We start from the raw sequence: 142,625 nt of genomic DNA, 5'->3' as shown, positions 1-142,625 counted from the left end.
AATCCCTGAAAAATGCTCCAATGCCTATTCCAAAAACAATTAAACACATTGTTAGTCAAATACTATTATTGTAAACTAAACCAATTTAATATTATTGTCCTATTGTAAACTACCTGCAAGTGCTTCATGTACGTTTGTTGGAAGTAGCTCCGCAAATGCAAATGGCAGAAGTCGTTGCATAAAGACATGACAATCATGACTCTTCATCCCGGAGAACTTTTGACCCTTTTCAACACATCTTGAAAGATTTGAAACATACCCATCAGGGAACTTCACTTCTGATGCCACCCAATTGAACAAAACCGACTTTTTTTCTGAAGACAATCTAAAAATTGGAACGGGAACTTGGCCATTGCTTTTTATATGTAACTCACTTCTTGAGCAAATATCCGGCAAGTCCAACCTCGATTTTATGTTGTCTTTTGTCTTCCCTGGGACATTCAATATTGTATTCATGATGTTCTCAAAGAAATTCTTCTCTATATGCATCACATCAAGGTTGTGGCGCAGAAGAAGATCCTTCCAATATGGTAACTCCCAAAATATACTCTTCTTGTGCCAGTTGTGATGAACACCGTAAGAATCAGGCATATTACGAGGGACATGCCAATTACCACCCCAGCGAACTGTTTCGTTAGCTCCGTGATAGTCGATTTGCGCTTCAATTTGTTCTCCAGTTAGATATGGAGGAGGAGTGTCTCTCACAACCTTTTTGTGCCTAAACAAATTCTTGTTTCTTCGGTACGGATGGCCAACTGGAAGAAATCGACGGTGACAATCGAACCAACTTGTCTTTCTACCATTCTTCAGTTGAAATGCATCTGTCGTTCCATTACAATATGGACAAGCTAATCTCCCATGTGTAGTCCATCCAGACAACATCCCATAGGCAGGAAAGTCACTTATGGTCCACAAAAGCATAGCTCGCATCGTAAAATTCTTCTTCGTTGAGCAGTCATACGTCCTCACCCCTGTTGACCACAAATCCTTCAACTCTTTTATCAGTGGTTGTAGGAAAACATCAAGTGACCTTTTTGGATGCTTCGGACCGGGTATTAATATGGTCAAGAATAAAAACTCTCGTTGCATGCACATCTCCGGTGGCAGGTTGTATGGCGTAAGAAAGACTGGCCACAATGAATATTGTCTCCCTGACATTCCAAATGGACTAAATCCATCTGTGCATAATCCGAGGTACACATTCCGGCTATTGCTAGCGAAATTCGGATGTACTTTGTTAAAATGTTTCCAGGCTCTTGCATCTGATGGATGAGTCATCTCACCATCCGTCTGAGTATGCTCGGCATGCCACCTCATCTTTCCAGCAGTCTGCTCCGATTGGTACAATCTTTTCAATCTATCTGTAATTGGTAGGTACCACATCCTTTGGTACGGTACCCTATTACGTCCCCTTCCTTGCGGCTTGAATCGTGGTTTCTTGCAGAATCGACATTCTTCCAACTTCTCATCATCTCCCCAGTAGATCATGCAGTTGTCGATGCAAACATCTATCATCTCCGAAGGCAACCCAAGACTATAAACCAGTTTCTGAATCTCATAATAAGAATCAGCAGACTCATTGTCTTCCGGCAAATACTCTTTAAATAAATCTGCCCATTCGTTCATGCAACTTTCAGGTAGATTGTGATCAGTTTTAATATTCATCATTCTAGCAGCCAATGACAATTTAGAGAGACCTTCTCTACAACCACTGTAAAGTGGTTGATTTGCCGCATCTAACATTTCATAAAACTTTTTTGAATCTATGTTAGGTTCTTCATCTTCATCATCATGAGCTACGAATGCATCAGTTACCATATCATGAACCCTATCATAATCTACCATCGGCTGATCCTCCTGATGGTAACTATGTGCATTATGCAATTGATGATCAACCGGTTCTTCTTGAAAGTTGCTATTACTACTACTAGCTTCATTCTGATCATAACTATAACCTTCTCCATGTTGAAACCAGATATAATAATTTGGCGTGAAACCTCTATTTACTAAATGCTTCCAAACATTTTCACGATTTGCCAACTTTGAATTGTTACATTTCCTACAAGGACAGAATATTTTACCGCTTTCTTGGGCGAGCGGTGTAGAATCTGCTTGATGCATAAAACGCTCCAACCCAGCAAGATATTCTTTCGTCACTCTCCCGTTAGCATCTCTATGCATATACATCCACCTCCGCAACTCGAAAATATTTCCCAAGCCCGACATTTTTTTCACGTTTTTTTTTCTTGTTGGTGTGCTTAAAATTATGTTCAAACCTCCATATTTATAGAAAATTTTCGAATCTGGTAGTTGAATTTTGCTAGGAATTTACGACGAAATATTAGGTTGGTTGCAAAAAAACGTGTTAAGTTGGTGGATTTCTCGTTCTTTCCTCGTAAGTTATTTCCTCGTAAAAATCATGCTAATCTTACGACGAATTTGCGACGAAACACATTTTTCTCGGAATAACCACCTCAACTTACGACGATTTTACGAGGAATCGCTTTACTCGGTATTTTACAAGGCCGTTACGAGGAAACTTTATTTCCTCGCAATTTCATCGTTAAGTCAACGTAATTTCACGAGGATTAGTTTTCCTCGTTAAATTTCCTTGCTAAAACTGTGTTTTCTTGTAGTGCATATGGACTTTTAGAATTTGAACCTTATAGGTAATGGTCTTTATATCAAATTCAACCAACATGTAATATGGTTGTGGACCATGTTTCACGGATTTTAGTATGGTCATGTATCATGGGATTTGTCCTCACTCCCCCTCATGAACATACTCTAATTCGTGGTGCTTGGGACAATAAATTCCCTTGTGCATAGATATATCACACACGTGAGATCTTATGGGATAACATTTGTGCCCTTTTAAATATTTGCATCATAATCCGAATGGCTAAGTATGGTAATGCCATCTAAGTGATAAATTTCGTGGGTTAATCAAACATGATTGCCCTGGCTATTTGCCTAATATCATATTGATCACTAGATCAATAGAGAATGTACTCTCGACCACTTAGGCGATTTTAATTTAGGTACTCTTATTCCCTTTTGTCCATTGTTGGAAATCATTTTTTTCTTCTTAATTCAATGGACCTTATAAGGTGAATATAATGCCATTTAGGCAAAGCCTTGGTCGAGCTTCTTTTCCTTTCTTTCAAGGAATGTCCAGTTGAGTTCAAGAGTATTTTATAACTGAGACTGGATGGCAGAGCATGTCGTGCCATTTGTCAAAGGCTTCTTTGAACTCTTTGGAAAAGTAAGTTGGGGTATTAATCCTCAATCATATTTATCTTGGCGCAATAAAGGCATATAAATATAGTTTCTTATCAAACAACAGTTTGAATAAGATAATGATCATGAATTCAAAGCAATTTATTTTATTAATGAAGTCGTGTATAAAGCAAAGTATCAAAACAATTCATGAAACATAAACTCAGGAAACATGAAAATGAGAATGTCAAAAGACAATTATATAATATGGCCTTCACAATGCATGTGTTGCCATATGGCGCTCAACTTCAGCTTCATCAGCTATAGGAGGCCTCATCTCATTATTCTTTAGCTCAATGTATCTTTTCTGAAGCTTGTCAAATCTGTTGATGGTATCTTTGATTTTCTACTTTCTTTGTTCAAAAGCCAAAAGATATGACAAAAGGTCATTATAAGTGGTGAACTTCTTAGCCGTGTGTAACAACAGCACATCCTTTGGATGGAATGTGGAGTTGGTCTTATATAATAAAGAATAATGTGTTATCCTTTCACCACATAGTTCAAGACTATAAGCAATATCCATCAGAGCAGAATTATATTTGTCCACAGATTCAAAATCCTGGAATCTGAGGATCTCCCATTCATGGTTGGCCTTTTGCCACGATACCGGTTTGAACCTTTTCCTTAACTGTAACCAAAGGTCACAAGGATCCTCAACATGGAGATACAGGTTTCTTAGTTCCTCAGTGAGATGATAACGAATAATCGTCATAGCTCTATGCCTTTCACTGTCAATGATATCATTGTACTCATTGATGCATTGTCCAAGTCCTCTGGATCTCAGAGCAACAAGAGTATTCTTTACCCATTCTAGGTAATTATCTCCAGAGAGATTTATGGCAGAGTAATCTGAGGGTTCAAATCTAGACATCTGAATATTTAACGAGTAATTCAAGCACTCAGAATTCTATTTAAGCAATAGAATAAATCAATGTATATGATTTCAATAAGGCTTTCCCCCAAATCATATAATGTATTTGCTTAAGCAATCTTAGTATGAGAATGATCAATTGATCATTTCATCTAGTAATCCTTTTAATTATAATTCAAATTGGATTGATTATATATATAGGGTATTAAGGCCCTTTAGAATTTGAATAAGGATCAATCATCATTTTATTAAATGAGATCAAGCAAGATGGATGAAATCAAGCAAATGCATGGATCAAGAAATAGCTGAATGCATGTTCAGAACTAAGCATTGGACTTAAACAATCTATATGTGATTCCTAATGCATGAGGATATTTGGTTTTCAAAGATCATAAAGCAAAAACCGATTCCTTCCCCCTTTTACAGGGTAAACCAAGACAAGAAAATTTTATAATTTTCAGGATATGTCTAGAACAAATTCAATCAGATTTTCAATCAATTTGGTTTCAAGGCAGGTTTATTATTTCAATTAAAGCAAACATGCTTAGTTTAAACAATAACCGATTTAATCTAATTAGATGCAAGCAATATGAATCAATTAGATGCAAGCAATATGAATCAATTAAATTTTAATTTAAATGCACCATGATCAGAATAGTCAATGATATGCAAGCATGCATGATCGGTTTTAACAAAATGACAATCGGATGCATGGAAAAAGGTTGGTTCAAAATAATCCAAGTTTGATCTAATGATTTACTAATCTAATAGATGCTATCAGATATGCATATAAGATCAGTATATAATTCAATCATCACAAAATCAGTCTTCAAGGATGGTTTTAGATCAAGATTAATTTAACAAGCAACTATGTGATCAATGTTCAGTATATGATATAATCATCACAAAATCCGGTTTAAAGGTTGGTATTAGATCAAGATAAATTTATATCATTTGTTCAAACTATAATGAACCGATTTCAAGGCCGGTTAAGATATAGATAAATTTTGACAAACAATAATGTGATCAAATGATATCAAACCATAATTTATTTTATCTTATGACATATTAATTTAAATCAAGACTATAGGTTATAATATTTAAAATACTACCTAGTCAAAGATATGCATTTATTAAAATCAAATATGCATTTATAAAAATTAAATATGCATTTATAAAATCAGAAAAGTTTTTAAAATTTTATCAGTTACAAAAACAAACATCAATGGTCAAAGATATGCATTGATTATGATTTATTTCGATTTTATTTGGTTTGACTGATTTTCAAAGAATCTGGCCGAATATGGCTCATGATGTTTTTGATTGTTTTGAATTTTGGATTTTCTGGTTGAGAAAACCAAGCAAGAAGGATTTAGGGGATTGATATGTATAATGGCCATCAGGATACATATTTAGATTTAAGGATTTTGATGGTGAGGTTTTTGATGGCCGGCTTATTCATCCTGCTAGAATAGCTGGTGATGCGGATGATCAAAGGGTTTGATTATGGGTTTTGATCCTTTAGACCATCCGGATTTAAGGTCGGATCAAATAGGAGAAAAAGGGAGAGCCGATTTAAAGGCTTATGATTTTATGATTTTCTCTAATATTTTTTTTATGATTCAAATAGTTCTTAGAAACAAGATTCATATAGATCTTAGATTATTAATAAGTTTTATAAGTTTTTAGAGATTCTTAGATCTTTAGAGATTCAAATAATTTTAGAATCAAAATTCATATAGATCTTAGATTCAAGATTAATATTTGAGATAATTTTAGATCTATAGTTTTTTATAAGTTTTAGGATTCATATAGATCCAAGACTGAGATATATGATGTTCTTAGATCTTTAGGTTTTGATTAGTTTACCTTTTACACCACAAGGATTCTGAATGGACCACCGTGAGAGAGAGGGAGTGATCCGCGGATTGAGGTGGTTAAGAGAGAGGTGGAGGAGCTGGCCGGAAAACCGTGAGAGGGATAGACTTGGCCGGCGGAGCAAGGCTGAAGGCCGGAAGAGATGGCCGGAAAAGAGATGATCGCCGGCGGATGGGATTGCTCAGGTGGAGAGAGTCTCGTGCTGATAACGTGTTAAGATTTGAGAGAAGATTTGTGAGAATGTGTTGTATATTTCTTATTGCTTACACCACTATATATAGTGATTCATACAAGGTGGAGTCAAAGGAAGAATTGATTACAAAGATACTCTACATAATGACATGGTCAAACTCATAAAGACATAAGGTTGAATGGGTCTTCCATGTGGCTGGATGTAAACCCCCAATAGACTCTACTCTTGAACTTGTATGGTCTAGGTTATGGACCATCCACTTCATGATTCATAACAAAAGACATTAAATTAAATAGGTCGTAAGTTATGGAGAAAGGTGCTAGACTCAGAATTTTTTTATAATGACAGTGTAGAACTTGGGATTTTTAACCCGAATGTGTATGTACTGTTAACTTGGATAATGATTGAATATCACATGAGAACTCATTTCTTATAGATTTAAGTATATTTTAAGTTTTGAATTACACAAAATGCCTTTGTAATAATATAATTAAAGTTTCGTTCTTATTTTAAGCTAAAATACAAGATAACAAATACAGTTTTACTTATTTTATGTATTTCTTCAAAGTTCTTAGAACAATGAATATTTCTGTTTTTTAACATTTAATTTCTGATTTCTTATTGTTATTCTTCTTGTACTTTGCTAATCCCTACAACTCTTTATAGAAGAATAAAAGTTGCAATGGTTAACAATCAAAATTTCTAATGCTTTATTACCAAAGTCTACAAGTACCAACAGTTACAACAATTCATCATAAAAATTGCAATCGTTCATCATCAAAGATTGCATTGGTTCATCACAAAAAATTGCGATCACCATAAATGTAAGGACATGTATAACTTGAATAGTAACAGCTGTTGGGGTCAAAATAAGTCATGACGGAATCAACGTATAGAAACCACCAAGGAAATATTCTCTTTCTTAAAATAAAAAGAACTTGAGAACTAAAACCTCGTATGATTTGGAAAAGAATCAAAGCAACAAGTTCTCACGAAATATTCATGCAATCTTTTAAACGACTTTCGAATGTACGACAAAATGAGAAGCCATTACGCCGAAACTCCTCACCGCCTCCTCGTTTCCGGACCGTCTCGCGTCAAGGCAGAACGCCCTCGACCCGTCTAATCCATCTCGCCGAGAGGGCGAGACCACCACGACGTCCGACCATCTCGCAGAGAAGGCGACACCACGACGTCCAACCATCTCGCCGAGAGGGCAAGACTACGACGTCTGACCATTTCGCCGAGAGGGCAAGACCACGACGTCTGTCCGTCTCGCCATGAAGGCAAGACCACCACGTCTCGTCCGTCTCGCCGCCATGAGGGCGAGACCACCATGATCGATCTGTATCGCCACGAGGACGGGACCACCACGTCCCGTCCATCTCACCATGAGGGCGGGATACCTCGCCCCGGTCTGTCTTGCCGTCATGGCGAGATGACTTCGTCTCTGCTTTGTCTCGACATCAAGGTGACTTTAACCCCCTCTCTCCATCATCTCGACCTCATAGATCATTCGTAGTTATTTCCTTTGAAAAACACTTTTTTGTTTCATCTCGATCGGAGTTTCCGTCGAAGTTTTACGACAAAAACTAAGTAAAACTTTCAAATGATAAATGAAGCGGGAATGATTAGCATAACATCATCCCACACGATAACATACGAATTTACGAATCCAATAACACGTAAACAGACTTCGAGAAAAACCGATGATTTCTCCGAGAAAATAATCATAAAAACGCGAGAAATCGTAAAACGTCCTAAGCAGCCTCGAACACGATAAAAGCCCACTTGTGATTTAAAATTCGAGAGTTGGCCCAAGCGCAATGACTATTCAGTTTCTATAGAAGATAAAAGGAAAAGACGATAAATGTTAATTTTCCGAGATAAACATGAAGATCGAAAAGATAAGGAAAATTTCTGCAAATAGATAAACTCGAATCATGGCAAAGGGTGAAAGCTGGCCGAGTGCGCAAGACAAAATATTTTTAGCAACTTAGTACTTAGAGAAAATTAGGCAACTTTCCATTTTATTAACGAGTTGCGATTCAACAAGGTTTTAAAGTCGTAGGTGGTTAAAACTAGAGAATACGCCGACAGCTCTTGCAGCCGAAGGTTTTTACCTGTTGTAATGCTCATACGCGGAATTGAAATAAGATCATTCTTACTTTGCTATTTATTTCGATCTATTCTATTTCGTATTTTGATAACAGATTTCCAGAAACTCATGGAAAGTAAAGGTTTCTTTGCTTTCCTCCGTTCATTGAAATCCAAAGTGCAAATTTTGGTTCCCACAGCAGTTGTAAGAGTTTCACATTGAACGTTCCTTGAAAGTGTATTAAGAAAAGTATTTCAGGTGAAGGTGAATATCGTTATTAAAGCTTGTCAAGAACTATTCAAGTTTCAATCCTTTACGGCAGTTATGTAAGGACACGTGTAATTTGAATAGTGTCAATCCCCCGTTTTAATTCACAGTTTCGTCTTCCGTTTCAACTGCCTTTTCCTGATGCCAATGCATCACGCAGGCTTGCCGTATCTAGTGAAAAGGGTGCTTCTTTCAACAAACCTGATTTGGTTGTGGACTGTTTCGGTCTTCTATCAATTTTTTTTTTCTGGTTTCAGGGTTAGCAGCATTTGGCATTATCGCTCTGTTAGTGGGCTACCATAATGTCACAACAAAAAAATATCACAAGAGCTTAGTCAACAGAACAACAAGGCAACTATTAGAAGCAAAACTCAAAGCACTCAGTATATGAAATGCCTACATCTTTGTATTCCTATGTATTTTTTGAATCCGATATTGGGAAGAAAAAATTAACTAAGAAAATAATGGATCTGATTATATGTAGTTTAGTAGAACGAAATCATTTTTTGAATTCATTGTTATAACGTGTGTTTCTCTCCTTGTAACTCTATGGATGTAAAATGTAAGAACTATTATTTTACTTGAATAAATTTAAAATTCTTTTTTTTAAAAGGATGTGAAATATCTTTTTTTTTTTTTTTTTTTGAATGAAAGTAACATTATAATCAGTCAAAACTGTGTTACATCTAGTGCTTCTGTTTTTATTTATATACTCAATCAACTAAAATAGAAAAAATCTTCTATTTTCTATGTTGGATTTGGAACTTGCCTTGTTCCAAACCAAATGCTTAAACTCCTTTCTAAGTATGCATGACCGGTGGCTTTGATAGGAAGAAGGTGAAGCCTTATCGTTTTGTCGATTAGTAAAAAAATTAGACGTTTAAAAAAGAAAAAGTCTCCAAATCCTCTCAACAGATCAAAAAAGGACTTTTCTGTTGTTAGTCTTCGTCAAACCCAGCTTCCATGTCTCCTCCGCTCCTCATCACCTTCGCTGTCTTCTCCGTAGCTAGCTTCCGGTCGTGCTTCTCTGCTGATCAACAGTATGAGATGTGCCTATCACCTCTGAGATGCGGATCTGAACCGTCGGGTGTTGTTCCCGAACATCACTTACCCATTTTGGGGTAGTAGCATCGGCAAACCCAGTTTCTGCGGCCAAAAAGAGTTCGAGCTTTCCTGCAAGGATAATCAAAATTTAAGCCTAGAGATCGAGAACTTCACTTTTCGTGTTGTTGCTGTGAAGCTGGAAAACAAGACAATCACCGTTGCCGATGAGAGTTTGTTCGACGGTGGTTGCCCACAGATTTTCAACTTCACGGGGGCTATGCAGTTCACATTTAACCATAACACAGAGGCAGTCGATCTATTCAATTGTTCCAGTAATAACCCAGTAACAACTTCGTCAAAGATTTCTTGCCAACTAAGCAGTAAAAGTCCAATAACATATCATGTCTTTGGATCAACTAATCCTCCTCAAAGTTGTACCATGGCTGGAGCAATTCCGATGCTTGCGTCTGCTAAGAACGTTCTTCACCAGTCGAATGACTCAGATCAAGCATTGAAGATGGCTTTGGAAAAAGGGTTCGAATTGAGGTACACTATAGACGATAAGACTTGCCGAGACTGTGCCAATTCCGGTGGGATTTGTAGTTCGGAGGCGGGATCGGGAACTTTCCGGTGTCTATGTGCAGATGGACCTCACAAGTCCTCGTGTCAGGATGTCCAAGGTTTGTCCCTTATCGTTTAGATTCAAGTTTCACTTCTATTATTTACTAGTATAAGAACTGCCCTGTAAATTTATATATATAAAATATAAAATATATAGAATTGAGAAATTTAAGATTTATATCTGTTGAATATTTTATATGTATACTATTTTGGATTATTTGTAGTATAATCATCTATATATTGGACCGGGACCGATTGTAATTGGAATTTTGGACTAAAGTTTAGAAGTTAAGATGGGCTTGATACATTTGTGCTTTAAAATTTACACTAATTTTCAGAATTACACACTTTTACATAAAATGGAAAATAAAAATATAAAAAATGACAACTACAAATTGGGTTAGACTTTTAATTTGTAAGTATGGTTAATTATGGCTATAATAAGGCATACAAAATTGAGCATGCCGACTATTACCATACTTATGGACCAGAAGAAACTAAAGCCTGGTTATTAGTATACTTATGGAGAAAATAAACTAAAGCTTGATTGTTAGTATACTTATGGGCCAAATAAAATAAATACTTTTAAAATATATTTATACAAAAATAAATAACATCTGTATCTTTTTTCTTCTACATGGCTTTGACTCATCCTCTCTCATTTTTGTTGGTTTAGATATTTTTTTCTCTTATCGAAAGAACTTTGTTCTTCACCGATGAATTTTTTTTCCGATTTATATTAAATCGAAAGTACTGAAGGTTCCATATTCTCTATAGAGTTCTGTATTTGCTTGGTCGGTGACTAAGCTATAAGAGTCACATGACCCATCTTTGAACAATCTATTCTTCTTCTTTCTATCTTTTTACTTTCTGACACTTCCTTCCTTCTTTCTCTCTTCACCATGAAACTTCCTTACTCTTCCTTCTCCTCCTCTTCTCAGCCCACTATCCTCGCTCCTTCCCTACCCTTTCTCCAACCATCTCTCGGGTTACACACACCTCTCCCACATGAAGAGAAAAAGTAAGGGAAACTCAACTGTCATTTTTGTCACTCATATTACATTAATTAGTTCATATGTCATGGCAATAAGAAGACTATTATGTGAAATATTCAAAGAATGTTGCAGTTACCTTAACATAGTTCTGCACATTGCACATCCTTTCTTCAATGATTTTTATCATCTCAGCAAACTATACAAACAAAAAAAGTTAAATGAGAAGAAATAAGACATGTAAAGCCTAAAAGTTTCAGCTTTAAAAACACAGTACACAATATATAAGACAGTCAAAGAGTTTTCCTTTTGCCTTGAGATCACAAGAACACATCTTTGCAACTCATGATAAGAACTCTAAGGCCACTAGATTTAGACTCCAATCTCACATAAGTAGTGGATTGAACTCTCAAAGTCTTCGAGACCTTGAAACTTTTGAGCTCATCAAAAAAGTGTAACAGTTTCAAGCTTTAAATCATACAAACATTCAGTACAAAGATAAGAACTCCAAATACAATCAACTTTAGCCATAAGAGCGACTTCAATCTCACATAAGCTGATGTCCATCATGCAATCGATCAAAGATACCACCCAAAAACGAAAACACCGAACAAAACCACCGTAAAAATCTTGGAAGCTCCCACTCCTCGCAACTCTTCTTCCCCATGACCTCGCCTCCCTGACTCACTGCACTTCTTCTCTGTCGTCTCTTCCTTCATCCGTTGCCGCATCGGCTCTTAGGGCTCCACCTCTTCTACCCTTCGGAGACGGTTGCATCAAACAGGAAGGAGGTGAGAAATAGACCTGGTGCAGAGAGGGACATGATGCAATTATCTAGGGTTTATGTTGTTGGAGGTGGTGGTGATAAAGGAAATAAAGGAGTCGCTGTTGGAAGCGTCTGCTCTGCCGTCTGTGGCGCGATTTGGTTAACTCCAAGTTTTATACGACATGTTTAATATGAGTAATGACGACATATGATTTAACCAATGTATCCGTAACAAAAATATTAAATTTTCCTAGGATGTTTAATTTTAGACCTAGCTCAACATATTGTGCTCTGTTAAACTGCCACGTAGGACTTTTAAGAGCACAAAAAACTGCCACATGGGAAAGAGTTATTTTTAATTAGAGCATCTCCAACCCAATTGCATAATTTACTGCAAAATATAGTAAATTATGCAGTTATGAACAAACAAAAAAAGTTTTACTCCAAATATGGAGTAATGCATTTTTTGTTTGTTCATAACTGCATAATTTGCTCTATTTTGCAGTAAATTATGCAGTTGGGTTGGAGATGATCTTAGTACAAACTTAATGTTGTAACTATTTAAAAGATCTCTAATTAATATATAGGGGATGTGAGATCAGTTTCAACAAATCAATTTTACACAACACAGATGACATGTAAAAATTATCTCGTTTTTCCCCGAATCCTAATTATTAAGGGTCATGTTTATATTTTTCTTAGAATGAAGTCCTAAATTAGTAGGATTTTAATTAAATATTATTTTCACCACCAAACTTGCAACTAGAGGCAAATAGCTTTTTTTTTTAGTTTCTGATAACCATTTATATAAAACCTCTTGATATCCCCAGTTTTTTTTTAAATTCTAGTAGGATTCAAAGTTATGTCTTCAGGTCTAACTGATATTTTCTTACTGCAATTTCACTGATGCATGAACTGGCCAGGCCCCAATTATAAAGTAAAAATAGGTACTCACCCTTCCCCTTTTTGTTCAAAAACCTGATTTGATTATCATAAACTACATGTAATCTGTGTTTGTATCTCTAGGAATCGGGACAGGTGCTGCAGTTTTGGGGTTGGTTTTTGCATACGTAGGCTGGTTCTACTACAACCAGCGCATGAAGACGTCGGATGATCCAAGACAACAAAATCTAAAGGCCCTTATTCCACTAAAACACTATAGCTATGCGCAAGTAAAGAGAATTACAAAGTCATTTACCCAAGTGGTTGGAAAAGGCGGTTTTGGCACTGTTTATAGAGGAACCCTTTGTGACGGTCGCAGTGTTGCAGTGAAAATCTTGAAAGACTCAAAGAGTAATGGAGAAGACTTCATCAATGAAGTTGCGAGCATGAGCAAAACTTCTCATGTTAACATTGTTGATTTGCTTGGATTCTGTTCTGAAGGCTCTAAGAGAGCAATTGTTTATGAATATCTAGAAAATGGATCTCTTGATAAATTCATCTCAAACAAGACCCCCGTGGATATTGATTGGATGACACTTTACAGGATCGCACTAGGAGTTGCTCGTGGCCTGGAGTATTTGCATCACGGCTGCAAAACAAGGATTGTACATTTCGACATAAAACCACATAATGTACTCTTAGATGACAATCTTTGCCCCAAACTTTCAGACTTTGGCCTTGCTAAGCTTTGTGAGAAGAAAGAGAGCATCTTGTCATTGCTGGACACAAGGGGCACAATAGGGTACATTGCTCCTGAATTATTTTCAAGAATGTACGGTAGAGTTTCACACAAGTCAGATGTTTATAGCTATGGAATGTTGGTCCTTGAGATGATGGGAGCTAGGAACAAAGAACGAGCTGGTCAAAATTCTGAATCAAATGCAAGTTCAATGTACTTTCCTGAATGGATATATAAGGATCTTGAAAAGGGAGACAGTGGAAAGCATAACAGGAATGTAATTACCAGCGAAGAAGAGGAGATAGCAAAGAAGATGACATTGGTGGGTTTGTGGTGTATTCAACCTTCCCCATCAGATCGCCCGCTGATGAACAGAGTGGTAGAAATGATGGAAGGAAGTGTGGATTCTCTTGAAGTCCCTCCCAGACCTGTTTTCCAAATTCCCGCAGCACCATTTCAAGAAACTTCTACGCTGTCAGAGGATATATCGAGTTACAAAGATGTATGTTCCATGGATGTCGCATAAAGAACTATACCTCGTGAAACACAAAAGCAACAGTTATATTTATACAAAAGTATGTTACCGGAGAAGTCATTCCCTAATGACTGACTGTGGGGTATGATTTTCTCCATAAACTGTAAATGCTTTTAGTTTATGAGCAAGCCTACTGTGCGTGAGTGTAAAATTTAAATGTTATTCATGTTATAAAATAACTTATAATTTTATAGTATCGAAAAATTTAAATAAGGGTGAAATTTTATACTCGCAGAAAGAAAATAATACTGATATGAGATAAATATATGATCGAGAGAGTTTATTATAAAAGGAGAAGAGGGATGAAGTGCGAGTTACAAATGATGGAAATCGATCGTTTATATAGAAGTTAAAAAGTGAAAGTTACTGTGTAAATAGTGACAGTGAGCTCCACATTTGTTTACAAAATCAACAATTGGCGCGCCTCTCCTCCTGTTCGTATTGCTGCGATACTTGACTTTTGTAACACTCCTCCTTGGGGACCGGTGTCACTATCGTCTTTTGCTTAACGTCTATGTTGCCTCGTTAAAAACCTTTGCAGGAAAATCCAATGGGAAAAACCGTAGTTAGGTAAAAAGAGTACAACCACATAAGCTCCCCCTCGAATTAGCAGTCATAAATCCTTTTGATGACGCATTCCAATGTTATGGACATGTTTTCTGAATACTGAGGTAGGAATTGATTTTGTGAAGAGGTCGGCGCGTTGTCGCATGATCGGATATATCTTACTTCAATCTCTTTTTTCTTCTCGAGCTCTTGAGTGTATGAAAAGAACTTTGGATGTATATGTTTCGTTCTATCACTTTTGATATATCCTTCCTTCGTTTGAGCAACACATGCTGCATTATCTTCATATAAAATTGTTGGGGCTGTGTCCTCGTTAATCCCACTGCTTGATCGGATATGTCGATTTATGGACCTCAACCATACGCATTCTCTACTTGCTTCATGGAGTGCAATGATCTCAGCGTGATTTGAAGAAGTAGCAACAAGTGTCTCCTTCTGAGAACGCCAAGATATGGCGGTGCCTCCAATTGTAAAAACGTATCCTGTTTGGGATCGAGCTGACAAATAACCTGCATCTGCAAAACCAATCATTTGACCTTTCAAATTTTTAGGATAAAACAAACCTAAATCAATTTTCCCTTGAAGGTAACGAAAGACATGTTTAATTTCATTCCAATTTCTTCGTGTAGGAGACGAACTAAATCTCGCTAAAAGATTGATGGCAAAAGATATGTCAGGTCGAGTACAATTTGCAAGATACATAAGGGCTCCAATTGCACTTAAATATGGAACTTCGGGACCAAGTATTTCTTCATTTTCCTCGGATGGTCGAAACGGATCATTTTCAACATTAAGTGATCTAACGACCATCGGGGTGGTACTAAGAGGGGTTGCTTTATCTATGTTAAAGCGTTTCAACACTCTTTTGGTATATGTAGACTGATGTACAAATATACCCTTTTGAGAATGCTCAATTTGTAAGCCAAGACAATACTTTGTCTGTCCGAGATCTTTCATCTCAAATTCCCCTTTTAAATAATCTGATGCCTTTTGTATTTCTTCTTGAGTTCTGATAATGTTAAGATCATCAACGTACACCGCGATTATCACAAATCCGGATGTTGTTTTCTTTGTGAAAACACAAGGGCATATAGGATCATTCGTGTATCCTTCTTTTGTTAAGTGTTCACTGAGACGATTATAGCACATTCGTCCAGATTGCTTTAAGCCATATAATGATCTTTGCAATTTTATTGCACATAACTCTTTAGGTTTGGAACTTAATGTTTCTGGCATTTTAAATCCATCTAGGACTCTCATATAGATATCAGTATCTAATGATCCATATAAATATGCCGTAACGACATCCATGAGACGCATTTCTAAATTTTCATTAGCCGCTAGGCTCATTAAGAATCTAAATGTGATTGCGTCCATAACGGGAGAATAAGTTTCCTCATAATCAATTCCAGGTCTTTGAGAGAAACCTTGGGCTATGAGACGAGCTTTGTATCTTGTAATCTCGTTTTTCTCATTTCGTTTTCGGACAAACACCCATTTGTATCCAACAGGTTTCACATCTTTGGGTGTGAGCACAATAGGTCTGAATACATTTCGCTTGTTAAGCGAATCTAGTTCGACTTGAATTGCATCTTTCCATTTTATCCAGTCATGTCTCTTTTGGCATTCATATACAGACTTTGGTTTTGGATCTTCGTTTTCTTCATCTATTTCCTTTGCTAAAAGGTATGAGAAAACGTCATCAATATCATCCATCTCATTTCGTTTCCATATATTTCCATTATGGATGTAATTGATAGAAATCTCGTGATTTTCTTCAGATTCATGATGCTCTATATTGTCGTTAGATTCACAATTCACTTCTTCCAAAATATTTTCCGCTATTTTGGGAGTATCATGCCTTTCAGCTTCTTTTCGCTTTCTAGAATATTTGTTCTTTGATTCAATTGGTCTACCGCGTTTCAAACGTGTTCCTGATTCACGTGTATCAACTGCCGTTCCACTGTTTTGTGGTATTTCAATATGAGCAGGAGTATTTACAGCGGGTATATGTGATTTAGTTACCATTTTGGTATCAACAAATGCATCAGGTAGCTGATTTGCTATATTTTGTAAATGCATGATACTTCGAACTTCTAGTTCTGACTGTTTTGTAGGAGGATCAAGGTGTAATAAAGATGGCACACTCCATTTGATTTATTTTCCTACTTGTTTATTGTCTCCCCCTAGAGTTGAGAATTCTTTCTCGTTGAAATAACAATCGGCAAATCATGCCGTAAACACATCACCAGTTTGTGGTTCTAGGTATCTTATTATTGATGGAGAATCATAGCCAATATATATTCCTAACCGTCTTTGCGGTCCCATCTTTGTACGTTGTGGTGGTGCCACTGGAACATAAACCGCACAACCAAAGATTTTTAGGTGGGAGATATTTGGTTCTCTACCAAATGCTAATGGTAATGGAGAATATCTATGATATGCACTTGGTCTTATCTGAATGAGTGCTTCTGCATGCAATATTGCATGTCCCCAGAGGTTGGAAGTTTTGATCTCATGATCAATGGCCTTGCAATCAGTTGCAGCCGTTTGATTAACGATTCCGCCAATCCGTTTTGTGTATGAGCAACTGAATGCTCTACTTCAATCCCTGATACCATACAATAATCATTAAATGTTTGGGATGTGAATTCACCAGCATTGTCTAATCTAACTCTTTTAATTGGATAATCAGAGAATTGAACTCTTAATTTGATTATCTGAGTCAGAAATCTCGCAAATGTCATATTTCGAGATGATAACAAACAAACATGTGACCATCTACTCGATACATCGATTAGTACTATAAAGTAATAGAATGGTCCACATGGCGGATGTATTGGTCCTCAAATATCACCTTGGATCCTTTCCAAGAATTTTGGTGATTCTTTATCAATTTTGATTGGTGATGGCCTTATAATTAATTTACCAAGAGCACATGCAGTACATGTCATTTTATTACTTTGATATATATCTTGAGTTTTCATTGAATGACCATGCGAACTCTCGATGATTTTTTGCATCATTGTAGTGCCTGTGTGACCAAGACGGTTATGCCATAATATAACATCTTCTGGATTTCTCTTGATCACGAGATGTGATTCTATTGCATTAATATAAGTGTGATGTAATCCAGAAGGAAGTTCTGGAAACTTTTCCAGTACAAGGCTTTTGCCTGATTTCTTAGAAGTTATATACATATACTTCTTTCCATTCTCAGTTGCAGACTGAGTGTCATATCCTTGAAGGTATATATCTTTAAAACTCAACAAATTTCTCTTAGAATTTGGAGAATATAAGGCATTATCTATGGAAAACTTTGGTCCATTAGGCAACGTAAAGTTTGCTTTGCCAATTCCTTCGATTAAGTCCGTAGGACCTGATATTATATTGACAGTCATTTTTGCTGACTTTAAGTTAGAGAAATATCTATTATCTTTCAGTATAGTGTGTGTTGTACCACTATCTGGTATGCAAACTTCTCTACCAATTTTCTTAGTTGTTGTTCCATTTGCTTTCTTATCCATTTCCTCGAAATGTTCATTAAGATTCACTTCCTTTGCCTTGCCTTTGATAGTTTCTTGGTACAACTTACATAGATGTTGAGGAGTTCAGCATATTTGAGACCAATGTCCCTTCAATCCACATTTGTAATAGACGTTCTCGTTTTTACGAGTAGGATTTTCTTGGGCCTCTTTCCCTTTTGTCCGGTCAGATCGATTCCATGTGTTGGATCCTCTTCCTCTTGGGTTGTAACTCCTTTCATGATCACGATTAAATGGATGACCACGACCACAACCATGACCACGACCACGACCACGATAGGAATAATTTCCTCTTTCCGGGTTTTTCACATCCGTTGCATTCACCTCAGGAAATGCTTTGGTTCCCGTGGGTCGGGTATTGTGGTTTTAATAAAGAGTTCATTATTTTTCTCCGCCACAGCGAGTTCAGAGAACCTTGTATACTCGCGGTTTATGTATTGTTCTTGTAGAACATAATGATTTTTGTGGAATGTTTGGTAAGTTTTCTCAAGCATTTCTGCTTCCATCACAGGCTTACCGCAATATTCTAATTGCGCTGCTATTCTCAATATAGCAGAATTGTACGTTTCCACCTTTTCAAAATCTTGAAACCGTAGGTTTGCCCACTCATCGAGTGCATGGGGAATAGTTATTTTCTTCTGGCTATCGAACCTCTCTTTTAAAGCTTTCCAAAGATCTAGAGGATCTTTTATCCTTGCATAGTTTATCCTTGCATAGTCATGCGTAAGGTTTTCATCTAGGTGTTTTCCCAGAAATATTACGGCTTTAGCCTTTTCATGAGAAGCTGATTTATTTCCTTCTTTTATTATATCGAGGATTTTCTCTGAATCTAGATGAAGCTCTATATTTGTGATTAGGGGTGTCAATTCGGGCTGGCCCGGCCCGGCCCGGCCCAAACCCGCTAAGCCCGTAAATATTTGAGCCCGTCCCGGCCCGGCCCGAAAATAATTTGGGCCTAGAATTCAAAGCCCGGCCCGGCCCTTATAGGGCTATAGGGCTTTTCGGGCTTTTGTGGGCTTTTCGAAAAATAATTTGTCATTGTCACTTCCATCGTTTTAATACATGTGAATTTTCATTAAAAAAAGTGTTTCATTTTTAAAAAATAAAAAATATATAAAGTGAGTTTAAAATTTTCTTGTCTATCACAAATTTTTTAATTTTTCGTATGCTTTAAAAACATTTTATACACAAACCAAATTTAATAAGATTTAAATAATCAAATATCAATTAAAACAAAAAATATAAGAGAACAAAATTTATGATAAACATGGTCAAACGTTTCATACTTTATATTTTGAAAATAAAAACATGTTGTACATGAAAGAAGAAGGTACTTTTGTAAAATTTAAAATGTAACACTTGTAATGATGAAACAATAAAGTGCATTAACAACTTTTATATTTGCTTTATTAGAGTTTGGATAAAAATATTAAAATAATATATCAATACTAATAATAGTTTCGATTACAAGAAAGAAAGATAATATTTACGCTAAAATATAAATTTCGGGTTTTCGGGCCGGCCCTAGCCCAAACGGACTTAAGCCCAAAATACCCAAAGCCCAAATGGGCTTAGCCCGAAAGGCCCAATTTTTTTTTGGGTTTATAAAGCTAAGCCCAAGCCCGGTAATTTTTAGGGCTGGACGGGCTCGGGCTACGGGCTTCGGCCCTAATTGACATGTCTATTTGTGATCCATGCCGTGTAATTTGCTCCAGTTATTTCGAGAGCCGCATGGAAGCAGAACCAAGGATAAGAAAGAGACACATCTCACATTACATGCTTTTGTTGCGACAAGCTTGGATACTACGCGAATGATTGTCCTGACAAGTTACTTAAACTGCAAGAAACCGTTGAGAAGAAGACCGATGATACGCATGAGGCTGATGAATTGATGATGCATGAGTTGGTTTACCTAAACGAACAAAAGGTGAATCCAAGCGTTTTCGAAGCAGACCTCGACATGGAGAACATATGGTACCTTGACAATGGAGCAAGCAATCATATGAGTGGGAACCGTATGTTCTTCATCGCTCTTGATGAAACAATCTTGGGAAAAGTCAGATTTGGAGATGATTCTCGGATCGATATATGAGGAAGAGGTTCCATTCAGTTTATTTTTAAAGGAGGCGAGAAGAAAATTCTGAACAAAGAGTAACATCATTATCTTAGGGCAAGCTACCGAAGCAGGTTCTGAAGTACGTATGAAAGATGACATGTTGTCGTTGTTTGATCGACTCGGTGGACTAATGTTAAGAACAATCAGGTCGAAGAACAGACTATATAAAGTAAGTCTACAAGTCCAAGATAATGCTAAGTGTTTACAGATTGGAGCAACCGAGTCATCGAAGTGGCATGCACGGCTCGGACACGTTAACACAGAAACGATGAAGACGATGATCAGAGATAAACTAGTCACTGGTGTTCCTAGCATTCCTATCGAGAAAGAAACATGTACAAGTTGCTTGCTTGGGAAACAAACACGAAGACCTTTTCCACAAGCAACTACATTCCGAGCCTCAGCTCCTCTTGAACTGATTCACGGGGATCTATGCGGACCTATCACGCCATCAACACCGTCACAGAAGAGATATGTATTCGTTCTTATCGACGACCATTCACGTTACATGTGGACTATATTGATCAAACAGAAGAGCGAAGCCTTCGAAAAAATCAAGTACTTTAAATCCCTGATTGAACAAGAAACTAAAGGAGTGCTAAGGACGTTTCGGACAGACCGTGGTGGAGAGTTTATGAGCCAAGACTTTCAGGACTACTGCAACAAGAACGGCATCAAGAGACATCTGACCGCACCCTATTCTCCACAGCAAAATGGCGTGGTTGAAAGACGCAATCGAACTCTTCTCGAGATGACAAGAAGCATTCTCAAGCATATGAGTGTCCCTAATGTCTTGTGGGGGGGAAGCAGTGAGACATGCCACCTACTTGATCAACAGGATCTCAACCAGATCACTACAAGGAATGACCCCGTACGAGGCTTTGCGATCGAGGAAGCCAAATCTTGGACACTTACGGGTGTTCGGGTGCGTATGTCACGTCAGAACAGAGACAGTTGGAAGGAAAAATCTTGACGACAGGTCGAGAAGTCTAGTACACTTAGGGACTGAACCTGGTTCGAAAGCCTATCGTCTGTATGATACTTCAACCAAGAGGATCATTGTTAGACGTGATGTTGTCTTTGAGGAAAACATAGCATGGAACTGGAGCAAAGAATCGCGATCAGATGATAGTCCATTCTCAGTCTTGTGTTCGTTAAAGGGATTTGGAGAAGAAGAAGATGTCCAAGAAGCGGAAGAGGCTACTCAAACACAAGACATTAATGAAAACGAAGAAGATGAGGAAGAAGAGGAGAATGATGGCGATGCCCTGTCCTGGGAACAAAACCGAAGAGAAGAACAACTTGGCCATTGCCCTAATGTTTCAATCCATTCCTGAAGCACTTACACTGCAGGTTGGAGAACTCGACACAGCCAAGGCCGTGTGGGATGCAGTTAAAGCGGGACATGTAGGAGCTGAGAGGGTAAGAAAAGCAAGACTTCAAACCCTAATGGCGGAGTTTAATCGACTAAAGATGAAGGAGGAAGACAAAATTGATGCGTTTGTTGGGAAATTGTCCGAGATCTCTTCGAAATTTGCGTCTCTGGGAGAAGTCATAGAAGAAGCAAAAATTGTAAAGAAGTTTCTCAAGAGCCTGCCAAGAATAAAGTATATTCACATTGTCGCCTCTCTTGAACAAGTTCTTGACTTAAACACAACAAGTTTCGAAGATATCGTCGGACGTTTAAAGGCTTACGAAGAAAGAATTTGTGAAAACGATGAAGATCAACAAGATGATCAAGGGAAGCTAATGTATACGAATTCAGAGTCACAACAAAGTGGCTATAATGGATACGGTGGTAATAAATCGAATAGAGGACGAGGAGGTCGTTCCGGCTGGCGAGGAAGAGGTCGTGGTCGTGGTAACTTTCAGCAACAACGAGACGCATGGAAGCAGAACCAAGGACAAGAAAGAGACACATCTCACATTACATGCTTTTGTTGCGACAAGCTTGGATACTACGCGAATGATTGTCCTAACAAGTTACTTAAACTGCAAGAAACCGTTGAGAAGAAGACCGATGATACGCATGAGGCTGATGAATTGATGATGCATGAGTTGGTTTACCTAAACGAACAAAAGGTGAATCCAAGCGTTTTCGAAGCAGACCTCGACATGGAGAACATATGGTACCTTGACAATGGAGCAAGCAATCATATGAGTGGGAACCGTATGTTCTTCATCGCTCTTGATGAAACAATCTTGGGAAAAGTCAGATTTGGAGATGATTCTCGGATCGATATACGAGGAAGAGGTTCCATTCAGTTTATTTTTAAAGGAGGCGAGAAGAAAATTCTGAACAAAGAGTAACATCATTATCTTAGGGCAAGCTACCGAAGCAGGTTCTGAAGTACGTATGAAAGATGACATGTTGTCGTTGTTTGATCGACTCGGTGGACTAATGTTAAGAACAATCAGGTCGAAGAACATACTATATAAAGTAAGTCTACAAGTCCAAGAGAATGCTAAGTGTTTACAGATTGGAGCAACCGAGTCATCGAAGTGGCATGCACGGCTCGGACACGTTAACACAGAAACGATGAAGACGATGATCAGAGATAAACTAGTCACTGGTGTTCCTAGCATTCCTATCGAGAAAGAAACATGTACAAGTTGCTTGCTTGGGAAACAAACACGAAGACCTTTTCCACAAGAAACTACATTCCGAGCCTCAGCTCCTCTTGAACTGATTCACGGGGACCTATGCGGACCTATCACGCCATCAACACCGTCACATAAGAGATATGTATTCTTTCTTATCGACGACGATTCACGTTACATGTGGACTATTTTGATCAAACAGAAGAGCGAAGCCTTCGAAAAATTCAAGTACTTTAAATCCCTGATTGAACAAGAAACTAAAGGAGTGCTAAGGACGTTTCGGACTGACCGTGGTGGAGAGTTTATGAGCCAAGACTTTCAGGACTACTGCAACAAGAACGACATCAAGAGACATCTGACCGCACCCTATTCTCCACAGCAAAATGGCGTGGTTGAAAGACGCAATCGAACTCTTCTCGAGATGACAAGAAGCATTCTCAAGCATATGAGTGTCCCTAATGTCTTGTGGGGGGAAGCAGTGAGACATGCCACCTACTTGATCAACAGGATCTCAACCAGATCACTACAAGGAATTACCCCGTACGAGGCTTTGCGATCGAGGAAGCCAAATCTTGGACACTTACGGGTGTTCGGGTGCGTATGTCACGTCAGAACAGAGACAGTTGGAAGGAAAAATCTTGACGACAGGTCGAGAAGTCTAGTACACTTAGGGACTGAACCTGGTTCGAAAGCCTATCGTCTGTATGATACTTCAACCAAGAGGATCGTTGTTAGCTGTGATGTTGTCTTTGAAGAAAACAGAGCATGGAACTGGAGCAAAGAATCACGATCAGATGATAGTCCATTCTCAGTCTTGTGTTCGTTAAAGGGATTTGGAGAAGAAGAAGATGTCCAAGAAGCGGAAGAGGCTACTCAAACACAAGACATTAATGAAAACGAAGAAGATGAGGAAGAAGAGGAGAATGATGGCGATGCCCTGTCCGAAGAGGATCAACCTCAACTATGACGATCAACAAGAACGGTGAACAAACCAGCATATTTGGATGATTACATTCTTATGGCAGAAATAGAGTGTGAAAGACTCCTAATGATAATCAACGATGAACTGTGGGACTTTAGCGTAGCAAAGAAACTGAAGGTCTGGATTGAAGCTTGCGAGGATAAGATAACATCTATTGAGAAGAATGAAACTTGGGAGCTCGTTGACCTACCTTTGGGAGCAAAACTGATCGGTTTAAAGTGGGTCTTTAAGATTAAGAGAAACGCAGATGGGAGTATCAGTAAATTCAAGGCTCGTTTAGTAGCAAAAGGGTATGTCCAACGACACGGAGTTGACTACGATGAAGTATTTGCTCCTGTAGCTCGCATCGAAACAATTCGTTTGATCATTTCCCTAGCAGCCTGCGAGGGATGGGAAATTCATCATCTCGATGTAAAGACTGCGTTTCTACACGGTGAATTCAAGGAAGAAGTTTTTGTCTACCAGCCGGAAGGTTTCCAAGTTGTTGGAAAGGAACACAAAGTCTACAAACTTAAGAAGGCACTTTATGGTCTTAAACAAGCACCTAGGGCCTGGAATACTAAGTTGAATCAAATTCTCGTGGGGCTTAAGTTTCAACGCTACTCGAAAGAACCATCTCTGTATCGAAAGGAAGAGAAAAGCGGTCTTCTCATTGTGGTAGTATATGTCGATGATTTGCTTGTGACTGGTACGTCTTTGCAATCGATTGTTGGCTTTAAGCAAGAGATGTCTACGAAGTTTGAGATGAGCGATCTTGGGAAGCTGACTTATTATTTGGGAATTGAAGTACAACAGTGTGACGATGGAATTATACTAAAACAAGACCGGTATGCTCGAAAGATACTTGAAGACAGTGGGATGAGCGCCTGCAACCTGACACATACACCTATGGATATGAATGTTAAGCTTTCAAAGTCACCTAACGAGAAGAGCATTGATGAAAAGGAGTATAGGAGAAGCATTGGGTTGGTATCTGTTACATACCCGACCAGACTTGTCATTCTCTGTGGGGGTCTTAAGTCGATATATGCAGGCTCCCAAGGAGTCTCACGGTGCTGCACTGAAGCAAGTATTACGGTACTTGAGAGGGACAACTACACTTGGTCTCTCGTTTCCTCGGCTCTCTCCGACTAAGAAGCTTGAGTTAATGGGGTTCAGCGATGCTTCTCATAATGTTGATGATGATGACGGTAAAAGCACTACAGGACATGTGTTTTATCTTGATCAAAGTCCAATATCATGGTGTTCACAGAAACAGGAGATAGTTGCTTTATCGTCTTGTGAGGCTTAGTTCATGGCTGCGACAGAAGCAGCTAAACAAGCAATTTGGTTACAAGATCTGTTAGGTGAAGTTGTCGGTCAAACAAGCAAGATGGTGACTATACATGTTGACAATCAATCCGCTATTGCATTGACTAAGAATCCAGTTTTCCATGGACGAAGCAAGCACATTCATCGAAGGTTTCACTTCATACGGGAGTGTGTTGAGAATGAGCAAGTAGGAGTTAGGCATGTTCCAGGGAATGAGCAGCGAGCTGATATCTTAACTAAATCACTTGGTAGAGTTAAGTTCATGGAAATGAGAAGTTTGATTAGAGTTCAAGTTGTGAGTGAAGATGAGTTCAAGCTTAAGGGGGAGAATGTTGGATTAAGCTTGACAATAGCTTAAGTTATAAGCTATCCTAATCCTAATATGTTATGTTTATCTTTAAGGATTAGGAAATATATGTGTTGTGTTATCACTAATAGGTTTAGGAGATATCTTTTCCTATATAAGGAGATGCATATTGTGTTGCATCACTTACGAATTGTGTGAGTTTGATTTGTGGTTTGATAACCTTGTGACTGATTAATAAGAGAAGGACTTCTTATTAAAACTTGTTTGAGATTCTATAGAATCCCCAACAAAATATTTAAGCTTCCAAGTCCATTTATATACTTTTTTAGGTTCCAGATAATTCTAAAGTATGTACACAGCTCTGGGTCATGAAAACACTTTTAGTTTCAATTCAATAAAGTAAGAGAATATACAAATGGAAAGTCCTTAACAGAAAAACCAAGACTTCTGATGAATGATCTTTGGGGAAGGACTAGGTTCTTCCATAAATTTCCTCTAACTTATCGAATACAACAACCTCATCGAGACCATTAGTGATTAAATCATATATATAAGCCTCTCGTTGTTCGAACGGGAAACGGTACTGAACGAAAGAACGTTCGGTTTTAAATGTGGGTTTAGCAAAGACGTCTTATTGATGGTCGGAAAAACGTTTCGTCGGTTACAAGGAAAGGGAATGCGTAAAGGAAAAGCGACCGGAGCTCGAGGAGATTTGACGGAAAGTTACAGTACGGAGAGATAACGAAGGTAAAAACCTTAATCTAGCCGCCCAGTATGTATGAGTATTTTCGCATCCCTTCTACGTTGCATCTCCTTCTCTCTTTTATAGTCGACTTGGTGTTTCACTGTGACCTAGCTTGCGACGTCTTCATGGGCTTTTAATTCGCTGGGCCGAAAAGTCCACGTTGCTTTGCGGAGTCATTTAGTCAGACTCATTTAGTTGAAATGCAACCGACCGAAAGTTCCCTCGCGCCGCGCCGAGAGACCGGCACCCCGAGCCGCCGCGTCGAACCGTCGTTACGTCCTGTTCGGGCCGGGCCGTCCGTTCTCCAGACCTTGAGAAATGGTCGAATCCATCCTCTACACTCGTCATGGTGAAGACCCTCTAACCCAGTGCGTTACATAGTATCGACAAACAGATAAGAAATCGCGTACGTCTCAACAACGAGAGCAGCTGGAGGAAAAGGTTTTGAGAAAGCAATGGCAAGGTGGTTTGCAACAATAATGAATTATATTCTTGTGGTCGGGTGTTAGCTTTAATCTACTTTCAACTTTTGATAGAATTCAAACTACAGCTGCATATATAGTAAAAACGTTTTTTTCTTAGGGATGAATCAGTTTTACATTAATTCAGAAAAATAAAATCATTCATATATATTTTTGTTTGAACACCAATAATTCATACATCTAACACTTCATTATGTTGAACAGAGACTAGACATTTGATCTATCAGTGAAACTGTGAAAGTTTCAAACTGGTTCGTTTACCTTTTCAGTGTCGAAATATCTCTATCTCAACTACGCGTTTCAAAAGGTCCACCTAAGAAGGACTCCAAATCTCTTTGTACCCGTCACTATCCTTAGTGTTTGACTTTCCCAGTCTCGTAGATCTTGTTTAGTCAGCTTTAGAGGTGTTACCGGCAGGCGACAAGTTTCCCTCATTCTCACTATAGAACTAATTACATAATGTTCTAAACCACAAAATAAATAAAAGATAATCATTGACCGATCTCTCTGTATCCGTCACTATCGTTGCTTGACTTTGATCTTCACCATCTCTACTTGCTTCCTATCCATCTCTCTCTCTTTTTGTTTCCCTTCAACCCAGGGGCTCACTGTTCACAGATCAAACCAATCATGTACTATTTCTCCATTTATCCTCTGGTCCTTTTCTTTCTCTTCTCCATATTCCACCATCTTCCTTGTGCTTCAAGTAAACTTGAATTATGTGAGACTTTGTTTGAATGTGGTAACATCACCGCCGGTTTCCCATTTTGGGGAGGGACACGTCACAGAAATTGCGGCCATCCGTTGCTGGAGCTTCTCTGCAATAAAAACAGCAGTACCTCTATTATCATCTCAGAACAAGAGTACTCAGTTTTCCATCTAAATCAAACATCTAACACTATTAAACTTACCAGACCAGACTTTCTAGGCTCTTTTTGCTCCTCTGTGTTCACCAACACAACCTTGCCTCCCCAAATTTTTGAGCTTTTGCCAACCTACAAGAATATCACTGTATTCTACCATTGTGACCCTTTTCTTCCTTACCTTTCAAGTCATACATGTCCCAAGATAGGTCTTATCTCATTGTCTGAAAATCATAACGGTACATGCCGTAATGGTTTCACGGTGAACGTTCCGACGAGTTTTGTTGCAACAGAGAAAAGGTTGAATATGACCAATTTAGAAAGTGTTTTAAGCAAAGGGTTTGAGGTGAAGTTGAAGATTGATAGAACAGCATGTCAACAATGTTTATCCACTCATGGAAGCTGTGGATTTAACCATACGTTGCCATTAGGAAATAAATGCAATCCACTCCATCCGCAAACTAGTAAGTTTCTGAATTCCCAGTCTGTTTTGCATCATCTTTGTTGAGTAATCATCTTAGCAATAGAAATGTCTGTACCAAGAATGTTTTATATGTATAGAGTCAGTGGGTGCTTGTGGAAATAATCAGACCTCGAGTAGATTTGTCTGTTATCATAACCATACCTCTGGTTCTGGACCAAGGATGGCTGATGGTAAGATCTCTTGTTCGATTTTTCCAATGTTTTTCCACAACAATATCGGAAATTGTTTCTCCAGTTCCGAACCGACAATTTTCCTTGTGCCAATGCATTGATGCAGGCTTGTCCTCTGGATCGGTAGTAGATTCTGGAGACCATGGTAAGATCTCATGTCCTATTTTTTTTTTGCAATGTTCTACCACAAAAACATTGGAAATTGTTGCTCCATTTTCGAACTGACTTTTTCATGGTGCCAATGCAATGATGAAGTCGTGACGTCTACTGCAGTGGCAATAGGTGCCTTACCTGCTTTTCTTACGAAGCATAATGTGTTTATAAAATTTTCTTACAGCACAATTTTCTTGTTACAGGTTGCGCAGCAGGTGTTATATTTCTGGCGGCATTCATAACGGTGTGTCTCCATTGCCAACAAATATCACATGATCCGGGTCAACAAAACCTCAGGACTGTTCCACAACCAAATATCGAACCATATAATCCACTGAAGAAGTATAGTTATGCACAAGTGACACGAATCACAAAGTCATTTGCAGAAGTGGTTGGGAAGGGCGGATTTGGCACTGTTTATAGAGGAACTCTTTGTGATGGCCGTATCGTTGCAGTGAAGGTATTGAAAGACTCAAAAGGCAATGGTGAAGACTTCCTCACTGAAGTTGCAACCATTAGCCAAACTTCTCATGTTAACATTGTTACACTGCTAGGATTTTGCTCTGAAGGTTCCAAGAGAGCAATTATTTATGAATTTTTGGGAAATGGGTCTCTTGATAAGTTTATCTCAAGCAAGACCACGGTGGATATGGATTGGCCCACACTTTATGGGATCGCTCTAGGCGTTGCCCGTGGTCTGGAGTACTTGCACCATGGTTGCAGAACAAGGATTATACATTTCGACATTAAACCACAAAATATACTCTTAGATGATAATCTTTGTCCCAAAGTTGCAGACTTTGGTCTTGCTAAGCTATGCGAGAGGAAAGAAAGCATCTTGTCACTACTAGACACAAGAGGAACGATAGGATACATTGCACCTGAATTGTTTTCAAGAATGTATGGTAGAGTTTCCCATAAGTCAGATGTGTATAGCTACGGAATGTTGGTACTTGAGATGATAGGAGCAAGAAACAAAGAAAGAGCTGCTCAAAACTCTGCATCTGATGCGAGCTCAATATATTTTCCTGAATGGATATATAAGGATATTGAGAAGGGAAACACTGGAAGGCTTAACATGGATGGAATCGTCTGCAAAGAAGAGGAGATGGTTAGAAAAATGACATTGGTGGGTTTGTGGTGTATTCAGTCTTTTCCCCAATAGATCGCCCGCCAATGAACGGAGTTGTGGAAATGATGGAAGGAAGTGTGGATGCTCTTAAAGTGCCTCCCAGGCCTGGTTTGCAAATTCAAGTAGCGCCTCCTCAAGAATCTTCTACCCTCTCAGAGAACATTTCGGTTTATACAGAGTATGATCCATGAATGTCTCATATAAAAGAAGAAACCTCTTTGAAACCATATATATTCATGAATTATATGTATATGCCTTCTGTCTTTCTTCTAAACGTATTATTCATTGCCCATCCCGGATTTCTCAAGTTTTTATCTTTACTTTCCTTGTGACTGTATTTAGAAATCCCTTGAAATTAAACGTATTTCACACATATCAGCAAAATACTGATCTGCTTGTTTGTTGGCAAGTGATACAAGAAGTTTTTTCAGATGTCTGCTCTGTTTTGGTTTTTCTTAGAATCATAAAAAATGAACAAATAAATAATAATTTAAACCCCTGAATTTAGTATGAGTCATTATTATTTAAACCCCTGAATAAATAATAAGTTTTATTTTGAAAAATGAACAAATAAATAATAATTTAATGCTTGTTGATTATAAGATATTGCAGCGGTTTAATAATAAATTATCAATATTAACATATTATAACATTATAAAAATATAAAAACATACACTTATAATAAAATATATTAATTATCAATATAATATGATTAATAAAAATATTATGTTTATTTATTAAACTTTTAAAATTAGTTGAAAGTTATAATTTTAATTTTTTTTTTGAAGATTGGTATTGAAACTTTTAAAATAATATTTTATTTCGTTTTATATATGTGTATATCTTTATATATGTGTAATTTTTTTTAAAAAATTGTAATAAATGGTTAGTTTAAGGTTTTTATAAAACAAATTATTATATTTTTTTGTGAATTTAAACTAATATATATAATACATATATATTTTTATTTATAATATTTCCATTTAAAATTTTTAATTTTAAAATTTTAAAATATTTTTGAAAATAAATTTATATTTATTTATTCATCCGCAACCGCAAACGGTACCTGAAACCAGCTTTTGATTTTAAGAGGTTCAGAACGGTTTAAAGCTATTTGTAGCGGTTTGTATGATTGTTTCGAAACGCTGTCAACCACTACCAACCGCAAAAACTGCGTTTGCGGATGGTAACGGGAAAACCAATCAGACCCTTAATTAGTTTATTTTGAACGTGCACGTTTCAGCCAAATTCTTTGACAGATCATTTTATTGGATTTTCCAAAGACCGAGGGTGTGCGTGCTTGTAGGGGATTCGTGAGTAGTAACAAGAAAAGTACAAATTATTATTATTATTTTTTTATTATTATTTTTTGTTTTTTTATTTATTTATTTTTTTTTTTTTGAAAAGTACAAATTATGTTCTTACAGAAAAGGTAGTTGAGTAATAAATACTTACAAGAAACATTATTGAGATCTCTCAAGGAGAAATCAAGGGTGAACCAACCCTGAGTAGTGACTCCATTAACCGGGTAAGATTTTTTGGCGATTTGGGAAAAGATCTCCAATATTTGAAGCATTGTTCAATTTTAAATCAGGGAAGCAAACCCCACGTCCATCTTTGGTTAGCTGAACATCACACCATAGAACAGCACCGGCTACACTTGTCTGGCATTGCGAAGCTGTAAGCATCAATACTTGAATCTGGAAACAATCCAGAAAACCCACCACGAGCAATCACTAGAGGAGCATCACCTGGTAAGAAACAGAACAGCAGTGACAAGTTATTTTGATAAAGGAGACTTATCTATGATTCTCCAAACCTCTTTTACTACATATCTGTTTTTATTTCTCTAGGTTTTTACTATCTTCTCGGAAAATCATGCGTAACGAAACTAACAAAGAGATAGTAAGTGAGAGAATTCTCACCATTGAGTGTCTGCCATGGACTTCTTGATCTTTAAGCATCACTTTGAGCCGCAAACAGCTGAATTAGAACAACACTACAGAGTAGAACTGTCGAAGCTCGCATTGTTGGATTACCACTCCGGGAAGTCACTGGTAACTTCTTTGTTCTCACAAGCCACAGATAGAACAATGTTGCCTAAGCATTGGTACAAATACAGAGAATCAAGAGCATTTTCTAATAAAATGGCTTTTTAGTTGACTCTGGAAGTCGTCTCCTCCAGATAGAACAATGTTGCCTAAGCATTGGTACAATGTTGCTTTTAATTAAGTGTTTTTCTTTTCCTTTAATATGCATAAGAAAGTAGAAAAGCCATAACAAATGAATTGTATTGGTCATTTACCGGATCAGCAGCTATAAAATAACCTCTGCCCTTCGTTTTAGTTACCATTTCCAAACCTTTGTTGATATTACATAAAAGCCTGTTCTTCTGGGAAATCTTCACGGTTATATGAGAAGGACTTGTTGGCAAACCTATACCATACTATCTCCAAAATCGTTTGTCTTTATCCGTTTAACTTATCCACCATGGGGAAGCTAAAAGACTAGAAAAGTCAGCAATTTGATTAGATTTTCAACCAGCAACGTCAAGGACTTAAGTTAAAACTCTCTACTCAATAAGTATTTAACTATTTACAGTTAAAGAGAAACTTGAAGCCTCTTCACCCACCAGATTTTCGAAAACTGGAAGGTATCATAATGTACCCGGCATATTGTCTGACTACCAAAACTATAATTGCCTTAGATTAGACAAGTCATGTATTTTAATGCTTCCTGTCCAAATTTATTGTACAAGTACAAAATTTGTAGTGTCTTGCTGTACACGTAATTCTATCAGTGGGCTATAAAATAAGTACTTATTTGCCCAATAACCAAATTCATAATAAAAATTAAGCGGATGGAATTGATGTTGACATAATAAAGAAACTATCATTTATGCTATAATTTATCCGGTTATACCTATTTAATTATAAGTGACCGGTGAAAAAAAAAAAGATAACGTCATATGTTTCAAGGTGTGGACACTTTAATAGCTAACTGTTCAGAATGAGAGATATGGAAGACATCCACATAATTTATGTTTATTACCGCATAAAATTTTAAATTAGATTAGTGATGTGGTTCCATGAAATAAATAAATGAATTAATCGTGTAAAAACTCAAATGAATTTAGTGCATAATGAAAAATAAAAGGATGGTTTTATTTCATATGAGAAATAATATATGACTCTAACTCAACACACAACTCTTAAATGTTAAACCCATACCTAACTTTTTAATACTAAACCCTAAACTGTTATCACTAAACTCAAACCTCAATCCCCACCTTCCAAATACTAAACCCTAAATGCTAATCACTAAACCCTAAATCCTAATCACTAAACCCTAAACCCAAGTATAGACCCTAAACCCAAGTGACCCTAAACCCAGATAGAATGTAACAAAAAATATAATATGATTTACTAAACCCAAACCTCTACTTACTAAATTTAAACCATATGCATGAACCTATAAACCCAAATACAATCTATAAATTATTTTCCAATATTGGACACTTGAAGGCACATTTACTTGGTTAGCATGTTACATTTCTTCTATTTCATATAGTCTAAGTAGTATAGTACACGAATATTTAAAATAATCAAAAAAATTCAATGGTGTATTCAAAGTATGAAATGCAAATAGTAAATTCTCTTCACCCGAAAAATACAGCAATACAAGACACACCATTAACTATTAAATCTAAACCCTAATTAAGGAAGGATAAACCCAAATAGTATATATATAATATGGTTTACTATACTCAAACCTCTACTTAGTAAATCTAAACCCTAGGCAAGAACCTATAAACCCAAATACAATCTATAAAAAAAATTTCAATATTGGACACTTGAAGGCACATTTTGAATATTAAATCTTAAACTGCTATCACTAAACCCAAGCCTTAACCACGCACCTTCCAAATACTAAACTTTAAACTCTAATCACTAAACCCTAAACCCAAATATAGCCCCTAAACCCAAATAGAATGAAATAAAATAAATAGTATAGTATATATTGGTGAACAAAATAGAACACTCTTTATTAATTGTAAAATGAAACGATACATGTTCACTAAACCCAAATACCAACTCTGCCCTTCTAAATACTAAACCCTAAATCCTAATCACTAAACCCTAAACCCAAATATAAACCATAAACCCTAAACTCTAAACCCAAATTTCAAAATCTAATACTGGCCTCAAACTCACTCCTATTACTCTAAATACTTAACCCTAATCACTAATTACTAAACCCTAAACTCAAATATAAACTCTAAATCCAAATATCAAAATCTAAAATAATACATAATATTATGTAATATTAATTTATACTATATAAATATTATTTATAGTTGAGAAATGTAGTATAGTACACTAATATAAAGTTTATTTGTCATCTATCCAAAATTGGTTTTAATCATTACACTTAAACCAATATAGTATGAATTTCATATTACAATCAATTACACAAAATGACATAGAAGAAAACTATCAAATTTGTAAATATGAAGATGATTACATTTTTAAGGGATTGTTTAGATATATATCCCAAAGAATATAGTAACTTTACATAAATAACTACACTAAAGAATATATACTATACTATTCCTTTCCCGAATATAGTATAGACGATAAGTTCATCTTCTTCAATTCTTCTTTTGTCAAACATGATGATACACCTTCACCTCGTTCACCGTCGTTATTCTTCACTGCCATATATAGATCATCTTCATCTCTTCTCCTTTTTTCCGACACGGCGACGCTTTTACCGGTCCGCCGTCGTTATTCTTCATCATTGGATCACTAAAACAAAAAGAGAAACGAAAACAAAGTATGAAAACAAAAGCATGATGTGAGAATCAATGATTTAAGAGAAAGAGAAAAAGAAAAAGAAATGAAAGAGTTGTTATGTTTGCTCACCATATACGCATTCATCGTTGTTCTTTGTTCTTCTCATGAGAAGAAATTCAGTTCAAGAAGATGTGTGCATAATAAAAGACCACGTTCATCTTCATCTTCATTTTCATGAAAGCTATCTAATTATCTTGAGAGGTGAGAGTGAATACAACGTGACCACATATTTTACTTGTTACATTAATTAATTATTTATTTAATTTTTTTTTGTAGTAGATTTTACTAGTTGAATATGGAGATAATATGGTAATAATGTATATTATGTACAGGGTATATAAATAAATGAGAGCTTTTAGATATTGAGTAAATTATAATTTGTCTGAAGGTTATCCAGCCCAGTTTCCACTTAAATAATCACTTGCACTGGCCTTAGTTTTACTAGTCACTCGTTCTGGCTTAATATGAGTTGTTTTGTATTCTATATTTTACAATAGTGTGGATTAGGTTTGCCAACAAGTCTCTCTCATGGCCCACTGAAGATTTCATAGAATATTATTTAAAAAAATGAAGACGACTTCAAGAGTCAACTAATAAAACCATTTATTAAAGAAAAGCTTATGCATAAAAGTCTACTATTGTTGTTTTCCTATCTATATGGTGTAAATTCCCGAGAAGAGAGAAGCTTGTGAAGTTAACTTCCGGCAAGTAATCCGACAATGCAAGCTTCGACAATTTTACTCTATGGTCTTGTTCTGATTCAGCTGTTTGCTGCTCAAACAAATGCTAAAAGATCTAGAAGTCCATGGCAGACACTCAGTGGTAAGAGTGCACTCACTTTTCTGTTTATTTCCTTAATGGATGATTTTCCGAGAAATAGAAGGACTTTCTTTCTTTATATAGATGTGTAGTATAAGTTGGGATAATCTCTTTTATTTAAATAACTTTTTGTTTTTTTACCAGGTGATGCTCCTCTTGTAATTGCTAGTGGTGGGTTTTCTGGATTGTTTCCAGACTCGATTCTTGATGCTTATAAGCTCGCAATGCAGACAAGTGTACCCGGTGCTGTTCTATGGTGTGATGTTCAGCTAACCAAAGATGACTTTGGCATGTGCTACCCTGATTTAAAGCTGAACAATCACTCAACTATTGAAAGTGTCTACCCAAAACGCCGAAAATCTTATCTGGTTAACGGAGTCCCTACTAACGGTTGGTTCACCATTGATTTCTCCTTGAGAGATCTCAAGAATGTTTCTTGTAAGTGTTTCAGTTACTGTCTGAAAAAAATTGCATGTTGCTTCTCACAAATGGCTCTCTTTTTTTTTCTTTTACATGTTTGCAGTGATCCAAGGAATATTATCACAGACAGGAAAAATTCATGGAAATGGATTCTCGATTTTAACGGTCCAAGATGTAACAGCGCAGATAAAACCAGAAAGTATTTGGTTAAATGTTCAGCACGATGCATTCTATGCTCAACATAATCTGAGCATGAGCAGCTTTCTGGTATCAGCTTCAAGAACTGTTTCCATTGACTACATCTCTTCCCCTGAACTGAATTTCTTTCAGAAAATTACCGGCCATTTCGGGCGTAACGGACCAAGTTTTGTGTTCTAAATTCTTGGAAAAGAAGATTTTGAGCCGACAACAAAGCGAACATATGGTTCTATCTTGAGTAACCTAACTTATGTCAAGACTTTTGCTTCAGGAATTCTTGTTCCGAAATCGTACATATTTCCACTCGATGACAAGCAGTACTTGCTTCCTCCTACATCCTTAGTTCACGATGCTCATAAAGCTGGATTACAAGTATATGTGTCAGGTTTTTCCAATGATGCTAATATTGCATATAACTACAGTTTCGATCCAGTGTCTGAGTATCTATCTTTTATGGACAATGGTGATTTCTCTGTCGATGGTGTGCTCTCTGATTTTCCCATAACTGCATCTGCATCAATTGGTAAGCATATTTTCTTCGAGAGTTTTTTTCTGGACACTAAGCTTGTGTTTTATGCAATTATTTTTTTTCATATTTTCCTCAGACTGCTTCTCCCACATTGGCAGAAACGCTACAAAACAAGGTAGTAAGAGTAAATATTTGCATAATTGACAAAAAAAAGAGAGTACTTATCTGCATAATTATTTTCTTTATAGTTGAAAAAGAATCCTATAGTTGACTTTATCATCTACCAAATGGTTCGTGTCTCAGTGGATTTTCTTGTTATATCAAAACATGGAGCGGGTGGGGACTATCCTGGATGTACAAATCTGGCATATGATAAGGCAATCAAAGATGGAGCTGATGTTATCGACTGCTCGGTCCAAATGTCCAGGGAAGGAAAACCCTTTTGCTCAAATTCCATTGATCTCGAGAAAAGCACAATGGCCGCCCAGACTCCTCTTAGAAACCGTTCAACAATTATTCCTGAGATTAGCTCACATGCTGGAATATACACTTTTAGTCTCACATGGCCTGAGATCTACAACTTGACTCGTAAGTTTCTCAAATATCTATTTCCTTATCAATTTTACATTACCCTAACGTAATATGATATGGTAAAACTACGGACTACTTGAGAGATTTACATTACGATAACTATTCCCCCATTTTTTGTGCAGCTGCGATTTCAAACCCTTACAGGAATCCGAATGAGAGAGATTCTGGGAGGATTATGTCACTCTTTGAATTTCTGAACTTGGCAAAGAACTCCACTACTCTCTCTGGTATTTTGATCAGTGTAGAGGCGAGTTGTAGCATTCTTGTCAGGTCAGGATCCTTCGGTATAGCAAATTTGGACCCAATAGGTATTTTTAGTTTTTCTGGTTCGGTTCCGAATCGGTTCATGTTAGGTCCAGGTCGGTTCGGGTGATGATTTTGAAACCTGTTAAAAAACCTATAATTTTGGGGCATATTCCAGGTTCACATTGGTTTGGGTATTTTGGACCCGAACTAAATCCGAAGTATCTGAACTGGACCCAAAAACCCAAAAAATGTAAATACCCAAAACATATTCAAAAGTTTACCAAAAAATATCCAAAATTTTATCCAAATTACCCAAACTATATTTCAAAAAATCTGAAATTTTGCTTGAACTAATCGAATACCAAAAACCCAATTTTTTTAAAAATATATGTAATCCCTCAAACATTATTTGAGAAGTGATTTGCCACATATCCTCTCCATAATCACATTCAGAAAAAAAACGTGACATGACTACTACTCCCTCTGGATACAAATGTATGATGTTTAAGGTTGTTCACACATATTAAGAGAAATTAAATATTTATTTTTATCTATTATTTTTTGGTTTTACTTTTAGTTAGTTTAAAGTTTTGTTTGATTCCCAATAAAATTCAACCACTTACATTTTTATATTTTGATTTATATTTTATTTTAAAAGCAAATTGCATTAATTAAATGTAAAACATCATACATTTGTATACAAAGAAGAAAATTAAAACATCATATATTTGTATACGGAGGGAGTAATATTTATGACAAGGCTTATGACTAAATATGACATAGACAATTATTTTAATATTAATTTATATTTTTGTGAATTTTTTAGAATATAGTTTTAACTCATACATTATATTTAATATTTATTTATATTTTTGGTAAACTTTTTAAAATAAGGTAATAATTCATACATCATGGTTAAAATAAATATATTCAAATATGATATTATAAATTTTGAAATATTATTTAATTTAATTTTTATAATTATAAATTTTTTATTACTAACATTTTCAAAAATTTCTACAATCTTATATATTAAAACAGAAGTCACAACTTTGATTCATGTGTGATTTAAAAAAAATGGACCTATTAGACCCATTACTAGAAATTCATCTTACATTTATCATATTAATTGTTTTATCATTTATCTTCAAATTAATGTCACCTAAAATCTCACATTACCAACTCGTCTTTTTTTAATCGTGATGATTTCGCTTTACTATACAAAAAATCAATGACATGTGTCTCATAGACCAGATTTATTATAAATGACCATACATTTTCTGATACTAAAGGTATACATTAGTTCATAAGTCTTATTTCATGTGTCTCTGTCGTTTTCACTAAATACTTAATCGTGTACTATATTTAACCATATACATATAAACGTATCTCATGGCCATAACTTCTATGACAATGCTTGACCAAACAAACTATGTTACTAACAGCATTTTATTTTTAGTAAACATGCTCGAGTGATATTTGAGTTACGATGCTCTTTGAATTTATTGTTGCACTTGTGTTGGCATTATTTGAGTTATTGTTCTCTTTGTATTATATGATCTTTATTTTTTTATATACTGAAACACAGACATCATTCGGAGAAGATGAAGTTGGCTGTATTCAAAATAATAAAACATCAAATACGGGTATATTCATTTAACAGCAACAATATTTTTTGTTTGTTACAAAACTCATATATAAATGGTATAATCCTATAATTCTGTTATTGTAACATTATTGGAAAACAATCAGCATAATATCAAGGAAAAATCTATTCCAATATTAAATAATTTAATTCAAAAGTTACTACTCAAATTACGGGTATATTATTTGCCCGCAACTACATTGGTCGTAGATTTAAAAATTTCACGAAACTTAAATTGATGGAGTCCACCAGTAGTTACTAGAAAATAGTTTCATCTCACCATGAATTTGTATGTATATTATTTCATGAACATTTTTCAATTTAACATATTAAAAACATATATCAGTGTTTTTCGTTTAATATTCAGTAGTAATAATGTTCAAATATTAGTGTAGATGAATATTTTAATATGTTCATAAATACAAATAAAATTACTAAATAATAAAATATTTATTTATATTACTTATTATTTTAATTAAAAATTACAGGTAATATTTTATTTCAAAAAATATAAATACAAATAATTTTCAAATTTGTTGAACTTTGCATATATTAGTGAGCAAATCTAATAAGATAAATATATAAGTCACAATTACATGTAATAGTTTGAAACAATTAATTGAATAGACAAACATGCACACTATAAAATTATTGTATCAAAAAAATATAAAATTTAAATATATGATTAATTAATAAAAACTATATACCAATAATAATGTAAAAACAGATGTATATGTTTATAAAGTGAAAATAAACATCCGCACGGTTGTGCGGGTCGAAATTTAGTTGTTTTTAAAATTATAAATTTTTAATCATATGTTTCTTTTTTATATCTACAAATTTATAAATACTGTTTATTTTAATTTTTGATAATTATATAATTTATATCAATTTTTTTTAACATTTTGCAAGTTGATTTAATATACTTAACCAAAATAAATAGATAAAAAATCTATCTAACATTATAATTTTAAATATATACATATATGTTCTTAAATATAGTTTAAAAAGTTGTTTAATCTTAATTTTATGTTTAATTAAATCAAAATTATATTAAAATATTCGTCAAAAAATAAAATCTATAATATTAATAAATTTTATTTTTAAATATAATTTAAATTTAAAAGGTTATTACTGCATATGGTGTAGGAAAACACCTAGTACCAAAAATAAACCGATACACCTAATATACCAAATATATACAATAATATTTTGAAATTTCGGGTATCCAATCGGGTCTCGGAGAGAACTCGAACTTGTACCTGCATGTCCTGAACAATATCCAACATGTTAATTTGCCTTTATCCAGATCCGATCCGAACCTGTTTTTTTCAGGTCGGTTTCGGGTTAGGTTTTCGGTTTCGGGTAAAATGCTCACGCCTATTCAGTTACTCTTAAGATTTTAACAATCAGACTGTGACGTCTTCTAATGGCAAGCCATTATTTCTTTTTGTGTCCTTCAGAATGCAGTGTACCTTAGAGAGAAGAAAGGTCTCGACCTTGCTAAAGCGGTTCTTGATACACTCACGGAAGCTGGTTACAGCAATGGAACGACCACGAAAAGAGTCATGATACAGTCGACGAACAGCTCGGTTTTAGTTGACATCAAAAAGCAGAGCAAGTATGAGACTGTCTACAAAGTTGAAAAACCAATTGATGATATTAGTGACTCTGCTATCGAAGACATAAAGAAATTCGCTGACGCTGTTGTCATCATAAAACCTTCAGTCCTTCCCTTATCTGATGATTCATTTGTGACTGGGAAAACCAATGTAGTGGAGAGGCTGCAGAAGTCTAAGCTCCTAATCTATGTGGAACTGTTACAGAATGAGTTTGTATCTGATGCAACTGTTGAGATAAACTCATATATCACTGGAGCCGGTATCAATGGAACCATCACAGAGTTTCCTTTTACCGCTTCAAAATACAAAAGTAAGTGTCCTCAAATTTGAACTACCAAAGGTTTCACAACACAGAGTTTTTAACATCAACACCTAACTTTGTTTCTGCAGGGAATCGATGTCTGGGAACAAAAGAAACTCTACCGTACATGGCCCCTGTTATACCGCGCGGTCTCCTACAAATGGTGAATCCTTTATCTCCAGCCCCAGCTCCAAGCACAGCTCCAAGCCCAGCTCCAAGCCAGTTTTCAAAGATGATTATGTCGCTGGGCCACCACTACCTCCAAACCTTATTTTCACAAATGATGGTCGTTACAAACTATGCAGCCAACCGTTTAGCTGTGGCGATCAGAAGGATCTATTGTACCCTTTCTGGATACCTGACAGAGAAGAGTGCGGCTACCCCGGCTTTATGCTCAATTGCAGCAGTGGATTCGCAGAGCTGACTGTCTCCTCCGTGAAGTTCAGAATCTTAATGGCAGACTATGACTTGCATTTCATAACTCTCGCCAGAATGGATTATACCGACAATCTTTGTCCCTCAAATCCACGAAATGAACAATTCAACCAAAGCGCCCTTCAATTCGCTGATGGCACCAAGCTGCTAACAATTTTATATGACTGCCGGGACTTACCATCAAATATTTCTAATAGCCTAGTTTACAATTACGTTACAGATTTTCAATGTGAGGAAGATATGGAAGGGCTAAGAAACTATTGCTTTGTGAAAAACAGCTCGTCTGCTTTACTCTACATGAGGGATGGCACTAAAGACTTGGAGAAAAATTGCAAAAAGGAAGTCAGTATACCTGTTCGTGAATCGACGTTACCCAGTCTGTGTTCAGATAATCCAAACAAGTCTCTTGAAAAGGGTTTCAATCTTGAAATTAAACAAGACTGCTTAGTGTGCTTAGAATCCAACGGTGCTTGTGGATATAATCGCGGATTCGTCTGTTATTGTGACGATGGGACTCATGGACATAACTGTTATGGTAAACCATTGTCTTGTTTGATTTTGTTCTTTTACTTTTCTTTCTCTTCGACATCAAGTTTGGTTCCATTCTAACATGTTGAACGGTTGAACAGGGTCTTTGGTCAACGCAATCCACAAAGGTTAGTTTGATTGGAAGATAGATTTTTGTTGTGAACAGCCACGAATTAAACAAGAAGATAGTAGAGAACAAAACATATTGAGGCAAATACCCGTTTATGGTTTTTTATTATCGTGTGAATTATTAATCTTACAAACCTTTAGACCCATATTTATAGCACGATTTCCTTTTTTCTTTATGAATACATACTTATCTAGAAATTTAGAAATACATTCTTCGTCCGACCCACCCCACGAGTGCTGAGATTTTACTGGTGCACAGAGATTTAAGACACACAGATGCAACAAATTTGAACTTTGTTTTTCCTACTTCTATTTCGAGATCAAGTTTAGTTGCATTCTGACTAAATTTTAATTGCTGGACGGTTGAACAGGATCTTGGGTCAATGTAATTCTCAAAGGTTAGTTCACTGGGAGCATATATTTTGAACTATATCCGATTCATATAGTAAAAATGAAGTTATTTAAACCAAGTTTTCTCTGTTTTTCTAGTTGCGGGTTCGATAGCAGGCGTTGTTCTGTTCGTGATCTTATTACTATTCTTTCGTCATTATCTCCGGATGAAAGAATTACGTCTGAGACAACAGAATCTGAAGTCCCTCATTCCACTCAAACACTACACTTATGCAAAGGTGAAAAGAATTACAAAGTCATTTGCGGAAGTGGTCGGGAGAGGCGGATTTGGAATTGTTTATCGAGGAACTCTTTCTGATGGCCGTATGGTTGCGGTGAAACTCTTGAAAGATTCAAAGGGTAATGGTGAAGATTTCACCAATGAAGTTGCAAGCATGAGCCAAACTTCTCATCTCAACATTGTCACCTTGCTTGGTTTCTGCTCTGAAGGTTCCAAAAGAGCAATTATATATGAGTTTTTGGGAAATGGGTCTCTTGATAAATTCATCTCAGACAAGTCCTTGGTGAATTTGGATTGGGCGACATTGTATGAAATTGCGCTAGGAGTTGCCCGTGGTCTGGAGTACTTGCATCATGGCTGCAAAACAAGGATTGTACATTTCGACATCAAACCACAAAATGTACTCTTAGATGAAAACTTTTGCCCCAAAGTTTCGGACTTTGGGCTTGCTAAGCTCTGTGAGAAGAAAGAGAGTGTCTTGTCATTGCTGGACACAAGAGGTGCAGTAGGGTACATTGCACCAGAAATGATTTCAAGAGTTTATGGGAGCCTGTCTTACAAGTCAGATGTTTATAGCTATGGAATGTTAGTTCTTGAGATGATTGGTGCAAGGAACAAAGAAAGCGCTCATCAAGACTCTGCTTCTAACACAAGTTCAATATACTTTCCTGAATGGGTATATAGGGATCTTGAATTAGGAAAGCCTAGAAGGCTTACCGAGAACGGAATCAACAATGAGGAAGAGGAGCTAGCAAAGAAGATGGCATTGGTGGGTTTGTGGTGTATTCAGCCTTCCCCATTAGATCGCCCACCAATGAACAGAGTCGTAGAGATGATGGAAGGAAGTCTTGAAGCTCTTGAAGTGCCTCCAAGGCCTGTCTTGCAGCAAATTCCCACGGCACCTCTTCAGGAATCTCTAACGCTTTAAGGTAGTTTGGTTTAAGCAGAATGTTGATATCAGTAGCCTCTTTCAAATTTATCAAAGCGCAGAAGCAGCAATACATGTATCCAAGAAATGTCATATAATGTCTACATTTAGAAAAAAAATGAAAACATATGTTAAATTAGTTTGTTGAGTGTTGTTATCTTAAATTGCTCAAGTTCAGATCAATCATGTGATTAATCCAACTATTTATCATTTAAAATCGCAATAAGAAGACGGTAATAAACTTATGTTTTATAGGTTTAACTAAAAATTAAATTGATACCAACTAACCTCCAAACAAGCACGGCCTAGGTTCACACATTCCCCTAGTTCTGTGTCCACCTTTAGCATTGTAACGATAGTCAAAAGTTCATAAAACTAACAATTAGTAATTAATTTTTCTTTGATCTTATTTAAAGAGAGAATAGACACAGCTGAAAGACAGAAGATGTGGTTTTCAACGTCACAACCAAAAGTGACTAAATTTCAGCTTACTATGGAGATGTGGACTTATGTGTGTGTGTGTACCTTGGAAGACAGAAGATGTTGTTTTTAAGATTATTGAATCAATAAGGTTTCCAGTCTCCTAACTGAAAAGTCTTTGGTCGTAAAAGTAAACAATTTTAGGAGATAGAGATAGTGTGGTATAGTTGTGTGGACAAGTCCCTCTTACTCCCATTAAAGTTATTTCATGATTTGCCTAGAAAATGAGTTTTAGAATAACCAGTACCACTCTTTTGTTGTTGTTCTACTTCAGCAATGTCTTAGTCATATTAACAGTGTCCAACGGAAAAATGATTAACACCAAATGAAAAGTCTAATTAAGAAAGCCATGCGAATAGAAAAGCTCTTCCCTTTCATATTTGGTCTCTCTCGCATTAAACCACTTGATCCACTCCTCCTTAACAGTAACCAAAGACAGAATACACACTTTTCAAGAATGAACTATCCCTTTAGTTTTTGTTTGATATTATTTGCCATCTTCTCCTCTTTCAGCCATCTTCCTGGTGTATCAAGTGGTAAGTTAGCATCAATTTTCTCAGGCAAATGCTTACCTAATCCGTAATCATTTTCCTGACCACGAAGAAAAACAAAAAAAAAGGATAACATAAGGAACTAATAATCAACCAATCTCAGTCTCATAACCAAATTTTTGGCGTAAATAAAATCCATATTGATGCTGTTTTTGAACCCATCTTATTTTTTATCAGCTGGTGAGCTTTACAGACTCTGCAGTAAGACGTTTAGCTGTTGCGATCAGGTACGTCTCAGTTATCCTTTCTGGAAACCTGGTAGAAAAGCATGTGGCCACCCAGAGTTCGAGCTCAACTGTAGCGGAGATTTTGCAGAGCTCAACATTTCCACTGTGAAGTTCAGAATCATAGATAGTGGGTATTATGAGACGACACTCATAAGAACAGATTATATTGATAATCTTTATCCCAGAAACCCACTGAATGCACAGTTCAATGAAAACGTTGTTTCCTTCCCCTATAACACCGAGCTTGTAACAATTTATTATGACTGCCCAAACTTCTCACCACTTATCCCCCATAGTTTTTATGTTGGAGAGCTTGTTTCTGGGAATAACAGAAGAAATTACTATGTGACAAAAAACCTCACGTCGCCTTTACTTGAAGAGATTAGAGGTCTTTTAAACAATTTCAGGGAAATGTGTAAAAGAAATGTCAGTATTCCTGCATCTGGATCTGCATTGGAGACGCTGCAGAGGAGTCCGAATACATATAATCTAAAGAAGGCTATTGAACAAGGTTTCGATCTCTATGTTAACTCGGATTGTGAGAGGTGCATGGTCTCTGAGGGTGCTTGCGGATATAATCAGACCTCAAGCGCTTTCGTCTGTTATTGCAAAGATGGGCCGCATAATAGTTCATGCCCGACACACAACCGTAAGTTTTCTTTCATCCATGGTCTTGTTTCCTAATGTCCTTCACCAAGAACCACCTCTTTTTCTCTTCCACAATCGCCCACCCACCTTTTGATCAGATCATTTGCAAACCTTCCTTTAGTTTCAAGTTTTTGTTTTTTCGTTTGTGTTCAGAGCTCTATCTCCAGCTCAAACTGACTTTCTTTTGCATGCCATTTAATTTATGCAGGAGCTGATCTTATAGAGGGCATAGGTGCATAACTTTCATCGAATGACTTTTTTTATCCTCCCTCTAAACCATTGTTTTTCTCCAATTGCTCTTTTCATTTCAAAAGTCTTGTTCTATGCTGACAAATTTTATTTTATGGTTCTGCAGTTATTGTGATCATTATTCTCGTAGGTTAGTTCGCTTCCCAGATAGATATTTATAACTGTTTTTGATCTTCCTACATTATGAAAAAGTTACTAACCAAACGTTTTCTATGTTATTTTAGGTTTGTGTTCACTAACAGGTATTATTGCGCTGGTGGTATTATTATGCCCCTGTTTCGGGGTCCAAATTTTTCGCAAGAGAAAAACATCAGATGATAGGAGACAAAAGAAGTTAAAGGCTCTTATTCCACTCAAACACTATACTTATGCGCAAGTGAAGAAAATTACAAAGTCATTTGCAGAAGTGGTTGGGAGAGGAGGATTTGGAGTTGTTTATAGAGGAACCCTTTGTGACGGCCGTATGGTTGCGGTGAAGGTCTTGAAAGATTCAAAGGACAATAATGGCGAAGACTTCATCAATGAAGTTGCCAGCATGAGCCAAACATCTCATGTCAACATTGTTTCCTTACTTGGATTCTGCTCCGAAGGTTCAAAAAGAGCAATCATATATGAATTTCTAGAGAACGGCTCGCTTGATAAGTTCATCTCAGACACCACCATAATGAATTTGGACTTCACGGCACTGTATGATATTGCACTAGGAGTTGCTCGGGGGTTAGAGTATTTGCACTTTGGCTGCAAAACAAGGATCGTGCATTTCGACATTAAACCTCAGAACGTGCTGTTAGATGAAAATCTTCTCCCCAAAGTTTCTGATTTTGGACTTGCTAAACTCTGTGAGAAAAAAGAGAGCATAATATCGCTGCTAGATATGAGAGGGACAATAGGGTACATTGCGCCAGAGATGTTCTCCCCAGTGTATGGGAGTGTGTCTCACAAGTCAGATGTGTATAGCTATGGGATGCTACTACTCGAAATGATAGGCGCAAGGAAGAAAGAAATAGTTGATCAAGTCTCTGCATCGAATGCAAGCTCAATGTATTTTCCCGAATGGATATACCAGAATCTCGAGCAAGGAGACAATGGAAGTCCTACCGAGTATGGAATCAGAAGCGAAGAAGAGGAGATAGCAAAGAAGATGAAAATTGTGGGTTTGTGGTGTATACAGTCTTCCCCATCAAACCGCCCTCCGATGAACATAGTAGTAGAGATGATGGAAGGAAGCCTTGAAGCTCTTGAAGTGCCTCCTATGCCTGTCTTGCAACAAATTCCAGCAGCACGGCTTTCTCAATCTTTTTGGGATTCTGGGGAGGGTTCAAGCGCTTCTGAAGTATTGGCATGCTCTACAAAATGAAAACTGGAATCTTCTTGCCGTGAAAGTCATTTATGTAATAAAAAGTTATTTATGTTATTTGCATAACAAATAGAGAACAATGTATTTTAGTATGACAATTCGGCAAAAAAAAACCTCAACTTTGCACGAATTACCAAAAGAAACATAAATTTTTGGGCTGACCAAAAAAACACCAAACTTTCATTGACTTTAGAATTAATTAACAATGTTTTCGCTGACTTGCCAATTTAGCACGCCGTCAACAAATTTAATAGAAATATTTGACGTCGTTTATTGTTTGCGTTAAGTGAAACGAACCCTGGATTCGAACCCAGGTTGGTTGATCAAATGACAAGGTATTTTACCACTGGGCTACTGGCACTTTCAATGTACTTGCTAACATGTTTACTTTTATTTGGAACATATTAAATATAAAAAAATTCTCTAAAAACTTAATAAGATCTTTAAAATTCCAAAAAAAATAAAAAAATAAATAATATTTTTATAAAATTAATTTAGAAATTAAAATTAAAAATAAAATTTTAAAATAAAGAAATTTTTTATAAAAATAAAGAAATTTTTAATAAGAAATTTTTAATAAGAAATTTTAAAATAAAATTTTTTTTTATAAAAATTATAAAATATGATTTAAAATAAATAAATTTATAAAATATGATTTAAAATAAATAAATTTTTTATAAAATTTTATTTTTAATTTTAATTTCTAATTAATTTTATAAAAATCTTCTTTATTTTTTAATTTTTTTGGAATTTTAAAGATCTTATTAAGTTTTTAGAGAATTTTTTATATTTAATATGTATCAAATAAAAATAAACATGTTAGTAAGTACATTGAAAGTGCCAGTAGCCCAGTTGTAAAATACCTTGCCATTTGACAAACCAACCTTGGTTCGAATCCAGGGGTCAACATATTTTTAATTTCAAATCATGTAAAACGACGTCGTTTCACTTAATGCCAACAATAAACGACGTCAAATATTTCTGTTAATTAATTCTAAAGTAAATGAAAATTTGGTGTTTTTTGGTGAGTACAAAAGTTTATGTTTTTTTTGGCAATTCGTGCAAAGTTGAGGTTTTTTTTGGCCGAATTCTCATTTTAGTATACAAGAGAAGCTGCTTCACGTGTGTTGAAAGCGTCTTGTCGGATTGGAATGTAATAAATTCGTTGATATGTGTGTGTGGGTGTGTGATTGTGAACAAACCGTTGAAAAGAAAGAAAAGACTTTTCTTGTTCAGAACTTTGAAAATTCCTTCTCGCTCTTATGACTTGCTTGATCATCGAATCACCAAGGATAAACCAAACTCCCCTAGTCCCCTGTAATATCCAATTATCTTCTTCCTTCTAACCCGTTCTCTCTGTTCTTGATTTCCTATGTCTAGATTTATGGTCTCATTTTTGTTCTTACTCATCCAGCTTTTGAGCTTCTCTCTTCAAGCTCAGAGTACGAAGACACCACCAACAACAGATTTCACTTTCGAAGGTTTTAGTAAAAACAAATCGGAGATTCAAACAGAAGGAGCAGCGATCATCACACCAGATGGACTACTGAGACTCACTGATAGAAACTTAAACGTCACTGGAACAGCGTTCTACCGCAAACCGGTGAGACTGCTTAACCATAGCAACCTCAATCTCTCCACCAAAGCAGAAGTTTGTGTTGGAATTATAACTATTTATAAATCAACCTATGAATTTATATACCTAGAATCTCATGTCAATACTAAATAAATCTAGATTTTAAGGTTTCAAATATACCTGGTTATTCGCAGCGGAATGATGAATAAACCAAATCGAGATTTCTAGCACTCCAAACATCGTGTCTCTACTGGTATCCACACGCACACAAACTGGATCAAGACGGGATGCTAGTACCGTTGAGATCAAATCTCAAAACTTGACGAACACTTCGCCTTTATGAATAGGTTTCGGCCAGAAGTAAAAAAAAACCACCCACATATCATAACATACTTTCGTATATATACATATGTGAAGCACGTAACCTAATGCAATTAGGTTTTGTTAGCCCATTATTAACTTTGTCCAATAATAATGACCATCATTATATAATTCAAAGTAATTTTAACCTCTTTTATAAACTCACATCACGTATGTGAATATATATATATATACATATATTATATCATATATAATAATTAGTATAAAACCTAATACGTAAATGATTCAGTTTGCTTAGGTGTGTGATCCTGTAGGATCATATAATATTAGTAATGAATTCTCAATTCATAGATTATAAGCGGTTTCTAGCAAAACATTATAACCACCTAATATTATACGATTGTGGAACCTCGACGTTACAACGTTATTAAGAGTAAGTACAAATGATTTTAGGACATTTCCAACAATCTCCCACTTGTACTAGAATCATCTATTCTCATAATCCATTTGTCTCTATATCTCGATCTCAACATAAGGCAAGCACCAGTGTCATCCTTATTAAGCTAGATCACGTTTATTGAACTCTGATTTATACTGATAAAACAAACGACTGACAATCACCTCGTTTGAGCATGGCCATGCATTTCTCAGTATCAAAGTATCAATTCTTCGATAGGCCATGAGATATTTATCTCCCGTTATATAGGAGGGACAAATCCCATCTTGTTCCATCCATGTTCCTTACAAACTTCATAGAACACCTAATCAATGCCTTTATAATCACCAGTTACGGCTGACGTTTGACAAGGTCAAAGTGAACTAATCCATAAATAAAGAATCATGACGAACTCAGGTCTAAGGACTATACTCTATAGTCGTAATGAGAAACTCTCATGACACTCATATAACAATCTTGTAGAGTTTTCATAGCGGGTCATTCCGATCATGTGTTCTCTAACACATATCCATGTGATTGACTTCAATACCACATATTGAATGACTCCATGAAATTTGGTCATCAATCACCTCACATACTAGTCATTCTCAGTTATAAATGTCCCAAGTTAACAACCTTGACTAGGGACCTCAATAATTTATAACATCTCTCACCTATAGGGTTTCATGATCAAGTCACGTACTTGATGACCTATAAGAATGATATCAATTATTTTGGAACTTTTATTTAATTATCCAATAATAAAATAAATCTGAAACAACTCTATTAATTTTAATACATAACCAAATGTATGTAAACCTGAACATCATATCATAAAAGAAAAGTCTTCCACTAGAATCAAGATCACATCTTAAGAAACTTTATGCCTATAGCAGTAGTATGACTCTCATGCTTAGGTCGTGGAAGAGGTTTAGTCAATGGATCATCAACATTTGCATCCGTTGAGACTCTACTAATCTTCACATCTCCTCTATCGACGATATCACGAATGAGATGATATCTCCTTTGAATGTGTTTGGATTTTTGGTGGGATCTAGGTTCCTTCGCCTGTGCGATGGCTCCATTGTTGTCACAATAAAGATCCACTGGGTTAGAAATACTCGGAACCACACCTAGTTCAGCAATGAACTTCCGAATCCAAACAGCTTCCTTTGCTGCTTCAGAAGCAGCAATGTATTCAGCTTCAGTTATTGAGTCTGCTACGGTGCTTTGCTTGGAACTCTTCCAACTCACTGCTCCTCCATTAAGACAAAAGATGAAACCAGATTGTGATCGGAAATCATCTTCCGACTGAAAGCTGGCATCAGTGTAACCACTCACAACAAGTTCATCACTTCCTCCATAGACCAAGAACTTATCCTTAGTATTTCTCAAATACTTGAGGATAGTCTTGACTGCTGTCCAGTGACTTTCACCTGGACTGGTATCGACTCGTCATGCTCAAAGCACATGCGACATCTGGACGAGTACAGAGCATGGCATACATGATAGATCCTAGAGCAGAAGCATATGGGATTCTACTCATGCGCTCTCGCTCATCATGTGTCGACGGACACTGAGTCTTGATGAGAGTTATGCCATGGGACATCGGAAAGAAGCCTTTCTTGGAATCATGCATCTTGAATCTATGCAAAACCTTATCGATATAAGTATCTTGACATAATCCAATAGTCTTATTTAATCTATCTCTATAGATTCTTATTCCAAGAATATATGCAGCTTCTCCCATGTCTTTCATTGAGAAACAACCTCCAAGCCAAGTCTTTACAGAATTAAGCATAGAAACGTCATTTCCAATGAGAAGTATGTGATCTACATACAACAATAAGAAAACAACTGCGCTCCCACTAGTCTTCTTGTAAACGCAAGGTTCTTCTTCATTTCTAATGAAATCAAACTCTTTGATAACCTCATTAAAACGAAGATTCCAGCTCTGAGATGCTTGCTTCAAACCATAAATGGAACGTTGAAGCTTGCATACTTTCCCAGCACTTCCAGGGATTGTGAAACCTTCAGGTTGTGACATGTACACATCCTCTTCGAGATTTCCATTAAGGAAAGCTGTTTTCACATCCATTTGCCAAATCTCATAGTCATAATGAGCAGCAATTGCTAGGAGAATCCGAATGGACTTAAGCATTGCAACTGGTGAATAGGTTTCATCATAGTCAATACCATGAATTTGTTTGTAACCTTTAGCCACCAATCTAGCTTTGTATATCCGTATATTACCATCCATGTCAGTTTTCTTCTTGAAAATCTATTTACACTCAATGGTTTTAACACCATCAGGTAAATCAACCAAAGTCCACACATTGTTTACTGACATGGAGTCCATTTCAGATTCTGCGGCTTCTCGCCATTTATCGAAGTCTGGGCCCATCATAGCTTCCTCAAAGGACGTAGGTTCATCACTCTCTATTATCAATAGATCATGATGATCTGTCACCCAAACCCCATATCTAACAGGTTCGTGACGTGTCTTTTCGGACCTACGTACCTCAGGTTCCACAGGTGTAGATTCTACGACTCTTCGTAAATCTAATTGATCATCTTCCTGAGAGGATGAAACATTTTTCTGTGTTTCTCGAACTTCTTCGAGTTTTACTTTACTCCCACTGCTCTTCTTAGAAAGAAACTCTCTCTCAAGAAAAACGCCACTACGAGCAACAAACACTTTGTTCTCAGTGGAGTTGTAAAAGGTATAACCTTTGGTTTCTTTGGGATAACCAACGAATACGCATTTATCAGATTTTGGTCCAAGCTTATCTGTAAACATATGTTTGACATAAGCATCAGAACCCCAAATTTTCAGAAAAGACAAATTTAGAACCTTTCCAATCCACATCTCATATGGAGTCTTTTCAACTGATTGTGATGGACATCTATTCAGCGTAAACGCAGACGTTTCTAGAGCGTATCCCCAACAGGATGGTGGAAGATCTGCATGACTCATCATAGATCAAACCATATCTAATAAAGTTCGATTTCTCCTTTCGGACACACCATTCCATTGTGGTGTTCCTGGAGTGAGTTGTGAAACAATTCCACATTCTCTCAGATGATCATTAAACGCTTGACTCAAATATTCTTCAACTCTATCAGATCGAAGAGCTTTTATTTTCTTGTCAAGCTGATTTTGTACTTTATTCTGAAATTCTTTGAACTTTTCAAAAGATTCAGACTTATGTTTCATTAGATAAACATAACCATATCTACTGAAGTCTTCAGTAAATGTAATGAAGTACTGATAGTTTCCTCTAGCATGTATACTCATTGGTCCACATACATCAGTATGTATAAGTTCCAACAAGTCTTCGGCTCTTTCACTGTGTCCAGTAAAAGGAGCCTTAGCCATTTTACCCAATAAACAAGATTCACATTTTTCATATGATTCATAATCAAATGAGCTCAAAAGTCCATCACTATAAAGCTTTTGAATGTGTTTCTCATTTATGTGGCCCAAACGACAATGCGAAAGAAAAGTCTGATTCCTGTCGTTAGACTTGAATCTTTTGGTACTGATATTATAGACAGGCACACTTTGGTCTAGAATATAAAGTTCATTCTCCAATGGACCGCTACCATAAAAGATATCATTACGATCAAAGGAACAACACTTGTTTTTGATCGAAAACTGAAATCCTTCCAAATCCAAACAAGGAATGGAAATAATATTCCTACTTATAGCAGGTACATAGTAGCAATTCTTAAGTTCTACAACCAAGCCTGAAGGTAAAGACAAATGAAATGTTCCCATGGCTAATGCAGCAACTCTTGCTCCATTTCCCACTCGTAGGTCCACTTGACCTTTCTCCAAAATTCTACTGTTGCTTAGGCCATTAATATCCGTACAAATATGAGCACCACAGCCGGTATCTAATACCCAAGAAGTAGAACCAGAAGTAGTAACATTTACTTCTATAACATAAATACCCTTAGACGATGTTTCAAAAGTCTTTTTCTTTTCCAGATCTTCCAAGTAGGGTTTAAACTCTTGTTTGAGAACAATTCTCGGGTTTAGATACCATTGGAGGAAATTTGATCCATTCAATTTGTCCTTCTCAAGGGCATATTGGAATGAAAATGGGTTGTGAGGAGTTAACATTGCTGGAATAGAATAATAGCGAATATTAATAAGATGTTCAGGAATTAGAGAAATCTTAATAATTAAGAAAACTCATATTATATTCAAAACATTTTCCTCAAACTGAATATAATATCCAAGATCCATATTTCACTAAAATTCGAGTGAGCTTTGGCTCATCACCCGAATGTATAGCTATTTAGGTAAGCAACACTTTGCTAATTATATCCAATATAATTCTTGGTTGTCAGACGACATTTTAGGTCTTATCCAACCTATGTCTCTAAGCCCAAAACCGTTTTGATAGCCTAGTCAAATAAACCAATCTTGTTTTACATGGTAACCGTTACCATCCACCTCACTCATGTAATTGTAGACATCTTGCTTTGGCAAACCCATCTTACAACGAAACGAGCGGTTGATAAAATTGGATAGACATCAAAAGTACTTGATATTAATTGAGAAACAAATTTTAATTCAATTTTAGTTTATATTTAAAATTTATATCAAATATAAAAGATAAATACAACTAATACATATCTAATATGTAATTTAATTGAATTATAAATAATTAAATTAACTTTAATATAATTAAAATAATTAATTATTTATATATTTGATTTTAGAATTTAATCTAATTAAATTTAATCAAACGACCAAATCAATTGGACTGACCGGTTGAACTAATATTGAATCAACCGGGTGTCATAATTTGCTAATGCGAATTATGTCAGTTTGAGAATCACATTCATGTATTACAATAATACGTGTTAACCTTTAACAACTAAACATGCATGAACACATTATAATATGTACGCGTTAAGTAACAAACAACACATGCAGTTTACAGATATCTGGCTTGTGTAATTCAAATACCACAAATTTGAAACAATTTCAAAACAAGCCATTACAATCATATTATAATTCTATAACTTAAGCAACTACGATGATCACTAAACAATTTAACCAAATCGATCATAACAAATTATTTATTTATATCAATATATAAACTAAATAAGATTCAATTTCAATATTAAACAAGTAGGTTCTGATACCACTGTTGGAATTCATACCGGTTTATAACTATTTATAAATCAACCTATGAATTTATATGACTAGAATCTCATGTCAATACTAAATAAATCTAGATCTTAAGGTTTCGAATATACCTGGTTATTCGCAGCGGAATGATGAATAAACCAAATCGAGATTTCTAGCACTCCAAACGTCGTGTCTCTACTGGTATCCACACGCACACAAACTGGATCAAGACGGGATGCTAGTACCGTTGAGATCAAATCTCAAAACTTGACGAACACTTCGCCTTTATGAATAGGTTTCGGCCAGAAGTAAAAAAACCCACCCACATATCATAACATACTTTCGTATATATACATATGTGAAGCACGTAACCTAATGCAATTAGGTTTGTTACGGGCTTAGCCCATTATTAACTTTGTCTAATAATAATGACCATCATTATATAATTCAAAGTAATTTTAACCTCTTTTATAAACTCACATCACGTATGTAAATATATATAATATATATTATCATCTAACCTATATTAAAAGGGATATATGAAGGCTTCTAAGATGTGCCACGTCGGATTAAAAATTCATCCAATCAAAAGGTTATATTTTGACATGTCACGCAGCTGTGTCCATCTGACTCTTCATTCTTCTTTACCATCTCCGTTCTCTAGCAATCACCGTTACTGTGAAACCCTCCTCATCAATCAAAGTTGCTATTTAATCTCTTCTTCACGGTTTTGTTCCATCTCCCGTAGATTCTCCTACGATATAAGCCGCTTCATCTAAACCCTGGATCAAGCCCAAATCGAAAACTATCACTAACGAAGCTACAATTACGACCACAAAATCCACCGGTAAGTCTCCTGCCTCCGAAGTTTCGCTCGGACCAAAATCCATTTCTGGGAGGCCAAAAACATTGCAAAAGGTGGGACCTTTATTGGCTTAGAGCTGCTAGGATCAAGCTGGAGGTCGTTGCGTAGGGTACCAGCCTAATCAGCACGTAGTACCTTTGTTAGTTTAGAATCTCAAAACACTATATTGGTTTGTGGGTTTCAGAAAAACTGAGAACTGTTCTTTATATTTGTATGCAGGAGATCGATTTTGAGTTTGAGACTGAATAAAAGAAATATCTTACCAGACAAGGAAATAATTAAGAGGTATATACACAACATCTTAATGAATGTAGCTTTTTGCTAGGAAGCATATAAGTTCAATATTTTTCTTCCTATTCTGCAGTCATTGAAAGATGAAACTAAAAGACTTAGCTTTCTTCAAGAAAAAAAATGTATATGGCAAATCTTCAAAAGCTCCTGCTAAAAACGAAAAGGTAATTTTGCTCCTTTGCACATGTAATAATTTCAGATACCTTGGCAACGCTGATGCTAGGGTAGGATTGTGTATTCTTTAGTCTTTTTTGCTCCGTCACCTGTAATAATTTCAGTTACATTGGCAACGCAAGACGACCTAATGAATTTATGTTGAACCTGTGAACTATATTTCCTACTTATTATTTCTTTGATTTTAACAGAGAGACAATGTCAGGAACCAAAGGGAGCATCTGGTTTGTTTACTTGCTGATAATCATATAAGGTTGACTCCCAGGCCAGAGTTTCTGAATAAGGTACCTTCGATACTTCCCTCCACTCACCTAGACCCACTGACACTACTGATGAGTAAAACACCACAACATTATCTCAATATTCCATCAATAAAAAGATACATATTTATCTGTTAACACTTTTAAGCAATGGAGTTTTGTGTTAATTAATGTATCGATGCAGCTCGACGATAGAGCCGTTGATGCCGTCAAGACAAAGTTCTTTAAGAACTACAAGAACTGGTGCAAATTTTTAGGACGTAAACATATTTTAAGGTACCAGGCAACATTTTATTTTCACAAATGGCTTGAATGAGACACTTTTTGAATGATGTTTATACTCTTAATAAAAATTCACTCATTTAATTTATGCGAAGGCTTTCTCAAGGTGCTGAAGATATACAACAGCAGAAGATACTGTATATGGGTTTTTAAATCCTTTTTAGCCGATATGATTAGTCAAACACAAGAATTCATCCATATTTACCTGCTTTTTATTCTCAGATGGCTTATGAACTCCATGGTCTCCTGGCTGGAAATGTCAGCATCGTTACTGGAAAAAATATCAAGCCTTCTTACGGTGGAGATGATGAGGCCTTTCTGCTGAAAAGGTAAATGTTTAAATGATAGGTTTATGACATCTTAATAATCTTGACCTTCTATACTCCATAGTTCTCTTTTCCATGAAATGGGAAGCAAGTAAGAATGCCACTGGCAAGGCCGCTCACTCAGATTGGTCCAACTATGATGATCTGTATGAATATTTTTGGTACGTTAAAAATCAAAGTCTGTAAATTGAATATTTACTTGGTTGGGAAATCTTAATTTTTTTTTTGTGACATTTGCACATCACTGTTATATAGGTCTCCAGATTGCTTCTATCTCGGCTGGCCAATGCGTGATGATGGAGATCTCTCTCCAGTATCTTCATTACAGCAGCTTTTCTACGCTTCCTCCAGAGTACGTCACCCTCAATGTTGCGACAAAACTTTCCCTGTTTGGAGTTCCTCTGTTTCATCATTTTGAAACTTATCTAGGAAATAACGATTACATTGTTTCTTCCTTCTATTCTAGGTATCTTGGATATTATCTTAAACTTCTCGGGTTTCCACAGATGGAAATTTACTGAAATTTTGAGAAATATTCTCAAGATCGCTGTAAGTCTCGCTTGGTGTGTAGGCTTACCGCTTTGCGATGCCCAGTCCAATTCTTCTGCTCCTGGGATGCTGAAGCAATGGATATCATTCCTTCCACGAGACGTTAAAGGGGTTCCCCCGCTCCATATCTTGGCTGTCGCTCTTTGCTTGCTCCCAAATGTGCTGACGGCTATCATGTTCATTTTCCCTATGCTTCGACGCTGGATTGAGAATTCAGACTGGAATATAATTAGATTGCATGTGTGGTGGTCACAGGTATGATGCTGGATTTATAATTCCTTTCTTTTCATCCTGGATGAAAATTATGATTCTGTTTAGTCAGCAAATCCCTTTAGGCATGCTAGAAGAGCTCTGAACTCTGTTATGTCTTATGTTTTATATATTGCAGTGCTAATGGCATAAATTATTTGAGTATTTTCTATATATTTAAATTGCATTGTATGATTGTATCTAGAGGCTATCTCTTGGCTCAGTTTAGCAGCTCAAATATGACTGAACCACCACAAACCTCACCGGCTATTCTTTTTGATGTTTGCAACAAGAGACAAGATTATATATATAAAAGCTCATGCGTCCATGGTTCTTAGTGTCTTTGTCTTTTTTAGTTTCTTTTTTTACTAGGAAACTTCTGATATTTGTATGTATTTGATTCATTCTTCTTAGTGTCTTTGTCTTTTTTAGTTTTTTTTTTACTAGAGTGTTGTTTTTTGTCTGTCTAAAGACATACTCTCTGGGTTATCTCATAAAACGAAGAGGTGTAATAAATTGCTCCTTATCAACTGGACACGCACTGAAAATACTAAAGATTACCCATATTGGGATCTAAACTATTTTTTTCATCCCCGGATGCTGAAGATTACAACGTAGGCCAAATTGGCCAACAAGTCCACGGTGGTGCACCAGGTATGTCCATTCCTTACCTTACTTTACTTTCTCTACCAGTTATGTTTTGGTATTTACGGTTTATTGGATTCGTGTCGGCAACACGAGGAAAATCTCATCACATTCATGATCCGATGAAAGAGGTTAGGAGGAGATAGTTCCTCCAGGCACAAAGGATTTTCATGTCATGGCTACTTCCCACACTAAAGTCTGAGCCAACCAAAGCAGTGGAACCAGTACGAGGCCCCAATACCTCTCACGGACACGAAGCTCTGCCTCATCATGCAGGACCCTTAGGTGTGTCGGAAAAATAAGAAAAAGAGGCGTAGGAAAACGTATAACACACCCGTGTCTTTACTCTCTCTGACATGAGATGTCACTAGAACATTTGTTCCTGGTGACAACTTAGAGTCAACATCGAGAGAGACAGAGGATTGGAGGAAATGACGGCTGCTCGGGTCTTGGTGGGATCTCGAATTATAGTCCAAAGTCACTTTTCCCACCGGAAAAAGTAATAGCTTTGCACCCACGTTTTAGGGTTTTAAATTAGCGTTTCAGTTCTCTGATCCATGTTGTTTTCGTATCTCAGCTGGTGGAGAAATTGGAGCAGCACAGCTCTTGCGAGGAGGAAAGGAACATGTGATGATGTTCAACTAGGCTCCTGGAAGAGAGAGGGGATACAGTCAAGAAGAATGAAGTGAGTGTTTTTTAGGTGAGTGGCTTTTGTTTTCAAGATAAAAATGTTTTATGGATTTGACCCCACAGATCATACCTTCTTCTGAAACGGAAGCCTCTGCTGGTTGCGGTTAGGGCAAGCTGAACATGCCTTATATGATGCTAACGTCTGCAGAGAACTAAAACCTGATTGGTCTAAAAGATGTTGTTTCCGTGAAGGTGTTGCTCTTTGTTTCCTACAGGTAAAAATCATCTCACTTCTATTACAAAAAGCAGTTGACTTTGAACGCTGAAACATTATAATTCACTGAGTTATCAATGATTCTACAGAGATTTGTTGAGGCAGCCAATGCCTTTTTACGAAGGAGTAAAGCAAAGAGATCAGTGATGAGTTCAGGTTTGTTTGAAACCCTCATTATGTTTTGTTTTTTTTTTCCTATCGTTTTTCAAGATACTGTCTTTTCTTTCTTCTACAGAGAAGTTGTAGATGCTCAAAAGGAAGTTTCCCGGCAAGGGAAAGATTAAGGCCAAACCATAAGATCTTCTAGAGAAGGCTCTTTTTAGTATATGTATGAAGTTTTGATATTGCTTCTTACCTTGGTCTCTCCCATGACATTGTTGCCTATCTTTACTTACACGTACTAAAAACTTCAGGCATAAAATTTTGTTTGTGCTCTGATTTTGTCATTGTGTTTGGATTTACAATTTTGATTTTTAAAAATTGTAAACAATGATTTTATTTGTTATACTTAACATTTTCTTTTTGCCACCAAAAATCTAATCTACTAAACCGCTTTTATCTTTTGATATCTAATCTATTACTCATATTTGAATAATCTATTGCAATAACTCTCAACGATAGTATGATATTATCTAGACATTTTTATAACATTACATACAGTCCCGTTGTTGCCGACTTTTCACAAAGATGATGTCCCGTTGTTCCCGACTTTTCTCAACGATGATGTGTAACCATTGTCAGCTATATTTCCCCATCCAATTAGGCAACATGAAGAAAGGGGGAGACTTTATGCTGTAGACATGGTTTTGCTTGATCGGAAGGTTTATTTATCTCGAGACTAATATTATGTGTTTCTACAATAAGAGTCAGAGACAAGCAGAAGAGAAGCTCGAGAGATATGTAGTGCTGGTCCAAGTCATATTCCTAAATATAATCTTACAATATACTTAACGATGTAAAGATAACAAACAATATAAAACTGAAATTAAACACCCACTTTACTCATAGAAAGAAGAGTAAAACAAAAATTAAAATCTAAGTTTCCAAAAGTTTCCTTAAAATTTAAATGCTGTAATCTTAGGTGAATATATAAATTTACAAATTTTAAAGTTTAACAACAATTTCTGACTTATAAACCTATGTTAAGCGGGACAGTTTTTTTTTTAGGTCTGAGTCTGCAAGAAATTTAATTATAGGACTTATTTGGGAAATAACCAAAAAAAGAGAAAATTAGATTTTTAGAGAGCGAAGAGAGAGATAGGAAGAGAATGGAGGAGAGATGGTAGGATTTTAGTTAGATAGTGAATTATATTTTTTTTGGTGTTATTAAACCTAATTTCCCTTAATTATATATACACTTAAGTTGGTTAACTTTATAAAAAAATTTCTATGAGTTTTTAGTAAGAGTTAATGTTGGCTTATATACTAATAGTTTTTGTTTACAAAATTTTAATTTTTTAAAACCTATTAGATTTAGTAAATAACACTGAAATATTTTAATGTAATCAAACCTAAAATATTATGAGCAAATATTGCATCATGGACAAAAATGAGCCTTGATCAATAACAAAATCATGAATAGTCTGCTAAATTTTTACATTTCTCAAACATTTATCACAAACACAACTTTAAAAGTCTTTTTCCTCTTCTCTACTCTCACTCGAATACAAATAACTAAAGCAAATTACAAACTGATAAAACTATTCACTTTTACAAAACGAAATTGGAGGCGAAACAAAATACTTAGCGAATCTCTCAAATGGTTCCTAACTTTAACAAAGAACCCAGACATGTGAACATAGCCTTGGATGTTATAACTTTTGCATGATCTCAAGACAGAGGAAAAATAATTGTTTACCTAGAACATCCATGGAACACTATCATAGGCAAATACCCGGGCGGAGCCCGGGAAAAAGCTCTAGTATATAATAATTAGTATAAAACCTAACACATAAATGATTCAGTTTGATTAGGTGTGTGACCCTGTATGATTATATAATATTAGTAATGAATTCTCAATTCATAGATTATAAGCAATTTCTATCAAAACATTATAACCAGCTAATATTATACGATTATCGAAGCTCGAGGTTACAACGATATCAAGAGTAACTACGAATGATTTTAGGACATTTCCAAACAGTTTGTTCGTTTAGCACTTCTTTCCTCTTCATTTTAGTCCCTTCCAAATCTAGCTACGGGGGTTTTGGCTTCACCTTCACAATATCTCCCACCACAAATTGTCCAGCCGCCGAATCTGGCAAATACTTGGGACTTCTCAATGAGAAGAACGACGGGATCGGAATCCAACAAATCACGTTTTCGCAGTTGAATTCGACACTGTACAAGGATTCAGGGACGGTGCTGATGCAAGAGGCAATCACATTGGTCTGAATTTTAACAGTGTCACTTCCGATGTCCAGGAACCAGTAGTTTATACAAGTGACGAAGGCCGAAAAGAGGATTTCCAGCACGAGACCGAACCAATCAGAGTCCGTTTGGATTACGACGGATCAACCCAAATGCTAAATTTGATCGTTTCCCCAGCCAAATTTCCAATTGCCCCATCAATCCCATTGATCTCCCAAAGGGTTCCAAAGCTGTTAGATATCGTTCAAGAAGAAATGTATGTTGGATTCACTGCGGGAGACATGAGTCGAGTGCTCACTATTTGATGGGTTGGAGTTTCAGAAGCGGTCAATAAGAAGAAACCTCAAGGCTCTTACCGTGTGGCTTTACTGGATTTTCCTAGTTTGCAGCTCAATAAGAAGAAAAAAGGGTTACAAATTATTTTAAACTCTTTGTATTTAGTGAATATATCTCAGATTTTTGTTTAATTCCATACTCACAAGGTATATTTTCTTGAAGGTTTTCCAGGTAATCAATCCATGGTCACAAAGATTCTCATAGGTTAGATACCTAACCATAAACTCTTTAGATTTCTTGATAAAAAAGTAACTAATCGAATCTTCTTTTTTTTCGTAGCTACGAGTTTGATAGTAAGTAGTCTCGTGTTGTTGGGGGTCGTAGCATTTTTTATGAGAAAGAGGAAAACATCAAATGCTCAGAGAAGAAAAAACCTCAAGGCTCTTACCCCGTTGAAGCATTATCGTTACCGTGAAGTGAAGAGGTTTACAAACTCATTTGCTTGTGTAGTTGGGAAAGGAGGATTTGCAACTGTTTACAAAGGAAACCTTCCTGATGGCCGTAAGGTCGCGGTGAAGGTTTTGAAGGACACAAAGAGCAATGGTGAAGAAGACTTCATCAACGAAGTCGTCAGTATGAGCCAAACATCTCATGTTAACATTGTTTCTTTGGTTGGATTCTGCTATGAAGGATCCAAAAGAATGATTGTTTATGAATTTCTAGAGAATGGGTCTTTGGATCAATTTATCTCCACAAGAGCCTCGTCAGTTGCTGAATGGAGAAGAAGGCTTTACGAGATTTTACTAGGAGTTGCTCGTGGTCTTGAGTACTTACACTATGGCTGCAAAACAAGGATTGTGCATTTCGACATTAAACCAAAGAACGTGTTGTTGGATTCCAACCTTTGCCCCAAAGTTTCTGACTTTGGCCTCGCTAAGCTCTGCGAGAAGAAAGAGAGCATCATGTCACTGTTGGACACAAGAGGGACAATAGGGTACATTGCGCCAGAGATGATCTCCAGAGTTTATGGTGGTGTTTCTCACAAGTCAGATGTCTATAGCTATGGAATGTTGGTACTTGAGATGATTGGTGCAACAAACAAAGACACAGTCAAAAACACTACCTCAAATAAAGCTCGATTTATTTCCCAGATTGGATCTATAATGATCTTGAAAATGAACAGCAGAATAGGATTTATGGGGATGACCTAACCAAAGAAGAAGAAGAAATCACGAAGAAGATGGTCTTGGTGGCTCTGTGGTGTATCCAGTCTTATCCATCAAATCGACCATCCATGAACAGAGTTGTAGAGATGATGGAAGGGAGTTTGGATGCTCTTGATGTCCCTCCTAGGCCTATTTTTCAAATTCCCATAGCGCCTCTTCGAGAATCTTCGACACTTTTAGGGGATATTTCGGTTTACATAGAAGAATGATCCAAGAAGCCTCCTCGGAAACAAAGCAACTATAATTTATTCAAGTAATGTGATACACTGTCTGCATGCTGTATTAACCAAAGGAAATTCATGACAAGTCCTTCACGGCATTACACCCAAAGATGATATCAAGAATTTTAGGTTCCATCCAAACACCCTGCAGGTTTGTACAGCTTTATATGTTGAAAACTTCAGTGATTTGTATTCAGAAACTTCATGCATCGTCAAAAAACAAAGATGGTTTTGGTAATTCTGCCATCTTGTAAGAAATTCTTTTAAAAAATTGCTTTCTTAATAAAAGAAGAGTAAAAAAGAGAGATGCGGATGAAACTTTTTTTCATCTATTTGTGAGAGTAGTCAATACTCTTGAGACGGTATGAATATAGAAAAAAAGTATGCTTCACGTATCAACCAACACATTTCCGCTTCTGTCATTATCCCACTTGACTTGTCTTTTGTCACTATTTCCACACAATCTTTATGCTTATCTCTCTCCCTCTCTATTTGCTTAAACCACTTCCTCTGTTCTTCTCAACACAAACCAAACCAAAAGACACACTGGTGTTTTTGTACTATCTCCCCAATTCTTGTCTTGTATTTTTCATCCTCGTCTTCCTGTTCTCCAACCATCTTTCTTGTGCTTCAACTAAAAAAGAACTTGGGTGATGTGTGGCTATGTTCGAGTGTGGAAACATCACCGCAGGTTTCCCCTTCTCGGGTGGGAGTCGTCCCCAGTTTTGTGGTCATCTATTGCTGGAGCTTGATCACTGCTTTAACAACAAGACATCTTGATGATAATATCTAACCATCTGTACGATGTTCTGCATATAGATCAAACATCTAAGACTCTTAAACTTGCCAAAGCAGAGCTTCGAGGTTCTTTTTGCACTGATACGTTCACAATCACAACCTTGTCTTCCGAAATCTTTGAGCTTTCACCAACCTCTCAGAGCCTCACAGTTTTCTATTTCACAATTAACGTTCCGAAGAGCTACATTCCTGAAGAGAAAGAGTTGAACCTGAAACATTTAGAAAATGCTTTGACTGCTAAAATAGAGTCTTTTACAATAGCAAGGAAGTCGTTCAATTTTTAGTTTGTATAAAAAGGAAACAAATAACAAATTCTTTCAACGTATACTAAACACTGTCATTTAAGTTTCGCTTCTGTCACTATCCTCACTTTGACTTGGTCCTTAGGCTCTTCATCTTCCACCTCATTTCTAACCTCTTCTCTCTTTTTAAATCACTACCTCTGCTCTCCTTAACATAAACCAACAAAAAGAAACGCTACATAGATGAAGCAAATCATGTCTTATCTTTCCACTTCTTCTATGGTCCTATTCTTCATTTTCTTCTTATTTCACCATCTTCCTTGTGCTTCAAGTAAACAAGAACTTGGAAGGTGTGAGACCCTGTTTCAGTGTGGGAGCATCACCGTCGGTTTCCCCTTCTGGGGCGGGAATCGTGACAAACTTTGCGGTTATCCATCGCTGGAGCTTCACTGCAACAAAGACATCACCTCTTTACCCTTCTCAGATCAAGAGTTCTGTGTTCTACAAATAAATCAATCATCTAACACTCTTAGACTAGCGAGAACAGACCATATGGGTTCTTTTTGCTCCTCTAACTTCACCAACACAACCTTGCCTCCAAACTTATTCAAGCTTTCCTCAACCTACAAGAGTGTCACAGTACTCTATAATTGCAACCCTTTTGGTCTCCACCTTTCGGGATATAAATGTCCAGAGATAGGTTCTATCTTTGTGTCTGACAAACCTGGAACTTACAATTTCTGCCCTGGCGGTTTCACCGCGAACGTTCCTAGGAGTTTCGTTACAAAAAGGAAAGACCTGGCCGATTTGGAAAGTATTCTAAAGAAAGGATTTGAGGTGAAGGTGAAGATGGATAAGAGCGAGTATGAGCATGGAAAAAACGGTCCACTCCATCCACCAACTGGTAAGTTTCTTATGCATCACTATCATTCCTTATAAACTTATGCTGAAGTAGTGGTTCTACTTCTAACAAGGCTAAGACATGCAGTATGAGCATGGTGGTTAACTCAATATATTTTATTTAGTATTTAAACCCTTAATCTTTGACATATCAAACAAATAGTACGCTATCTAGGCTCAAAGTCATCTCTTCCGATTTTCCTCTGTTAATTTCTACATTTTTAGACAAAGCTTACTATTGAGCTTAAAAGATAAGGTGATAAAAGTTATAAACTCTATTGCTTTACTTTTACAAATGATAAAAAGTCTTCCCCCCCCCAGTCTTCGCTTCTGTCATTATCCCACTTGACTTAGTTTTCTGTCACTCTTTCCACCCAATTTTTATGCTTATCTTTCTCCCCCTCTATTTCCTTAAATAACTTCCTCTTTTCCTCTCAACACAAAACCAAACCAAAAGACACACTAGTGTCCAAGAACAGCAATCAATCATGTCCTGTCTCCCCATTTCTTCTCTTGTCTTTTTCTCCCTATTCTTCTTCTCCAACCATCTTTCTTGTGCTTCAACTAAAAAAGAACTTGGGTGGTGTGAGGCTATTTTTGAGTGTGGGAACATCACCGCTGGTTTTCCCTTCTTGGGTGGGAGTCGTCCCCAGTATTGTGGTCATCCATCTCTGGAGCTTTACTGCTTTAAAAACAGTACATCTATAGTAATCTCTAACCACCTGTACGATGTTCTTCACATAGATCAAACATCTAATACACTTAGACTTGCCAAAGCAGAACTTGGAGGTTCTTTCTGCACAGCTACATTCACAACCACAACTTTGCCTCCCGAAATCTTTGAAAGCCTCTCAGAGCCTAACAGTTTTCTACCTCTGCGACCATAACTTCCGTTACAGCTCGAGCTATACATGTCCTGATAGAGGTCCTGTCTCAGTTTCTCAAAACCTTGATTACCACAAATCCTGCCAAGACAGTTTCAAAATTAACCTTCCCAAGAGCTACGTACCGGAAGAGAAAAAGTTAGAATTGGAACGTTTAGAAAATGCTTTGCATGAAGGGTTTTGAAGTGCATTTGAAGATTGATGTCAAACATGTTTATCTTCAGATTCGGTTAGAATTCATGAGTGTTTGTCTCATGTCAAGAGAGTACTCCGTTAACTTGTAACTGAATCCCCTTCAACCATACAACAGGAACTCACCATTCAAAGAAAAAGACAACCAACTGGTGTCCACGATTTAGGGTCTACAGTTCAGCTGTCCATGATTGAAGTGTCCACGATTTACTGTCCATGATTCAGCTTCAACAATGGATCATTGGCTTTTCTTGATGAACTCTCCTTTGATCTTGAACGAACTCCTTTCCTCTGTCTATTCCCCCCTTCATTTCAACATCTGCGGCTTCCAAAATGCCATACAGATCTGCTGCAAGAATGATTCGTCATCAAGATGCAATATACTCCATCCACCTCATAGTAAGTTTCTTATACATCATCATCGTTTCATAGCCATCTTCTTTAACAACCTTTAACTTTTAGACGTAGTCACATCACAGAGCTTAAAAGAGAAGGTGACGCTTTTGCTTTATTGCGTTTACTTCTTCTGTCATCAGTCAGTTCCAGTAGTAAATGGTTTCTTTGCCTTATTCCACACTCCATTTCTCCGAAATTTCTTTAGATTGTCTGTAGCAGAAAAACGACAATTATGGAAAGGGACTGCGCGCTGGTCCATCTGAGAAATTCCAAGCACCTGACTTTGAAGTCGTCAAAGAAGAACCCAACTCTGTATTGTGAATAGTGGGAGCTCGTTTTATATTCTATAAACAAAAAAAAAAAACTCTTTTAAATCACTATTCCGTAATCCTTTTCATCGTTCATGAATGCCTTCATCTCTTCTTTCTTCACCATTTTCCTATTTGACCTCCAACACAATGATCAATCTCTTTTTATCCCCATCAAAATCTATGTTGTCTAGAATCATATGGATGCTGTTTGTGATCCCATCTTGTGTTTTCGCAGTAGATGAACTTCACCAACGCTGCAGTGGCCCCTTCAGCTGTGGCAACAAGGAAGAACTCTTATTTTACCCGTTCTGGAGATCTGGCAGAGAAAACTGCGGCCACCCAGACTTCAAACTCGACTGCAGTGGAGAATTCCCAGAGCTGGACATGTCCTCTGTTAAGTACAGAATCTTAAGTATGAGCTATGAGGACTCTCCTGTCATTAGACTTGCCAGATCGGATTATATAGGCAATCTTTGTCCACCAGATCCACGAAATGCATCACTCAGCGAAAGTATTCTTCAACTCGTACGTGACACCGATCTGCTAACTTTATATTATGATTGCAACGTTTTACCGCCTGCTTCTGCAGGTAGTTACATTAGAGTTCTTGATTGTGGGTATGAAGGCCATAGAACAAGTTACTATGTGACGAGAAACCTATCGTCCCCTTTATTGAAAGGGATTAGTGACCTTTTGGATAACTTCACGACACTTTGCAGCAGAAATGTCAGTATTCCAGTTTCTAGACAGGCGTTGAACAAATTAGAGGAGAGTCCAAGTCAAGATAACTTAGAGAACGCTCTTGATCACGGTTTCGAGCTTGGAGTTAACAATGATTGTTCACAGTGCATTGAATCTGGAGGTGCTTGTGGGTATAGCCAGAAATCAAGAAGTTTCATCTGCTATTGTGTAGATAAGCCGCATAACCGTAACTGCAGAGATACAGGTGAGATTTCTTTTGTACAATCTCATTTAGTTATGTTCTGCCACAGTATCCACCTCTGTTCCCTTCCTCAACCACCCACCTTTTTTTAGGATTTTCCTCACATTCTTAGATTAACTCACAAAAACTCCATTGGATTTCAAGTTTTTAGTAACATTTCTAGTAAGATATAAATTTTTATCTTAAAGTTTATACTAAGCTTTTCTTTTTCTCATCATGTTGATGCAGGCCTCTCTACTGCCGCAAAAGCAGGTGTTTACTCTTTTCTTGTTCCATTTGATCAAACTGTATGCAAACTGCATATACTTACTATGAAAATTGTTCCGGTTTTCGTGTGTAGGAACCGGATCTGCTTGCGGGTTGGTGGGGGTTATTCTTACAGCCGTAGTTCTGTTCTGTCTCTTCATACGGAGAAGGAAGACATCAGATGTTCCTAGACAACTTAATCTAAAGGACCTTATTCCACTAGAACACTATAGCTACGCGCAAGTAAAGAGAATTACAAAGTCATTTTCTGAAGTGGTTGGGAAAGGAGGATTTGGAATTGTTTATAGAGGAACCCTTTGTGATGGCCGCAAGGTTGCTGTGAAGGTCTTGAATGATACAACGGGTAATGGTGAAGACTTTGTTAACGAAGTTGTAAGCATGAGCAAGACATCTCATGTCAACATTGTTACCTTGCTAGGATTCTGTGCTGAGGGTACCAAGAGAGCGATTCTTTATGAATTCTTGGAAAATGGATCTCTTGATAAGTTCATCTCAAGCAAGAGATCATCAAATGTGGATTGGATGGAACTATATGGAATCGCATTAGGCGTTGCTCGTGGTCTAGAGTACTTGCACCATGGATGCAGAACAAGGATTGTACATTTCGACATCAAACCACAGAATGTACTCTTAGATGGAAATCTTTGCGCCAAGGTTTCAGACTTTGGCCTTGCTAAGCTCTGCGAGAGGAAAGAAAGCATCTTGTCATTACTAGACACAAGAGGTACTATCGGATATATTGCACCTGAAGTGTTTTCAAGAGTGTACGGTAGAGTCTCACACAAGTCAGATGTGTATAGCTATGGAATGTTGGTTCTTGAGATGATAGGAGCAAGGACTAAAACATCAAGTGAAGACACTGCATCTAGCACAAGCTCAGTGTACTTTCCAGAATGGATCTATAAGGATCTTGAGAAGGGACACAGTGGAACGCCTACCGGGAATGGAATCAGCAATGAAGAAGAGATAGCAAAGAAGATGGCATTGGTGGGCCTGTGGTGTGTTCAATATTCGCCTTCAGATCGCCCACCGATGAACAGAGTGGTAGAGATGATGGAAGGAAGTATAGATGCTCTTGAAGTCCCTCCTAGGCCTGTTCTACAAATTCCCACAGCTCCTCTTCCAGAATCTTCTACGGTTTCAGAGGATATTTCGGTTTACACTGAAGTATGTTCAATGAATATTGCATAAACCGGAAAAGATCCTGACATTTGTATCAGAGGTCTCCGGTTTGAGTAACTACTAGATGAAACTAACATTCTATAATCTGGTTTGAGGTTTGGGGAATACGGGATTCAACCCCAGCTTTCTAGAATTCAAAAAAAAAAAAATTGAATAAAGAAAGAAATATCCCTAGAACCTATTAAATCACATGAGCAGTAAATACATTTATTCATGAAATGCAGTATGCCAGTCTAAATTCCACATCAACACATTATAATACTACATGATCTATCGACGCTCCTCTGGGATTTTTCATGCTTATCACTTTTCTACTGACTTCGCCAGCCAACTTGTCTAGAAATTCCTCGAAAGCAACCCATTTCAAACATAACGGTAATATATCGTTATATGGCAGCCTTCGCCGCTTGTTTGTTGGCAAGTGATGCAACAAATTTCTTCAAATGTTTAATGAAATCTGGATATAGTTCGAGGTCGCAGTGTCCACCTCCACTAATCCACAAAGGTTCATATTTCTCTTTGCTGAGTTCCCAGAGCCGCCTACCATGAGAATAATCAACTACTTCATCCGCAGTTCCCTGAAAGACCAACAATATCCTTCAGCGAACTTGCATTCAGAAACTTCCTAGATAAATGCATAACAACCTTTCTTCTGAAGAGAGCTGTTAATTCAATCACTCTCATAATGAAAAGGAAGGTAAAAGAAAGACATGATGTTGTCACTTACATGGATGACTAATACAGGACATGCTACTGAGCCGATCTTGTCAATATTCTGTAAAAAAACATGGAAATGCACAGGTGAACGAACAGCTATAAAACGTAACCAGAAACAAAAACAAAAAATTAACATCCAGAAAATCACCTTGTAAATGTCAAACCAATATGTACATTTCACCGGATACAAAACCCTCATCCCAGACAGAATAGGACACTGTAAAACCACCCCTCTCAAGTTAGGTGTGCGCGAGGCTAGATCAACCGTAGGTCCGCTACCAACAGATTGACCATATAATATAAGTTGATCGTCTTTCACGCCGTACTTTTCCTTGAGGCATTTATACGATGCTTCTATATCAGCATACGTGTTAGACTCGCTTGCCTGATTCAAGTACCATAAAGTTCAGACATCAATAACAAAACAATCCATAAAGTTTATGCCTTGCTATAACAGAGAGTAGTAGTACCTGTCCTGTAGACTGACCATAACCAGAGTAATCATACCTGATGGAAAGAAAAATCCGATTGACTTATCAGACAACAATGGTAATGAATCAAACTTTTGTGAAAGACTCAAACTTTGCAACATGTGAAAAGCTTGAGAGATCTTACCCCATTAGGTTGACGCGAAGGCGATTGCTAAGCTCGACGAAAAGCTCAAACATTTGTCCCACATCGGCGGCGTTACCATGAGAATACAGAATCGTGCCATTAGCTTTGGAGTGTTTTACATAAACAGCCACGATCTCGTTTCCGCAGCGTGTGCGGAGCTTGAGGATGTCGACGTCGTCGCGCCGTGGGATTTCCGGTATGTACAGACGTCCGCCGCAGCTTTCGTCGGCTACCACCTCGTAGGACGGTGGTGTTGGTGGGAAGAAGGCGAATTTAGCAGCGATTGATGACGTTACCCCTCCCATATAACTTTTTCACCTTTCTCCAAAGATCTTATGGAGAAAAAGACAAAGACAAAAGATTAAACAACAAAGAACGAATTGTAGGATTAAAGAAAAGGATAAAGAATGAAAATTGAGCAGAAAATTATGGATGCAAAAGGGAGAGGAGAGGAGGAAAATGATACATGATTCGAATGGCACCGCGGCGCGTGAGATATCTAAGGAGGCGCGTGTGGAACGATGGCTGAAAGAGCAGGGAGGTTGAGAATATCCCTTTTGTCAAAGCTCAAGAAAAGTCAAACTCAGCAGATAATAATCTTAGGTGGATGAAGGTTGGCCATACAGCTAGCTATCTTTTCGTATTTAGTTTATAAGAAAAGAAAAGGAAAAAAAACATGGCTTTTTAGATTTTTTATTTATTAATTAAATTAAATTGGTGATCTTTTTCTTCAAAGATGGGGGAGTTCACAGGTCTTTACACCAAAAGACCACCTTAAGAGATCAGATTTACTCCCGAATTATAATACTATACAAAAAGTATAATATCCAAAATAATCAATGAATTTTTATAGAGATATTATACCAATGGAGGTCCAAATTTGCAGTTTGCCCTCTTGGTTCTGAAATGGGAAAGCTGACTATCCTTTTGGACTATGAAGGACGAAATTACTTCTATTTTTTGAGAACAGAATCGAATCAGTGCATGTACGAGTGAGTTTGCGCCAGGCGCAGGTTTACCAAGCGATTTGCTAGGGAACTGTTTGCAGGAGTAGGCCGGTCGGTAGGAGGCGATACATCTGATGATCCTTTGGGTAAAGAGGGGATTTTGTACTATATTTGATGGCAACGGTAAATGTTTCGATGGTATATGGGGAAAAGTGATTATGCCATATAAACTTTAAAATCAAAATTATTCCGATCCATTTTTTATATTTTCTACAATAGAAAAATTAAGTGTATGCACATTATACTGTAGTCATTTTGAGTAATACGTAAGAACATCATTAATGGGCGTAGTTAGTGGGGCTCTTAATGATTTTTGGGTTTAAAAGAAAATGGAAAACCCAAAATAAAAGAAGCGGCATCGCTTAATTAATGTTTACAAGAGACGTTGTTAATTGGCACGTGTCATCAAATGAGAGGAGAGAGGAGAGGCGTGTATCTCCATTTCGTTTTATGTTCTTTCTATTTCTCTCGAGACATCTCTCTCTTCGGCTCCGAGAACTGTCTCTCTTCCCGGTGGTTCTCCTCGAAGAAACGGCGCGACTCCCCCTCTCTGTGGCTCGTCGACGAAACGGAAGGCTCTCTCTGTGGATCGTCGACGAATCGACGATTCTCTTTCTCTTGGTGGCTCCTCGATGATACGACGACGGACCTCTCTCTCTCTCTCTCTCTCTCTCTCTCTCTCTCTCTCTCTCTCTCTCTCTCTCTCTCTCTCTCTCTCTCTCTCTCTCTCTCTCGGTGGCTGTCCTCGATCGCTGAATCTCTCCCTCTCCGTGGGTCTCCTCGACGGCGAGGGACCGCTCTCTCCCTGTGGCTCTAGTCGAATCGAAAGGTAAATCTGTGGTTGTCCTCTTCAATCATGCATGTCTTTGATTAGACTTCTTCTTGTTCTGTCCGCATGTTTTATTTGTTTGTAGGTTTGATTCTGTCTTGTGGTGGCTCTCCTCGACGGCGACGGAGCTCTCAGCCGGTGGCTCTCCTCGACGCGACGGGGCTCTCTGTCCTTTGCTCTCCGTGATTCGTTCAGGTAAAGCTTCTGTTTAATGTTCTTCAATCATCATGCATGGCTTAGATTGTGCTTTGATCAGTTGTGATTTTTTTGTTTCAAGATCAACGAGTTGATAATGTTTCTGTATGTTGATTATGTTGGGTTTAGGTGTAATATATATTGTTTCATTGTCGTAATGTTTGTTGCAAGTTAATCAAATTTGATTTGGCTTATTTCAGTCGATTAATATATTTCGTTTCTGTCTTTGTGGGCTGAGATGTTGGGATCAAATGGCGTTAGCTATACAAGCTGTGGAAAGAGAGCTGAGGAAGCTTCATCGAACAACAGACTACAATATCAAAACAGGTTAGTGTTACTCTTCCATCTGCTAGGAAATGTAATGAACTGAATTGAATTAGCTTATGTGATGAATTGATTGGAACTGATGGTTTAGTGTAAGTTTATGGTTGGGTATGATAATAAATATAATTGATTGGAAGTGTGTTGAATGAGTTTGATAAATGTGAAGTGTTTTTGGTCGAATCCTCTTGTGTCTGAATCTTTCTTGTCTCGGTAAATATATTGATCAGAAATGTCTCTTTGTTTCTTAATGTTTATTTGTGTACTATTTGATTGTGAACTTGATTGGAACGAATTGAAATTAGTTAGATAGAAATGAGTAAACATAGAAATGTCTAACTGTGATTAATGAGGTAGCTAGATGTCAAGTCGATGTGGTTGTGGGTGTGATGAACGAGCAATTCAGTTTCTCTCTTGTATTAAACACAATCCCTCTTCTCTTGCAGCTTTCTCTCTTCTATTAAACACAATCTAGCTTTCTCTTTTTATTAAACACAATCCAGCTAACTCTCTTCTCTGCATTCATTCTTCTCTATCTTCTCATATTCTTCTATCCATTTCCGTTTCCGGATATGGATTCTACTCCATATGCGCACACGACAAACTTTGTTGAGCTTCTTAATAGCCAACAAGACACTGTCTTTCGTTTAGTAGAAGACAGTGTCGATCCAAATTCATTACATGTTCCTGTCTTCGGCAGTCAAAGTACTGAAGCTTCCAACCTTGGTGTAGACAAGCCTTCAGAGCGTAGAGAAAGAAGGACGTGGTCGCCAGCTGATGATCTTGTGCTCATCTCCGCCTGGTTAAACACGAGCAAAGATCCTCTAGTAGGCAATGAGCAACGTTCTGGTGCATTCTGGAGTAGAATCGCAGCATACTATGCAGCCAGTCCGAAGGTTGCACGCGGTGAAGAGAGAGAAACAACCCACTGCAAGCATCGTTGGCACAAGATCAATGATCTTGTTTCCAAGTTTAGTGGATCGTATGAAGCTGCAACAAGAGAGAAGACAAGCGGCCAAAATGAGGTTGATGTTCTCAATAATGCGCACGCCATCTTTAACAACAACTACAAAAAGAAGTTCACGCTTGAACATGCGTGGAGAGAGCTTCACATGACCAGAAATGGTATGGCAATGAAAGCAGCAACAAAAGGAGGAAGTTTGATGATGGTTCTCATTCAGCAAGCGAGTCTGTGAAAGATAACGATGCTGAAGTTGATGACGGCACAAACCGCCCCCCGGGAGTAAAGGCAGCAAAAGCCCGTGGGAAGAAGAAGCCGATGGTGGAGAAGTCTGAATTTCAGACTATTTGTACCATCAAGCAGGAGGATTTGGCTGTCAAGGAAAGGCTTGGGAAGATGAAGTTACTTGACAGTCTCATTGCAAAGAAAGAACCTCTAGCTGATGATGAAGCAACTCTGAAGAAGAAGCTCATTCTTGAGCTGATGTCTAATTAGGTTAAGCTAAATTCTATGGTTTAAATCTCATTGTTCTTGTTCTGTTTTAAATCTCATTGTTGCTTTGTGCTTGTGTTGCTTTTGTTGTTGCTTGTGCTTGTGTGCTGTCTGTTTTAAATCTCGTTGTTCTTGTTGTTGCTTTGGTTATTGAATGGAACTTCTTTTGTGTTTCAGGTCACGGTAATGAGTGGAGCATTGGAGTCGGTAGTTTTCTCATGTCACGGACTCTGTATTGGACTGTCTTATACTCTTTTGTAAGGACTGTCTTGTAATCTTTTGTAAGACAGTTTGTATGTTTATGTCACGGACTCTTTGTATGTTTATGTCACGGAATCTTTGTACTCTTTTGTCTTGTTGTTTTTGTATGTTTATGTCACGGACAATGCATTTGTATGTTTCATGAATTATAAAATATGCTACCCTCTATCTCTTGCTTCTATAAATTGTTCTTTCTCTACAAACCAATCACAAACGCATTATCCATCTTCCTACGAAACCAAAAGCGAAGCCAAATCACCAATTCGTTCTCCATCTTCTTACCAAACCAAAACCAAAGACAAATCATAATATCATTCTCCATCTTCTTACCAAACCATCACCGAACCCAAATCACAAACTCAACCTCCCTCTTCTTACCAAAGCTCGATCCCAATATCATCTTTGATCAAAAAAAAATTCTCTCTTTTATCACAAATATGGCTTTCTCTTCTCAAACTCTTTTGAAGAATCACTTGATACATTTGATCAATATTTTGAACAATATTTTGATCACACCTTCGAGAATTTGACCATTGGTCATCAAGAAGAAGCAAGGAAACAAAGAAAAAAACGAGCTTACATTGAAAGAAATCGTGAAGAAAGACATATTCGTTTATGGAATGATTATTTCAGTGATACTCCAACGTATCCTGAAAATTTCTTCCGACGACGTTTTAGAATGAACAAGCCGTTGTTCATGCACATTGTTGATCGACTCTCCAACGAAGTTGAATACTTTCGGGAAAAGAAAGATGGTCTCGGAAGGAATAGTATCTCTCCTCTACAAAAGTGTACTGCAGCCATTCTTGTCTTGGCATATGGTTCTGCGGCAAATACGATCGACGAATACCTCCGGCTCGGTGAAACAACTACTCGGTTATGTGTACAAAATTTCGTGGAATGAATAATATATTTATTCGGCGATGAGTACCTAAGAAGACCAATACCGGCTGACCTTCAACGCCTATTTGATATTGGAGAGCATCGTGGATTTCCCGGGATGATAGGAAGCATCGATTGTATGCATTGGGAGTGGAAGAATTGTTCCACCGCTTGGAAAGGGCAATATTCTCGTGGTTCGGGTAAACCAACAATCGTTTTAGAGGCGGTTGTCTCGTATGATCTTTGGATATGGCATGCATTTTTTGGCCCTCCAGGTACCTTAAATGATATCAACGTTCTTGATCGCTCACCTGTTTTTGATGACATAATAAAAGGTCAAGCTCTTCAAGTCAGTTTCTATGTCAATGGAAGAGAGTACCATATGGAGTATTATCTCACCGATGGTATTTATCCGAAATGGACTACTTTTATCCAATCTATTCCAATACCACAATGGCCGAAAACAATTTTATTTGCCCAACGTCAAGAAGTTGTCCGAAAAGATGTCGAGCGTGCTTTTGGAGTCTTGCAAGCTCGATTTGCCATTGTTAAAAATCCAGCACTGTTTTGGGATAAAGTCAAAATTGAGAAGATTATGAGAGCATGTATCATACTCCATAATATGATAGTAGAAGATAAACGAGATGGATACACTCAATTTGATGTTTCAGAGTTCCAACAAGCAGAAGACAACGAAAGTTCACATGTGAATCTCACGTATTCTACAGACATGCCTACAAATATCACCAATATGATAGATGTTCGAACAAGAATTCGTGATAGAGAAATGCATCAACAACTGAAAGATGATTTGGTGAACATATATGGTGTAAATGCGGACGGATGAAGACAACAACTAAGCTCGGATGCTGCTTTGTAATAATTCTCGTGTTTTTTACTAATCTTCGTTCTCATGTTTTTATTTAAAAATTTATGTTTAAAATGTTATCTTTTATTATGTTTCTTCTTGTCTTCTTCTGTCACATGACAACATCCACTCCCACGCTCTTGTCTTCTTCACCTGCAAAGGCACGAGACTAGTCTCAGTACACAACTTGTCTTCCACCGAATACACAGAACCGTTTATTATCACACAAGATTTAATACACAAGATAAGTTAAGCATAAACATAAGTTTAATACAAACTCGACATTAAGCATAAAGATAAATTGTCAACATATCTTACAGACACAATCAAACATAAATTAAGAGAAAGAAGAAGCAAACAGACTCGACACAAACAACATACATGCTTCCAACTTAAGATCCATACCATACAGACACAACCAAAGAGAAACTTGAGACTCAAGCTAAGTTGTCAACATATCATTAATAAGCTTATTTTTCAAGGCAATTTCTGGTTCAGTTAATTGATCATTCCTGGAAAGGAGGCTGTCAAGCAATTTTTGGTTGTTTAGAATTTGCTTCAGAGTAAAATCCTTCTTCCTAATCTCCCACATGTTTTCAAACTCCACCCTCTCCTTCATTTCCTCTTCTAAAGTCGCTTGCTTCCTCCATGTTTTTTTTTCCTTTTCCCTTTGCTGCTTTAACACCTATTGGCCGAGCCTCATAATCTCCATAGCTTACTGGCACAGAGGTTGATGACTGGTCGTTCAACTTCCTTCTCTTTGAGTAGACGTTATCCTTAGTAGAATTAACTCCACTCCATTTATGATCATGGTGAAGCTCCAACCATGCATGCTCCATGGTGAACTTGACCTTGTAGTCATTGTAAAAAATCTCGTGCGCCAGCTTCAAAACGTCATTCTCGTTCTGTCCACTCGATCTTTGTTTCGTTGCAGCTTCATAAGAGCCAACAAACTTACACACGGCCTCATTAATCTTCACCCATCTTCCTTTACACTCTGTGGACCCTCTCTCTTGTAAATCCGCCACCTTTGGACTCGCAGCATAATAAGCAGCAATACGTTTCCAAAACGCTATTGCTTTCTGTTCATTCGCAACCACGGGGTCTTTGGAGGTGTTCAACCAGACACTTATTAGCACACCATCTTCTGTTGGATTCCATTTATGTCTCTCTTTACGGACTGACACAGTCTCTGCATCTTCGTTGCCATCTCCGAACAGAGAGGCATCCGACGCAGAGACTTCATGACGCAGAGACTGTTGACTGTTTAAGAGATTTTGAAAGCTATATTATTGACTATATGGATCCATAATAGTCCTGGAGAAGGAAAATAGAAGGAAATTCGTTTGGAGAAGAAAAATAAATGGAAATGCTTTTGGAGAAGGAATTAGTTTTGGAGAAGTAAATAGCTTTCGTTCAAGTTTTAAAGCTGTTAAAGTTTTTAGTTGTTGAAGTTTTAATGGCAATTTTTAATGTTCTTAAAGTTTTGTAGTTGGAGAATCAATATCTTTACCTAAAGCTAAAACTACCACGCAACCTAAATAGCAATCACTTCAAAACTAAAGTCCATTTAATTCCCAATCATTATCTAAATCACGAAATCAATATCTAACAACCATTAAAATTAAATATACTTAGAGAGAAAATCTACTTTACCTCGTCTCAAATGTGTAATGGAAAGACAAAAGCTTTGATGAAGTTGAATCTGTTGCCTTTCTTCCACGCACATCCTCATCAAACGAGACCAAACTCATCATCAAAATCCGTCACTCTATTAAAATCACACAAATCACACTTGTTAAAATCACACAAACCAAACTCATCATCATCATCATCACTTGTTAACAGACTCCATTTTTTCAACACTCAAACGAAGCTTAACCATCACGGTCACTTGTTAAAATCAACAAACCAAACTCGGTTTCTATGCAAAAAAATTAATTTTTTTCAACAGACACACGATAATCTACTAGTCAAATATTTCACCTTCCTCAAGATCATCATGCAAAAACATCATCGACATTATTTTTACAAGTTTTTTTTTCTACGGAGAAAGGGACAGGGGTACTTATCTCGCCTCTTGTATGACTTTCATCCTTTTCTCGATCCGTGGTTTCACTTTAAGCTGATTGCTGTGAAGAACTTCCTTCTCTCTTCTGATCTTCATCAGAGCCTCAGCGCATGAGAGAGAAACGACGTCGACATCGCAGTGAAGAAAACAGAAAATCGAACCGCGATCGACTTCGAAATCGACAGAGAATCAATTGAGAGATACGAGAGATGGAGAGAAACGAAAGATGAAGAGAATCGATTGAGAGAACGAGAGATGGAGATGATCGAGAGATGGAGAGAAACAAGAATGATTTCGGGAGAGAAGTCGACGAAGAGAGAGACACATTAAGTTGAGGTCGAATAAGAGAGTGCCACGTATGCGTTCCTTACCAAACCCAAACAACCCAATTTAAACACCGCTCCTCTCTATTCTTTTCCTTTTTCATTTATTTTTCACCTCTTTTTCTTAAGGTCTCGGGCTTTAGCACTCCCTATGGAGCTGCTCTAACGATCTTCAGGCAATGCAAAGGTAAAAAAAAAAAAACTGATAGCTTCATTTGATTACTACAGAGCCCAAAAAAAAACTAAAAGAAAAACAGATAAAAAGAAGTTATATATCATTACCGATGAACGACCCTAATTAAATAATAAGTCTCTCAAAATGAACTCGCGGCCGTATCCGAGCTACTCGTCCACTTATCAGTCTCCGGCGAGATCGGCGGCGGAACACTATGACAATGCCTCAGCAGTCCAACGTCATCTCCTCCGCTCCGCTCAATATCCACCACATCCGGTGACGACTCCACCCGATTCTCCCCCTTGATCCCTTTCAAAATCTCCACGATCTCATCCATCGACGGCCTCACTTCCCTCTCCTGCTGCAAACACCTGAACGCAAGCTCAGCCACCGCCATCATCTTCCTCTTCACCTCCGGATCCTTCGCGAACCCCAGACTCGGGTCAACGAGCTCGTGCAACGCGTTGTTCTGGATCTTGGACACGGCCATGTTCGCTAAGTTGATGTCGTGGCGATGTCTGGTGATGTCGACTGCTTCTTTGGATGAGATGAGCTCCGTGAGTACGACTCCGAAGCTGTAGACGTCGCTCTTCTCGTTTAGACGGTAGCATTGGTAGTACTCCGGGTCTACGTACCCCGGAGTGCCTTGCGGCGCGGTGGAGATGTGAGTTTGGTCCATCGGAAATAGCCTCGAGAGGCCGAAGTCGGCTACCTTCACCGTGTACTCGTCGTCGAGAAGAATGTTCGTTGTCTTGACGTCTCTGTGAATGATCCCTGACTTGTGGAGGAAGGAAAGTGCGCTCGCGGTTTCGATGGCGACGTTTAGACGAACCGGCCAGCAAAGAGGACGAGGTTGAGCGCGATCACCGTGGAGATGATCTGCGAGAGTTCCGTTTGAGATGTACTCGTAGACGAGGAGAAGCTCTCTGCTGTGTCGCGACGTGCATCCGTAGAGTATCACGAGGTTTCTGTGCTTCAGCGATTTCAAGATCTCGATCTCGTTCTTGAACTGTTCGACGCGTTTTAGAGATCGTTCGTATAGTCGTTTCACTGCTACGGCTCGTCCGTCTTTCAACATGCCTTTTGGAAAAATTAGACAAAAGATGTTTGATTAAAATGTGAAGTTCTTTTTGTAAGTGAGATTTGAAGAGTCTGTGGTTATTTTACCGTAGTAGACGGTGCCGAAGCCGCCGTCGCCGAGCTCTCTAGAGAAATTATGGGTGGCTTCCTCGAGTTCTTCGTAGCTGAAGACTTGAACTCCGAAGTAAGTGCTTCCGTTTCGGAGGTTAGAGATTGAGGGGAGAAGGGAGTGGTTGCTGCTGCTGGAGATTGTTGTGGAAGTTGGATAGCTTGATGTTTCTCTGCTTGAGTAAGACGTTACTGGCAAGTCTTTGCTTGTGTATTGATCTGACTGAGTTTTCCTTCTCCGTCTGTAGAGACAGAACAGACCCATGGCTATAAGAATGACCCCCACCAACCCCACAGCAGACCCGATTCCTAGAGACGAAAACCAAAACAATTTTCATGGTAAGTCTATGATGTTTGTCTACAGCTTAATCAAATAGAACAAGAAAAGGGTAAGCACCTGCTTTTGCGGCAGTAGAGAGGCCTGCATCAACAAGAGGACACAAAGAAAAGGTCAGTATAAACTTTAAGAGAAAAATTTATATCTTCGTAGAAATGTTACTAAAAACTTGAAATCCAATGGAGTTTTTGTGAGTTAATCTAAGAATGTGAGGAAAATCCTAAAAAAAGGTGGGTGGTTGAGGAAGGGAACAGAGGTGGATACTGTGGCAGAACATAACTAAATGAGATTGTACAAAAGAAATCTCACCTGTATCTCTGCAGTTACGGTTATGCGGCTTATCTACACAATAGCAGATGAAACTTCTTGATTTCTGGCTATACCCACAAGCACCTCCAGATTCAATGCACTGTGAACAATCATTGTTAACTCCAAGCTCGAAACCGTGATCAAGAGCGTTCTCTAAGTTATCTTGACTTGGACTCTCCTCTAATTTGTTCAACGCCTGTCTAGAAACTGGAATACTGACATTTCTTCTGCAAAGTGTCGTGAAGTTATCCAAAAGGTCACTAATCCCTTTCAATAAAGGGGACGATAGGTTTCTCGTCACATAGTAACTTGTTCTATGGCCTTCATACCCACAATCAAGAACTCTAATGTAACTACCTGCAGAAGCAGGCGGTAAAACGTTGCAATCATAATATAAAGTTAGCAGATCGGTGTCACGTACGAGTTGAAGAATACTTTCGCTGAGTGATGCATTTCGTGGATCTGGTGGACAAAGATTGCCTATATAATCCGATCTGGCAAGTCTAATGACAGGAGAGTCCTCATAGCTCATACTTAAGATTCTGTACTTAACAGAGGACATGTCCAGCTCTGGGAATTCTCCACTGCAGTCGAGTTTGAAGTCTGGGTGGCCGCAGTTTTCTCTGCCAGATCTCCAGAACGGGTAAAATAAGAGTTCTTCCTTGTTGCCACAGCTAAAGGGGCCACTGCAGCGTTGGTGAAGTTCATCTACTGCGAAAACACAAGATGGGATCACAAACAGCATCCATATGATTCTAGACAACATAGATTTTGTTGGGGAACGAAAGAGATTGATCATTTGTGTTGGAGGTCAAATAGGAAAATGGAGAAGAAAGAAAATATGAAGGAAATGATGAAGGTCTTAGTTTTGTAAGAGTTGAAACCTGTGTTTTGGTCCTTTTGACCAACTCTTCACTTATTATCGTTTTAAATATGTTTTTCTGGAGTTTTATATTATATAAAAATCGAAGGTTCTTTGGAATTAGGTGGCTTGCAACGAAGACTTTGAATGCATATTGGTAAACGATGAAAAGGAGATCCGTCATATGTAAAAAATACAGTTTTGATATTTTTCTCTCTCTTGGCGATTTTTCAGGCGATTCCTCTTTCTCGACCGTTACTCCGCCGTCGGTCGCCTCTGGTCTCGTTGGAGCTGAAATTCGCCACCTTCCCTCTGCTCTCTCTCTCTTCTCGTCTCCATGTCTCGATGCTCCTCTCGAAAAAGAAGTATCGCCCTCCCTTCGTCGGCTCCTCTCGTGGCCGCTGCTTGATTCGCTCCATTCGAAATTCCGCTATGGCTAAGAAGAAGGCCAAGTCCATCTCGCTCGTTGATCTTCCGGATTTTGACGTTGCTGCTTCTGGGCATTTGGCCCTCGGACTTCCCCTTTCATCTTCGTCTTCTCCTATGGCTGGCTCTACCCATTTCACTTTTGGATCTTTGGCTCCTGTTCAGGTCAATCAAATTCCTGGATTTGGATCCCCTAATACTCAAGTTCTGTTACCGGTTTCCGTTTCTCTGTTGTCTCCACGGTCTGTCTCTCCTCCAGTAGCGAAGGCTTTCCTCCACCCTGGTCTTGGATCTGCTCTTGGTGGTTCTGCTTCAGGTCATGGATTTGCTCTTGCTGGCTCTAGATCTGCAGTTGATGGCTTAAAATCTACTGTTGTCGGTTCGGTTTCTACTGATGGTGGTTCTGTCTCTGTCTCTGGCTTTGGCTCTGCTGCTGCTGCTGGTTTTGTTGGTTTTGGATCTGCTGCTGGTTCTGCTGGCCTTGGTTCTGCTGCTGCTTCAGTGGGTTTTGGATCTGCTGCTGCCTCTACTGGTTCTGTTTCTGGTCTTCCACCTTCTGCTGAGAACGTCAGTCTTCCTACTGTTAGCTCTACTGCTGTCGGTTCGGCCTCTCCTACTGCTGCTGGTTCTGTTGGTATTGGATCTGTTGTTGCTTCTGCTGGTCATGGTTCTGCTGTTGCTTTTGTGGGTTTTCGATTTACTGCTGCTCCCGTTGGCGCTGCTCCCGTTGGCCTTGCTCCCCCTGTTCTGGATGCGGTGCCTTCCCCTACAAAGAATTATGCGGAGCTCCTCAAAAGCTCTGCTCAGTTACAAGTGCTAGGATCTCCGATAGAACACGTCTCAGGAGCTCCTTTTGTCCTTATCCATGATGAGAACATCGAAGCCGCAAAGTTGGAATTCAAAGACTTCATCTATGCTCGCTTTCATGGAGACTACCCGTCCATGGGGAAGATTATTGGTGTCGTTAATGCAGTTTGGGCTCGTACGGGTCCTAAGATCTTTGTCCATAACGTTGGGGAAGGCATGTATCTCTTACGAGTAACTAATTCCCGTACTCGGGATGTGCTACTATCTCGTACTTGTTGGAACATTGGTGGTCTACCAATGTTTGTGGCTCCGTGGGCTCCAGATTTCTCACCAGATGAACCTCCACTAACGAGTGCTATTGTCCCTGTGGAGATGCGAAATGTCCCCTATCTGCTCTTCAATAGAGAGAGCTTGAGTCGTATAGCCACCGCGATTGGTAAGCCGGACTGTCTTGCTCCAGAGACTGAGCGTAAAGAAAATTTCGAAGTAGCAAAGTTGTACGTGAGGGTCGACCTTACTTCCCCCTTTCCAAGCAAGATTATTTCAGGGTTTTCGAACGGCAGGGAGGTTGAGATCGACGTCTCATATCCTTGGCTGCCAAATAAATGCTCACTCTGTAACAAGTTTGGACATAGCGAGGTTAAGTGTCCAAATCGCGTGAATGGCACTACCGCAGAGAAACAATCGTTCGAGATAGCTCGAAGGCGATCTAAATCAAGGCCTGGTCGCTATACTGAGAAAAAACTGAGAGAGGGAGTTCCCCGTCATGTCCCGGTGAATACGGGCCCTCAAGAACCGATGGCTCGCTCCAATACTAACGCAGTACCAGATAGTGGGAAAGACTCACTTCCTCCCACCTCGTCCCTCCCTTCTGATGAGACTATTGAACTAGAAGAGGGTGAAATATTGCAACAATCCTTGGTGGACACACAGCTTTCCCTCTCTGAAACAGCTAAGGTCTCTATGGAGGATAATATTAATTTGGCCTCTCCGGTGGAGGTCGTAGGAGTTGTGCCTGCTGTAGAGAATATTGTTCCTGTACCATCACAAGCTCTGGTTGCTGAGGTTGATTCTGTTGTAGTGCAGGGTGTGTTGGATGATATCGCTAATCAAGAACCTACTCTGCCTGTTGCTACTGAGCAGGGTTTATTGGGTAATAAAACTAGCCATGAACCTACTCTGTCTGTTGCTACTGAGCAGGTTCTGCAGATTGCCCATGATAGCCAAGAATCTAGTCAGCCTCTTGCCTCTGAGCTTTCTGAGGTGGAGAAGACTATTATTGAAGGAGCTCCGATGTCAACTCTTTCTGATGTTGATGAACTCTCCAGTGACACTGTCCCTCCATGCGATGTGATTCTTGAGGTCAACAACAATGCTAATCCTCCTGCTGGGAACTCTGATGAAAGCAATGATATTCCTCCCCCTGCTGTGGAAGAAAGTAATGATATTCCTCCCCCTGTGGAAGTTGAGGAGGGAGCAAATAATGTTATTCCTCCTATGGAAGAAGAGGAGGGAGGAGACCCGTTTTATCTGGTTAAAAACAGGAGGAGTTGCCGCAAGGCTGCAAAACGCCATTAATTTTTAGATATGTATTTTGCGTGGAATGTAAGAGGACTGAATAGTGCAAGACGCCACACTATGACCAAGGATTGGATTAATATCCATAGGCCACTTTTTGGAACTTTTTTGGAAACACACATTTTGGAAAGCAATAAAGAGAGAATTTTAGGAGCTATTCCTAGGGGTTGGAAGTTTTTTGGGAATTATGATGATGATGTCTCGGGCCGTATTGTGGTTGTTTGGGACCCGAGTGTTACTCTGATTGTCTACGACGCTACTGCTCAATCAGTCACATGTGGGATTTCTATATTGTCTGAGAGCATCTCAATTACAGTTACGTTTGTCTACGGTTTCAATCTGGTGGATGAAAGGAGGAATTTATGGAGAGGGTTGACTGAATTACATGGATCTTCTCCTGTTTCTTCTTATCCTTGGGCAGTCTTAGGGGATTTTAATCAGATGCTTCGCTCTTCTCATCATTCCAATCATCTAACGTCCCGAGTTGATGACTCTGGAATGGATGAAGCTAATCTCGCCATTCAGGATGCAGAGCTGTTTGAGGCGCAAGCCAAAAGTTTACCGTTCACTTGGAGGAATAGTCAAGATGACAATCCTATATCTACACGAATTGACCACGCTCTCATCAATCAATCGTGGTCTACAGCGTTTCCAGATTCTTATGCTGATTTCCTGGATCCTTCTCAATCGGATCATACTCTATGTCTCTTTAGGATGCCGTCCGTTAGGCGTCGGATTGTCAAGCCTTTCAAATTTTTTCACCATGTTATAGACCATCCTGAGTATACAGATACAGTTAGAGAAGCTTGGGATTGTGGCCAGATTACGGGTACTGCTCAGTTCAAGCTAGTGCGCTCCCTCAAATTGCTAAAAAACCGCTGCGCAGGCTCAATAAACGTTACTTCAGTGGCATATCTCAACGTGTTAAAGCGCAAAGAGAGAAGGTAGATGTTCTCCAACGAGCTCTACTTACATCTCCTGATACTTCAATTGCTCGAGAAGAGCACGCAGAGAGAGATAAGCTCAATGTCCTAATTACTGCTGAGGAAAACTTTTATCGTCAAAGATCTCGTGTGCGTTGGGGTAGTATTGGTGATCGTAATACACCATTTTACCACCGGACCGTTTCTTCCCATGCTTCTAGGAATCATATTCATTACCTGAAGGATGGTGATCAAATTTTTCACTCTATGGATGACATTAAGAGCCACACTGCTAACTATTTTCAGGGTATATTGGGTTCTACTGACCTCCCCTCATCACCTGCTTCCACGGAGGATCTGAGGTCTTTGCTTCCTTTTCGTTGTACTGATCTACAACAAAATTATTTGAAGCGTCAAGTAACTGCGGCGGAGATCAAAGCTACCCTTTTCTCCATGCCGTTGAACAAAAGCCCGAGCCCTGATGGCTACTCAGTTGAGTTCATTAGAACATCTTGGGATACTGTAGGAGAGGATAGAGTATGTGCTGTTAGGGAATTTTTCCGAAATGGTAAGTTACTCAAAGATATGAATACAACAGTGATTGCTCTGATTCCTAAGATGCCGGAAGCTTGTCGACTATCTGACTACATGCCTATTAGCTGCTGCAATATTGTGTACAAGCTTATTTCTAAGATCATCGCTAACCGCCTTAAACCTATCTTGGCTGAATGTGTGAGTCCCAACCAAGCTGCCTTTTTAAAAGGGCGCAGCCTAGGCGAAAATGTTCTTCTGGCCACGGAGCTTATCCGAGACTACAACAAGTCCTCTTGCCACAAGAGTGCAATGCTGAAGATCGACATTCGAAAGGCCTTTGATACGGTTTGTTGGGATTTTGTGATCAAGGTCTTCGAGGCTCAACAATTCCCACCGATGTTTATCACTTGGATCACTGAGTGCATATCTTCTCCTAGATTCTCAGTGGCTATAAATGGTGAGATTGCTGGTTTCTTTGAAGGCAGGAAGGGATTAAGACAAGGAGACTCTATTTCCCCTTACCTCTTCATCATGCTCATGGAAGTGCTCTCAAAGTTGCTGGATAAAGCTGAATCAGATGGCCAGTTTGTGTTACACCCTATGTGCTCTTCTCCTAAGCTCACCCATCTGCTATTCGCAGATGATCTTCTAGTTTTCTCTGATGGCTCAAGTGATTCGACTGCTGGTATTAAAGCCATTATGAATTTGTTTAAAGACTGGTCCGGGTTAGACACAAATGAGGCCAAATCAGAAATATTTCATGGAGGATATACAGTCAATCAAGCCACGGCTTTGTGTGCTTTATCTGGTTATCGTCGTGGTGAGTTTCCTACATGGTACCTTGGCTTACCTCTTAGCCCTAAAAGGATCTCTGCTACTACTCTTCAGCCTTTTATTGATCGTATCACTACGAAACTGCACTCTTGGACTGTTAAATTCCTATCTTTTGCGGGTAAAGTGACAATGATATCATCTATCATTTACTCCATGGTTAACTTTTGGAGCTCAGTATTTGTTCTCCCTAAGTGGTTCTACGCGAAGGTGGACTCTCTATGTTCGGGTTTCTTGTAGAAAAACAGTACAACGTCGGCAGCAGGAGCTAGAGTTTCTTGGATCAATGTCTGTAAGCCGAAGTCTGAAGGGGGAGTTGGTCTTCGAAAGCTCGAGGACTTCGAGATGGTATTCAGGTTGAAGAGGTTATGACTCTTCTTTTATGGGTCTGGTTCGCTTTGGGTCCCTTGGCTCATCAACAACAGGTTCGGGGGAAGAAGTATCTGGTTAGTGGACGACGCGCCAAGATTTTCGAGTACAGTTAGGAGCATGTTACAGCTGAAGCAAGACCTGTCGCTGTTTCTCCGATGCAACGTTGGTAATGGGACCAAAGCGTTGTTCTGGTACGACTATTGGACTAAGTTAGGTCCTTTAATCCTCCTCTTAGGTTCATCCGGGCCAAGATCTCTTAGGATTCCTCTCTCAGCCACAGTCTCTCAAGCTGTTCGTAACGGTCACTGGAACCTGCCTCCGGCGCGCTCTGAAAATGCTCTGACCCTTCAGATTATTCTATCTACTATGTCGGTTCCATCTGCAACTAGCACCGATGACGTGTATTTGTGGAGGCAAGGTACTGGTGGTTTTGGTCCATCTTTCTCATCGAGGGTTACTTGGGAGAGAATCCGTGTTCCTAACCCCCCAGTTGATTGGCACAAGGTGGTTTGGTTTAAGGACGAAGTTCCTCGGTATTCCTTTATCACTTGGACTGCTTTCCTTGGTAGATTACCAACCCGAGATCGTCTAATCTCTTGGGGACTTCAAGTTCCGCCAGGTTGTGTCCTTTGCTCTCTGGCTGATGAGTCTATTAGTCATTTATTCTTCGATTGTTCTTTTGTGGTTGCTACTTGGAGTCGTTTTTGTGGCAGGTACATGGCGTCTCCACCGGCATCACTAGCTGCAGTTGTTAGCTTATGTCAGAACCTCCAGGGCCCTCATGCTCCGCGCGCAGTAGCGGTTTTGAAGCTCCTCAACCAGGTCGTCATCTACTCCCTTTGGCGTGAGCGGAATGCTCGTATCTTCAAAGGCGTCTCGACATCTCAGGAAGCTACTTTCAGGGTGGTCGATCGAGCAATGCATGATAGGCTCCTATCTGTGCCTACGACCGCAGCGTCTGCTCGCTATCCTTCTCTTCTTGAGCTCTATTTCTGCTTTATCTCTCCTTATAGTTAATGCTGCTACATTTCTCTCTTGCTGTTGCTGTTGCTGTTGCTCTTGTGTTCTCTGCTCATTTTCCTTTTCTTTTGCGTAATAAGTTGTGAGCCACAACATGTAAAAAACTAAAAAAACTGGTATAAATCTTAACATTTAGACCAAAAAAAAAAAAAACGATGAAAAGGAATAGTGATTTAAACGAGTTTTTCTTTCTTCGTAATTTGTAGAATATAAAATGAATTCCCACTTTGCACTATACAAAGTTGGGTCCCTATTTGATATATTATCATATATATGTTACTGTACGACGACTTCAAAGTCATTTGCTTGGAATTTTCTCAGGACCAGCACACAGTCCCTTTCCGTCATTGTTGTTTTTTCTGTTACAGAAATTTCTGAGAAATTGAGTGTGAAAAAAAAAAGCAAAAGACCATTTACTACTGGAACTGACTGATGATACAAGAAGTATACGCATTAAACGAAAGAGCGTCACCTTAAGCTCACCAGTAAGCTATGTAATATGACTACGTCTAAATGTGTACAAATCAACAAAGGAAGGTAGAAACCAAAAAAATTGTGTGCTTAGGCTCGGAACTTCAACTTGGTAATTGAACAAAATATATAGTAACTAATTGGTAAGGGAGCCAAAGAAAAAAAAAAGAAAAAAGAAAAAGGAAGCTCGGAACATAATTCACTTATAGGATTATGGTTGCCGACTAGCAGATTGATATGTTAGAGGTAGAGAAAAGGTTTGGAGAATATGAAGAACTTGTAAAATATATACATAATCAAGGGGAATCGTCCGAGGTTTTCTCAACTCCAGTTAAAAGTTGTTAGAGAAGATGGCTATGAAAGGATGATGATGTATAAGAAACTTACTACGAGGTATATGGAGTGTATTGCATCTTGATGATGAGTCATTCTTGCAGCAGATCTGTGTGGTATTATTGAAGCCGCAGATTCCTTGAGAGAACAAACATTCTTCACATGTTTGTTCATCAATCTTCACTTTCACATCAAACCCTTCATGCAAAGCATTTTCTAAACGTTTCAAATCTAAATCTTTCTCTTCTGGTACGTAGCTCTTGGGAACATTAATTGTGAAACTGTCTTGGCAGTATTTGTGGTAATCAAGGTTTTGAGACACTGAGACAGGACCTCTATCAGGACATGTATAGCTCGAGCTGTAACTAAAGTTATGGTCGCAGAGGTAGAAAACTGTTAGGCTCTGAGAGGTTGTTGAAAGCTCAAAGATTTCGGGAGGAAAAGTTGTGGTTGTGAATGTAGCGGTGCAAAAATAACCTCCAAGCTCTGCTCTAACAAGTCTAAGAGTCTTAGATGTCTGATCTATATGGAGAACATCGTATAGATGATCAGAGATTATTATAGATGTCTTGTTGTTAAAGCATTGAAGCTCCAGTGATGGATGACCGCAATAATGGGGACGACTCCCACCGGAGAAGGGGAAACCAGCGGTGATTTTCCCACACTCAAACATAGCCTCACACCACCCAAGTTCTTTTTTAGTTGAAGCCCAAGAAAGATGGTTGGAGAAGAAGAATAGGGAGAAAAAGACAAGAGAAGAAGTGGGGAGACAGGACATGATTGATTGCTGTTCTTGGACACTAGTGTGTCTTTTGGTTTGGTTTTGTGTTGAGAGGAAAAGAGGAAGTTATTTAAGGAAATAGAGGGTGAGAGAGATATCTCAGCATTGAACTGCCGATGATTATGGGAACACTAAAGCAATTGAGTTTATAACTTATATCACCTTATGTTTTAAGCTCACTAGTAAGCTTTGTCTAAAAATGTGGAAATTAATAGAGGAAAATCGGAACAGATGACTTTGAGCCTAGATTACTATTTGTTTGATATGTCAAAGATTAAGGTTTTAATACTCAATAAAATATCTTAAGTTAACCACCTTGCTTATACTGCATGTTTTAACCTTGTTAGTAGTAGAACCACTACTTCAGCATAAGTTTTCTAAGGAAATGATAGTCATGCATAAGAAACTTACCAGTTGGTGGATGGAGTGGACTGTGTTTACCGTGCTCATAATCGCTCTTATCGATCTTCATCTTCACCTCAAATCCTTTCTTTAGGACACTTTCCAAATCGGCCAGGTCATTCCTTTTTGCAACGAAACTCCTAGGAACGTTCGCGGTGAAACCGGCAAGGCAGAAATTGTAATTTTCAGGGTTGTCAGACACAAAGATCATACCTGTTTTTGGACAGTTATATCCCTGAAATTTGAGACCAAAAGGGTTGCAATAATAGACTACTGTGACACGCTTGTAGGTTGGGGAAAGCTTGAATAATTTTGGAGGCAAGGTTGTGTTGGTGAAGTTAGAGGAGCAAAAAGAGCCCATATGGTCTGTTCTGGCAAGTCTAAGAGTGTTAGATGATTGATTTATTTGTAGAACACAGAACTCTTGATCTGAGATGGTTAAAGAGGTGATGTCTTTGTTGCAGTGAAGCTCCAGCGATGGATAACCGCAAAGTTTGTCAAGATTCCCGCCCCAGAAGGGGAAACCGGCGGTGATGCTCCCACACAAAAACGGGGTCTCACACCTTCCAAGTTCTTGTTTACTTGAAGCACAAGGAAGATGGTGAAATAAGAAGAAGATGAAGAACAGGACCATAGAAGAAGTGGGAAGATAATACATGATTTTCTTGATCTGTACGGTGTGTTCTTTTGGGTTTGGTTTGTGTTGAGGAGGACGTGATTTAATAAGAGATAACATTATAGAAATGAGTTGGAAATGATGGAGATCCTAAGGACCAGGTCAAATACTTAGCACAGAAGTGAAGTTAAGATGTCAGTATTGGTTTACGTTGAAAGACTTTTTGTTATTTGTTTCTCTCCTTTTTTCTTCTCCAAGCTAAACATTGAAAGACTTCTCTTACCATTGTGAAAAACACTCTTTTAAGAAAAATTGCAGATCACTGTATGGCGCATGAAACATGACAGGCATTTTGCAAAGTGTCCAAGGTAGTAGATGATGTACGTCTCACATTCGAGTTGCATATGACTGGGAACACTATTTAGTACATGAATTATGATGTTGCTTAAAATTTATGGACGATTCTATCATACTATATTCCTCGAAATTATAAAAATATACATAAATAAATAGATGGCATTCCGTTTCCGATATTTTTCGGAGTTGATTACACTAAGGAACACTTTTTGACTTTCCTTTACATCTAGAGACATTTCTTACATGTGACACACTTTGTTGTGGGCCAGAGATAAATTATGGACCATTTTACCCTTAATGAAAATTATAATTGTGGATACTCAAATGTGGACAGACAAATGACGTATGGACGTTTGTTGTGTGGATCGAAAATTTTCTTTGCGGATAAAAACTACAAGTTTGGTAAAGATTGCCGTTTGAATGGAACTTGTGGATGGCATGAAAAATGTGGACATAGTCATCAGTATGTTCATTTGTGGACGGCTCAGCTGGACCTACTTCACCAAACGAGATATCACTAGAAGTCACCTCACTAATTCTCGAAGATCCTGTCTACACGGAGCAATACCACGACGCCCCATCCACATATCACTAAACCCCACATCAATCGTCCACACACAACCCATCCACGCGCCAACTAACCACACACCACCCATCTACACAAACCCCATCCACACACCACCCGTGTACTCTTCCCGAGTCTCCACACTCCATCCATCAAAATTAAAATTGAAATTTTACAGATCTGGGTTTTGAAATCCACAACGACATTAAAAATCAATAAAACAAAAAAGAATCTTCTGGAATCTAAACTTGGATAAACAAGTCATAATCAAGATAAATATGGTATGAATTGTGAAGAAATTAATGTCCCTTGTCTTGAAATCGAAGCAAACCAGAACAGAGTTAAAATATTTTTTCAATAGATTGATGGAAGAAGAAGAAGAAGATAACTTTCCAGTTGATTCTTAGAGTTTCTCAATGGATTATTTGAAGAAGAAGAAAAAACACAGCTTTAAGTAGTGAAAGAATAAAGTGTGATTGATGAAATCAGAAAAATTAAAGTTTATGTATTTGGAAAAGTTGTTTAGATTTAGATATGAGAGAGAAAGATGAATCTAGAAAAAAAAGATAAATAATTTACATATTTTTTTTAGTTTAAAATAAGAAAATGTATAGTTAACATAGTCTAAGGGTATAAGAGACAAACCACATGTTATATGTGTGTCACATGTAGAAAGTGTCTTTGGGTGTAAATAGAAACTCAAAATGTGTCTGTATATGTAAAAAAATCTATTTTTCGTTACAAAATATTTAATTTAATAGCTTATTGTATTTACATGCATCTATCTTATTATCTGTCCTAACCTTCATTTCGGTATTAATGTGAAGTTTTCATTTGGGTTATGAAGTATTTACAACATCTATCTTATTAAACTAGAACTACTTTAACCTTTTTTTGCAACATAGATAGCTATTAAAAAAATATAGTGTTGTTTCGAAACATGGATAGTAGTAAATTAGGAAAAAAGAAGTAATGGACTTATGCTATTAAAAAAATTGGAAGTCCATTACATTTATCTTATTAAAGTAGAAGTACTTTAAATTTTTTTTTGGCAACATAGATAGCTGTTAAAAAAAAAATAGTGTTGTTTCGAAACATGGATAGTAGTAAGTTAGGAAAAAAAAGTAATGGACTTATGCTTTTAAAAATATTGGAAGTCCATTACATTATTTTAAAAAGTAACGGATTTATGTTACTTGATACACATATTCAAATCAAAATAATAATTTAAAATTGATTTGTATTAAAAAATTCATTCAAAAATATACATATATTCAAAATTTGATTTTTTACTAACATATTTTCCATGGTTTTCAAACACTAACTTAAATTATGGTTTTTATATTTCACACTGAAATTTAAAAATACAATATATGTGATTGATTATTTATATGATTGTACGTATAAAATATTATTAGTTATAAGAAAACTTATTTGATGGTACATATAAAATACGATTAATTATATGATAACACATATTTTTGTAACATCACATATAGGATATATAATAGTGATTAAGGGTGGGCGTTTAGGTTCGTTTTCAGGTCTGTTTGGGATTTCGTGTTCGGGTCAGATCTTTGAGGATTCAGTTCGGATTTGGATAACCAATTTAAATTGGTTTGGTTTAAATATTTGGATAGAAAACTAATAATTTTTTAAGTATTTTTGGAGTTTTGAGTATATTTTAACTATTTTAGATATTTACGTTTGATTATTTGTATATACTTTCAAGTATTTAAACGAACTTAAAAGTATCATATATATTCTGGATGTTTATATATATATATATATATATATATTAAATCTAAAAATAATTAATATATATATATATATATATATGTATATAAATCTATATTGGGATACCCAAAATACTGCGGTTCGGATCGGATTTGAATAATTTGGATATTTAATCAATTTTGGTTCGGATTTGGTACTACTTATTCGGATTGGGATCGGTTAGATTCTTCGAATTCGAGGTTTTGCCCAACCCTAATAGTGACATAAAAAAACAAATAGCATCATTAAAAAAAAAAAAAAATACACTCACGTTGACGCGCAGATCAAAATCTAGTGCTTTTTAAGAGTGAAAATGATGTCTACATTGACGGAATGACCAACTTTTGCGTCTCACTTGGAGGAAATTTAACGATCTAAGAAATTCTTCCTCCACTTTACAATTCAACATATTCCAAAAATAAAAAACACAGTGACGGACAAACTTACATGAAATATCGTTAGATATCTCTTTCTGATGTGTACTATATTGGTCAAGTAACACCATTTTGAATTTCTTAACCGGTGACTACTTCAGAGTATTAAGTTATTATTGGCAAAAAAGTCGGCTGATTGCATTTTACATAACTAATATAAAAGTCAATATGAAAATATATAAACAAATCTTCTCACCCAGCAGTTTTTGGAGTATGCTTGAAAATATTATTTTTTTTGTCATCTGTATTAATATAAAAACTATCTTTACAAAGGGCAGAAGCTCAAGACAACAAACTAAAGACAACAGACCCGAAGGCGAAAAAGAAAAGCCATAGGAGGCCCAAGAGCCCAAAGAAAAAGAAGCCCAAGGAAATTGGAATCAACTGGCCACGTGTTACGATTACCGTGTATAAGAGACACGCGTGAGAGGGTCAGCAAATGAGGAGACACACATCACTCCGATCAGCCACCATGTTCACCGAACAACTTCCGGACCATCCACCGGAACACATTGGAACATGATATCAAGGAAGAAGAGCCATCGAGATGACTTTAGTCCTTAATCGAAGCAAACAAAACCGGTTTTAGTCGCCTGAACTTCATATCAGAGAGCTAAATCCGCAGAATCCAAGAGAAAATCCTAGAGGAGAAAGCCCAATCGAACCAAAACCACCGCAGAAGAATCTTCACTTTATAAGGAGATCCATTTGCAAGCTTCGGAAACGAAGCTCAGATGAATCAAAAAAAGCTTGAAGCGGAGATTAGAGGAACCAAGAGTAGAGACCGTCAACGCCATCGGGAAAGTAACCGTAATCAGCGTCAATGAAGCCAAGAGGCGGATGGCAACATCGAGAAGACAAGAGCACCCCTGGAGCAAAAGTTGACCACACCATGCATAAGGAGCCACGGCGTGCCAGAACTGTTGCCCTTAACGCCGAGCAAGCCAAGTGCCGGAGAGGACCTTCGGAGAGACGATCGTAAAAATACTCTCTCTCTCTCTCTGAAAGATTTGAGAGAGTTAAGATAGAGAGAGGTCATGATTTTTTTTTATGCTTGAAAATATTGTTACATAACACAAAAGATTGTTAATAAAATAAATAAGAAGAAAGCAAAGCTGCTCTCACGCATGAGAATCAGGAAAAGGTTTAGACACATGTCTTCCGGTGCGCGAAACGTGTTTTCTCGTAGGCGTCGGGACTCCTCGTCATTTCTTTTCATCTTCTTCATCTTCTCGGTTCTATCATGTTTTTTTTCCCTTTTTTGCATTACCTCATATGCTCAAATACAGTCTACATGACTTACTCTGCAAATTTATAGATATGACCTACTCTGCAAATTTAGAGATGCAGTCGTTCTATTTAAAGATCGAATCCACATAGACTCAAAATCACTCAATAGATATCAGTTTTTGAATTAAGATAAATAACTATGAAGGTAATCCAAGTAAAAAACAGAGATAAAATGGTTGCAAGTCAATTGGAGAAAGAGTTAGACTTAAAGAAGTTTCCAGGTAAATCAGAATTGCATATCAAACAAATTGTTAAGGATTTAATTTAGAATTTTCTTAAACTCAAAGCACAACAATCAAATCAATAAACTTTCGCTGAAGAAACTATCTTAAGTCTAGATCCTAAAATTCTATTTTTTTTTTGCAAATTTAACAATTCAGACAAACATTAAGCATAAGTTGATAAGTTCACAAAATTGCTAAACCAGATTTGTTTGTTGATATGTATTTTGCTAATGTAGGATTAATTTAGAAAATCAATAACACTTTCATGTTTATCACTTATCATAAGATCTAAATTCTAGGTAATTATTCTAAAACTAGCAATAAGAATAATCGAGATGAAGAATTATATTATTACCCTAACAATCTATCAATCTAACAACTCATCTTTAATCTTTGAAAAAAACTAAATCTAATTAGAATATCACTCAAACATGATCAATGAAAAAACGAGTTCATAATCTTATCTGCTGAGTTATGATTGTCTCTCGGAAAGCCTTAAGTAAGAATCTCGTTCCAAGTTTTAATAATGATACACCACCTCTCAAAAACTTAAACAATTTTAAACATGAAAAAAAGTTGATTGCAAATAGTGGAACCTTTGAACCATTATTCAGTTTCCTGAAACTTATAATTAAAATTCGCCGGGAAGTGTTTATTCACGATGGGTGTCAACCGAGACTATTGGTGGGTGTCAATCGACACCAGACCAAAATATGGTTCCCGACTTGATGTTTTCAGCCGCCATCTTCATCAAGTTCCAAAGTGCTTCAAAAATTTTAGTTTTGTCTAAAACGTATTTGAACCTATAATGACTCATAAAGACTCGAAACATATGTAAAAGATTCTAAAACTAGATTTATATCATGGTTAAAAATCCAACTATGATATTAACTATAAAAAGATAACGAAATCGATTGTTGTTGCGGCGTGAGAATCATTGGGCATAGTTGTCTGATCCTGGTGGTTCAGACATTTATAAATGACTAAAAGTGAGACTAGTTCTTTTTGTTTTTTACGCAACTAGAAAAACTAGTTAATGTAGACAATATGCGGTGACAAAGTTTTTCTAATTGATAGGGTTCGTCCTCGGACAGAAAATATCTATTTTTCTTCGAACGTAATAGGACTCTAAAGTTTTTTTGTGTGGAATATTATTTTAACATGAACCTTGTTTGGACGTTAGTGGTGTCTCCGACGTGTTACGGATGGGAACGGACGTGATATTTTAGTCATTTATGAATCATGCGTTTCCAATCCATTTCACTTTATCTTCACTTGGTCCCCACGGTTACGTATATATCTTTGTCGTAACTTGTGGGAAGTAATGAAAAAAACTTGTGGATGTTTCTTTTAAAGACTTAAACTTCTGGTTGTTATGAAAATTGACCTTAATTTTAATTGTTTCAAAACGAGTTTCTTCTGTGGATGTTTCTTCTGTATCTAATGATATTACACTTAGTTAATTGTTTCAAAACGAGTTTTTACATTTCTCCTTGCATATTTATTAAAGAAAAAAAAATTACTGTTTATGTTTTTAAAAAATTGTGAACTGTGAGTGATTCGGGTACAAAACTAGCCGCTGGATTAATTACATACAGGGATGAGTCCACACCAGGTATTCAATTCTGCCGAACCTAGATCCAGCCTCCCAATGCACACGTTTGTTTTAAGAAACTCGAACTCAGTAAAGAACGAGTTTAGGCCATAGCCTGAGTGTATACAACACCACATGGCTACTAACGGCATTTATGTTAAAAATTACTCATTCCGTTGCATTTTAGTTATCGTTCAAGGTTTGTGCACAGAAATTAAGAAAATATATAATCTAGTATATTTTCTGAATAAAAACATCATTACATATACACATAACCACATTTCAACCAATAGAAAAATAGAACATCATGTAAAGTTAAAAAATTTTAAGCTGAAATTATAAAATGACACTTATTTTGAAACAAAAATTTTATTTTACAACGACAACTAAATTGAAACGGAGGGAGTAATATCTTACTCGTTTAAAATATCAACTATTACAATTTATTTAGTCAAAGTACATTCATAATCACTCATGCATTAACCAACTTTCATGAAAGCCGTATGCTTATATTGACGTAAATCATACAATACTTTTTCAATGCAGAAAGTAAGCTTAAACACCAATAATAAAATAACCAAATTTTAACATTCAGCGTTACTGACGTCATTGAGAAGTGAGACTGTGGTCATCGAGTGAGCCATTAAGCTTTCTCTCCAATACCTCACTAGAGATCTTCCCCATCAAGGTATAGAAAGCAATGAGCTCAGAGAGTCGCTCCACGTTCATCTTCTTCATTATGTTCATTGCCTTCCTCTGCTTATCCTCATCAAGCCTTAGCTTTTGCGTGAATGATCCTCCGTTCCTCATGGTCGCTCCCATCTCTCTCAGCTTCATCTCTTGATCCATACTTAAAGCCGTATTTGACTACATCCACATCAAACAAAAAGAAACAACATGGGTCAAGCTATAGTCATCGAGTCGCATTTCCGTCGACTTTGGAAGTCCAATACCATATATCATTATTATCATATAGACAATAAATAAATAAAAATTAATTGAAATTCATCGAAACGAAGTCCATCCAAGTTATTTGCAAAACACTACATTTTTATATAGAAGAAAAATGGAACTGGCCAAACTGCATTCGAATCGAGTAAATTGAATTATTTAGAGTTATATATTTAAAAATACTTTATAAAATAATTATATTAAGTATTCTTTACCTAACAAGAAAACTTTTTCTTTTGAGAAACAAAATTATCAACACTTGAAGATGCGAAAGGCCAAAATGTGCTCTTAACCTTTTTGGTTGGCGGGTATAACAAGGATTGATGACAAAAAAAAATACAAGGATTAAGATCATGTTGAACTATAAAAAATGGTTTGGTTATTATGTACCTCAAGAAACTCAGCTCCAACGTCGAGTTCTGATTCAGTAGATTGGTTCTTCATCGAATAAGATCTGGTGTACATAGACCTTGCAAGCGAGAAGCTCCTGACAAGTATCTTCCTTTTGTTTTCCATTTCTGGATTGAGTTCCAATTTTTTAGGAACAGACAATGAGCTATTCACTTTCTTTTGATATGCAATAACTGCCTTCGCAAATTCCTGTCAATAAACAACCACATATTTGAAAGAAAAAAAAAGCAACCACATATTTGAGAATATGAACTCCAATCAAGAAAATGTTGAGTTCAAAATCCACAAACCTGATAAGCACCAGGACAACCGGGGAAATCGAATTCTTCGAGACCATTCTTTCTCATCCTCTCTGGATGGAACTGTAAACCCATGAGAAACTTGCCCTCTTTGGGATTGTACATATCAGGATCATAAAACCCTTCGATCAATCCATCGGGAGCAAAGGCCATTGGCACGAATCTCTGAGCCAATCTCTTAACCCCCTGGTGATGATAACTGTTGACCAAGATCTCCATATTTTCTTCATCCAAGGAATCTTTGAACCATTTATGCAAAGGACTGTTCTCTACTATCTTCACCTCATGTCTATAACCATCATAGTCATCATACTCAATGTGCTTTCTTCTATGTTCCTCGGGGAGCTTAGTTGTGACCTCTTTCTCCAAATCCTGATATAGACTCCCACCACAAGCAACATTTAAAACCTACAAGTTTCATCGTCGGATCCGTTAATATTCAGTTAACCAACCTGGTACGTAAATTTGGTCCAATAACTTAAGGTTTTTAGTCAGAGCCGGTTTTTGGGCATACATAGCTAAGTGAAATATTGGCTTGGGATCTGAAAAAGTTTTCAAGTAAGTATATAAGAACATAGGCTCTCCAAATTGTTTTATTTATTTTTATTATAACCTTTATTACTAAATTATTTAAGGCTTCAAAAACAGATATGTTTTTGAATATATATTTTTGTCTAGTTAGTTTAGTTTATATTTTCTAAGTAGCTTTTTCATCTTCTGAATTTTTTTATTTCTTACTATACTATCTACAATAAAAATATAAAATTCTACGTCAGCCACTGGGTTACGGTAGATTATAATATTATGTTAAATTGTTAACTAACATTTAACTGGAGGATAACTTTTTTTCGTAGAAAAACTGGAGGATAACTTACTTGTGATCCCCTGCAAATTCCCAAGTAAGGAATGTTCTGTTCAAGGCATAGCTTTGCAAGAGCAAACTCAATAGAGTCTTTTTCCTTGTCTATAGCTGCATCACTCGCATGTGTTTTCCGGATCTCTTCGAGTTCTTCAGGTGAAAGAGACGATATTTCTGACTCGTAAAAAGAAGGGTCGATGTCTTCTCCCTCACAGAGGAGAATTCCATGGATGGGTTTGAAGCTTTCTAGTAACTTGTCAACGCCAGCTACTCGTGGTACAATCACCGGGACAGCACCATACTCGACTATAAGATCAAGATGGTATTCACCTACCAAAAACAAATACAAATCCAACATAAACCCATCAAAAATGTTTTGTTTTAACAAAAGAACATTTCAAGAAATTATTACCAACGAAATCAACAAATTTGTTCTTGCGAAGGGTGCGTCTAGAGACGACAAGGACGCGAGGGAGTATTCGTGAAAGATCCTTCAGGCTAGAGTTCTCCATCTTTTACGTGACCTAAACAGGCAGAGAATTGAAGTCTCAGTTTTGAGTTGATAGATGGAAAGAAACGAAAGGTAAATTTATAGCCGAGAAAGAGCCAACATCCACTTTTTTCTCGAGCGATTATTGACCTCTTCATCTTTCACTGTTCAGTATATGTGTTGATGCTTATTAAATTGTCAATGTCCTAAACTCATCTCATGTTTTTTTTGCAAGGTCAAAATATAAATCATGCGATTGTTAAAATGTATCATACCATTAAACATTTTCATGTCAAAAGGCATCTCTCCATATTTTTTTTTCCAATCGTTCCTTTTTATTAAAGCAGTGATTCCTTACCGTCCAATGATGTGGGTCGGCCTTGTCATAAGAGGAGTGAAATATGTTCATAGTCCCTATACTAATTAAAAAAGAGAAAGAAATGAGTGGCAACATTAACTGGCTATATTCTCAGACACGGCTTCCATGGTCTCCTAGGACCTAGAAATATTGAAAACGTACGAAAATATCGTTTTTTATTTTGTTTTAAATTTAAACTATACTGTAACTTGATGTCTATATAGTTAAAGTTTCGAGTAAAAGTAAGAAAACGAGTAAAAACGGTAAATTACGCGTGGATAAGAAGAGTGTAATAAAAAAATCAGGATTAGGTTTGCTAATAATGTACTGTCACTTATCCACAGATATAACAATTTGTTATAAAACTAAGGGTTTAGAGACTGAATGTTTCTGTGTTTTATTAATCATAACATAGTTCCTTTATATAAAGATTACAAGTCATAGAAAAATGAAAGTATTCAAAACCTAAACCAATTAGGATTATGAAAACTACTAATACATAATAATAGAAATATAACAATTACAAAGAAAATGAAATAGAGTTTCCTTTTCTCCAAAGCATAAGCCGCCTCTCTCTCTCTCTCCTAAGGTCACGGCCGCCTCTCTCTCTCTCTAGGGTTGGGCCGTCTCTCTCTCTAAGTGTATGGACCGGTTATGGACCGAGCCGGTTATGGACATCCATCAATTGATTTATAACACTCCCCCTTGGATGCCATAACCATTCAGGGATTGTAATATACTTAATGTTGCCTCATTAAAACTTTATCAGGAAAACTCAATGGGACAAAACCATGATGAAGGAAAAAGAGTACAACACGTACTGCTCCCTCTGATGTGAACCTCAGTGTAGGTTCTTTAGTCTACGCATCTGATGTGTGATCTTTCATGGACGTGCAGGAAATGAGTAATCAAATCGGCCAAGTTTATTACTGAACCGAAATTGGATCACTTTGATCTTTCCGGTCTTTTCTCATGTCTTCTAACATCATGTGTACATGGTCAAGAAGTGAACCTTTGCTGTCGACCACTCTATACTTTGGTCAGACATGTAGGACTATGGTCCTCGACCAAAAACATCCTCACGGATACTCTCTTTGTCTATTAGCCGCCTATGACGATGTTAAAATGCTGATTGATAGGTAATGGACTGTATGAGTTTTCTCTATACTACCATAGACTATGCACTAATCTGATCGATCCATGTTGAGTCATAGACTTCTTTTATACATGTTCATAACTTGTCTCATGAGTGTCCAAGATCATGACTTGATCAATGATCATTGTTGTAATGAATTTTACAATCTTATCTAACTATGGCACTGTGGCCAAATACACTCATGAATCTCACATGTGGTCATCGATCTCTATTGCCTTAGGCAATACCATATTCGTTTTTCATTGCAGTCCTATCCTTATATTGATGTCGTCTCATGACCTCTGTTGCTGTGGATCATATCATACAATAAATATATATTAGGTCATGGACCTCGACTACACGAGCTTATGGACTATAACACATTTGTATCCGATTGAGAAGAATAGATTAAACATCTCCTCTCAGCCTCATGACAGAGTCTTGTGGAAGTAGATGCCTTAGACAGCAGCAGCAAACTGTTCTGCTATGTTGGATCCTTACTTAAGGGATCTGATGTCGGATTGCAACCTGATGGCTGATCTTTCGTTTCTACTAGCCCGTACTACAATCTAGTCGGTCCATGCTAGTGTTACAGATCTGTATAAACCTTTTTAACCTCTCTTTAGGTTGGTTTAGCATAAACACAAGGAATTCAAATTTCTTTATTAGTTTACATATGGACTGAATTTGATTGTTCTTATAGAACTCCTTTACTAGTATTATATACTATATGCAATTGCTTTGTTTCAGTCCATGAACAGCTTAGGAACAATGTTGTCCTTTATCCAGTGATCCATATGCTGCTTACTACATCTTTATATGTCAATCTAATTTCTTTCTTATGACCAGACCTTTGTCAATTTCGAAATTGTGTAGCAACATCCACCACATAGGAGTTTATCTCCTTATAATCTGTTTCATGGTCTCTGTGAGTATCCTTATGTAATAAGCTATGATCGAATGCTGTTAATAGGAAACATGAACACCTTTAGACCTCGTGATCATGTACCATATCTCACGGTTTCTTTTCCCTCACAAGACCCATCTATTTCACTGGTTTATATCAGATGGCGTTTCTGTATATGTATGTATGGCCAATACGCCTATCTCTTCTTTATAGATACTTTAAACCCCACGTTTATCTTTTCAATCTAATCTTTATTCTTTATTAGTACTCTTTCGTGGGTTCTGATCCTCGTTTATATCTTTATGTTCAAGTGCTACTCTCTTATGTACAAATATATCTTTATGTGTCGACACTTATATATAGTTCCATTGTGTTCCAGACATGATCTAATCGATTTGAGATTTCATTATCCATGACCTTTGTTACCTACTAGCTTGGCATCCCAAACTACATGGTTTGGTACCTTAGATGTTTAGCTGCGCAACCTTTTTTCAATGTCTGGTCTGGTTTCCTTAGGACCTCGGATTTGTATTCTATGCACCTTTCTCTTTTTCTTTCTGAGGTTTCTTATCTTATGGAACACTTTGGTCTATCTTGTATAGACTCTGTAGCAACTTGACTGTGTCTCTTTCTAGGACATCAGATTTCGCTTGGTGCTAAGCTGGTTATGACTTAGTCATTTTTCGGGTCAGTGTCTGGCATCTCGATTAGCTAGCTATGTATAATCTTTTCTTTCTTTAGACGTCAATAATTCTAATCCGAGGATCTTTGCCAAGACAATGATGGTTGATACCATTCTGTTTCTTATCATTCTTTACTCTTTACCAGCTTATAGCTTTCTCTTTTTAATGTTGGATAGTCGGATTCATTGATCATACAATCCGTGTACCTGGCCACTTTCTAATCACCCATATTTGGCTCAAGGTCTCTTAGAAGTCGTGGGAGAAAGTCATACTCTTATCCAACATATATTCCCAATCCTCTTCTGAGGTTCCATCTTAGACGGCACATATGTCTGTGGTGGTTTATTCAAAGTCTCTTAAGATGGTGTATGTCTGGTTTATGACCCGTATTCAATCTGAGATGGGAATATCTATGCTCACTTATATGGCCTGATATATTTTTACTTTATATACATCTAAATCCATGATGTCCCTAAGCTTTAGGATGGATGTCCGATCCTTATAGGTAATGGACTGCACGGCCAAGCCGTTTATATCATGGTCATAGACTATGGTTCATGAATTTGTTCACGAATTTGTAGTATTGATCATGTATCACGGGTTTATCCTCTCTCCCCCTCATGAACATACTATAATTTCGTGATACTTAGGACAATAAAACCTAATGAGTTTCCCTTTTGTGTACATGTTTTACAACGTGAGATCTTATGGGATAACTCTTTGTGGCTTCTCAATATCAATCTTTGCATCATGTTTAGACTAGGATGGCTAATCCGGTCTTGCCATAAAGTGTATAATTTTCGTGGGATATATCAATATGATCACCACGGCTCTTGCCTCTTATCATACTGATCTGTAGCATTGTTTTGATCAGTAGATTACATAGGTATAGTCTTGACCACTTTCTTAAAGAGTCTTAGGCGTTTTCTTTCTTTCTTAAATCTGAAGGAACTTGTTTCCTTTTGTCCATTATTTCTATTTGAAAACCATATTAACTCAATGGGTCATATATTCTTGGGTGTATATAATGTCCTTTAGACAATGTCTTAGCCATAGATTTCTTACTAGGCTACTATACCGTACCATAATGCCTTTTAGGCGATTTATTTATCAATCATTTACATTATCAAGTAAGATCAGACAAGATATAATAGTAATGAACTCAAATCAATTCTATTATTATATATAAAATCGTGAATGACAATTAGGTTTAAAGCAAAAAACAAATCAAAGACTTTAAACAAATGTCGAGATCTTTCTTAGTTAATAGATAAGCCGGCCACACCATCTGTTACATTGGACACGGCTGCCTTGGATTCATCTTGATCCATATCAGTCTTATTTGCTTCAGGATATCTCATCTCACTATTTATTTTTAGCAACTGATTACTCTGCTCAGTTAGGCATGAGAGCAGATCATTATAGGTGGTGAAACCTTTTTCTCTATAGATATGTTGTAACAATAGATCTCTTGGATCGGCTGTGAGGAAGGTCTTTTCCAGTAAATCCTCCTCTGTTACCACTTCACCACATAGTCTCAGTTTGTAAACGATTTTTGACAAAGCAAAATGATATTCATCCGCATACTCAAAGTCCTGGAATCTGAGACTTATCCATTCATGTCTGACCTTTGGTAATAACACCATTGTGTATCTGGATTTTAATTTTGTCCAAAGGTCACGAGGATTCTCAATATTTAAGTACTGATTTCTTAGATCCTCAGTGAGATGATGGCGCATAATTGTTATGGCCCTATACTTTTCACTTTCAGTTGCATAATTACCCTGAATGATACTCCTTCTGAGTCCTCTTGATTTCAGGACAACTGAAGTGTTCATTGCCCATTCTAGATAATTTTCTCCAGAGGGATTTAGAATGGCATAATCCAAAGGCTCAATTCTCGGCATCTAAAATCATATTATCAATCAATTCATAATTTAGAATTTAAGCAACCAATTCAAAATAATCAATGCATATGATTTCGTAAGTCTCTCGACCAAAACACTTTACTACTCGACCATGGTGCGAGATAAGTCGAGAATGCAAGGTCTATATGTGATGCTTAGGTCACACGGCCATTTTGATGTGATGTAACGATCCTAGAGATTGGTTCATGAGATATGCAAACAAGGTCACATGACCATTCAGATATGGTGTCTCACTAGACCACACGGCCAAGCTATGATGCATTAAGCCACACGGCTTTCTATCACATGCTGCAAGCAAGTTATCAATCAAGGGCACAAGGCCACGAGTATGAGTAATGCATCAGAACAATTAGGCCACACGGCCGTTCGGTATGATTCTTAACAAAGCCACACGGCCACACAATTCATATTAATTAGGGTTTACCAATTTCAAGGTTGGTAATATGTGGCTAGATTTTAGGGTTTCAGAATCAAATGACCTAGCAACCTATCTTTCATGTAATATGTAAATAATCCTAAACCTTATCAATCATTCAAGTTTTAAGCAATATGGGATTTAAGGTTTCAAGGCCATTAGAGATTTAAAACGAGATTTAGGGTTTTAGTTTTAAACATTCAAACAATGCCTCACGGCCAAAGTATATGCCTCACGACCAATGGGTTCAATAGGTTTAACTCTTATGCATTTAGTTAACATGTAATTTCAATCCTAAGACGATTTGTTTCTATCAGTTCATGATTCGGTCAAACAAACAAACCAATCGGCCAAGCAATGAAAAAATCATGCGGCCACTTGATTTTAGTTTCAATACAATCCTAACATTAGATTCTAAGTTCAATTGCAATCAATCAGTAGTGATCAGGTTCAGATATGAATGCAACAAGGCCACACGGCCACAAGATATGATCTAGAACAATTAACCTAGAATGTATCAAGGCCATACGGCCACAACTTCAAATTCGATTTCTAGGTTTTTTAGGGTTTCAGTTTAAACAAGATAAGCAATTCAGATTCAAGTTTAAAACAATCCTAATCATAGTTCTAGGCGATCAATCAAGCAGTAAAGTTTCAAATCAAAAATTAAAACCGATTTTCCAATTTAGGGATTTCGAAACTTTGATCTTTGATCAAAGGGATTTGATTTGAGATTCAACACCTTTAAGGTTATGATTTTAATTGATCAATGGATCAATCTCGATTTATGGTTTAGGGGATCAGACTTATTCGAGCTCTGATTTACTCTTTTAGGGTTTGATCAATTATCCTGGGGTTTTATCTTAGAGATTAGTTTTTAAGGTTTCAATCTTTACAAACAATCCAAATTCAATTCTCATGTTCTTAAAATTAGGGTTACCTTTTGTTTGCAGATTGTAGAAACCGGACCACCAAGAGAACGGATGAACCTCGAGCTGGACGCGAGCAAGAACGGGACGCGTCTGCTTCCTATCGGGTTCGCGACCTGCTACCTATCGGGTTTGCGAGCTGCTGGTCGGGATTGCGAGCTGGAGATGTCCTAGATGCAAGCTGAGGACGGATGGGATCGTCTTAAGCTGAGATCGGATGAGGCTGAGACGGTAATGCTTGCTGGAACAGACGGTATGCGATCGGGTTAGGGTTTAGGTGCGATCGTCGGCAAGGTTAGGTTTTAGGTGGTTGGCGATTTAGGCTCAGGGAGTTTAGAGAACGTTCGTGGTGATAACGTGTTATAAAACAAACGGTTTAGAGACTGAATGTTTCTGTGTTTTATTAATCATAACACGGGTTTCTTTATATAAGGATTACAAGTCATAGAAAAAGGAAAATATCCAAAACCTAAACCAACTAAGATTAGGAAAACTACTAATACATAATAATGGAAAGATAACAATTACAAGGAAAAGGAAATAGAGTTTCCTTTTCTCCAAAGCATAAACCGCCTCTCTCTCTCCTAAGGTCACGGCTGCCTCTCTCTGTCTATAGGGTTGAGCTGTCTCTTTCTCTAAGTGTATGAACCGGTTATGGACTGGACCGGTTATTGATATTCATCAATTGATTTATAACACAATTCTTGAAAGTAATTCACTTTTATCTTTTATTAATTCGGTAGACGTCCAATTATGTCCTGTCAATTCTATTTGACCATTGATTATTTGATTGTTACGTTCAAGTATTTAACTCAACCAATATGTATGCGATAGATCATTTCATACACCCAATCCTTCTGCTAATTTATTAATTCTGAAGGTTCTTTGCTCTAGTTGTTTATTTTCTCGTAATTTTATTTTGTAATATCTGTCCTAACCTTCATTTTGTATTAAAACATAACTCATAGAATTGACATTTACTCATTATTGGTTGCTGACCAAAAGAGAAGAAATAAAAAGAGAGTATTATTAGTTGTTAACAAGAAGAAGTTTTTTCCAAAAAAAAAAAAACAAGAAGATGTATTTATATTACAAAGGAAACAACACATTCTGTCACGGTCTTGTTGGAGATCAAAAATTTGTGAATTATCTTGGCATCGGTCAAGAATCAATGAATTTAATAACATCCTTGCTTCCTACGCTGGGTAAATTTATTGCTATAATATATATCTTCCCACGTGGGTGAATACATATAAAATTATAATGACATGCTTCCTTTACGCCAAGCCGCCGATTATACAATATAGTCTTGTATTCCGAGTGCAGAATATAAAATACGATCATGCGTTCCGACAGGTGGATAAATCAAAATATAAAATCGTTAAGAAAACAAGTGGTTTTAGGAAAGTTTATCCACACCTTAACACGAGCCAACTTATCCGTTGCACCCACTTGTGGTAGAGCCAATTTCCTATATACCTCTCAAATCATCTATATTCCTATTGCTTTAATGAAAAATGAATATCTGATTTTGCCCTTTTGTATTTTCGAAATTATTAATTTAAATCATAAAAAATTCAAAATTCAAATTTCAAATTTTTAAATTTTCAAATTTTTAAATTTTCAAATTTTCAAAATTTTCAAATTTCGGATACTACATTATACTGTATAGTTTTACTTAGTTGTACTGGGTTATACTTCGTTCTACTGGGTAATATTGATATTAAGTTATACTTGAGTTATACTGAGTACTACTGAATGTAGTTATACCGAGTTATACTGAGTTATACTTAGTACTACTGAGTGTAGTTACCAGATTATAATTAGTTATACTGAGTACTACCGAATGTAGTTATACCGAGTTATACCAATTGTACTGAGTACTACTAAGTACTACTAGTACTACTACTAAGTTAGTTATACCGAGTTCGACTAAGTTCTACTGGTTATACTGCATAATACTAAGTACTACTGAATTAGTTATACCAAATTCGACTGAGTTAGTAATACCGAGTTATACTGGATCCAGATCTGAAGAAAATAAATAAAAAACACGAAACATACTTTGCAAAGGGGGAACAAGAACAATAAAATTCCAAAATCATAAAACAAAACCCAGATCTATAGAGAACAATAAGAAACCTAATCATACAAAACCCAGAATCTTAATTTACAACTCTAAATCGAAAATATGAGGACAATAAAAACCCTAAATCGTGAGGCACCGCGGATCTGTTTCCATTTTTGTCCCCTTCAACGTCGACGTCACATCGAGGCACCGCAAATCTGTTTTTTCTTCAGGTTTTCAGATCTAATCTCAGATTCCACAGAGAACACTCTTCGCTATCGAATTTGATGTTGGAGAAAAAAAAGAAGAAACAAGAAAAAGAGCAGTTGCAGAGAGGAAGAGAGAAACCGTAGGGGGAGAGAGAAAAAAAAGAAAAAAATGAGAGAGTAAATAAAAATGAATCTGGTTTTTAATATTTAGAGTTAGTAACGAAAGATAAAAATGTAATCAGCCAGGTTTTTAAATTAAAAATAATTCATAAAAAAAATAATTTTTAGGAAGGTCTTTGAGAAATTGGACTTTAAGGGGTAATAGAGGAGATATTCCCTTAACACACACATCATTTAGCTATTTGTTACAAAAACATGTAAACTATATAGGATTTCCAACTGAATACCTGATTAGTTTTTTCTTTCGTTATTATACAAATAATTTTAGTTTTGTGCGTTAAGCACCTTTTAATTAAGGAAATATAAGTTCAAAAAACGGAAAGGATTATAACTGGAGGATGAAGCAAAACACGATCAAAGAGTCTCCTACGTGGTCGTGACCAAATCAACTAGTAGCTTATTGTGAGAGATAACTTTCGTTTTACACTCTCTCACTTCAGTTTAATGATACTTCAAAAGTTAGCTAAAATATAAGAACATGATTATTAGGAGGTTTTTAGAATGTGGTTTTTAGCGGAATATAAGAACTCGTCTCTTAACTTTTAACTAAAAAAGTTAAGAACCGTCTCTTAAAACTCTTATTTGAGAGCCGGTTCTTAGCTTTTTTAATTAAAAGTTAAGAATCAGGTTCTTATATTCCACTAATAACCCCACCTTAAGAACCTTCTAATAATCATGCTCTTCGAATAGTCACGGAAAAATCAGAGCATTTCATGATTATTTTTAAAATAGTCTGTGATTAAATCATGGTAAAAAGGTATTTTGTGGTTTAATCACGTTGTATATCGTGACTAGTGTGCCACAAAATTGTCGTAGCTAAAACATAGCTATTTTTAGTCACGTTCTGTTCCATGCAATTTCGAATTTTTTTTTGCTACTGTTCAGATATGAACTACCATAGCATTGTAAATATTAGGCATCTTGCATTTTTGATTTCATGGTTTTTCGTGACTTTTTAAAATAGCCACAAATATTTTGTGATTATTCTGTGGCTATAGCTGAGATTTCTACCGGTATATGTTGGTTTATATTTTCTTTTGATTTTCTTTTTGCTGAGAAACCCATAAATAACGGTTGAATTTTTTTCATCTTCATAAAAGTTGGAGAAGTAATTCTATTCATGTACAACAAAACAGAGGAGGTATGTTGTATTTCATGGAACATGTAGGAGATGGACACTTCCAAGTTTACAACATGGTCCATAAGGTCTTTGTTTCCTGCCTCTGCTTTAGGCTAATGAAACAAAAGCACAAGAACTGTCATTGCTAATACCAATCCTATTCAATTCTACCAGTTTATAGTTTTGCTACCAATTTTTTTGTACCACTTTTTTCCATTACACGTTTCTACTTATTTGAACATTTAAAGTCAAACTGATCCTTTGGAGTGTTTTGGCATTAGACTCAGTTTACCCTAGAAAGCCACAAAATAATATGAGAAAGTAAACTTTATTTAACCATATAAACATTACATAATAACGGTTATTTTTATTTCATAAAACAGCTTGATATAATTTATTCATATTCTTTACTCGTTATTTATTTATTTGTAAAAACTCTTTAAGAGTTTTAACAACTTGGGTAAGGAATACCACAAGCGGTTAGGACTTTGCGAGAGTTGGGAGAGCTAATGTACTGAGCAAAAGCAGGGTTCTTAGCAAACCCACACAAGCATGGTTGTTGCTCCTTCAGCTTTGCACAACAGTCACCTGAGGGTTGTCCTCCTCCAGTAATCGCGGCCAGGCAAGGCTGAAGCTGCTTTGGGTCACATGCTGCTTCCACATTTGTGTCTGCCGCTTTGTTTGGAACCGGAAACGATGTCAGAAGTATGACGAAAACCATGAGTGTCAAGACCATGATCTTCATGTCTAGTTAATTATTTGTATATGTTAAGTTGTTTGAATTTTTACTATGTTTAATATAATTTCTAAGGAACATTTGAATCTCGTTTTGGTATTTATTGGGTATGGGTTCATATTGCTTTGCATAGTGCAAAATGCATGGGTTCTCGCTTCGTTAAAATAACGTGAACGTAACTGGTGGTCATGCGAAAGAAACCTCGAACCTGAAGGTCGGAAACAAGTACTAGTTGTTAAGTTTCATGCATTTTGGGTTTACTAAGTAAGATTGGTATACCTTATTTGTTTGTATGAAAAAAGGCGGAAGAACCTCTTATTCAAGAGTCCTGAAGGCAAATATATGTAAGTGCAAGATGATAAATAGAATAATAGTGAAAAAAGAAGAACAATAGTGCAGAAGATAACAAAAGAAACAATGTGAATTTAGCAAACACATTTTCTTTATAAGAAATCATATTAAACATTTTATTACAAAACTTAATAAATTAGTTTTACACAACTTGTCAATACTCTAATTCTACTGAAAGATTTATAAGCTATCTAAGCTTACGTCGCTTTGTTGTCAGATACGTTAACACCTGACTCATCACGACCCTAAAATACTCACCCTTGAGTTTAGTTCTTCTATAAAATCAGATTAAATGTTATTAGGTTATTTTATAATCTTCCTCACAATCTCCCAATAAACCCCTAGATATGAGATCTTCAAAGACAACTTCCATATTAATATATATGTATAACTTCATTATTTAGAATTGAACTTATTATTTTTTTTGAAGACATATTATAGCCAACATACCCATGTTATCTTCAATCATCAGAAGTATATCATCACCTTGATTGGCCGTGAGTACACATTTATTAAAGTAGTGACTGAGTACCAGCTGCCTTCATCATACCGACAGGTTTATGAAACTTGATTTCATAGTGTTCATAGTAGGTTTAAGCCCGCCTTATGAGCTGTGAACTTTGCTGGAAGCCGCTAGCAACTTCGTCATCAGCTTATTTTCCTTATATTTCTTCCAAGAACAAATGCATCATGAGCACTAGAACTGAGTTTGTCACTGAAGCTTGCCATATAGTCATCATCTGTCATCTTGATATTCTCAGACACCAAGGGAAGATGGTTAAGCCGCATCATCTTGACAGTATCATATCCTTCAAATGAATTAAGCATGATCTTATATGCTTCTTTAGAAGACACACTTTTTATAAATCAGTTGGAACAACAACATCAATAATCGCCTACAAACCTTTTACGTTATACTTTAAGTCTTTAACGCACTTCTCTCTGCTTCTGTTCATTCAACTTTTGGTTTAGACTCATTTTCATATGACATAACTATGGTAGGCTCATCCCATCTAATTTTCATATTGGTTCACTCATCCTCATTTATTTTCTCGAATTGATTGCTTCATGAGAGATTTCCAATTCCCATATATAGTAGTATGTGTTCAACAATATTGTCTTATGTACTGAAGCAATATGTGTCCATCTTCTCTGCTGAATCTTAACCAATAACTTAGATAAATCGCTCTGATATCATTTTGAGCCTGGTTAATGGAAGAGGAGGAGAACCGTTCACGGGTATCCATTTTAACCAAATGAATCTGGTTAACGGATATCCATTTTAAATTTCTTAATATTCGTAGTTTGGTGCGCTTTTAACCAAATGAATCTGGTTAACGAGTATCCATTTAAAAAAAAAAATTAATAGTTGTAGTTTGGTGCGCTTTTAATGTAAACAAATTTTATATCGAACTTCGGATTAAAATTGAATATAATGAAACTCTAGGTTATACACTTGATTATGCACATGGTTTCAACTTTAAACTATTGCTCAGAGTCAGAAAATAAATAAAAATAACCATATGCAGTGCCAGCTGATTTGAACTGCTTTGTGAACAAAAAGTCACACTTCATATTCCTATTCAAATATCATACATATACTTCGTATCATTTCAGTATCGTGAGCAGCAATGCGAACAAAAAAGTCAGACTTCATATACATATATACATGCATTGTTTATTTTTTGTGGTAATAGTTCTCACATCCTCAAAAATAAAGTCAATTGTTGTGAGCAGCAATGGCTAATACTTCAGCACCATTGTTGTCCCAAACTGAAGATAAAGATACTTCGTCTCATTTCAGTTTCGACAAGATCGTCGAACATAGCTTGTCTGAATTCGAGTTGTCACAGATACTGCAGATAATCCTCGTTGGGCTTGCCTCGACCTTCGATTCCCAGCAGATATTCATCACCGTCTTCACAGATGCATACCCCACATGGCACTGTCTCGACCACACAATCTGCAACCCGGAAACCTCCGACATCTGCGGGATTCTCCGCTCAGCTTGGGACTGGGACGGCGGATTCAAGGGTAAATTCGTCATCTCAGAGTTCGGTCTCGAGTGCTCGAGCTCCTTCCTCAGAGGTCTCCCCACATCGACTTTCTACGTCGGTGCTATCTTTGGAGGTGTTTTCATGGCTATGATCCCAGACGGTTTCTTCGGACGGAAGCAACTTCTATTCTTCACAACGTTGGCGATGTCAATCACTGGAATCTCTATTTACTTCTCCTCCAAGATATGGATCTACGCTTTCCTGAAATTCGTTATCGGCTTCATGCGTGCCCCGGTCGGGACGTATGTGTTTGTTCTGATAAGCGAGCGAGTTTCCGCCAAGTGGAGGCCTAGAGCCACTATGATTCCGTTTGTTCTGTTTGTGTTAGGCTTCATGTCGCTGTCCGGAATCTCATATCTTTTCCGACACGCTTCTTGGAGAGTTGTCTATCTTTGCACGTCTGTTCCCGCAGCTGTGTATATTGTATTTTCCTCTATTTGTTCGCCATTGAGTCTCCTCGTTGGCTCCATTTGCAAGGGAAGGACGAAGAAGCCATTGAAATGCTTAAGAAGATTTCACCTGCAAACAAAGGTTACTTGGAATCAGTATCTATTTGGTTGCCTTCAAAAGAAACTCCCTCAAGGACTTGTTCATCCGAAAATGGGTTTTTCGAAGAACCTTGGTTGTTATGATCATAATGTTAGGGTCAGGGCTGTCCTATTACGGAGTTCCATTAGCTGTGAGAGATATAAAAGTGAATATCTACTTGAGTGAAGCCCTAAACGCAGTGGTGGAGTTACCAACTTTTGTTATCACACCAATCTTGCTAGAGAAGTTCAGCAGAAGAAGCTCTGTGGTCGTGAATTGCTTAATAGGAGGAGCATCAGGAGTGTTATGTTTCGTCCTGAGCCTTTTCGGGATGACGAACACTGCTTTCGCCGTCGAACTCGCTTCTTTCTTCTGCGGGAGGATTCAGTTCAACCTGATGGCGGTTTTATATGGTTGAGCTGTTCCCAACATGCGTGAGGAACACCGCGACATTGATGCTTAGACAAGCGCTTGTTGTCGCAGGAGCTTGTTCTCCAGTCATTGCTTCGATTGGAAGAGATGTGCCGTCACTCTCTTTCGCGGCTTTTGGGCTAGCAATGGCGGGTCTCGGGTTATTTGCTTTGCTTCTTCCTGAGACCAAAGGGTCCAGTCTTTGTGATACAATGGAAGCACAAGAAGAGAGAGACCGAGTCTTCAATACTAGCCAAAGTTGCTTAAAATAGAGTCTCACAAAACTCTCTTCCATTCATTGTTTAAGGTTGTAACTGAATATATCAGTTTAGCTCATGTTAACCAAACCAATCTTTGATTTTCCATGTATTTCTTATGTTTAGGTGAAACCTACAATGTTTTATTTTTAAATTTAAATTTTATTAATCTTCCCAAAAACGCATAAGCTATCGGATTACAATGAGAATCAAATAAAATTCCATACGACCTAACTACACTTCGAGCTAACACACAGGCGAGCAGCTTATCATAACCCAGGTCCGCTGTCCGTGGTCGATGGCTGGTTCGGTTAATCGGGGGCGGGAGTACAATGACTCTGCTTTCTCATTACCGAACCATTTCGACCTTCTAATAGACACCTCTATATTATTCTCAGTATCGTTAGTATTGTAAAGCTTTCTTACCGGTTTAGCATTATGTGAAATTAAAGCAACTACTTGGGTTTATTTGTCTTGTTATTGTAAGAACCAAGTCTGACGTGCAACACAGTTGGAAATTTTATGTGGCAAGAACGTCAACGATGATGAAATGTTAATATGTTAATTATTGTCATTATTTTAAGAGAAGAAGACAAAAATAGCACTAAATCAAGTTTTTGTTCCCAAACTAGCATTCAAGTTCAAAAATCACAAAAATAGTACTTAATGTTTTATCAAAAGTCACAAACTTAAGGTTTAGAGTTAAAGGGTAAGGTTTAGGATTTAGGGTTTAGGGTTTAGGGTTTAGAGTTTAGGGTTTAGCGTTTAGAGTTTAGAGTTGAGAAATGAGGTTTTGGGGATAAGATTTTAAATTTTGAAAAATAAAAAAATTAAAATTTTCAAAAGATAAAATTAAGAAGGTGTTATTTTGGAGATTTCCACTTATTTTAATGTTTATCTTTCATAATTGTGATTTTAAGTTGAGCTATGCAAGAAAATTCAAACAAGTAAGAACTCATTAAGACAAAAAAGGCAGAGTAATGTTACAATAATATTACATTACGAATCTGTACCCGACACGGAATCTTAACCAGAGCTATTCCCTCCCATAGGTCAATTTATCTCCAATGTCATCGAAATTGAACCCGCCACCAACTCCAAACCCGTACCCAAACCCAACCCCAATACCGCAACCCACACCGATGCCAAAAACCACATTGGAATGGTTAATCCCTTCAGAAGTGACTAACCCGAGCCCTCCCGCGAGTCCGAAGCCGAGTCCAGCGCCGCAGCCTATTCCGCCGCCGACTCCAGGACCTCCGGCTTTGTCCTTGATGTTCTCCATGTATCTACGGATGAATCTGATAACCGGAAACTCAGATTTGCCGGTTTTGGCTTCTGGTTTTCTGGTCCAGAGGTTATCTGATGATCTCATGGTTTTGTGATTGTGAATATCTGAGTGAGTAAAACCAGATAAGATCGATAGAAATTAGAGTGAACGTATAATACATCTGTGACGACAGTATTACTCACGTATGTATTGGGCTTTAAACCATCTTTAAGTGGGCCATTTAAATCTTTGTAATCTTGTTTGGTAGAGAAAAGGTAATATTGTAATTTCGGCTGGGTTGCTGGGTTAGAAGGAAGGAAACATTTTCTAGTTAGTTAGCCACAAGTCCACAACGATAAGAAAGACCATAGTTAGTTAAAAACTGGACAGATCAGTCATCAGTGAGGCTACCTATAAGAATGCTCGAAAACCTTCTTGGAGGGGAAACTGCAGAGTGTCCACTGACTTCTTAGTGCTTGAGATGTATATATGAGGAATCCAAGGATCCATTGATCTTCGGGAGGTCATTCCTTGCTACAGCATGAACTATCATCGACATAAAGAAGGGAAGACCTTCATTTTGGAAAAATTATGTTTTGAAGTTTGATATCAGAGATGTGATTTAGAAGCCTATAATAAAAGACACGTTGTTTACATAGAGATTATGGATGTGTTTGCTGATGAGTTTTTTTAGAAGAATTGGCTATAGAAAACTCTCTTCAACATGCCCTAACTATCAAAAAGGAAAAGCAGTTGATTGAAAGCAAGGAAAGCGATGAGTATACAAGAAGGATAGATTTTGCAAGATATCAGATAAGGCCAAGCATGACTTGAAATCGCTTCTCATTGGATCAGGTATGCTTTTCTTTGACCAAATGACAATTATCATGTGATTTTGAATATTGAGCTTGCTGAGAATAAACCATCTGCACTTTTGCATGAACTTAAAAGATTTAGAAAGATAATTGGTTAATATTTAGATGACATTAGAGAGATATCGCCATCTCTTTATATGCACATGGTACACTTAAGATGAATTAATGATATCAATAGATCACATCAAAGTAGGTTGAATCTCAATCTGAAAATGTTGTAAAGAAAAAAATTCTAAACTTATTGATGTGTAGATGATTTATCCTATTTCTGATAGTATATAGATTTTCTCTGTCCATATTGTGCCAAAATGAAAAAGATGAATTAATTCCAAAACAATCTTTATATATAAAGAAGAGCTTGAATCCTTCCCAGAGTGTCCTCGGATGCCATGTCATCACCAGAGTGTCCTCAGATGCCATGTCATCAATTAGGATTCTGCTGATGTGACACATGTCCTCATTTAATAAAACGCAGCGCTCTGATTTTTTTTGTTTTCGTTATCGGGCTCAGTTACCTTCACTATGGCGCTAAACCTAATTTACTCAATCGTTACTCTGAGTTTCAAATCGGCGGCAAGGATGACGATCTATTGTTCCCGTACGGATCGCGACTTTAATCACATTAATACCGACGTCTACTAAGAGCCCTTCAATGCGTCGGTTCCGTCAGCAAAATCTGTAGTCTCTGCTATAAATAGGTTAGTATTCACCCTTCTGGAGATCTTGCTTTCTTCATCGGCTTGCTGTTAGTATTTTCTATTAGATTTACTGAGTATCCGGCTGTAATGTTCTTAATCCAAACTATATTTTCAGGCAACCATGATGAAGGCCACAATCAGCGCTGACCGTCTCCCACGGTTCCAAGAGAGACTTACTGCCGGTGCAATATATTCCATCTCTGATTTTGATGTCGCTCGACTCCTCAGTGAACTCCAAACCCTTTTCACGTAAGCTCTTCTCAACCTTTTGACATATCTCCTTCTTCAATTAACTATATTCATACTGGAATCTTCTAGGGTTTCTCTGAATCTTGTGAGTTGATGCATTTCTTATGTTATTTAGGAGATTAGGTTTATGTGTAGTTTTTGGATTCGACGATGATAGAAGAAGACAAAGCTCGATTCCCCATGCAGGATCAGTCATGAGATTTTGAGAATTATAAACATTTGGTACAAATTTAAATAAGAATTTGGTTTTAACAATTTGGGAACTCTATGTTTATGTATACTCATATGCCAATGTTTCATTTGCCTATACTCATAATTAATTTGCCATGACACCATGTTCTTGAAGTAGTTAACTTTTCTGTTCATAATTTCCCATTTTGATGTAAGAATGTGGCACTGTCATGGTTCAGAAGGTGATAGTGATACTGAAAGAATCTCGAATCTTTCGTATCCATGGAGTTTAAAACCTCTGATTACAAGAAAGAGTGAAGCTAGCAGCGCTCTACATGCACCGAGCAAAGAAGGAGACGTAATGCATTCCCAACATTTGAAGTCCTTTACGTTAGACGAGCTAGAGAATGCTACAGGAAACTTCTGTCCAGAGAGTCTCATTGGAGGAGGGTTCGGGTTTGTTTACAAGGGTTGTATTAATGGTGGACCTCGAATCGACCTCGCTGTTGATGTTAAGAAGCTTAAAACTGAAGGGTTTCAGGGCCACAAGGAGTGGCAGGTAAGCTTATTTTCAATAACTTTTTTAGGCTAATCATAAAAAAAAATCGACAATTTGGGGATCATAAGGTGTATGTATAGTAACTCTTCAAAATTTAGAAGCTAAAGCAAATATTTTTTTCTGGTAGACTGTCTAGGACCGCCCCTGGATTTTTTCTAGAGGCTAATATATTGAAAATGTTTTACTTTTATATTGTCTTCTCCACAAGAGGGAAGTGTATTATCTAGGGAGATTGCATCATCCAAATCTGGTGAAATTTATTGGCTACTCCTTGGAAGACGAGAACAGTCTTCTTATCTATGAGTATATGCCTAATGGAAGCTTGGAAAATCATTTGTTTGAAAGTAAGTAGAGAAACTCTTTTCTAAATCCAACACTTATGGTTTTATCCTCCACATTCCTCATGGCCTGAGTTGTGCTCATTCTAGGAGGTTCCAATGTGTTTTCTTGGTCACTACGTATGAAAATCGTGATTGGTGCTGCCCGAGGACTATGTTTCTTGCATGATGCTAAAGACCACGTCATTTATAGAGACTTCAAAGCATCAAATATCCTTCTCGATTCAGGATTCAACGCCAAACTCTCAGATTTTGGATTGGCCAGAGAAGGTCCAAAAGATTAATGTTCACACGTGACAACTGAAGTCATTGGTACACAAGGTTACGCAGCTCCAGAATATATATCTACCCAGGTTAGATCTACACGTTTAAATAATACATCAATATCAACCTGATTTTGTTTACATGAACTGACCTCACCCATTCTTTGGCACTGCGTAGTTGAAACATCTCATTACTTGCAGTGAAAGCAACAGGCCGCCGTACAGGTTCACGAAGACACAGGAGGTAGTATCCCACTAATTATCATGCACTTTAGTGCTTCAGCAACAACATGATTTGCAAAACTACAATCAATATTATGTCGAGACTCTTCACTCTGATTTCATTTTTACATGTAGTCCACATAAGACTCTTATTTTATACTATACATTATTCTAACATACGTAGAAACATATAAAAATAATAGTAATAGATTGTACACCCATAATATTGCTAGGTAAAAACTATACATCCAAAATTATGATGTAAGGACATGTATATCAATCAATAATCATTATTAAATTTCAAAAATAATATATACAGAAAGAGTCAACAATTAATTACCAAGCCCATAACATTCTTTTCATATGATCAACACTCTAATAGACAATAAATACATGTAAAAATAATATATAAATATAACTGTATAGTTCTATTAGTCTGCTAATACCAAAACATGTAAAAAAAATTAATATGTATAGTTTTCTATAATATAAATATATACTATACCGGTTCAATTTTTATTTAATATATATCCCGCTCCTACGGACGGACCGATCCTAGTCACAAATAATTAAATACGCATTGACTATAAAAAATTGAACAAAAATAAAATTATAACCAATCGCCACATTTGACTAAAATCTATCATCTTTATTTAAATATGATTCTAATTATTTATACTAAATTAAACAATAAATTTAACTAGAGAGAAATAATTAAGTTTAAACCTTATATAATAAAATTTTCTTTATAACAATAATCACATGATTACACAACCAATCTTAATTCCTTCACTAGAAGCGATGTAACTAAGATTAACTGAAAACAATACAAAAGCAAACTCCGTACTGCTGACAACAAAAAAGAGCAAACTCCGTACTCGGTAAATTTATAAATTAAATATTTAATTTAAATCAAATGCAAACCTATACTATCCATCATGAATATGTGTTAGATAGGAAAACACTAGTGTAGACCCTATGACAACATTATAATTCCATGATTCACCTTGCAATCAAACATTAACTAATTCTTAGGAAAAATATAATGGTAAAATTCTTATTTTTTAAATTTTATGTCAGTGGGTCAACTATGTTCCTCACAAAAGTTTAGTTACAATCAAACTGAACCGGATTCTGCTAACAGACAAATTCTATTCTTAGGACATCTCCGACAATGACATCAAATTTGGTGTTGAAATTACACCAAATTTGATGTTTTAGTGACATAATTTTTTTTATCATCTCTTACGATGACACCAAATGTAATAATATATATTATTTGATATTTTCAATTTTTAAAGTTTTATATTTTTATTATTTGCAATTTATAAATCATTATTTTATCACATTTAGATTATTGTTTATATTTTATTATTTGTAACTGATAAATAATAATAGTCATTTAGTGATTTAGTTTGAAAATAAAAATAAAAATAAAAATTTTATTTTTTATTATATGAAAATAAAATTAACATACAAATAACATAACATATTTATGTATAATTAAAAATTTGATAGCAATGAAACTATATTATTAAATTTAACATAGTAAAATATGTATTTTAAAGATTTGGTGTGATAAATAGTGTTACACCAAATTTGGTGCAACACTATTCACATTACACCAAATTTGGTGGGATGGTGTCAAATTTGATGTCTTGTTGGAGATGAAATTGCACTAAATTTGGTGTTTTGTTGTCTTGTTGTAGATGGCCTTAGGTGCCGCCAATTATTTCTCTAATTTCTTTATGAATGAAAAAGTTATGAAGAAAAAATTCATCAGATTAAACAAGAATTCATATATTTCTATTTATTCATTTTTCAACTGAATAACTGTTCATTTTTCCGTTCAATTAAATTGTCACCAATTGAAGCTTAAACTAGGTGTGGAACTTATTTTCTTATTCAAAGGATTATAAGTTACTAGGGTGTTGTCCGTGCTTCGCGTGGAATATTGTTTCATTGTTGTTTGTTTTTTTTGTCAACATATTCAGATTTATATTGACTCTGAAAACCAAAAAGGGAGCTTCGCATCCATGTGGACCACGAAAGACGACTGTTTCCTAGCACTGCGTGCTAGGCTATCCGTCTTTGTATTGTGCGTTCTCGATATATGAATGATTTCTGAGCTTAGAAAACTTACTTTCAGGGTCTTGAGATCTTCCAAGTAAACTGCAAAAGCTGGTCATTCTTCTGGTTCCGAAACCATCTTCACCAATTGAGAACAATCCGTTGCAAATGTGACTTGAAACTTACGTAAGTTCCTCATACATTCCATTGCCCAAAGAAGTGCTTCCATCTCCGCATGCAGGGGAGACAAACTAGCCCTGACATTTCTTGACCCCATCAAACCATCAAAACCTTCTAGAGTACTATACCAATCTTGTCCAGCCATAAGCTCATTCTCTTTCCAAGAACCATCTGAAAAACACCACCGGTCGGGCTCTGCATCTCCAGTCCATGTGCTTCAGCCCATATAGTTGACTCTATTTCTGCCAGGCCAAGGGTATCTCCCGGATCCATATCCACATTACTGAAAACTTTATTATTTCTTGCTTTCCTGATATACCATAGTATCCACGCAAATTGATGATCTTCGAACTTCGGGGTAACTCTCCAAAAAAGATGGTCCACATTTGTAAAGAGTGCATTGGTTGGAAAGATTGCAGGATTGGACGGTATTTTTGATAACACCCAAACCTGAATCGTTGGGGGGCATTCGAAGAAGACATGGTTAATTGATTCCTGTTGAGCCCCGCATCTGGCACAACATATTTCCCCTTGTATTCCTCTTGCTCGCAAATTCTTTTTCACCGTTATACACCCTGATACCAGTTGCCATAAGAAGTGTTTCATCTTTGGTGGACATCGTACTGACCAGCAAAACGCCTTCAAAGTATCAACTGTGAGTCCAAACACTTTTGGTGGTTTTTATTTATCTGGGTAGACCCGTTGCACTTGATAACCTGATTTAACCGTGTATCTCCCATTCTTTGTAAAATGCCATTCATCTCAATGGTATACTTTCTATTATTTTCACATCTTGGGGATCTACCAAAGCCCGAATAGCCTGCGAGTTCCAACTTCGCGAAGCATAATCTATGAGAGAGTCCACTATAACGTCTGGATAGGTATCATGTTGACTTTTAGTTGTTGGTTTCGGGCGAGTGGTTGGGAGCCAGGGGTCATTCCATACAGATATAAATGATCATGATCTCACCCTTTTGATAAGTCTTTTGCTTACCAGAGATCTAGCTGAAACAATACTCCGCCAGCCATATGACGGAGAGTATGATCGGATCAGCTCCAGGGGGTGAGGCATTCATGTAGTACCGTCTTTTGAAGACTCGTGAAAATAATGTGTGTGGATTTTCTATTAATCGCCATAAATGTTTGCCGAGCATCGCCGTATTAAAATCTGATATATCTTTAAAACCCAAACCTCCTTCATCCTTATTTTCGCATACTTTGTCCCATGATTTCCAATGCATACCTTTTGTACTCCCCCCTGGGCTCCACCAAAACATGCTACCGTGGTCGTCAATTTCTTCGTGATTGCCTTTGGTAATCAATAGCAAGACATAACATGATTTGGTAAGGCCGTTACTACTGATTTTATGACCACTTCCTTGCCTCCTTTTGAGAAACATTTAAAATTCCATCCATTGATCCTATTATTTAACCGATCATGCGTGAAACTAAAAACTTGTATCTTGGAACCTCCAAGATTTTCTGGCAGTCTCAGATAAGATCTCATGCCCCCTACATTCTGTATACCCAAAATGTCCCTCATCTCCTGTCGGTTGGCTTCCTCAATCTTATGTCCAAATTGAATGGACGATTTTTAGAAGTTAATAAGTTGACCCGAGACTTCCTCATATTCCTTTAAAATCCTGAGAATTGTTTGAGACTCCTCCCTTTGTGCCTTGCAAAAGAAAAGACTATCATCTGCAAAGAGCAGATGAGATATCGATGGACATGCTCTGGCTACCTTCATTCCCGTTAAATTTGTCTCTCTCTCAGCCTTCTTGATGTTCGCAATTAAGTCCTCAGTACACATAATGAAAAGATATGGAGATAAAAGATCCCCTTGATGTAAACCGCGATGTGGAATTATGAGACCCCGCAGTTGACCATTAAGTAAAATCCGATATTGCACTGACGAAATACACTCCCTCATTACTTTAATCCAATGAGGGTCAAAACCCAGTTTCCATAAAAGGGCGTAGATAAAGTCCCATTCCACCCTGTCATACGCTTTACTCATATCCGTTTTGATTGCCATGTATTTTCCCTGACATGATTTATTGATTGTTTCATTGTTGTTAAATATGAATTTTTGAATGATGTACTTATGTGGTCGTGTTTATTTGTTAAGAGCATTATTTGCTATTTTATTGTGCTATGTATTAGATAGGTGATAGTTTAATATATTATGTGTTTGTTTTTTCAATAATGTTTTGTTGTGTGTATAGTAGCGCTTGTTAGTGGTGAAGTGAGTATTTGATGTAAAACATATTGAATTTCAGTAAGTTTGCATTTATGAATTTTTTTATTTTAAGATTAACGGTTTTAACATCAAATTGTATTTTATTTTTCATATTTTGGAACATTAATTATTCTTGTAAGATGTTTTGTGCTCTCTCCTCATAGTTTGACCTTGAGCCATCACCATCTATGTATTTCGTTTATTTTCTGGTGTAAACGGTGTGCAGTGCTTCTCACCATCACCGGAAAAAGACTCACCTTCGTGCTTTTGTTTTTTTTCCGCTTTCTTCTCCGGTGAGATTATTTGAAATTTGTTGTAGATCGGGTTTATGTGTTCTCACTTGTGCGGCTGTTTCTCATGGTGTTGTGGTTGTTCCGATCAATATTGGTGTTCCTCTTCTTCCTTAAATTTGGCTTATGATAGGAGTTTCATCCCCTTAGGTTGGGTCAGAGTTTAGTCGTTTTTGACGTTGTCTTCCTCGTCGTTGTTATGCTCTCTTTCATAGCTCGAGGACGATTCAATGGTTTGCTGATTTTTTTCCGTCTCGCTCTTTCCTCTCTGTTTTCTCATCTCGTTGCAGCTTTCATCAGTGCTCACATATCTGGTGCCTCTTCCTTTCACCATGTTTGCCAGTTCTAGGTTTGGATAGTGATTTCTTCTGTGTATGCTTTGTAGGCTTAGAAGGTTATTTCTGGTGTCAGGCTTAGGCTTTGGTTTCTCGGTGCTTGCCTCCCATTCTCCCTCTCCTCAGGTTATTTGTCTTCTTCTCCTTCTCTTGATATAGGTGTGTGGAGTTAATCTCTTGGAGTTTTGGTCCCTTTTATCCAGAGCTTTGTGGTTCTTTGATGGCATGCGCAACTTTTTTATGTTTGTTTAGTTTGTGAGGTGTTTCTTACCTCTTAGATGGTTGTTGTGCTTTCGGTGACTTAGGCATGTGTCTTGCTGCTTCATGATGACTTTGGTATTCCAGTAATTATTCTTCCTCTGGCTTCTTTCTTGGTTCTTTCGTTGGTGCTTGATCGCGCTGTTTTGTGTTCATGGATTGCTTTGTCGTCTCAGATTTTATCTTTCTACCATTTTCTAACCTCTGTTTGTTATGGTCAAGGTACTCTATGGTAAGGTGAGGTAATTTAGTTTTCGTTCTTGATCTTTTTTCAGCTCCAGACATTTATTAAATTAGTGTTACTATGACATTTTAGTTTTCTCTGTGACTGTGGAGGTTTTAGGTTTAAATTATGTGTTTTGCTCTAGTTTCTTCTTATTAGTTTGGTTATTTTATAATTTTAATACTAAAATAAATATATAATTTGTAAATAAAATATTAGTAAATAGTAAAAAATAATAAATTAATGAAAGTTTATGTTATAGTTTTGACTAAATTGCAGTAATCTAAAAGAAGAAGAATCTAAAATATAAAAAAAAAATACGTTTTACTTATTTTTATTCATCTTGAATTTTAGTGATTAATAAAATAGATTATTAAATTTTATGTGATGATGGTTAGTGCAAGAAGGTTTAGATAGTTCACAATTAGAAAATGACGGACTAAATTGCAGTAATCGAAACGAAGAAGGACCTAAAATGCAAAAAAAAATATGAGGACAAATGTCATAAAACCCCCTTCCGCATGTGAAAAGAAGAGAGAAACGTCTACTTTATATAGATAGATGGTTAGTACAATAAATTTTAGATAGTTCACAATTAGAAAATGACGGACTAAATTGCAGTAATCTAAACGAAGAAAGACCTAAAATGAAAAAAAAATATGAGGACACATGTCAGCAAAACTCTTTTCCATATGTCAAAAGAAGAGAGAAAAGTCTACTTTATATATATAGATATGAAAATAATGTGTTAAGATGACAATCTTAGACTTATTATATTTGTAAAAGTTTAGATTTTTGATCTTACATTTATGAATAAAATATCAATTTTCTTATATGTTAAGTATATTCGACATTTAATAATATGATGAGTGAATTTTAACTCAAACCATAAATTTCTATTCATGAATAATACGTTTTCATATATATATATATATATATATATATATATATATATAATAACGTGAAAGAATAATAAAATATTTAATATTATAAAATTTATGATAACAATTTTGCAAGTGTTATGTGAAATAAGCTTAATTTGTATTAATTTAAAGTTTTAAACTATCTTAATATAAAATATATCTGTGTTTACTATTTCACCTATTGAACTCGCTTTGCATTAACTTTTTATGTTTTCTAATGGTCAAATTTATTTTAGTTTTTTTTTAACTGAAATGAGAAAATATATTATTTTAATTAATTAACAAACATTAAAATATCAACTATCATTCGAACTACTGTATAATCAAATAACATAGTTTTTTAAAAACTATTTTTAATAAATTAAAAATATTTTTATCTAGTATTTATTAATATTATTTTAATATTTTCTATGAATTATTTAGTTATTTAAAATATAAAATACAAAATTATAAGATTTTATTATATTAAATCGAAAATATAAAATATCAAATAAATAAAAAAAGATGGTAAATGATGTTATGTTTGGTGGTACATTTTGTAAAATGATATAATGCTTAAATAATAATTAAAATACCATTAATAACAAATTTAAATATAATTTAATTTTAGTGGTATTTTGTAAATTATATATTAACTAAATGTTATTTGTATACTTGTTTCTATTTTAACAGAATAGATTTAAGGACTGCAGTACTAGCCTGCTAGTGTCTTGTGTCTTGTATTCTTGTAGATCTAACATATACTACAGTTTATTTTCAGTGATTATGTATATTTCACAATTTTAGTGACGAATTACAAAACATAATATTCTACTAATAAATTCTTCGACCTTTTGGACAAAAAAACATACTATCCAATGAGGCTCTAAGTTAATAATGAAAAATGCAATATATAAGCCTATAACTTTGGCAAAAAAAAAAGCCTATCAACAAATCGTCAATGCCTACATATCTCATGACCAACTGGGAAAATACTGGAATATTGATTATTGGTATTAGAGAAACCAAACTTGTGTTTTGGCCATTACAAGTTCATAATTGCTTCAGGCAATAATGTATTAGTGGACTTATCACCAACGTGCGATGATATAATTGACATTATCACCACTACGAGACACAATCCTACACAGGTATTTCTTCTACGCTATACCTTTCAAGCCACTGTTCACAGTATATGGAGGGAGCGTAACTCGCGTCGACATGGTGAGCAACCGTGTGATGCGAATAGCCTGACTAAGTTTGTAGACAAAAAGGCCCCTCTTATAATGTTATCAGTCCAAGGGAAAGGGTATAAGCATCTTGATGAAGGCTATACGAACTTGGTTTGGGACATGGTCACAAGATTCTCCTACAACATGAAGCTCAAGCACATTTTTTCATTTTTTATTAAGTTCAGTTTTTGATTTTTTAATCAAACAAACAATAGATGCCCTTGATGTACCACACGTTTTGATTGAATAAATTTTACAATTCATTCGAAAAAAAATATTTGTAGACTTAAAAAGCGTGTTATAGAAGAGTACTGTTAAATAAAAAAATGAAAAGAAAGAAAAAGATTAAGCTAATAGGAAGTGATGACAGAAGGCTAGAGAGCACAAAGGAGTAAGATGCAAAGAAACTGTTCCGGATTGTATCTCATCATCTGTGCTCTCTATCTTCTGTCAACACTCTCAATGCCTCTCAAACCAGTAAAAGTCGATTTTGGGTTTACAATTGAAAGTATGGATATTAAAAGAACTTGAAAAAACCTCTCATCATGGACATGAAGAACTTGACAAAAGTATGATTTTGGATTTTTATAGCAGGCCTCTATATAAGACACCTTTATGATACCGATATATGTATGTGTGTAGAGACTTACCCAAAGAGTCGTTGATGAGATGATACTGAGGAGGTGATTTCTTGAAACCACTATTTATAGACGCATATTGAGCAGCGATATATATGGTTTCTGCGCTCCAAGTGCATTGATCTGTTTAATTCAACCATTTTGGAATAATGTTGTCACTTGTAAATAATTGGTTCCTTCGAATATACGGCTTTTTAATTCTCTTCCTTTTGAAAATTATAATATATTGTTGACGAATATATTATTCCCGGCCATTGTTCGAGTTCATTCTTTTTCGATTTATCTTTTAATTTGTAAGATAAATTTGCCTCTTTGGAAAATTATACATTTATATACCTGTATTAATTTGAACTTAATTTTGGTAAATCGTGTTATATATCGTAATAATACAGTAATAAGCTGAATTTGTATATGTAAACTAATCCTTTGTTTTGCTCATTTGTAACGTTGTACTTCCATCGAAAAAATATCTTAAAAGGAAATGAAAACAATGGTATTTTTCTAATTAGAACGATTGTTTCTCTATCTAAGCAGAGTTTGTAAATACAAGAAAGGAAAACAAAATAAGCTTAACTGGCAACAAAAATTCTTCGGAAAAGAAAATCAAAAACCTAAAAACAAGAAAGAACCTAGGGAAAATGACCTACTAATGTGAACCAGTTGCGCATTATATCAACAAACTTTTTACGTTCCTTTTGGCGAACAATACATCGTGAACACGGTCAATAGACTTTTAAATAGCTTTTGTGGTGGAGGCGAGTCGGCGACATTGTTGCGGATCCACTTGTTTAAATTGCGCGTACCAATTGTCGTCGACAATTGCATGGGAAACGAAGCGGCTGAGAACTAGCCAACAGTAATGGTTATTTGGAAAGAAAAGATGATAGAATATATATATACATAACATATACAAAAATATATAGTGAATCCTGAAACATTTGTGGTAGAACTAGAACCCAAACACTTTTTAATATAATAAATCACGTATTCTAGAAAATTACATCAAAATACGTGTAGATGGTTATGCTAATATCATATTTAAGTGTAATATTAGCATGTAGCTAGCTAGTGTGCTCTTACTACTCTACCACAGATTGATTACCTACAAGTAGTGGTGAAATTCTTAGCATTATACAAGCACCTGGGGTAATATTTTTAAAGGGAACCTGTCGATTTTTTCTAGTTAGTGATTTAACTTTGCTATTCTTTCTCAAATCAGATAAAAATAAAACCAAAGTCTGACTTTCCGATATTATTTTCCATCTTTCCTTGTCAATCCGACACGACCGCCGTGATTAGCTACCGCATCAATGTCCACGCATATGACGACCATGGCCCTCTATACGAAGAAATCGAAGTTCTAGATAAATTTTGGAAATCATTTAACTAGGTTTAACTGTAATTCAAATCATGAATTGACAGACAAATCTTTAAGCAAAGTTTCACTCAATGTTTTTATATATAAAGAGTGAAAGAAAATCATAGTTCTACTAAAGAATCAAAAGTAAAAAAAAAATTGTTTAAAAATCAATATTTTACTGGAAGCATAATATAGAGATGATATATTGAATAGTTATTACTCACGGAACATCTTATTGGAAGCATAATATAGTCACCATATCACCGAGTAAAGATATCAAGATCTGTTAAAGTATATAAAATCGTCATTAGTTCTGCCAAGAAAAAAATTACAACACATTTCAGAATTCAGTATGTCCATGAGAAGATGGCTTCAATATAGCCGTGAGGCTATGATGGGTGATGCTGCAAAAGTAAAGTTGAGTTAGCAACTAGAAAGAGAGAGATAACATATGATTGAGATTGGGTGTTTTTTTTTTTGAGATTGGGTGTTATAGTCATAATTATATTAGTTACTACATTTGGGCGATATAGAGTTAAATCGGATCTTAGCGTGAATCTAATTATTTTAAACACTGATGAAGTATAGAGTATAGTTTTTAAATATCTGTGTTATTTATTTATTTTCCCAGGTTCCATATTCTTATTTTTAATGAATTTTAAAGTTACTCACCTCAAGAATAAAATATTAGAATCAAACAACTATTGTTTGAGTAAGTAAATTGAGCTGAAAGAACTAGCTAAAAATGAAGTGAATTCATCGACTAGCAAACCATAGAACCATGGCTTTTTCGTGTTTCCTTCCACCTCCTCTCCTACTCAAACAAATTCGGTTTCAGACCAACTTGTCAATGAAGGAGGGTCTCTCAACGCACGTTTTGTTCATGCCATATGACATACACAGTAGCTTGAAAGCTGTACCGGAGAAGAAAGGTACTAGTTTTGTCATGTAAACCATCCATCAGAACCTGCATCATCTGTCCCCACTGAGCCAATAAGCTGCAGACGACCAGCAAAAGAAAGATGCCGTGCTGTCCCAGGTTCCATATTCAATGCCATATAGAGTAAATCTTATACTTATGTATTGGTAAGAAAATTATTTTATGTTATGAGAAGCCGAGTGAAAAAGAGCGGTCCTTGATTCTATTATTTGGATATAAAAAAATTCTTTTAACTATCAATTTTGTGCGTGAAAATCCCCTTATTCAAGTGGTTTAACTAAATGTTTACTAATGATTCTACATTAAAAAGTATGAATTTTAAATTCTAGCAAAGGCGAATTATGTGGTTAATGGAGAAAATGCTACAAAAACTCTACAATATGTAGCAAAGAGTACCGTCAAAAGTGAATATCATGGGGTGGCTCAAAATGATGCAATCAGTCGTGATTCCTCATAAGGTAGGTAGAATTATCGGCAATAAAATCGTAAATAATATTTTTCATATAATAGCATAGTTATCCTATATATATATATATATATATATCAATTTTCGTGTCTTGCATTTCTTATACTATAAGTTTTTGTTATACAAGCTGTATATTTAGAATAATGACAAAATTTAATTTGGTTTGAAATCTTATGGTAACAAAAAAATAGCACAAAATATTACATATATGTATATAGAATGTATGGTTCGATCTCCTTTCTTCCTCAATTTTGTATATTCTGTAAACTACATATAAGGGTGGAATCTTGTACATTATTTCTACAAAGATTATATAGTCAAACTTTACGAGCTGTTGGTGGGTATATCTCCAACTCATAGTCATATTGGCATGTTTATCATCATGTTTTCTTTTTCTTTTTCGAAACAGTTATTTTAAGGCTGTAGTTTTTCTTCTTTTATAAAAATAGAGAAACAGAAACAAAATCAATAGACTAATTCTACTGTAATTGATATACAGTTACGTTTCTGCCAAGCTGATTTAAATTCTGTCATTTTTGTGTGACTACTAGTCTTTACTATTAAAAAGCTAGCAAAGGAAGTAAAAAAGTAAGGTTCGACTCCTTTGTTGTTGTCAGACAGTTGCCATAAGAGACCTCTGAGCAGTAAATGGGTTGACTGTCTTGTGTTTCTTTCGTGTTGTTTTATTTTTCGATCATGCTCATTTGTATGTGTTCAAAAAAAAGATCATACTCATTTGTACATGTTATTTCTAACAAAAATACAAAATCCTCTAGTGTAATAACATTTCACATATTAGTACTATATAAGAAATATAATATCGACAAACAAAATAAAGATAAGAAAGATGTCCGCATGTACATTGTTTTAACTAAATTTAAACAACAATACTAGAAAGAGGAAAAAAAAACTAGGTTGGTTCAACAAGTTAAGAAAATAACCCCTTAATTCTTATCTCTTCATGCCTCTTTGAGTAAAGCATCTTCGTACTTGTCGCTTCCCCATAGCTTCTTCCTTTTTTCTCTTTATTACTTTCTCAACCATATCTTCATGCCTCTTAGGAGCAAAAACTCCTGGCCCAAGTCTATGTTTCCATTGTAGAAGTGAATTAATTTCACAAAAATATCTTAATCGATCTTACTTTCTAGCAGAACAGCATAAGATTATATGGAAGCAATAGACAAAGTTTATAATATCAAACTTCTAGTTGATGTTGTACGAAGATTACTTGAATAAGTTACAATTTACATATATTAATTTTTTTATCAAAATTTAAATGTCGGTTCATGAGCATATAAAAATGTTCCCGGTAGCTAACATATAGCTATGACCCATAGTCAGAAAAGAAACATGAAAAAAAATGACCTAAAAATTAGAGTTATAAGGGATAAGGAGAAGAATATTAGGGTTAATATACAATTTCTTTTTGTGGGTGTAGTGAGCTCAATCATGGATGACGGATGCAAGGAGAATATAACCATTAGAAGGATGAAAAAGGTAAAAGAGGAAACAAAGAATCTGAGAGAAAAAGTGGCTCAACTCTTATCTCTTCATGCCTCTTCGAGTAAAGCATCTTCGTACTTGTCTCTTCCCCATCGCTTCTTCCTTTTTCTCTCTTTATTACTTTCTCAACCATATCTCCAATCTTTTTTTTATCATTCCACTATTCTCCACTCACTCCATTTCTTTTATTATATTTATTATATATAAATATAGCATATTCAAAGTTAAATTATATTTATTATAGGGTATTTACACTGCATAACTACAGAAAGAAATTTAATTAGGTATATGGAAAAACACTGTGTTTTTTTTTCGTAAAACCCAAACTTACCCCTTCGGATAAACCTGGATCTACATAAGCCATCTACCTAATTTCCGCTCTATCTATGTATATACACCCAAATGACTCTAGGGTATTTGCACTGCATAACTATAGAAAGAAATTTAATTAGGTATATGGAAAACCACTATGCTTTTTTCGTAAAACTCAAACTTACCCTTTCGGATAAACATGGGTCTACACAAGCCATATATCTTTCTTTTTTTCTATTTCTCTTTCTTTGGTTTCTCTTCTTCCTCGTTTGATCACGTAATTATCTGCCTCTTCCATTGATAAATAACTATTTTTATTTCTTTTTCCCTTGTCTCTTTTCTTCCTCATTGGTCGTGCATGTTCCCTGGATAAATAACTGTTTTTTCAGAGATCTCATTCAATTCATTCTAACTTTTTCAATTGGCATTCAAAGTACATGTATAAAAATTGATATATATCTGGATATTATTATCATAAGCCATATTAGCTATGCATCGAGACCCAACTTGTGACAGTTTTTTTTTGTTTATTTTACTTTACTGCTGATAAAGAGTATTTTCCTAAATTTTTTTCATCTTTCACTATGAAAATCAGGAAAATCTGAATAATAAACAAAGTTGCAGTTCGTATACATCATCTTCCTCATCGTATCTTCACCTGCTTTTGATTATTACCCCTATGTTGTTGTGAAGTTTTATGTAATTTCACATACCTTCTTTGCATGATTCTGCAAATATTTTTGAAAAACAACCATATACCTAATTACCGCTCTATCTATGTATATACACCCAAATGACTCTATATTAATATAAATATAACATATTCAAAGTTAAATCATCTACACAAATGTCATCTATATCTTGTTGTTATTTCTCGTTTTGCTATTATGTCATGTACATACTAATATGACATTTTGAAACAGATTTTTTCTTTTGCTTAATACCGATTTTCATTTAAAACACATGAATATTTATTGTTGTTCGTGTTTTGGAACTAAGTATATTACATTCTTAAGGTTGAATGGCAGTGACAAAAAAAATTGAATAGATGACGCCCCTCAGTTTAGTAATTTGTCTGAAAAGTCATTAATGTTTGTACACCATAAATTCTACTTATCAAATTCTAGAGAAAATGGTTTATTAACAATTATGCATTCAGAATATGGAAGAAGAGTTTATAAGAGATCTTCAACATGATACAAGTAAACTCGGCCAAACATGGATCTTCGTAGGATTGTTCAAGTGATGCATTTAAACGTAGATTCTCATAATACATATAATATTTATGGTTGTCAAATTGTTAGTGTAATCTTTACCATAACTGTAATATCATAATAAATCAGCTTAAAAAAATGTCGCGTGGTTATTTGCTTAGCCTAACTTTAACATATATACGATTAACAGAACTAAGAAAGCCACTTAGCTTTATTTCATATATGGTAACTGTAAACACACGTAGTTAGATCATAATATTCTAGCATCAGTTTTATAACATTACTTTTAGTTAGAGATGTGTATGCAAATATTTACTATAGACTTGTTTTGATCAAGCCAAGAAGCGCACATGCAATCTTATCAGCTATATAACAATCTAGAAAAAGTTCTGCCTGAGTGAAGAATATATAAAAGTATATGTTAGATGTAATGCATTCTCCATGATCAGACAAGGCTGTGACGGTACGCCAAATTTGTACCCGAATTCATTCTTTTGTTCCAAATATAATAAATTATATGATATATGATTGGATTTAACAGAGCCAATCCTTTTTGCTGTTTTAACAATTATACGCACTCATGGTCCATATGGGCATAGACATCATTACGAGCTAAACTAGTAGCTAATGAGTTGGGTTTGTGCTGAAAATATTAGATTTTTTTTTAAGTTTGTCTAATTAGTAGAATAATATTCAGTTTACGTGAACAGTGCGCTTATGAACGTTAATGTGTGATTATTATATTCTTCGTATATAATTTACAAGAAGAGAATCCTCCAACGTTGTTTACCAAAAATGACAACTGTGATATTAAACAATAGATTTTACACAAAGATTGGAGAGACAAGAGATCGACTTAGGTTATGGTGAGAGGAAGGTGGGATCGACGACAATGTAAGGATTTTTTCGTCATTTCTATTTATTAAAAGCTAAAAGGCCAACAAAGTCGTCCCTCCATTAAAAAAAAATCTAGAGTATTCACGCATATTGAAAAAATACGACGAAACATGGTACTTCCATTTTACTATGAAAATTGTTCGTTGTAAAGTTTACGAGAATTTATGAATCATCTAAGACAGGTGTTTTAAGACAATTCACTAGTTCGTCGTAACTGTCCATTTACGACAAATTAAACACTATATATATAGTCTTTAAGCGGGTGTTTTTTTGTAGTGTTTCAGAGATAATTGATTTTAACTAACCAAGATCCAATAAACCGAAGAAAGCTAAAAAATCTAACAATCAAAAGCCAGATTAAGAGATGATAAAAAGCCCAAAGATGAAACAATCCAAAACGGGAAAAGATCTCAGCGATCTAAAATCCCAAATCGAAAGAAACGATTGAAAGAAAAACGAAAAAACACTTTACAAAACCAAAACCGGATAAAACTAAAAACAATTAAAATTCATCGGAGATGAAGATGAATCTCAAAGTGAAGGCCGGCCAAGATGGTGATGTGAGAGTCACCGCTTACCAGAGATGAAAGCTGGCCAAGATGGTGCTTTGGGAGCCACCGCTTTCCATAAGCGTAGCCCAAGCACCGGGAGGCAAGCGCTGGTAACGGATCCGGCATTCCAAACAAGACACTTTCTCAATGGAAAATATTAAAGAGAAGAGACAAACAGAGAGACTTTGTTATTCCAAAGGTTACAATGTAAAGATTTCAGTTACATGAAGTCCATTTATTAATTCACAAATTTCATTTACGGAAGAAGAAAAAATTGGAAATAAGGGTTTGTGAAAATCTCTGAGGATTTAGTTTTGTTAAATTCCATGAAGACGAGAAGTAATAAATAGGGTTGTGCAAGAATCGAATATTCATTTTTTTGAGGTATTCGTAATCCGACCAATTTCTTCCGAATAATCAATCATCCGATCTGATCCGCTCCGCAACTATTCAGTTATTAGGTGTCCAGATAATATAAAAAGATATTGTGTCAGATATTCGATTTGATCCATATCAATAAATAAAAATTAAAAGATAAATAAATAAGCCAAACATATATAAAATAATATATTCTATTACAAATAAATATATTTAAGTTTTAGACATTAATAAATGAAATAATAAATTTCTAAAAATAAAATGTTGCAAAACTCACATTAGATATAATAATTATATAATTTATATATACATAATTCTTAAAATAGATGTATTTATATATGCATATAACGGATCGACTCCAAATTTGTTTCTAAAAATATTAATATATGTGATTTGCTTTGTTTTCTATGGATACTGAGTATTCATATCTGAATTACTTCGTAGAATTACTAATATCAAGATTTTTCGGTTAAAAACAAATTGAACTAAATTTTACAGAAATTTTAACCACATGGTGACTTTGATCCTTCGTTAATCATAAAAAAAGAACCTTCGGTGTTGAGGAAATAACTCTTAGTGAATCAAGTTAATTTATGCGTCGTTCACTAGTTTCAAAAATTTTGATCGTCGGTAAAAAAACAATTGGTATTATAATATAGGATTAATTTGTTGATTGTTATATTGGGAAAAATATTAGTTTTTAATAAGATGGTAGAGAAAGGAAAAGACATGTCCGGCCCTTGGGCCAAGCCAAAAAGAGCCACTGCTTCCGTCCGCTTAATTATAAGAATAATTTAATGAGAAAGATTACATAGACAATTCGACAACCGACAATACTACATGCCTTATGAAGATCTACGCCTAACTGTATTATATGAGCCGTCCTATGAAAATCTATTTCTGACCAGATTTACTTGCACCATATTGAAGATTCTTTGTAAATTTTTCTTCTGTAGTCTTCATTAATAAATCGCTCTCTCCAGGACTTGAAACCGTTCTTTCCGGGACTTGAAATCTAGATTTCCTGTAATCTGCAAGAAATTGAATAGTCTGAGGTTCAAACCCCAGACTTAGATGTAAAAACCTTTAAACTTTAACTACTAGGCTAGGGTGCTTCCACAATTATAAGAATAATTTTAGCCACAAATTTTCATAAGTTTCCTTTTGTTTAGTGGTAAAAGCTTAAGGCAACTAATATTCCTTGTGTCCAACCAAGGTTCGAGTCTCAGGGAGCCCTTCTTTGGAAAAGAGAGAGGGTTATATGGTTAGTCGGGTGAAATAGAGGTTTTTTGGTTATAAGCTCAAATTTCTAACAATATATTAATTTACCAAAAATTGGATTCTCGAATAGTGATGTAGCAGAATCTTATGGAAATGACACGGTAGTTTTTTTAATCGATTGAATAAAGAACGTTAGACTAATTTCTACAGCTACTACATGGGAGATGGTTGTTGATTTTACTGAATCTGTCAAAGCAAATACAAAATTATACAAAAATATTTAATTATAAATCAAATGACAGTAAATAAAAAGATAGATGCAGAAATACACCATATCTTAACGGACAAATGACAGTAAATAAAAAGATTGATGAAAACAGTGTCATAAAATCTAGTTTTGGTGGAACAAACTAAGTATTCTGCCTTAAAATTCAAACGGCTACAAAGAAAGGAAGAAAAAAGCGATCTAGACATGTCACATATGTTACATTCCTCCTTCCAATATTTTTTTTTTAAACTTTCAAATTCAGAAACATTATATGGCAGAACTGAAACTTGGAACTGAAATCCAAAACCCGTGAATTTAATTAATCTTAAACACGCATCCCATATGATTTGTCCACATGAATCATGTATCTGGACAATATTTGTACTGCGACATTATAATTAGCCAAATAGAATCTTTTATTGATAGAAATAGCATCTCCAGAACCTTGTAAATTGACTGATGCCTGATGATCTCAGAGGGACTTGAGAAAATATGAGAAAATTGTTGCCCAAAGGAGTATCGAAGAATAAAAATTGTGTAAATGGGCATTAATATCTTTATTCCATTTTGGGTGGTATCCGTATTTTTATAAGATTTTTTGTTTTGACTAAACTTTTTTTAATTTGTTTTTATAAGATTTGATCATCTTCTTTTCTGATAACCTAGATTGCTAGATATATATGACCTTCATCTTCGTCTTCTACATATTATGTTTTATGAATACCTTCAAGCATATTTATCCTTATATCGAAAATTTTTAATTGGACACATACTTCTGACACATCAAATTATTACTACTTTAGATATTTTAACCAGAACCAATTTAAAAACATCTTTTAAATAACAATATTTTTTAAAAAAAATTGAAAAGGTTGTATATAGTGTTTATTAAAATACAAAAAAATATTAGTAAGGATAAAAATATAAAATAGATAAAATATAAATATTTTAAAAAAAATGTTTTGAAATTTTATGCAAATAAAAAAGTTGTACAGCGATTTTTATAATAATTTTTTTTTAAATATGAAAAGATTTTTATTTATTGAAAATGTTTATAATTTTTCAAAATAAGTTTGTAAAGATATAAAACGTTTTAAAATATATTTGGATTAAATAATTATTTTAAAATGCAAAATTTATATAAAAACATCTTTATATTACGCAAACACAAAATAATCTATAATTAACAAATCCTAAAACTGACATCTGAAATCTTGAAACTAACATCTAAAAATATCAATAATAACTTGTTCCATCATATCATTAAATATTAGTAGTTAACTATCAATATTTATTCTATCAATATATATATAGTTAACTATCAATATTTATTCTATCAATATATATATATATATCTAATTGTAATACTTTATTATAAGAATTATATTATTTTGTATCTGATGAGGGTTTTGAAGAATTTGTTTTTGCATTTGGATTAAAGTACATTTATATATATATGAATTAGTTGGCATATATAATTTTATATATTAATAAATAAAATATAATTGGTTAGTTATTTAAATATAGTGTTAAGATAAATTGATTAAATATAGTGTTAAGATATATTGAATTTATTATTTTAAATCAATAGATTAGATATTTAGTTTTTTTAATTTTAGGCTAAGATATATATTTAATAATAAATAAGTTAAGTATAAATAGAAATAACATGAATCCAAAAAAATATGGTCCAACGTATGCAATTTGTAAGTAGATAAAAATTGCTTTATGTTTTAATAGTATTGATTGGACGCTTCTAATTGCTCTCTAAAATCATTTATTAACCAATTGTTTTTTTTTTGAAAAAGTTAATTGATCGGCTTTTCTGACCAGTTAAGAGTTAAGACCTATCTTAAAATGGAAAGTCCTTCATGTTAAATTCAAACACAATCTAGTAGGTAGACTGGGCATCTTCAAACTCAGAAAATTCATCTTCTTTTCGAAATGTGGGCTTTGCTTTATCTAAAGCTTTGGCCCAATAACAAAAACATTCAAACAAGTCAAGAACCACTTCCCTAAAGCCTGTTACAAACAAGTACAGTAAAATTGCAGATTATGTTTGGAGATAGAGAAGCAAAACCCAAGACCTTTGGGGACAAGGACACGATCGTTCTCATCCAGTTTTGGACGATTTGGCTCAAGGAAGAATCATGATTCCTGGGGAGACTCCAGTGGTTTTGGTGGCTGGTCAGGTGAAACTTGAGATGCGTCATTGACATCAGGTTGTTCATCAGATGGTTCAGGAGGAGGAGCGGTAGCAGTTTGCTCGTCTTCTGGATGAAAATTTATAGGGAACTTAGTTACTCTAGGCTTGTCGGAGAGTATGTTCCTCTGGACTTTATCAATCAAAACCTTAGTTGGAGGCTCTTCCCTGAGTTGCTCATCTTCATAGTCATTGTTGACGTAATACCCAACTCTCAAGAACTCTTGACCCATGTAAGAACATGTCAACAACAGCACCGTGACACCTATGATGTCTTCCTCGCGGATCTTTGATGGATCCGGAGGATCAGCCTGTAAGAAGTAAATGGAGAGTAAGAACAAGACCACAGTTGTAGCTGAGGAAGTGTAGTAAAAACAAGGGAATATGTTTACCTGCAATACAAAGCGGTAGTTGCCAACATTAACAGGCCCAACAAGCACACTCTCTAGAGTTTGATCATAAGTCTCATCTTCTGCTGAGCCTACGTAGATAAGTTTCCATTCCAAATCTGTACCAGAAGCAAAGCTCGGGTCTTAATTAACAGAAACGTTTTCCTTTCACCTTTCTTACAAAGAAAGTGATCAGAACCATATCAAGGTAGATGGCTAGATTCTATCAGAAAGACGAGTAACGGAAACGTATCTTATCAGGTTAGAATATATTGCAGAATGTTTAAAAACGAATGTGTCTATCTGTTTTTATTATAGGTTCAAAAGCTATTCACAAACCAACACCTCCAAGATTATAACAATAAGGAAGCACTACTAAGCTAGGTAAAACATCTATCTTGAGAAGAACTACTGGGGGGAAAACACTAGCCCCAAAAGAAAAACTCAATATATTAATCAAGAACTTGTGTATAGTTCTCGAGTCTCACAAAGTAGTAGTACAAAGCAGGGACAAAGACAGAACAAAGATGTACAATCCAGTTTCAGAAACCCCAAAGTAAAAATCTGAATCAAACCGACTTCTTACTACTCGAATCGTTAACTGATAACATATAATAGAGCAAGATTCTGACATGTTACGGGTATATATATTCACATTCGTTTTTAAACATTCTGCAATACAGAGAGAGAGAGAGAGAGTCCAGGGTGAAGCATAAGGTCATATATCAATAACAGTTCTCTACAAAAACTCTGTTCTTATAAACCCAAGGAGAATTTCAAAACAATCAGTAAGTATCCAACAATCATTAAACGGAAGATAGTGGAGATTTTTACCGTCTTTGAGAGATGTTAGGCACTCGTACGAAATCTCGAACTGAAAAGGGCTGACAAAAGGCGCTGGGTTGTCCAAGGCGGTGACGTTGGTGATGTTGATGGCACTCATGATGCAAAAAATCCACAAAGCTTCGAAGTTCCTTTCGCGAATCGGACGAGAAGAGTACAACGAAGAGGCGACACTAGTTAGGGTTTAGGGTAAATTTGGTGGGCTAGACGGATTTGAGTTGAAAGGGGGAGATGGATTCAATTTTTACGAGCGTTGTTCTTCTAACCGGTCGGTAGGTGACCGGCTATCACCGGTTAACTGAATTGGCGGGAGGTGTAGGAGGGAAAATGGAGGTGTTGGGTTTTTGGTCCAACTCCTAAAGGAACCAAAATGGACACATGTTGGTGTTGAGACTTTTAGTCCATTTTTCCTAGTTTGACCATGAAACACCTCTCAATTCTATGGATGTATAACACTAGTTAAAAAAAAAAAAAAAAAAAACAAATTCTTGGACCACGTCTAGAATGGGGTGAAATCCGTCTGCAACAATACATATATTAGTAGTAGAGAATTTCTCTGACATTAAGCTCAATTGTAAAGAAGCTGGATTTTCCTACTGCAGTTTCAGCCATGGCTAACTAAACAGATTTTGATGTGGGTGGAAGTGTAGAGAACGGATAGAACCTTCATGAAAATTAAAATCATTTATAAGCTTCCCAGCAGTCAAATCGTATACAAGTTATATACACAATCAGTAGTGTATTGCTTAAAGAACACATGTTCAAAAAAAGACAAAGCAAAAGATTAACAATGCAGTTCTTACCTTTTCAGCACTGCCATGTCTTCCTGTCACTACTGATGACCAACGGGACTAAATTTGATGATGTTTGTGTCACATTTATGCCCCTTGTACGTCTATATGCGCCACTTCTTCATGATGTCCCAAATCTTTAGCTTTGTGTCATTAGATATGATGCAAAAAATATCACCAAACGGATGAAATTCAACAACAGAATTAACTGCATTTATGTCCACTAAAAGCTCGAACCAATACACTTTATGAGCAAGAGTCTAAATAGTAGACATCATTATTCTGAAGTATACAATAGATATGTTCAAAAGAAAAGACCTAGAATCCACATTGAGAATAACACAACCATCTCATATGTTCCCCATTCGATGGAAATACATGGGCATATAAGGAGCAGCAAATATTTTTTTAAAAGAGCATACTATTAATCAACTTATTCTTTGTTTGGTTTATATCCACAGCTTTATCACATTCGAAGAAACTCCACCAAGCACCAAAGCTATAACCAGTAGCGGCCTTGAGGGGAGGCGGGAAGCCAAAGAAGCTCAGGCTTCCGGCCTTTATTTGGTTTAGTAATTTAGCGGCCACTTATTTATAAGAACCTATAATTAGCCTAGTAGTTACTGATCATCAAAGTTGTGAGATAGGTCTTTGGTTCGATTCCCCGCACATGCACTTTTTAAATTGCTTCCGGTCTGAAAATATATAGGGCCAGCACTGGCTACAACTAATACAACACAATCCTATAGAGCACCCACCAAACCACATTTGAGATCTTTCCCTGCTTTGCCATCTGTGAATCATGCGGCAAGCAAATCCACTGTAGCCATGACCTGACTGACGGGTAAGTATTATCAATTCCGAATTGGAGCCTAGCTACCATTTTTTTTTTTTTTTTTTTTTTTGTCACTGGACGCTCTCTGAAATCCCGGAGGAGTCGAACCCGTGTGCCTTGGGATCCAGTTCACTCTAGTGTTTTACCACTAGGCTATTCTGTCCCGGCGAGCCTAGCTACCATCTTTCTTCTTTTTATTGATGGTAAGTATTATCAATTTCCAAAAAATGTTGAAACATATTGAAAAATGTTCAAAAAAATTGATTTTATTTTTTTCAAGTTGTGATATTTTTTATTTATATATATTAAATAAATTAATAATTAAAATTATAAATGAAGATAGAATTATTTAGTCTTTTAACAAAATCTATTTTGGTCAATTTGAATTTGAGAACTATTTAGAGAACAAAAACTGGAAAAGCTATTTACGGATTGAATGTTTAGTGCGGGTGACGGCGGGAAAAGGAGAGATAAAGCATATGTTCACCATTCATCATAACTAACCGCTGTGTATTTAATTAGGACAAGAAAATATTAAAAAATGTATACAAGTGCGGGACTGTTATAAATCATATCGTAGATATTCATAACCGGCCCGGTTCATAACCGGTCCGGTCCATAACCGGCTCATACCGTTAGAGAGAGAGGGAGACGGCTAGAGAGAGAGTCGGCCACCTTTGTTTTCTTTTTCCTTATTGGTTTATAATTTGTACTCTTTCCATATTTGTATTTCCTTTTTCTAGTCTTTCCATTATTCTATGACGGTGTAATTCCATATATATATAAAGGGCTCATTATGTTTAAGATTAATAAGAAACATAGATTCTATTATCTAGTTTCACAACATGTTATCAGCACGATTACGCTCTAAACCCTAAGCTAAAACAAACCCGACGAATCAAACCCTAATCACCTCGACGACTAACCCTAGCCGGCTTGAACCCTAATCCCGATCGTGATACATCGCATCCCGTGTTCAGCGACGATCCCAGTTCACGACCTCAGTCCGTTTCCAGCTCACGACAGGCGATCCAGCTCGTTCCAAGCTCACGACGATACACACAGATCGCGACCCGGTAGCATCCGCGACTCATCTCAACTCGGTACTCGACGCCATCAGCTTCAGCTCGCATTCCCGATCAGCGACAAGGACAGCTCGCGACACGATTAGCAAGCAATCCTTTCGCGACTCAACATCAACGTTCAGCTCGCGATCCTCATCTCA

The 142,625-nt window shown here is 36.5% G+C and overlaps 12 protein-coding genes, 4 long non-coding RNA genes and 4 pseudogenes across 24 annotated transcripts; 10 read left to right on the top strand and 10 right to left on the bottom strand.

Moving 5' to 3' along the window:
- Positions 1 to 9,419: 9,419 nt before the first annotated feature.
- On the bottom strand, positions 9,420 to 9,984 carry LOC125581936. Its single transcript, XR_007319725.1, has 2 exons — positions 9,847 to 9,984; positions 9,420 to 9,759 (listed from the first exon to the last, which is right to left on the bottom strand). It is a non-coding gene; the product is annotated as an uncharacterized LOC125581936 (long non-coding RNA).
- On the top strand, positions 9,550 to 14,361 carry LOC106381027 (annotated as a pseudogene).
- A 13,090-nt stretch (positions 14,362 to 27,451) lies between these two features.
- LOC106381036 lies at positions 27,452 to 29,994 on the top strand (annotated as a pseudogene).
- A 946-nt stretch (positions 29,995 to 30,940) lies between these two features.
- LOC125581934 lies at positions 30,941 to 34,901 on the bottom strand. The gene is made up of 2 exons (XR_007319723.1): positions 31,549 to 34,901; positions 30,941 to 31,374 (listed from the first exon to the last, which is right to left on the bottom strand). It is a non-coding gene; the product is annotated as an uncharacterized LOC125581934 (long non-coding RNA).
- Positions 34,902 to 35,094: 193 nt separating this feature from the next.
- Positions 35,095 to 43,580, top strand: LOC106381029 (glycerophosphodiester phosphodiesterase GDPDL1). 3 transcript variants are annotated; one of them, XM_048748185.1, is made up of 9 exons: positions 35,095 to 35,301; positions 35,443 to 35,736; positions 35,822 to 36,439; positions 36,522 to 36,560; positions 36,634 to 36,973; positions 37,099 to 37,246; positions 38,811 to 38,868; positions 40,331 to 40,799; positions 40,880 to 41,548. In XM_048748185.1, exons 5-9 carry the CDS (start codon positions 36,673 to 36,675, stop codon positions 41,212 to 41,214), a joined length of 1,311 nt encoding a protein of 436 aa, XP_048604142.1. In that variant the 5' UTR covers positions 35,095 to 35,301; positions 35,443 to 35,736; positions 35,822 to 36,439; positions 36,522 to 36,560; positions 36,634 to 36,672; the 3' UTR covers positions 41,215 to 41,548. The 3 variants fall into 3 exon arrangements, with proteins under 3 accessions (XP_048604142.1, XP_022551749.2, XP_022551748.1); XM_022696028.2 differs by having other exon boundaries at positions 35,096 to 35,301; positions 36,689 to 36,973; XM_022696027.2 differs by lacking the exons at positions 35,095 to 35,301; positions 35,443 to 35,736; positions 35,822 to 36,439; ... (2 more) ...; positions 37,099 to 37,246; positions 38,811 to 38,868 and adding exons at positions 41,855 to 41,881; positions 42,254 to 42,280; positions 42,372 to 43,580 and having other exon boundaries at positions 40,559 to 40,799; positions 40,880 to 41,760.
- A 414-nt stretch (positions 43,581 to 43,994) lies between these two features.
- LOC106381035 (LEAF RUST 10 DISEASE-RESISTANCE LOCUS RECEPTOR-LIKE PROTEIN KINASE-like 2.7) lies at positions 43,995 to 47,083 on the top strand. 2 transcript variants are annotated; one of them, XM_048748183.1, is made up of 5 exons: positions 43,996 to 44,457; positions 44,650 to 45,348; positions 45,556 to 45,579; positions 45,703 to 45,726; positions 45,821 to 47,083. In XM_048748183.1, the coding sequence occupies exons 1-5, from the start codon at positions 44,247 to 44,249 to the stop codon at positions 46,951 to 46,953; spliced, it is 2,091 nt and encodes a 696-aa protein (XP_048604140.1). In that variant the 5' UTR covers positions 43,996 to 44,246; the 3' UTR covers positions 46,954 to 47,083. The 2 variants fall into 2 exon arrangements, with proteins under 2 accessions (XP_048604141.1, XP_048604140.1); XM_048748184.1 differs by lacking the exons at positions 45,556 to 45,579; positions 45,703 to 45,726 and having other exon boundaries at positions 43,995 to 44,457.
- A 5,563-nt stretch (positions 47,084 to 52,646) lies between these two features.
- On the top strand, positions 52,647 to 63,356 carry LOC111202889 (annotated as a pseudogene).
- A 970-nt stretch (positions 63,357 to 64,326) lies between these two features.
- LOC106381042 (LEAF RUST 10 DISEASE-RESISTANCE LOCUS RECEPTOR-LIKE PROTEIN KINASE-like 2.5) lies at positions 64,327 to 69,556 on the top strand. The gene is made up of 4 exons (XM_013820905.3): positions 64,327 to 65,017; positions 67,032 to 67,742; positions 67,968 to 67,991; positions 68,080 to 69,556. Exons 1-4 carry the CDS (start codon positions 64,357 to 64,359, stop codon positions 69,195 to 69,197), a joined length of 2,514 nt encoding a protein of 837 aa, XP_013676359.3. The 5' UTR covers positions 64,327 to 64,356; the 3' UTR covers positions 69,198 to 69,556.
- Positions 69,325 to 78,400, bottom strand: LOC106381040 (alpha/beta hydrolase domain-containing protein 17C-like). 3 transcript variants are annotated; one of them, XM_013820903.3, is made up of 7 exons: positions 77,993 to 78,315; positions 70,987 to 71,074; positions 70,521 to 70,852; positions 70,376 to 70,412; positions 70,054 to 70,290; positions 69,916 to 69,963; positions 69,325 to 69,766 (listed from the first exon to the last, which is right to left on the bottom strand). In XM_013820903.3, the coding sequence occupies exons 3-7, from the start codon at positions 70,823 to 70,825 to the stop codon at positions 69,575 to 69,577; spliced, it is 819 nt and encodes a 272-aa protein (XP_013676357.1). In that variant the 5' UTR covers positions 70,826 to 70,852; positions 70,987 to 71,074; positions 77,993 to 78,315; the 3' UTR covers positions 69,325 to 69,574. The 3 variants fall into 3 exon arrangements, with proteins under 3 accessions (XP_013676357.1, XP_022551751.1, XP_013676356.1); XM_022696030.2 differs by having other exon boundaries at positions 70,987 to 71,045; positions 77,993 to 78,232; XM_013820902.3 differs by lacking the exon at positions 70,987 to 71,074 and having other exon boundaries at positions 77,993 to 78,400.
- On the top strand, positions 72,499 to 74,867 carry LOC125581935. Its single transcript, XR_007319724.1, has 2 exons — positions 72,499 to 72,878; positions 74,503 to 74,867. It is a non-coding gene; the product is annotated as an uncharacterized LOC125581935 (long non-coding RNA).
- Positions 76,149 to 90,851, bottom strand: LOC106381033 (LEAF RUST 10 DISEASE-RESISTANCE LOCUS RECEPTOR-LIKE PROTEIN KINASE-like 1.4). 4 transcript variants are annotated; one of them, XM_022696026.2, is made up of 6 exons: positions 90,089 to 90,851; positions 80,740 to 81,450; positions 80,491 to 80,514; positions 80,073 to 80,402; positions 77,993 to 79,985; positions 76,149 to 76,489 (listed from the first exon to the last, which is right to left on the bottom strand). In XM_022696026.2, exons 1-5 carry the CDS (start codon positions 90,813 to 90,815, stop codon positions 79,045 to 79,047), a joined length of 2,733 nt encoding a protein of 910 aa, XP_022551747.2. In that variant the 5' UTR covers positions 90,816 to 90,851; the 3' UTR covers positions 76,149 to 76,489; positions 77,993 to 79,044. The 4 variants fall into 4 exon arrangements, with proteins under 4 accessions (XP_022551747.2, XP_048604135.1, XP_048604134.1 ...); XM_048748178.1 differs by lacking the exon at positions 90,089 to 90,851 and adding an exon at positions 88,951 to 89,879; XM_048748177.1 differs by lacking the exon at positions 76,149 to 76,489 and adding an exon at positions 76,599 to 77,653.
- Positions 76,933 to 78,090, bottom strand: LOC111198066 (glutathione S-transferase T3). The gene is made up of 2 exons (XM_013820904.2): positions 77,993 to 78,090; positions 76,933 to 77,599 (listed from the first exon to the last, which is right to left on the bottom strand). The coding sequence occupies exons 1-2, from the start codon at positions 78,088 to 78,090 to the stop codon at positions 76,933 to 76,935; spliced, it is 765 nt and encodes a 254-aa protein (XP_013676358.2).
- Positions 87,190 to 88,089, top strand: LOC111214401. Its single transcript, XM_022717215.2, has one exon. The coding sequence runs from the start codon at positions 87,190 to 87,192 to the stop codon at positions 88,087 to 88,089; it is 900 nt and encodes a 299-aa protein (XP_022572936.2).
- Positions 90,852 to 97,348: 6,497 nt separating the features above from the next.
- LOC106381037 (putative glutamine amidotransferase GAT1_2.1) lies at positions 97,349 to 100,111 on the bottom strand. Its single transcript, XM_048748187.1, has 5 exons — positions 99,868 to 100,111; positions 99,472 to 99,785; positions 98,588 to 99,004; positions 98,277 to 98,486; positions 97,349 to 97,802 (listed from the first exon to the last, which is right to left on the bottom strand). The coding sequence occupies exons 1-5, from the start codon at positions 99,965 to 99,967 to the stop codon at positions 97,542 to 97,544; spliced, it is 1,302 nt and encodes a 433-aa protein (XP_048604144.1). The 5' UTR covers positions 99,968 to 100,111; the 3' UTR covers positions 97,349 to 97,541.
- An 8,234-nt stretch (positions 100,112 to 108,345) lies between these two features.
- On the bottom strand, positions 108,346 to 110,700 carry LOC106433019 (non-specific lipid-transfer protein 2). Its single transcript, XM_048747240.1, has one exon. It carries the CDS (start codon positions 110,620 to 110,622, stop codon positions 110,326 to 110,328), a length of 297 nt encoding a protein of 98 aa, XP_048603197.1. The 5' UTR covers positions 110,623 to 110,700; the 3' UTR covers positions 108,346 to 110,325.
- A 229-nt stretch (positions 110,701 to 110,929) lies between these two features.
- LOC106381044 lies at positions 110,930 to 114,934 on the top strand (annotated as a pseudogene).
- A 221-nt stretch (positions 114,935 to 115,155) lies between these two features.
- LOC106381045 (glycine-rich cell wall structural protein 1) lies at positions 115,156 to 116,137 on the bottom strand. Its single transcript, XM_013820906.3, has one exon. The coding sequence runs from the start codon at positions 115,590 to 115,592 to the stop codon at positions 115,254 to 115,256; it is 339 nt and encodes a 112-aa protein (XP_013676360.1). The 5' UTR covers positions 115,593 to 116,137; the 3' UTR covers positions 115,156 to 115,253.
- Positions 116,138 to 117,697: 1,560 nt separating this feature from the next.
- On the top strand, positions 117,698 to 118,661 carry LOC125582210 (probable serine/threonine-protein kinase PBL3). The gene is made up of 3 exons (XM_048748787.1): positions 117,698 to 118,039; positions 118,248 to 118,383; positions 118,468 to 118,661. The coding sequence occupies exons 1-3, from the start codon at positions 117,698 to 117,700 to the stop codon at positions 118,659 to 118,661; spliced, it is 672 nt and encodes a 223-aa protein (XP_048604744.1).
- Positions 118,662 to 126,352: 7,691 nt separating this feature from the next.
- On the bottom strand, positions 126,353 to 131,639 carry LOC111203574. Its single transcript, XR_002656298.2, has 2 exons — positions 127,242 to 131,639; positions 126,353 to 126,741 (listed from the first exon to the last, which is right to left on the bottom strand). It is a non-coding gene; the product is annotated as an uncharacterized LOC111203574 (long non-coding RNA).
- A 6,612-nt stretch (positions 131,640 to 138,251) lies between these two features.
- Positions 138,252 to 140,433, bottom strand: LOC106366736 (probable histone chaperone ASF1A). The gene is made up of 3 exons (XM_013806399.3): positions 139,766 to 140,433; positions 138,935 to 139,050; positions 138,252 to 138,853 (listed from the first exon to the last, which is right to left on the bottom strand). The coding sequence occupies exons 1-3, from the start codon at positions 139,872 to 139,874 to the stop codon at positions 138,488 to 138,490; spliced, it is 591 nt and encodes a 196-aa protein (XP_013661853.1). The 5' UTR covers positions 139,875 to 140,433; the 3' UTR covers positions 138,252 to 138,487.
- Positions 140,434 to 142,625: the final 2,192 nt, after the last annotated feature.

Source organism: Brassica napus, chromosome C2 (assembly GCF_020379485.1).
Source record: "Brassica napus cultivar Da-Ae chromosome C2, Da-Ae, whole genome shotgun sequence".
NCBI classification, from domain to species: domain Eukaryota; kingdom Viridiplantae; phylum Streptophyta; class Magnoliopsida; order Brassicales; family Brassicaceae; genus Brassica; species Brassica napus.
This window is presented reverse-complemented; position numbering and strand designations above follow the sequence as displayed.

Coding starts and splice junctions, on each gene's coding strand:
- LOC125582210 (XM_048748787.1), top strand. CDS start 117,698: ATGTGGCACTGTCATGGTTCAGAAGGTGATAGTGATACTGAAAGAATC. Junction 118,040..118,247: donor AGGGCCACAAGGAGTGGCAG/GTAAGCTTATTT, acceptor CTTCTCCACAAG/AGGGAAGTGTATTATCTAGG. Junction 118,384..118,467: donor GGAAAATCATTTGTTTGAAA/GTAAGTAGAGAA, acceptor TGCTCATTCTAG/GAGGTTCCAATGTGTTTTCT.
- LOC106381040 (XM_013820902.3), bottom strand. CDS start 70,825: ATGGGAGGGGTAACGTCATCAATCGCTGCTAAATTCGCCTTCTTCCCA. Junction 70,291..70,375: donor ATGGTCAGTCTACAGGACAG/GTACTACTACTC, acceptor TACTTGAATCAG/GCAAGCGAGTCTAACACGTA. Junction 69,767..69,915: donor GTCCTGTATTAGTCATCCAT/GTAAGTGACAAC, acceptor TTGGTCTTTCAG/GGAACTGCGGATGAAGTAGT.
- LOC106381037 (XM_048748187.1), bottom strand. CDS start 99,967: ATGGAGAACTCTAGCCTGAAGGATCTTTCACGAATACTCCCTCGCGTC. Junction 98,487..98,587: donor GTTGTCCTGGTGCTTATCAG/GTTTGTGGATTT, acceptor GTTTATTGACAG/GAATTTGCGAAGGCAGTTAT. Junction 97,803..98,276: donor TTGGAGCTGAGTTTCTTGAG/GTACATAATAAC, acceptor ATGTGGATGTAG/TCAAATACGGCTTTAAGTAT.
- LOC106381045 (XM_013820906.3), bottom strand. CDS start 115,592: ATGAGATCATCAGATAACCTCTGGACCAGAAAACCAGAAGCCAAAACC.
- LOC106381029 (XM_022696027.2), top strand. CDS start 40,887: ATGTCTGGGAACAAAAGAAACTCTACCGTACATGGCCCCTGTTATACC. Junction 41,761..41,854: donor TCATGGACATAACTGTTATG/GTAAACCATTGT, acceptor ACGGTTGAACAG/GGTCTTTGGTCAACGCAATC. Junction 41,882..42,253: donor GGTCAACGCAATCCACAAAG/GTTAGTTTGATT, acceptor ACGGTTGAACAG/GATCTTGGGTCAATGTAATT.
- LOC111214401 (XM_022717215.2), top strand. CDS start 87,190: ATGTTACAGCTGAAGCAAGACCTGTCGCTGTTTCTCCGATGCAACGTT.
- LOC106381042 (XM_013820905.3), top strand. CDS start 64,357: ATGAAGCAAATCATGTCTTATCTTTCCACTTCTTCTATGGTCCTATTC. Junction 67,743..67,967: donor CCGTAACTGCAGAGATACAG/GTGAGATTTCTT, acceptor ATGTTGATGCAG/GCCTCTCTACTGCCGCAAAA. Junction 67,992..68,079: donor CTCTACTGCCGCAAAAGCAG/GTGTTTACTCTT, acceptor TTTCGTGTGTAG/GAACCGGATCTGCTTGCGGG.
- LOC111198066 (XM_013820904.2), bottom strand. CDS start 78,090: ATGAGTTTGGTCTCGTTTGATGAGGATGTGCGTGGAAGAAAGGCAACA. Junction 77,600..77,992: donor CATTACACATTTGAGACGAG/GTAAAGTAGATT, acceptor TCTCTTAAACAG/TCAACAGTCTCTGCGTCATG.
- LOC106381033 (XM_022696026.2), bottom strand. CDS start 90,815: ATGTTATCTCTTATTAAATCACGTCCTCCTCAACACAAACCAAACCCA. Junction 81,451..90,088: donor TCCACTCCATCCACCAACTG/GTAAGTTTCTTA, acceptor GTGTTTTCGCAG/TAGATGAACTTCACCAACGC. Junction 80,515..80,739: donor CCGTAACTGCAGAGATACAG/GTGAGATTTCTT, acceptor TTGTTGATGCAG/GCCTCTCTACTGCCGCAAAA.
- LOC106381035 (XM_048748183.1), top strand. CDS start 44,247: ATGAAAAGTCTAATTAAGAAAGCCATGCGAATAGAAAAGCTCTTCCCT. Junction 45,349..45,555: donor TTCATGCCCGACACACAACC/GTAAGTTTTCTT, acceptor TAATTTATGCAG/GAGCTGATCTTATAGAGGGC. Junction 45,580..45,702: donor TGATCTTATAGAGGGCATAG/GTGCATAACTTT, acceptor ATGGTTCTGCAG/TTATTGTGATCATTATTCTC.
- LOC106366736 (XM_013806399.3), bottom strand. CDS start 139,874: ATGAGTGCCATCAACATCACCAACGTCACCGCCTTGGACAACCCAGCG. Junction 139,051..139,765: donor CCTAACATCTCTCAAAGACG/GTAAAAATCTCC, acceptor CTTCTGGTACAG/ATTTGGAATGGAAACTTATC. Junction 138,854..138,934: donor ACTACCGCTTTGTATTGCAG/GTAAACATATTC, acceptor TACTTCTTACAG/GCTGATCCTCCGGATCCATC.
- LOC106433019 (XM_048747240.1), bottom strand. CDS start 110,622: ATGAAGATCATGGTCTTGACACTCATGGTTTTCGTCATACTTCTGACA.